The 105,163-nt window shown below is 36.4% G+C and overlaps 9 protein-coding genes, 1 long non-coding RNA gene and 3 pseudogenes across 21 annotated transcripts; 9 read left to right on the forward strand and 4 right to left on the reverse strand.

Moving 5' to 3' along the window:
- Positions 1-2,565: 2,565 nt before the first annotated feature.
- Positions 2,566-6,482, reverse strand: LOC147478593 (HMG-box (high mobility group) DNA-binding family protein). Its single transcript, XM_086586267.1, is given in 7 exon segments — positions 2,566-2,832; positions 3,036-3,116; positions 4,787-4,831; positions 4,908-4,965; positions 6,142-6,172; positions 6,175-6,305; positions 6,436-6,482. Coding segments are annotated over 7 exon segments (447 nt in total). The 3' UTR covers positions 2,566-2,778.
- Positions 6,483-7,786: 1,304 nt separating this feature from the next.
- Positions 7,787-12,549, forward strand: KASI (3-ketoacyl-acyl carrier protein synthase I). The gene is made up of 7 exons (XM_086582970.1): positions 7,787-8,378; positions 9,541-9,972; positions 10,945-11,118; positions 11,418-11,531; positions 11,809-11,910; positions 12,076-12,142; positions 12,261-12,549. Exons 1-7 carry the CDS (start codon positions 7,932-7,934, stop codon positions 12,326-12,328), a joined length of 1,404 nt encoding a protein of 467 aa, XP_086439096.1. The 5' UTR covers positions 7,787-7,931; the 3' UTR covers positions 12,329-12,549.
- Positions 12,550-13,893: 1,344 nt separating this feature from the next.
- On the forward strand, positions 13,894-18,962 carry MCM3 (Minichromosome maintenance (MCM2/3/5) family protein). The gene is made up of 17 exons (XM_086584227.1): positions 13,894-14,058; positions 14,146-14,258; positions 14,343-14,551; positions 14,643-14,773; positions 14,855-15,093; positions 15,195-15,431; positions 15,530-15,684; positions 15,762-15,970; positions 16,134-16,296; positions 16,381-16,565; positions 16,709-16,768; positions 16,872-16,964; positions 17,056-17,237; positions 17,434-17,499; positions 17,599-17,740; positions 17,941-18,029; positions 18,627-18,962. Exons 1-16 carry the CDS (start codon positions 13,993-13,995, stop codon positions 17,995-17,997), a joined length of 2,307 nt encoding a protein of 768 aa, XP_086440353.1. The 5' UTR covers positions 13,894-13,992; the 3' UTR covers positions 17,998-18,029; positions 18,627-18,962.
- Positions 18,963-37,940: 18,978 nt separating this feature from the next.
- LOC147478596 (pentatricopeptide repeat-containing protein At5g48910 pseudogene) lies at positions 37,941-41,150 on the forward strand (annotated as a pseudogene). The gene is made up of 3 exons (XR_015209883.1): positions 37,941-37,964; positions 38,682-40,654; positions 40,768-41,150. The product of XR_015209883.1 is annotated as a pentatricopeptide repeat-containing protein At5g48910 pseudogene (transcript).
- A 110-nt stretch (positions 41,151-41,260) lies between these two features.
- LOC147478597 (uncharacterized protein At2g34460, chloroplastic-like) lies at positions 41,261-43,257 on the forward strand (annotated as a pseudogene). Its single transcript, XR_015209069.1, has 5 exons — positions 41,261-41,436; positions 41,577-41,759; positions 41,854-41,974; positions 42,597-42,869; positions 42,973-43,257. The product of XR_015209069.1 is annotated as an uncharacterized protein At2g34460, chloroplastic-like (transcript).
- Positions 43,258-44,785: 1,528 nt separating this feature from the next.
- Positions 44,786-48,251, forward strand: LOC147478598 (uncharacterized). The gene is made up of 4 exons (XM_086586269.1): positions 44,786-45,093; positions 45,183-45,350; positions 45,441-45,585; positions 47,902-48,251. The coding sequence occupies exons 1-4, from the start codon at positions 44,953-44,955 to the stop codon at positions 48,249-48,251; spliced, it is 804 nt and encodes a 267-aa protein (XP_086442395.1). The 5' UTR covers positions 44,786-44,952.
- A 9,482-nt stretch (positions 48,252-57,733) lies between these two features.
- LOC147478599 (pentatricopeptide repeat-containing protein ELI1, chloroplastic pseudogene) lies at positions 57,734-60,940 on the forward strand (annotated as a pseudogene). Its single transcript, XR_015209884.1, has 3 exons — positions 57,734-57,855; positions 58,175-60,518; positions 60,633-60,940. The product of XR_015209884.1 is annotated as a pentatricopeptide repeat-containing protein ELI1, chloroplastic pseudogene (transcript).
- A 184-nt stretch (positions 60,941-61,124) lies between these two features.
- Positions 61,125-63,231, forward strand: LOC147478600 (uncharacterized protein At2g34460, chloroplastic-like). The gene is made up of 5 exons (XM_086585018.1): positions 61,125-61,301; positions 61,421-61,603; positions 61,698-61,817; positions 62,441-62,713; positions 62,817-63,231. The coding sequence occupies exons 1-5, from the start codon at positions 61,167-61,169 to the stop codon at positions 62,979-62,981; spliced, it is 876 nt and encodes a 291-aa protein (XP_086441144.1). The 5' UTR covers positions 61,125-61,166; the 3' UTR covers positions 62,982-63,231.
- Positions 63,232-64,716: 1,485 nt separating this feature from the next.
- LOC147478601 (uncharacterized protein At2g34460, chloroplastic-like) lies at positions 64,717-67,216 on the forward strand. Its single transcript, XM_086585020.1, has 5 exons — positions 64,717-64,963; positions 65,056-65,223; positions 65,315-65,434; positions 66,422-66,694; positions 66,801-67,216. Exons 1-5 carry the CDS (start codon positions 64,823-64,825, stop codon positions 66,963-66,965), a joined length of 867 nt encoding a protein of 288 aa, XP_086441146.1. The 5' UTR covers positions 64,717-64,822; the 3' UTR covers positions 66,966-67,216.
- Positions 67,217-71,946: 4,730 nt separating this feature from the next.
- LOC147478602 (F-box protein At4g22280-like) lies at positions 71,947-74,838 on the reverse strand. Of its 4 annotated transcripts, none has more exons than XM_086585016.1 (4): positions 74,731-74,838; positions 72,702-73,556; positions 72,451-72,612; positions 71,947-72,354 (listed from the first exon to the last, which is right to left on the reverse strand). In XM_086585016.1, the coding sequence occupies exons 2-4, from the start codon at positions 73,548-73,550 to the stop codon at positions 72,076-72,078; spliced, it is 1,290 nt and encodes a 429-aa protein (XP_086441142.1). In that variant the 5' UTR covers positions 73,551-73,556; positions 74,731-74,838; the 3' UTR covers positions 71,947-72,075. The 4 variants fall into 4 exon arrangements, with proteins under 4 accessions (XP_086441142.1, XP_086441139.1, XP_086441138.1 ...); XM_086585013.1 differs by lacking the exon at positions 74,731-74,838 and adding an exon at positions 74,222-74,356; XM_086585012.1 differs by lacking the exon at positions 74,731-74,838 and adding an exon at positions 74,158-74,339.
- Positions 74,839-74,879: 41 nt separating this feature from the next.
- On the forward strand, positions 74,880-76,338 carry LOC147478603 (uncharacterized protein At2g34460, chloroplastic-like). Its single transcript, XM_086585017.1, has 5 exons — positions 74,880-75,011; positions 75,085-75,267; positions 75,343-75,462; positions 75,548-75,820; positions 75,926-76,338. The coding sequence occupies exons 1-5, from the start codon at positions 74,880-74,882 to the stop codon at positions 76,091-76,093; spliced, it is 876 nt and encodes a 291-aa protein (XP_086441143.1). The 3' UTR covers positions 76,094-76,338.
- Positions 76,339-76,963: 625 nt separating this feature from the next.
- On the reverse strand, positions 76,964-78,980 carry LOC147478604 (F-box/LRR-repeat protein At4g14103-like). Of its 2 annotated transcripts, none has more exons than XM_086585010.1 (4): positions 78,754-78,980; positions 77,805-78,652; positions 77,552-77,713; positions 76,964-77,461 (listed from the first exon to the last, which is right to left on the reverse strand). In XM_086585010.1, exons 1-4 carry the CDS (start codon positions 78,782-78,784, stop codon positions 77,147-77,149), a joined length of 1,356 nt encoding a protein of 451 aa, XP_086441136.1. In that variant the 5' UTR covers positions 78,785-78,980; the 3' UTR covers positions 76,964-77,146. The 2 variants fall into 2 exon arrangements, with proteins under 2 accessions (XP_086441136.1, XP_086441137.1); XM_086585011.1 differs by having other exon boundaries at positions 77,805-78,649; positions 78,754-78,923.
- Positions 78,981-85,699: 6,719 nt separating this feature from the next.
- Positions 85,700-93,314, reverse strand: LOC147478605 (uncharacterized). 5 transcript variants are annotated; one of them, XR_015209606.1, is made up of 4 exons: positions 92,699-93,314; positions 90,391-92,544; positions 88,934-89,016; positions 85,700-88,845 (listed from the first exon to the last, which is right to left on the reverse strand). It is a non-coding gene; the product is annotated as an uncharacterized LOC147478605 (long non-coding RNA). The 5 variants fall into 5 exon arrangements; XR_015209607.1 differs by having other exon boundaries at positions 90,391-92,143; positions 92,383-93,314; XR_015209604.1 differs by having other exon boundaries at positions 90,391-92,268; positions 92,383-93,314.
- Positions 93,315-105,163: the final 11,849 nt, after the last annotated feature.

Genomic DNA, 105,163 nt, shown 5'->3' on the forward strand with positions numbered 1-105,163 from the left:
TCCCGTACCATTTCCAGCCCTAGCTCTTGGTAGTGTTACAAGAAGAATGAATTAAGTATTGGATTTGGTAGTTGTAGGAAAAATGAACAAGGTAAAACAACTAATTATTAATTCGGAGTAGTACTGACACAATGTCCATTGTTGCTCGAGTTTTGTGGCGTACTATGTAGTTCTAGGGCATTATGAAGCTGTTGTGAAAATGACAACGCCCAGAATGCCCGTTACTCCTTCAATGACTTGTACCTCTGCATTTGATTATATCACAAAGTTAAGCTCTCATTTTCACTGTGTAAATTAACCTCCATTTCTCGCCCGACATTCCCTGAGATGGCGTACTCCCCTGCCACTTGTTTGTATGTCAAGATGGAGAAATATGCGCCCACAACGTCACTGTTATTGTTCTTCTTCGTTAAACAAGACAGGACCTTGAATAGTATTCTAACATATTTTCTACGTGCCTTGAATGCCCCACCGCGTTTTTCATAATTAGTCATTTTAAAACTGTATTCAATCAAACAGATAGTACATATTTAAGAATAAATACAAAAGACAGCATGTATATAATTAGAGGATTAAAGAATGAAAAGAAAATAAAACGGTTTTGTTGGAAGACTAAGACCCTTATCTTCCAAGCTAATGTGAATATGAATGCAACATCATTTTCAGAATCTTCTTACTTACTTGATGACATTACTCATCTACACCATATAACCTTCATATTTAATAGCACCTTTTGTAAACTTCACATTCACAACCACTTAGGATCAATCGCTTGAGCATAGAGAGGGAGGGACTTCCAAAGCTAATAGTTAGGAAAAATATGGGTAAGGCAGCTGTAAGTCAAGCATCACATAAAATATGTAAGAGTGATAAACAGCATGTCAATAGTCTCTTGAAGGCGTTGCGTCCTAAAGTATACATTACAGACTGTTCAAGCTTCAAGAAGCTTGTTCAAGATTTAACAGGCCATGGAAAAGATTTAACAGGCCATGGAAGTGAACCTGTAACCTTCACTCCCCCTCCAAAGCAAGAAGTACTGCATTACCAAGTCCCAGTTATTGATCTAGAAGAATATGTTGAGCCAGAGAGTAGTCCAGAGTTATCTGTTGATTCAACAGACTCAAACAATGAAATGTTATCGCCACTTGCTGCCTTTACGGCTTTACAAAGCTCTTGGATGTCGATGAACCATGAGTTGCCTACTTATCAAGAGCTCGATTCTTGGCCCACGGAAATTGAAATTGACTCATTTCCAATTTATGATGATTACAGTTTTCAGAGTGAGGATCCAATCTATGAGGATTACAATTATCAGAGTGTAGAGGGGATTTGCATTTCTGATTTTGATTATTCGGAGATATTTAACCTTCTTTGAGATATTACAAAAGAGGATGAATCTGCCTATGGAGCTCCTGATCAATTTTCTAACCTCACAATTCTTTTGTAACTATGATGAACACTTTCTTTTTCCCTTTTATCTTTTTTGGATGTGTATTGTACAAGAACACAGAGACTCTGTGTACATGTATCTTGTAGACTTTGCACTCGAACATTTTTTACACCACCATCCAATGAATATTTGGCATGTTATTAGAGAGAATTTGACCACTGGTCGTTCTCCAGTAGTAGCTTGCTGGACCTTCTCCAGTAGTAGCTTGCTGGACCTCCTCAACCAAAAACAACTTCACCTATTACATCAGCTGAATTTTCCTTTGACTTCATAATATAGGCTGAGTATACAATATTCAGTTTCCTCCAACATATCAATCAACATGAATTTTCCAATTGCAACCAAAATACAATGAACAGTAGGGGAAAAATAAAATGAAAACTGATAAAAAGGACTAAAGCCGGTGAGTTCGACAGGAGGATATTAGATTTAGATCATAGTATATTAGTATGTTTGATTTACTGCAGTATCATGTTATATAGCCAGCTAACTAATTCTATAGTCACAAAAATGAAGAGTACTATCCAAACAATTCTCGTGAACTCCGTGGAAACACGTTATGCATGAATATCAAGATGTCACATTGTTTTGCCAGAAGTGCTTCATAAGGTTTATTGCCTGAGATGTAGGCATGTAGCGGCTGATGCTGATTCAGTTTTGAGAATGCACCATAGTTCCATATTGCATGATCACCATGATCACACAGGTTGAAAGAGGGGGAGAAAATGAGATCTGGGGCTCGAACCATCCGGCATCAAATAGTTACCCATCTCACTTAAAACAGGCTTGCCAATAATAATAAAAAAAATCCACATTTTCTTGAGTGCCTCTCAAATACTGCAGCGGCTTCAGGATAAATTCTACAAACAGTACAAAAAAATAGTAATAATGATATTACTAAAACCCTAGACTCATTCCAAGTGCAACCTCATGAAGCAATTCAATCTGAAAACTCCAATTAGAATCCTCTGGTCATTTCCATTCCAGAAACCAGTCAGTGCATTAGTACTTGTTGGTTGTAGACATTGAAAACTTTAAAGCAACATACAGCATGTACAATAAGTTTACATCAAGACAATCCCAGCACGCTATCTTTTAAGACTATTACATTGAAATGGTCCAGAGAAATGAGACGATGTTTGCATTTATATTGTTCCCTTCAATCCAAATCGATCCTTAGTTATAACTATTGATGAATGCAGTTTGGAATCAATAATTACAGAATTATCAGAACAAACAGATACAAATGAAAAAAATCATTTGGTGCCCATGAAGCTAATATACATCTGGCCATTGCATTGTCTACTACTTGTCCACAGCAAACCAAATTAGTACTCATCGTACTCTGAATCCTCAAGATCATCTTGATACTCACCACGTTCCTGCCCACAAGTAAACATGAAATCTATTCTTGATGTCCATTGCAACCAAAACTAAACATCTATGCTCAACTCACCAGCCTTTCAACCAAAAAATACAGAGTCTGTGATGTAAATACCAGGTGTTTCGCTTTTATAGTAACCTGTGATTTACTATAAAAAAAGCATCTGCTATTTACATCAGTATGACTTCGTAAAAAAGTTACCTTTCTCCTCTCATAGTCCGCCATGGCCTGCTCAAACTCTTTTCTTTTCTCTGTGGCTATGTCATAGTATTTAACTTTCTCCTGGAAAAAAGCCAGGAAGAAATGCCAGACAGCTAATAAGCATTGGTTTTCGATAAATAAAATAAACAGACAAAAGTTCAAATGATCTATCTTCTGATGCCGCACATGGGCAAAAGGGAAAAGTACCAGACACAAACTAACATGTCAAATACTGTTTGCAAGAGATAAAGCCATGGAGACGAAAATCGCAACAGACTTGGAAGAATTTCCTATGCATAGTAAATCTACACCCATACAATATTTGTCAAAGAACTACGTAGTTTAGAAGAAAGACAGATCTTGTAGGCTTGTAGCCAACATTGTAGCTAAAAAAGTTTCTAATATGCCTATAGGTGGATACATTGAACATGTAGGGAGACCTCCATGGATTCATAAACGGGAGGTCCCATATCAAGTATACCACAGGATGTCTTAACTGACAGCATTCCCACTTACAACGTAACCTTTCTTTGATTTTTAATAGAATTTTTAACTTACCTAGCCAAAAAAAGAAAGACATTGCTTTCAGACCACCGTCATTATCATCAAAACTTGAGAATCACTTCAATGAAAAATTGAGGCTCTATAAACCAGAGATAGTAGTCCAAGACTATGTTTTTTTTTGAAAAGTAAATTTTATTCAATTGGTTGCACAATATGGTACAAGTGTGAGAGAAGCTCACTTACAACTTACAAGGTGCAACCAGTGCACAAGTGGACTAGATACCTCCTAAGACCTCTTAGCAATACCCAATACCGTAAAGCTCTTCTAAAAGAGAAATTACGCCCCAAACGACGACCTGTAGGCCCCAAGATTCCACCCTATCACCAGCAACAATGTTATTGCTAGAGGTGTACCTAGTTAGTCAACATGATCATCTTCATGTTCCCTCTCTAGGATAGACTGAAGCCCCATAGTTTGTTCATTCCCACAGCTCTTAGTGTTATTCCCATGTATTTTCCCGAAAAGCTTTTCAAGGCCCATTCTTCCCGATCCAGATGTTATTCCCAAGTTGGTTGCCAATGGCATGACCATGTATTTGATCCAATTGCGAGAGTTGTCAGTCCAAGACTAGGTGTGAGCAATGTATAGAGCAGAAAGAAATAATTAATAGAAAACAGTGAGGCACATGTTGAACTTAAGGCAGATTTCACCCTTCCTAGTTCCTACAGTACCAAAACTTTTGGAATGATTATTTCAAGGATACAAGGTGTAAGATGGAAAATTGTGCTCCATATTAGCACTTCTAGGGAGCCTGTCTGTGTACTCTCATGCATGAAAATCAACGTCTCCATGGTCATTTTGGTACACATGGGTCGTAACATCCTTACCAGTACCATTCTCACCATGGATCAAACCATGTCCACACACAGGTCCATGGGTCATGGGCAATCAAGTTATGTGATCCACAAATAAATGGACCAACTGGACCCAAACATGTAGTGATCCACTCATCCACATGGATGCACATTGGGTTCTGAGAAACTGCCTCTAATATAAAGAGTTTTTTTTTTTTTTTTTTTTCATTTTTCAAGAAGAAGAAAAATCCATATAAATCCATGGATTGAGCCAGTAAATCGGCCCACACAATACAAATCTAGACACTTTCAGCACTTCACCAGGACCTAATTAAAGATATATATATACAATGACAACGAAGGTGTCAGATCACAAATCAGTACTGGCTAACCTCATAAGTCATTGTTTTCCACTTCTCTCCACACGCCTTCCCAACCTGGAAAATAATAGTAAAGCAAGAGTCGTGAGGGGAAAAAAAATAAAGACATTACATTGCTATATGAACTACATACATCACGCATCGATTTAACATCTGGATTCTGTTCTTGGTATCCGCCACGAAAGTCTTCCCTACAAGTTGCAAATATGGTTTGGTTAGATGCATAATCACATATAGTAAAGCATTATCGGACACACGTATATAAAGACATGATCCACAGCTTGAGTCAACTTATGAACAAGTACTATTCAATATTTATATAGAAAGAAAAACTAATAATAAGAAAATAAATAAAAACAACAACAACAACAGATTTCTTTGCTATAAAAATAAAGGATGTATACTTAATTATTTATCCAACAAAGAAAGGGATATCTAACCAACAAAGATGATATCTCCTTTGGTACTCTAACTAGTTGGTCCAAGAGGATATTAAGTGAAACCATTCACACTTATTGCTTCCTTTTAGTTTGCCCTTCACATGCTATGATATGTACTAACTACACCTACAGTTCTACACTATTAATTGGGAGGGTGAATCTCCTTATCTCACTCCTACATCAAAATTATCACCTCAAATGAAGAGATCAACCGCACAAACCACACATAGTTCAAGGTGTAATCTAAACCCTAAATGTTTTTCTAAGACAAATTTTGGAGAGTGAGTCATAAGCCCATAACATGATGTTATCACCAAAATGTATGATTAACAGGAAAGAACTATATGTTTCACTTACTAGTTATACTGACGGCATGATAATTAGGCTTGAAGTTCATCTGTGTAGCTATAAGGAGCTACGTTTTCAGTTGTTACCCAATTCCATTATTTGCTCAAGACAAGTTGGAAGAAATACATCTAGTTTTGCTCCGTTACAGCATAATGAATATTAAAGCATCTGATCACTCACAAAGCACATTTAGAATAAACTATTAAGAGCCTGAAACACTCCTGCTTCATCACCACAGCAATGACTTCAATATCCGAAACAATTGTTATAAAACACAATACAAAATCCTCAAATCAAAAACAGAACAAGTCTTGCCACATTCAATGCTAATCATAGTTTCTTACTTAAACCCTGTTACCCGGTAAAGTCACCCTCTTTTCTGTTCTCTTATCGCGCTCCATATACCCCAATTATTTATCCTCAAACATTCATGTTCCAACATTTCCCTACTCCTTTTCCAACTAACATGAAAATATAACACTAGCCCAAAATTCCCAAACATAAAAACACAACATAAGAGTAATAAAAACATGACATGTGTAAATAAAGAACTAAAAAAGTTGAAATATTGATACATACAAATAGTAGAAGAAAGCAGTTGGGGGTTTTTAGGCTTGTGTTTATCTTCTTTAACTGTTTTTGACTTCTTGTGACTAGTTTTTCGACTTCTTTGGTGAAATGGGCTTCTTCTCTTTTGCACTACTACTACAAATAACTCTACTTGATGACCTTGTTGTTCTCTTCATCTTCTCTGGGGAGTTTTGCTTCAAGTACTGGTTTCTGAACAGTGAAAAAAGTTACAAAGTAAGAAACTTTAACAAAGTAAAACAAATGAAAATGGTAATTTAAAGGTTTCAGGCATGGTATACTTACTTGTCAGCTACTTGTGCAGAAGAAGAAGAAGCTTTCTTCTTCCCCATCTTTCCTTCTCTCTGTTGTATGATAGATAGAGTTTTTTTACCTTTACTCAAAACTTTGGTGGCCGATATTTCGCAAACAGTGTATGGACTGTAATCTCCAAGTTTCGGGCCTATGAGATTTTAAAACCCAAGCTCATACCCAACCAAATTGGGCCCTAATCCAACAACAACTCTCACAATTAGGGGTAGAGGTGGAACTTGGGCGGGTTGAGGCCTAACCCGAGTTTCAAATGTTTCAATCCGAGCCCGGGACCAAATCCTACTCGGTCTTTAAATTTTCAGCCAAAGCCCAATTCGAGTTGGTCGAGTTGATCAAATTTGGGTTTTAATATTAAATAGTGAAGAACTCGACGCATTTTCACTGTTAAATAAATAAATTAAGAGATAAATAACACTAAAATTTAATATTCTAACTAAATCAAAGATATTTGATTATTTGAAAAGAAAATTAACCCGATTGATTCAATTACTCGATCTCTTTAACCCTTAACCTTATTTTTTACAAGAATAAATCATTATAAAAAAATAATATAACATAATAAAATGAATTAAATATATACGTACATATATATAAACGGGTTCGGGTTTTTCGGTTATTTGATATTCTAACTCGAGCCCAACCAGAAACTGAGTCGGGTTTTGATTTTACAAAACCAAACCCAGACCATGAATCTGAAATGCTAGCCCAGGACCAACAAAAGTCGGGTTTTAGCCTATCGAATTTGGGCTAATCCAACCCGAGTTCCACTCCTAATTGGGTCGGGTTGAGGCATAACCCGAGCCCAACGTGAGTTTCAAATATTTCAACTTTAGACCAAGCCAATTTTCAGCCCAAGCCCTAGTCAAACCAATTCGGGTTGGGTTGGATTATGTCGGGTTGGTCAAGCTTCTTGGGTTTTATTTTGGAATTAAAAGGTAAAAAATACCAAAATTTAAATCTTATAATAAAATCAAAGAGATTTGATTGTTTGAAAGGAAAACTAACATTGTTGATTATATTATTCTCTCTAAAATATAGATTCTCAATTTTTTTTTTTTATAAAAATAGAATGATTGAAATATATATGAACATATATGCACACGGGCTCGGATTTTCCGGTTTTTTTATATTATAACCTGAGCCCAACCTAAAACCGAGTTGAATTTTGATTTTACAAAATCAAGCCCAGACCACATATATAGCATGTTAATAAAAATCGGATTTTAGTCAATCGGGCTTGGGCTAACCGACCCAAGTTCCACCCTCTACTCACAATCAAAGTTTTGAGTCGTTAACAACGAGGACAAGCTGGGATACGTGGAGAAATCTATCTGCTACTCTCCTTAAACCTCACACTTAACTTGCCTCCTTCTCTTCTATAAAACAAAAACAAAAACAAAAACAAAAAACAAAACCAATCCTCCTTCTTCACCTTCTCTGAGATTCATCCTCAAATTCCATTTTCGAACATGCAAGCTTTACAAGCCCCATCTCTTCGTTCTTCACCACTGGAAGTAATCCGTCAGCAATCCCCACTTCTTTCTGAACCAAAAAATGTAAAAAATTCCAAAGCAAAGATCTTTTCATCACTTTCCACATCAGCATTACCTAGTAGAGAGAAAGACCCCAAAAAGAGAGTTGTAATTACAGGAATGGGATTAGTATCAGTGTTTGGTAATGATGTGGATAAATATTATGAAAGATTATTGAATGGTGAAAGTGGGATTAGTTTAATTGATAGATTTGATGCTTCTAAATTTCCTACTAGATTTGCTGGTCAAATTAGAGGGTTTAATGCTACTGGTTATATTGATGGAAAAAATGATCGTAGGTTAGATGATTGTCTTCGTTATTGTCTTGTTGCTGGTAAAAAAGCACTTGAAGATGCTCAACTTGGTGGTGAATTGCTTTCCAAGGTTTGTTTTCCATACATTGTTGTTTTAGTGGTCTTGCATGTTGGATCTGTTTGTGGGATCAGTTAATTGGACAAGGAAATGTGATTTAGGTTCTAAAGTTTTGAAATTTATCTAGAATTGGTAAGCATTTGTTAGTGTTGAGAATTGAATTAGCTGTGTCTCGTGTTTTTTAACTGCCTAGAACTTATCGAACTATGAAATATTTGATTCCATGTCTTCCTTTTAAATCTCCGGGCGGAGTTTTGTTGGGCTGTCACATGCATTAGAAGCCCGATATACCGCATGCATTGATTACTATGAAATTGCATGATGTGGTTTAGCTTTTTTGTTGGCTATTTTTACATACTTTATTTGAGTAGTTGAATCAAGTCTATGCAAGAGTTCCAAGAGGTTTTGGAGAGTATAATGCATAATGCACAATGGAATTTCTTACATTAGTGGCATACTTTGTGTGCGTTGTGTGATTATATTTGCGTCTTTGGACGGATGGAATAAACTCATGCTTCTATTATGTTTTAAGTGGCATACCAGCAGATCTACAACAAGGTCTACTTATGCTTGGATGACTCTATGTAAAGGCCGAAATGCCTCCATCTAAGTGGTTTTGGAATTTTAATCATTAGGAAATAAGATTTAGTTATATTCTTCTTCATTGAATGAAAATAAACAATAAGGAATTCATTAAAATCAGAAACATCTACACAAGGACTTCTAGCTACAGCATAAGTGTGGCACTGTAATTCCAATAATATCCTCAAACTTTGAGAGAATTATTCCAATGTTCCAAAGAGTTGGCTGATGGTTTCGTAATCCGGCTGAGATTTGAAATTTCTATGCAGTGTTTATTGTCTGTATGGGCCACATAGTATCAAGAATTGGTAATATATGAAATATGCGATCACAATAATCTCTAGTTTGTTTGTTTTTTAAATAAAAGATGTATTTAGTGCAAATTGCAAGCTTTTATGTGTATTTATTGGTATTTGCTATTATCTATTCTAGGTTTGTACTTCTACATGGTTTACATCATGTTTGTCCCATTTCATTTCAGGCTATAGCTTCATCCTATATTGAATCTTGGTGTAGAATGTCTGTTATGAACTATTTGATTATGGACAAGATGTCACCCTCACTGCATTTACTGCTCTTATGTGACTTTTAGATTGATAAGGAGAGGGGTGGCGTGCTTGTTGGAACTGGAATGGGTGGCCTTACAGTATTCTCTGACGGTGTTCAGGCTCTAATAGAGAAAGGTCATAGGAAAATAACTCCATTTTTCATTCCCTATGCTATAACAAACATGGGCTCTGCACTGCTTGGAATTGAGTTAGGGTTAATGGGTCCAAACTATTCAATCTCAACTGCATGTGCCACCTCCAATTACTGTTTCTATGCTGCTGCCAACCACATCCGGCGTGGTGAGGCCGATTTGATGATTGCTGGTGGAACGGAAGCAGCAATTATACCTATTGGGATAGGGGGTTTTGTTGCATGCCGGGCTTTATCACAGAGAAATGATGATCCACAAACTGCTTCAAGGCCGTGGGACCAAGGTCGAGATGGCTTTGTTATGGGTGAGGGTGCTGGAGTACTGGTATGTTCTAGATGAGACTCTTCAGCTAGTTTAGTTAACATGTAATTATTTAGCACATTTTCCGTTGGTCATACTGGAGCATGATTATAGTAAGAAAATCTTAATTACATTCCTCGCATTAATGTTCACCTATTGTTGCATAATGTTTGATCTGGTCATTCGTGTTAGGTCTTGTCCTCGTACATTAATTTATTCAAAGTTCTTTTACCAATCAGAAAAAATATAAGATGTATGTGAAGGATCAGTGTTGCATTATCGAGTTGATGCTTGTGGTGCTTTTATACACATCTCCATTTTAATAGTTTTTAAGTTTCTGATGTAGGCAATATTGATTTCTGAAGTGCATATCTTGTTGTGTTTGTATTGATCCTTAGAGTCAGTACGAAATCCAAACTCCAAAGTTTGTCATTTGGTGAGGCCTCTTTGTGAGTTGGATACCATGTCTCTCTCTTTCTCTGTCCACTTTACAATCGAGGTGTGCCAATGGGTACTAGTCGGCTTATACATTGGAACCTTATGTAGAGGGTTTACATTTAATGCTTTACGATCAGATTACATCCCGCCTGGCATAATCTCAGCTCATTATTGACCCAATACCTACTAGACGGGTAATTAGCCAGACAGACAGAGCTAGGGGAATGAATGGGGCTAGACCTCGAGCCCTTGCTGTTATGGAGGGGATAGCGGAAAAGAGAAATTCGCCTTCATTATTTATTGGGTCTGGCGTTTCTATACTGGAACAATGGATCCCAACCTGAACAGTATATGCCAAGGATAATTGATTATGCTCACTTTAATTAGCTTGCACACCAAACACTTCTCTCCTTTGGTCGTGATATAACTACTATGATTAAATTATGTTTTTGTTCATTACTAATTGTTACTGCATTACATTGGTTTGATTCAATTTTGTATTATGGGGTTGTATATCTCATTATCTTGTTCCTATAAAACTTGTAACATTGTTAACAGGTCATGGAGAGCTTGGATCATGCAATGAAACGAAATGCTCCAATTATTGCCGAGTACTTAGGAGGCGCGGTCAATTGTGATGCCCATCATATGACTGATCCCAGAGCTGATGGACTTGGTGTCTCAACATGCATTGAGAGGAGTCTTGAGGATGCTGGTGTGTCTCCAGAGGAGGTACTCTCTTTCTCCTTAAAACTGATTATGGCAAAATGGATATTTTCTTCATCACTGTTTTTTAGCTGACAACATTGTTGTAAGGCATGTTTGTATCTTTTGTGATGGACAAGAGGTATATAACATGGAGACTTTGTTTCCCAAGAATGTAATGAAGGCATTGTGCTTATAGGGACAGTCCATGATTTGGTAACTAGATCTGTTGTTGCTAACTGTTCATGGTTATTAGACTGCCAAAAGGGAGTTTTCTCCAAATTCGTTCTTTGAAAAAAGCTAATAGAACTATTTTGCTTTCCTAGGTTAACTACATAAATGCCCATGCAACTTCCACACTTGCTGGTGACTTGGCTGAGGTGAACGCAATAAAGAAAGTGTTCAAGAACCCTTCAGGGATAAAAATAAATGCAACCAAGGTAAATTTACTCTCTCAAGCACTAGATTTATTAGTTTATTACTTGGCACTCTTAGATCCACAAAGGTATTAATCAATTGCTGATATTTGGTAATAGTGACTTACTAAATTGTGAGATCATCCTGAATGTTTCAGCCCTTAACATGTGTTGATTTTGGCTCCAAGAGTGCTTTCATTATCTTTCGAAGAACATGTTCAAGATTATATCCTTCCGTCTCTTTCTAAGCTTTTGTTGTATTTGTGATCTTGCTTCTTTTGATCATTATGTTGTTTTTCAGTCTATGATAGGGCATTGCCTTGGTGCAGCTGGGGGCCTAGAAGCAATTGCTACAATAAAAGCCATAACTACAGGATGGCTCCATCCAAGTATTAACCAATTTGTAAGTATTCTTGCAAGAATTGTTTGCAACTTACTTTGAGATGGGACATAGGTACCTAAGTATCTACCTTATAAAGAATGAGAAGTGAAGTTAAATAAGTTCCATTATAAATATTTGATATTTAATCATTCTGTCAAATTGGCTTGTTTTTTTCATGTACTACAGAATCCAGAGCCGGCAGTTGAGTTCGATACAGTGGCAAACGTAAAGAAACAGCATGAAGTGGATGTTGGTAAGATGTTGTCATGTGGAACCTTTTGCCTCAAATTTTATTACCAGTTTATATATTTAGTATGTATTTCTACTTCCTCCAAACAAATGACAACCAACCTTTTTCTGTATATTTGCAGCTATTTCAAACTCTTTTGGATTTGGAGGACACAATTCTGTTGTCGTTTTTTCAGCATTCAAGCCTTGATTTTTTGTTGTCTTTATTTATGCAAGGAAGAACAACGATTCTGCTCTTCTCGAATGTTATTGAGGCTTTTCCTTTTTGCCCTTTTTTGTGACAATAATTCTGTAACGAAACTCAATGACATGTTTCTCCCGTAGATGTCAACATCAATGAGCTGGTAGTGTATGAGATTTTGATCAGTTTTGTGGTTAGGATGTTGATTTAAAGTTCCTTCTTTCAAGTTATTTCTTGGCGTGTTCAAACTTTAAAATTTTGATTCTGCTGCAGTTAGGTAAAATATGCTTTAAAAAAAACAATTAACCCCCACTTGCTTGGGTCTTCATAACTGCTTTTCTGGTGCTTCATTGACATCAATCAGGCAGCAACATCCTTGTTTTTTTAAGCTGATGTGGTGAAAAAATAGCAGTTGTAACTCTACAGTGGTTCTACCTTCCGAGTAGGCAGCCAGCTCGAGACTTCGTGTAAACTTTGCTGAGTGCTGCTGACATGACTGTTTGACAATGTCTCATTGTCCCTATGGTCATACATTTACCTTTTTCAATACACATTGTTGGAAGATATTTAAATTTTGTCATGTTGAACAAGGAACAATCAACACAATTCATTTAAAAGCAATTTGATATATCATACATACATAGAGTTGTGATCCAATTGAAACGGGAAAATCCCATATTGCGTTACTGGTTTAACCATTTTCTAGGTTAATCATATGAGGTCCTGTATTGGGCACTCATAAAATTGCATTGGGTAGCCTCCGGCTCAAGCCCAACAACTAAGTCCAATATAAATAGCCCAATACACCCCTCAACGCATACCGGCTACAAGCTTTTGTAACCGCTTGTACCGGTATCATCTCTCTCACGAGTTTGAGTTTGGCATCCAAGAAATTTGAGTTTGCATCCAAAGAAATTTCGAGTTTGGCTGTCCAATCTAACCATTGTTAGTACAAATTTTTAATTCGAGTTTGAGTGGAAGATTGGGTTGATTAAGTGGAAGTTGATTTTTAAAATGAATCTCGTGAGTCGTGACAAACAAATCAAATTTTTTAAGTCCAAACGACTCGGCTATGTCGCCTAAGAGAGTCCCCAAACGACTCAGCCATATCGTCTTGGTAACTGCCCAAACGACCCCCGCCATATCATCTAACTAAAAACCCAAGAGCGAAGACTGCTTGAGTAAGACCGTTTTAGTATATACTTAAACGACATTGCGAGACCGTTTGAGTGTACACTCAAACGACTCTATGGTTTCAACAGTGTGAGACCGGTTGGACCGTTTGTTAGGCTTGGGTTGAAAATATTTTTTTTTTAGGAAATGACAAACTTGTAATATTTATATATTTTTTTCGGGTTGCCCAATGCAATTTGATGAGTTCCCCATTAAATCACCAATCATATTTGTCTTCCACTCTTCATTATCTAAAAAAGAAAAATAAATATATAACCTACGTGGAACATTAACAACAGCTGTAGACAGTTTGCAACCAAACACCCTGGAGTATGATAGTACTACCTCTATAACAATACATCTCCCGCCAAAACAACACTCTTTCCCGCCCAAAACAACTCCATTACAAGAAAAAGCCGCCAAAGCAAACAAACAACCACCCCTCTCTCTCTATCTCTCTCTCCATTACACACAAACCAGAAAACAAGACTACTCACAAAATGGACATCAGCGACGAATCCATGGCTGCTAACAAGCGGACATTCATGGAGTTTCTAGACCAAGACGTAAGTCAACCACTTAAAAATCCATTCTTTATCAAATTTTACATATTTTTAAGTCCATTTTAATAAATGTATCATGTTTTTTAATAGGTGGGCAAAGGTATTTACATGCAAGCAATTAGAAACATGATTGACTTAAGCCGTCGTAGACTAATCGTCGATATCTCTGATCTTTATGATTACAATGCTGAGTTAACTCGCAGGTTTGTGTTATAACTTTAATTTATTTACCGCCCCTTTATTTGTGTTTTGCATTTTTGTGATTTTTTGTGTTTTTTTTGTTTTAGGCTACTTAGGACACCAAGTGAATATTTACAACCGTTTTCGGATGCATTAACTGAAGTGACTAGGAATATTAATCCTAAATATTTGAAAGAAGGAGAACAAGTTCTTGTTGGATTTGAAGGACCTTTTGTTTCTAGAAGAGTTACGCCGAGGGATCTTCTTTCTTCGTTTATTGGGTCTATGGTTTGCGTTGAAGGGATCATTACTAAATGTATGTATATATGGTTTTTTTATTTGGTTTTGTTTTATTGGATTGAGTATGTGTTTGTAGTAACTAGACTTGTTTTTTTGGGTATCTGAAGGTTCTCTTGTAAGACCAAAGGTTGTGAAAAGTGTGCATTTCTGCCCTACAACGCGTGAATTTACATCGCGTGAGTATAGGGACATTACTTCATATGTTGGATTACCAACGGGTTCGGTTTATCCCACACGGGTATGTTGAATTGGTCAATGTCTTTGTATGTTAACTTTATTAAATAGTGGAAAGTTTGTTGAAACATGATTGTGGTTTCAGGATGAGAGTGGAAATTTATTGGTTACTGAGTATGGGTTATGCAAATATAAAGACCACCAGACTTTGTCTATGCAAGAGGTGCCTGAGAATTCTGCCCCTGGTCAGCTTCCACGAACTGTGGATGTTATTGTAGAGGATGACTTGGTGGATGCGTGCAAGCCTGGAGACCGTGTAGCGATTGTAGGGGTGTATAAAGCTCTTCCTGGTAAAAGTCAAGGCAGTGTGAATGGAGTATTCAGGTTGCTTCAATCTTCAGTGATATACTACTTCCGTTTATTTCCGTACTTCTTGTTATGCAATGTTATCTTTTGATTAAGCTTCTAGTAATGTTTTTCTGTAGGACCATCCTCATAGCTAATAATGTTTCTCTACTCAACAAGGAAGCAAATGCACCAAACTACACTACTGATGATCTCAAGAATATTAGAAAAATAGCTGAGAGGGAGGATGCATTTGAATTACTTGGTAACTCACTTGCGCCTTCTATATATGGGCATTCATGGATCAAGAAGGCAGTTATTTTATTGATGCTTGGTGGAATGGAAAAGAACTTGAAAAATGGGACTCACTTAAGAGGGTATGTTAGGTTTTCTTCTCTTTGCTTAAACATATTTATTTACTAAATAGTAGAATTGTTCAAATCCTTACTGACTTGTAGAATGTGCTTACATTTAGTGACATTAACATGATGATGGTTGGCGATCCTTCTGTTGCCAAGTCTCAACTTTTAAGAGCAATTATGAATATTGCTCCTCTAGCCATATCAACAACTGGTCGTGGTTCTTCTGGTGTTGGTTTAACAGCAGCTGTTACTTCTGACCAAGAAACAGGTAATTTCTTTTTCACGAGTTCGTATTACTATTAGCTGATTATAATGGTGCAAAACTATTTGTGCGCGTTTGATCAGGAGAAAGAAGACTAGAGGCAGGAGCAATGGTTCTTGCCGATCGAGGTGTTGTTTGTATTGACGAGTTTGACAAGATGAATGATCAAGATCGTGTTGCCATTCATGAAGTTATGGAGCAACAGACTGTAACTATTGCCAAAGCTGGTATTCACGCGTCACTCAATGCTCGATGTAGTGTGGTGGCAGCAGCTAACCCTATATATGGGACGGTAAGTCACACACTAATTCTAAGACAGTTTGTATCCTGTAACCATTCATCTATGATAAGGCTTTCTGTGAGACTTCATGCTGAAATATGTTTGTAATTGTTTTCGGTGACAATTGTCCTTCATGCTGTAAACCTGATTTTATGTTTTTTGTCTGAATACATAGTATGACCGCTCAATAACCCCAACAAAAAATATTGGACTGCCAGACTCGTTGCTTTCTCGTTTTGACTTACTTTTCATAGTGCTGGATCAAATGGATGCTGACATTGATACTCAAATCTCAGAGCATGTTGTGCGCATGCACCAATTTCGCTCAGCAGATAGAGGTAAGCAGAAAGTTTCTTTACGGATGTAGTAACTGTAGTGTTTACTTTTATTGTACAAGGCTGATGGAGTGACTTAATTTCAAGGTGGTGGGACCTCTAATGGAGAAGACGATACTGATCAGAATTCATCTGTCTTTGTCAAATATAACCGCCTGCTACATGGTAAGAAATCTGGAAGGGGGCGCAAGCGTGATACACTAACCATCAAATTTCTTAAAAAGTACATTCATTATGCGAAGCATAGGATTCAGCCAGAGCTGACAGATGAGGTATTCACATATATCCATTACTCTTCAAACATTGTCCCCAAATACATAGATAGTCCTCATTTATATGCCTTGAAACCGTCATGGATCAACCAAACATATGTTTATATAGTCCTGGAGTGAATTTAAATCGAGTTTCCTCTCAGGCGTCTGACCATATTGCCACAGTGTATGCGGAGCTTAGAAATGCTAGTTCAACTGCAACGGTAAGATTTGATAATTTAGAGTGCCAATCTAATTACCCAATTAAAAAATATTCTGTCTTTTTCTCTTGAATTGTATTCATATACTTCTGTTATTGCTCTGTAGTCTGGGGGAGGAACACTTCCAATTACTGCCCGAACACTAGAGACCATTATACGTCTCTCAACTGCTCATGCAAAGCTGAAGTTAAGCAAAAAGGTGCTTTGTTGAACTGATCCTTCATGTTATCTAGTATGTAATCTTATGCGTTGAAAGACGTGGGTTGAACTGATTCATCTGTCTTGTGTAGGTTGCAAAGGTTGATGTTGAAGCTGCTCTTAAAGTTCTTAATTTTGCTATATATCATAAGGAGTTGGCTGAGATGGAGGAACGTGAGCAAGAAAGGGAAAGGGAGCTGGGGAGGAAAAAGAAAGCTGATAATTCTGGCCGCAATAATGGAACTGACAATGGTGACACTGCTACGACTGCAGGGTGGGTATTTAAGACTCTAGACATGGTATTTAGGATGTCTTCCTTGGTTTAATGGTAGTTCTCAGATCTCAAAACCTGTATCATTTTCCATTTCTGGTGTCTCATAAATGTTAACATTAAACTCATATTCCCTCTCCAATACGTGTTAAAGCTTGGGTTTAATGTCATTTCCATTTTGCTTTGTTACTTTTACCAGTGAAACTGCAGATGCCATGGAAGTAGATGAACAGCCGGCAGGACAACCTAATATATCACCTGAAAGGTCTGCAAGCAAATGCATTGCATAAAAAGCATATTTACTTGATATTTTCGGCCTCTTATTATTCATTGTTGTATTTTTCTTTTCTCCCATGGCCTGCAGGGTGGAAGCATTTGGCACCACATTTGGACAGCATATGCGGGCAAATCACTTGGATCTTATATCTATTGCAGACATTGAACAAGTTGTCAACATGGGAGCAGCTGTTCACTATACAAGGGCAGAGATAACGATCCTATTAGAGGTAATTAAAACGATTTTCTAGGGCAGAAAGCATTGACAAATCTTTTGAAAGAGATCTTTTCGTCTGTGGAGGGAGTGGGGCACTTGATTTTCATTTTCTCTAGTAGAGGATCTTGTTAGTTTGAGGTTGCAGGTTTAACCCATCCTTTTAAAGGAGAAATGTGGTCATTGAAAGCATTTCCTTCTTGATGATTTGTGCAGAGATTGCAAGGAGATAACAGGCTGATGATAGTTGAAGAAATGGTGCATATGATGTGAAGTACTAGCAACAATTGCAACCCCGTGGCTAGGTAATATTTAAGGGCATTTTCATTTCTTTCTGTGAATTTTAAACAATAAACTGCTTCTTGTATATCTTATAAACCTCTGCCCAAACCTTCCGTGACACTTTTAGACCTGTAGTGGTTAATTTGGAACTTGTGAGAGGGAAATTGTTGTTTGATTTACTCTGCTTCATATGCATACTGAAATTACATACTTATGTTAAGTACAAGTGTTTTTGGGGAGTTTAACATGATGGACTTCACCCCCATTGGACCTGGACTCTCTCGTCAAGCAGAGCTTTTGCCAACACATACTGAAGACTCCTCAAATCACTTGCCTGTAGCATAAACTCCTCTGACATTTTATGCTTTTAGGGCAATCGGGCTCATTTATTCGGGGCCAGGGCATCCCGAGCTACCAAATAACTGGATGGGTTGATTTGCGTTGCATTTTCTATTCTCCCTTTGAACTGGGAAAAGTGAATTGCTTGGAATAGCATGAATGTTCAAACTCGTCAAGTTTTTGGAGATATGTCTCTTGGCGAGAACATCTTATTATTTTACATTGTCACTTCTGTTCATGTATGTGAAAGCATGTTAACTTTTTGCTAATCATTTGTCCAGGAAGTGTTAATGCAAGGTCAGTCTGAAAAAGAAGTCACGGCTGCTTGTAGATCATTATATTACTCGCGATGATAGCTAGTTTGACATTACAAACTAGGGACAAGGCCAGTGAATCAACTTGCACAAGGCGTTTCTCGCTACCAATATCATTAGACTAGTTGAGTCATTCAGAGTGCTTTCTGCTGTACCAATTCAATAACCCAAGGATTATATCTTGTTTCAAAGTTTTTAGATATTAATATTGTATATTCGACATTACCTGTTTTGATCTTATTCCATGATCAATATTTCACCTTGGATTACCTGTTTTGATTTTATACCATGATCAATATTTCACCTTGTGTTGCCAAATTTCATTTTTCAAAAATAGATGATGCCACTGAAATATCAACATAGACTTGTAAAAATACCTTTATCATCGTGGCGTCTTAGTTCTGGTCCCAAATGTTGTGTTTCATCAAGATGTAAAAATAACTTTATATATGGGAATCGGAAATTAGATGCAAATTTATTGAAAATAAATTTCGAAGAATAATTAACGAGAAATTAGAAACTAAATAGACTTTGATGATCTTACAAAGTGAATCATGTATAATTTTTTTAATGTCATGTTTGCAAAGATACTACATAAGGATTAATAGAAGTTGGTGTATAGGTATTACACACCACTTTGGATAATTAATGGGAAATAAAAAACCGGATGTAAATGCATTAAACTAATTTCAAATTAATAACTAATGGAAAATTGGAAACTTGATGCAAATGCATTAAATTAATATCAAATAATAATTAACAGGAAATCGGAAACTAGGTGCAATTGTATTGAACCAACCTCAAAGAATAACTAATGGGAAATCGGATACTGAAACAAATTGATTGAACTAACCTCAAAAAATTATTAATGAGAAATCGAGAAACTTGATGCAAATGTAACGAACTAACTTCAAAGAATAATTAATGGGAAATCATAACCTGAATGCAAATGCATTGACCTAACCACAATGAATAATTAAAGAAAAATTAGAAACTGGACGCAAATGCATGAAACTAACCTCAAAAATTAATTAACGAGAAATAAAAAAAATGGATGAAAACACATTGAACTAGCTTCAGAGAATAATTAACGGTAAATCAGAAACTGGATACCAATACATCAAACTGACCTCAAAGAATAATTAACGAAAAATCGGAAACTGGATACAAATGCATCAAACTAACCTCAAAGAACAATTAATGGAAAATTGGAAACTGGATGCAAATACATCGAACTAGCCTCAACAAATTATTAACGGGAAATCGGAAACTGGATGCAAATATATCGAACTAACCTCAAAGAATAATTAACGAAAAATCAGAAACTGGATGCAACGACATCGAGCTAACCTCATAGAATCATTAACTAACATGAAATCAGAAACTAAATGCAAATGTATCGAACTAATCGCAAATGCAATGAACTAACGAAAAATCGAAAACGGGATACAAGTGCATTGAACTGACCTCATAGAATAATTAATAGGAATCGAAAGTTGGATGCAACTACATCAAACTAACCTCAAACAATAATTAAAATGAAATAAAAAACAGGATGCATATGCATCGAATTAACGGGAAATGGAAATTGGATGCAAATGTAAGGAATTAATCTCAAAGGATAATTAACGATAAATCGTAAATTGGTTGCATGAAACTAACTCAATGAATAATGGAACTAACTTGATGAAATTGCATTGAATAATTAACAATAAATCATAAAACTGAATGAAAATGTGTTGAACTAACCTCACAGAATAAGTAATGGAAAATTGGATATAAATTCATTGAATTAATCTCAAAGAATAGTTAACAAGAAATCAAAAAATTGGATGAAAATGCGTTGAACTAACCTCAAAGAATAATTATGTAAAAATTGGATGCAAATGCATTGAATTAACATAAAAAAATAATTAATGAGAAATCAAAAATTGTATGCAAATGCATTGAATTAAGCTCAAAAAATAATTAACGGGAAATAAAAAAACTTTATGCAAATTCATTTGATATAACCTTAAAGTATAATGTTTGGATATGTAGTGGGAATGCCTCGACAAATATAGTTTTGTATTAAAAATGTTGTGTATCATATCTATTTTCGTACGATTGGGAATGGTCTGCTATTCTAGTAACTTGAATTTGATCTTCGTCTCATTGGGCATTCTCACAAAACTAGCTTCAATCAAAATTCTATTGTTGAATAACAAAATAAAGTAGAAGGGTTTTATCAAAGGTGGTTTATTTATTTATTTTTTATTTTATTGAAAGTGGGTTTTTCATGTTACAAGAAATTTGGGTTAGAGATCAATATAATATTCGATCATATCTCATAGTTCTACATAGTTACAAATAATTTTCAGAACAACTTAATATATAAAAACACACACATATATATAGACAAGCGTTTGAGCTGATAGACAACTACGAGTATATAGTTTGTCTTTTCGCTATCACTAAGTTATTGAAAATAAAATAGCTTTTAGTATGATCTCTGATTTATCATAAGTAAAAGTTACAAGATAAATATAATATAAATATATTTTTTTACTCATACATTAAAGCGAAAATAAAAATATATGTTTTTTTTCAAATCATAAAAAAAAAAAACATTTTCATATAACGGCACCCATTCGTAGTACGGGTTCAAAAACTAGTATCTACATATTTCTCTCGTTTAGATTATTTGATCGAACTAACCTCAAAAAATTATTAATGAGAAATCGAGAAACTTGATGTAAATGTAACGAACTAACTTCAAAGAATAATTAATGGGAAATCAGAACCTGAATGCAAATGCATTGACCTAACCACAATGAATAATTAACGGAAAATTAAAAACTGGACGCAAATGTATGAAACTAATCTCAAAAATTAATTAACGAGAAATAGAAAAATGGATGAAAACACATTGAACTAGCATCAGAGAATAATTAACGGTAAATCAGAAACTGGATACCAATACATCAAATTGACCTCAAAGAATAATTAACGAAAAATCGGAAACTGGATACAAATGCATCAAACTAACCTCAAAGAACAATTAATGGAAAATTGGAAACTGGATGCAAATACATCGAACTAGCCTCAACAAATTATTAACGGGAAATCGGAAACTGGATGCAAATACATCGAACTAACCTCAAAGAATAATTAACGAAAAATCGGAAACTGGATGCAACGACATCGAGCTAACCTCAAAGAATCATTAACTAACATGAAATCAGAAACTAAATGCAAATGCATCGAACTAATCGCAAATGCAATGAACTAACGAAAAATCGGAAACGGGATACAAGTGCATTGAACTGACCTCATAGAATAATTAATAGGAATCGAAAGCTGAATGCAACTACATCGAACTAACCTCAAACAATAATTAAAATGAAATAAAAAATAGGATGCATATGCATTGAATTAACGGAAATGGAAACTGGATGCAAATGTAAGGAATTAATCTCAAAGGATAATTAACGATAAATCGTAAATTGGTTGCAACTGCATGGAACTAACCTCAATGAATAATTAATGGGAAATCGGAAACTTGATGAAATTGCATTTAACTAACCTTAATGAATAATTAACAATAAATCATAAAATTGGATGAAAATGTGTTGAACTAACCTCACAGAATAAGTAATGGAAAATTGGATATAAATGCATTGAATTAATCTCAAAGAATAATTAACAAGAAATAAAAAAATTGGATGAAAATGCGTTGAACTAACCTCAAAGAATAATTATGTAAAAATTGGATGCAAATGCATTGAATTAACATCAAAAAATAATTAATGAGAAATCAAAAATTGTATGCAAATGCATTGAATTAAGCTCAAAAAATAATTAACGGGAAATCAAAAACTTTATGCAAATTCATTTGATATAACCTTAAAGTATAATGTTTGGATATGTATTAAAAATGTTGTGTATCATATCTATTTTCGTATGATTGGGAATACTCTGCTATTCTAGTAACTAGAATTTGATCTTCGTCTCATTGGGCATTCTCACAAAACTAGCTCCAATCAAAATTCTATTGTTGAACAACAAAATGAAATAGAAGGGTTTTATCAAAGGTGGTTTATTTATTTATTTATTTTATTTTATTGAGAGTGGGTTTTTCATGTTACAAGAAATTTGGGTGAGAGATCAATATAATATTCGATCATATCTCATAGTTATACATAGTTGCAAATAATTTTCAGAACAACTTAATATAAAAACACACACATATATATATAGACAAGCGTTTGAGCTGACAGACAACTACGAGTATATAGTTTGTCTTTTCGCTATCACTAAGTTATTGAAAATAAAATAGCTTTTAGTATGATCTCTGATTTATCATAAGTAAAAGTTACAAGATAAATATAATATAAATATATTTTTTTACTCATACATTAAAGCGAAAATAAAAATATATGTTTTTTTTTCAAATCATAAGAAAAAAAACATTTTCATATAACGGCACCCATTCGTAGTACGGGTTCAAAAACTAGTATCTACATATTTCTCTCGTTTAGATTATTTGGCATCTGCAGACTCTTTCATAAATTCTCTTCTCACCTAAAAGGTTTTACCTATAAACTTAGGGAGCCTGATTTTTTTTGGTAATTTTAGGGAGCATGATTTGATATCCTAGTATAGCAAGAACAACAGGTAATTTTAGGGAGCATCAATTCTCTTCTCACTAAGTTATTTGCTCTCATATTCCATCAGAATTGATGGTTATGTTTCTTGAATTGATCACATTAGGTAGGATAAGGTGAAGAAGAAAAAACAATATATATTTGAGACTGATATACAGACTAATATATTATTGATTATTGAAAGAAAAAAAAAAAAACAATAGACCAATATATATTGTGAGCGAATTTGTGGACAGACTTGTCCACAAACAGCAGCTCATTGGTCCAAATTATTTTAGAGCACATAAACATGTTTTTGGGGCACCAACTCCACCAATCAGCACTTGCTGTTTCGTGGACATCAAATAGTAGCCTGTCCACAAAGTTATTCTGATATATATTTGGATTACACAACATATTCTACGGGGCTAACAAGGGTAGGCCCTCCCTGTATCTATTGACTATTGTCGTACTACAAACAACCATATTGATGAGATCCTCCTAATCAAGTTATTCGATCATCAGAGCAAACAATATAGACAAAGCTGAAAACAACAAAGAAGGATCGAAAGGGAAAACCCCATTATCACGATAGAACTTGATACGATAATTAAAATCTTTACGGTTTTGTTGATCCCTCCTCCATTATTGTTTTGAGGAGGATAATACATTGTGGTGGTGGATGGAGGGGTTTGGAGCAGTGTGGTGGATGGAGTACTAGTTGGTGGTGGGGTGAGCCATGGTGGAGGAGGAGGATATAAAGGTAAGAGATTCCGAGAAGCAGTGTAGGTGGGGTAGTAGGCAAGGATGATAAAGAGGAAGGAGAAGAAGTAAACAAGAGAAGAAGTCATTTTGGGATTCACAACTCTGAAATCAATATTGTTCACTCAACCCAACTCCGGTGATCACAATTATTTATAGTACTAAGTAAGCCTTGATTTTAGAAATGCGTTCACTATTAAATCGAATAGAGACTTGCCCGCATGTCTTTGTGTTTAATGAGTTTGTATGTACTGGAATTTAAAATTCTTGTAAATCAACCGATAGTTTCCACAATAAAATAATGATGCCCATCTCAACACTAAACCCTTCACTCATCAACCTCAAAACTTATTGGATAACCCGTATCACTCAAATCAACCACAAATTAGACCAATCTATGAATCCATGCGTTACTCTGTCCTCTCATGAAGAACTGTCAAACTCATGGTTGTATTGCGTTACAGAAGAAAAAAATATTTGCAGAGAATGACAGTAAGTTAAGTGGGCCTTCTTTGATTCTCTCTCTCACAAGGAACGAGTTGCCGCCTGTAATTGACTTTTTTTTTTCGGGTTGATAATGTGGTTTTAAAGGTACTTAAAAGTTGTAGAGATTCTAAGTGGGTTCGATTGGTTCGCTAAGCATAAAAAAGTCAGCTCAAGCTAAATAAAAAATCGGGTACTTGTTTTATTCGATATATTTATATGCAATTGCACCTATTTCTATTTCCATATAAGCGCGCACAAAATAATATTTAGTAGCAAAATGCAAATAGGCAGTTGTTGTAACAAGTTGTAATTATGTGCACTATATAAGTAGTTTCCATGACATCCAATTGCAGCTAAAAAAATTGTGTAAATAGATGCAAATACAAGAGAGGCGGTTTGTGAAAAAAAGAAATAGATGATAATGTAACCAACTTTACATTTTTTTGCCTTGGGTTTACCAAATAAGGAAGTTAGATGCAATACAATCACATGCCATTTGCAGCCATTTGTCATTTAGTTTTCGGTTCACAAAAAACCAAACATAGCAAAAATCAGATTTGTTACCATCACAAAAAACTAATAAATTGGGCATCTTGGCCTGTAAACATTGACACGTGTCTATTTCTTTGGCATATTCATTTGTTAGCGTGTGAGATTAATTATAACTAGATTGACGCCACGCACGTTGTGCGGTTTGGTTAAAGCATCAAAGGTAATATCGTCAATCTACTAAAAAAACAGGGGGTAACATAGTCAAAACAAAAAATGACTAAAAATTTTAGAGATACATAATTTTTTTTTTTCACTATTTTGGATTTGTAGATGAAAGTCCCGGACACAAAAAGTAGTTTATACTAGATTTTGAACCTGGGCATCACAAAAAGATCTTTTAGGCATCTTTCGTGATGTAAAAGAAATATTTTATTATGATAGTTTTTATATTTAAAAAAATTATCTAATTCAAGCACAAAATGTGTATTGTTTAAAGACTCCTAAAAGTATAAGCAACTAACCCAAACCAATGAGGGCATGAGGCAAAGGCAAAAATGACTAAATTACTAATTTTACTATCATCACTTGAAGTTTCCAAGTTGAAGTAGAGTTTACAAAAAAAAACTTTCAAAACCATTATGCTTATTCTTGTGACCGCTCATGAGGGGCATCTTGAGTTCTAATTTTCAGAGAGCTTGAGAACATGAACTAATTTTTAGAAGGTCAACACAGTCTTTTCGTGTATTTTTACTTCTTCCTTTAGTAAATCTTATCGCTTCAAATAGTTTTTGTAAGGGAAAAGAGATAAAGACTTCCCCTTTTTGGGTGGTTCCTGAGGACACTAGTTGGAACGGAGGCACTTCTCTGTCCAGCATGGATCTTTCAGAGTTTGAACAAACCCTAGCACCAAGGGGAGCGATCACTTAATGCGAAACACCTAAAGAACAGCCTCAAAACCAACAAACAAGAGTCTTGATCCTAAATAATGATGAAGTCGCAGCAAAAATAACCGGCCGGCAACAATGAAGGAATGTCCTATGCGGATAAAGCAAGGGAGAGAATGACAAACTATAGATTTGGAATCTCTGCCATTGCCAAGCAAGAGAGGGGACACTTTAGCAATCAAATTATCAGCCAAAGCAGTAGAAAAAGGTTTAGAGGCTTGCAAATATGCGCTAGTAACAAGACTAGACATGGAAAACCTGAACTTGGAGAATGCTAGAGCTGAAGCTAACAACAAATGGGGTATGAATGAAGAGGTTAAGATTTCACCACTAGGCAAGGGATATCTAATGCTGCAATTTAAGAATGAAATAGACTTAAAAAAAGTGAGTTTCGGTGAACCTTGGTTTCTTGGTTCTCAACTCCTTAGACTTTCACCATGGACTCCAAACTTCAACATAGACACTCATAGGCACTCAACTACCCTTGTTTGGGTGAAATTTCCTGGACTCAGTTTTGAATACTGGGAGGTGGAGAGTCTTATGGCTATGGGAAGAACTGTCGGAAATCCTATTCGAGTAGACAAGAACTCACTGGAAAGAAATAACGGATACTATGCAAGTGTGCATGTAGATATAGATATGTCCAAAGCTGTTCCTGATAAAATCCTAGTAGAAGTTGAGGGTACCAATATTGAATTCTGGCACGAGGTTCAATTAGCCAAATTGCCAAAATTTTGCAACCATTGCAAAATTGTGGGTCACATGGTGGGAGAATGCGGAGTCCTCGAGAAAGATCTGAATGCAGTTCCTACAGTTACAAATCCTAAAGAAGGAGGTGAAAAGGAGAGACAAATGAGCAAAAACCAAAAGAAAAGATAGAGGCAAAAAGAAAAACAACCTGAAGCACACATTGTAACGAAGACTACTTTAACCCCAAATGAAGTTATGGAAGTAGTGATGCTGGATAAGGACCAAGAAGTTGGAAAAGATGGGGGGACATATAATAATATGGACACTGATGGGGAGGCAGAAGACAGTTCAAAATATGAAGAGGATTCCGAAACAGTGGGCAGTGAACAGGGTTTTGAGGATGCAGTTGATTCAGCACAAGAGATGGCGGTGAGTATAGACACTGATCAGGACAAAGGAAATATGGAACACAGAGATCAGGGAAGTATGTCCAGTGCGCTAGTGATTCATGATCCTCAAGAAGAGGTCATAAGGGCACATAAAGCAATAGATTCAGCTTGGAGAAATCTGGTAACATAGGCGCAGGCGCTTTTAAGTGAGCCTGAGCCTCCAATGAAGTGATAATAGATAGTATTGTCTTTGCATGAGCGAGTAGAGAAGCATCTCCGGTGATTGAGACAAGGAATTATTTTGTCGGTTTACTTGAGGAAGAACAATCCAGGGGAATCACAGATGTAGGAACAAGTTCTTAAAGAGTCTCAAGTGAAAGGGAACCGCAAAGCAAAGTGATTTACCCAAAACACTTGCGGGGAGCAAGGAAGCCTAAGAAAACGAAAAGAAGTGTTTCTCATCCTTCTACAAGATCAAGAGCAATGCAAGCACCCTCCTCCACACCCTCAATATGAAGATTTTATATATGTTGGAATGTTAGAGGTGTTCGTAAGGAGAAATCTTTAGTGAGAATAAAAGAGATGTTAGCTTAATTTCAACCCGGACATTGTATGTTTGATGGAACCACTAATCAAGCCGACAAATAATTATGTCCTTCGCTTAAGACCTGACTTATTTAGATTATAATTTTGTGCACAATGACACCGATGATTGAAAGGGTAATATTTGGCTCTTATGGAGAAGAGGTTTGAATGTACTTTTGGTGCAAGCCTCAACCACGCCAGACATCAGATCGGTGGAAGGTTGTTTTATTTCTACCGTTCATGCTAGTTGTTTGGCGAATAAGAAAAGTTTTGTGGATCGAGTTAGAATATGTCAAACCTAATGCTCCATGGATTGTGGTTGGAGATTTTAATGTTGTAATCGCTTTCAACGAAGAAAAGAAAGGAGTTCGACCGCCACGACCCAAGGTCGCCCTGCAGGCCGGATTTTCACAACTGGGTAAATCAAAATGAACTCATTCAAAGCGATTATGTGGGAAGCAAGTTCACTTGGTTCAACAATCAGAAAGGAGAAAGAAGAGTAATTGCAAGGTTAGACAGAATGTTTTTCAATGAAGAATGGCTATTGAAGTTCGAAGGATGGAGATACAAGGTGGGTAGCAGAACAGGATCAGATCATGCACCTCATATGGGAAGTATGACCAATATTTCCAAACCTGATAATATTCCATTCAGATTCAATATTGCGTGGACGTCTCATCAAGATTTCAAGAGGTTGGTGCAAGAGAAATGGCCAGGTTTCGTGAGAGGCTCCCCCATTTACCATTTCACTCAAAAACTAAAGATGCTTAAGATAGAGTTAAGAGAGTGGAACAAGTTTGCCTTCGAAGATATTGAACAGAGAGTTGTTTCTGCAAAAATGGCAATGGAGGAAGCACAGATAAAGACAATGAAAACCCAAGTAATATTGCATGGTATGAAGAAATGGTCAACAAGGAAGCTCTTTTAGAAGAAGCCTATTCAGTTAAGGACACTTACTGGAAGATGAAAAGTAAAGCCAATTTGGATGATTGTGTAGTGAAAGAAACACAGCCTATTATCATAGGCTATGTAAACTCAGGCTTTCAAAGTCCATGTTCTTAGAAATACAAAATGAAGAGGGAATGGTTTTATCGAATCAGGAGGACATAAAGCAATATGTAGTAGCATACTACACTGAAAAATTCAAGAAGAAGGAGACCTCGATCAGTGAGGACCTACTCAATCTTATTCCGCAGAGTGTGTCTCAAGAAGTAAATGAATTTCTATGCTCAGTCCCCACTCCTCTAGAAATATTAGAAGCGGTAAAAGCCATGAACTCTGATAGCTGCCCCGGTCCAGATGGCTATCAAGGGCATTTCTATGTCAGCTCTTGGGAGATAATAAAGAAGGATGTCATCGAGGCGGTGGTGTCGTTTTTCAAGGAAGGTATTATTACTATTGGAGCCAATGCATGTTTTATATCTTTGATTCCAAAAGATAAAAGCTCTTTAAAGCTATCATAGTTTAGACCAATTTGTATGAGTAACTTTATCATCAAGTTGTTTTCTAAGATCATGCAACTCGACTTAATGTTCATATCTCCGAATGGTTTCGGTGAACAAAGTGGCTTCATACAAGATAGATCTTCACAATGCAAGCAAGTATCTGCTTAGCATTTGAAATGATAAATGCCCTCGACAACAAGACAGAAGGGGGGAGTATAGCCATCAAAGTGGATATTTCCCTGCCGCACGACACCATGAGTTGGGAGTTCCTCAATACAGTCATAGAAAATTTTGGTTTTTGTCAGAAGTGGATTAGCATGTCTCAAGCTATCCTCAAATCGGCAAGGCTATCTGTTTTGATTAATGGTGGACCGGTGGGTTATATTCCAGTAGAGAGGAGATCCCTTATCTCCCCTCCTTTTTGCTTTAGCCAAAGACTCTTTGAGTAGAAGTCTAAACAAGCTTAGGGAGTTAAAACTTACTCGACCTCTAACTAAAGCTAAAGTTATTCCATCCCCTCACATCTCTTGTACGCGGATGACATTATTATTTTCTCAAAAGGGGATGGAGAAAGCATTGAAAATATTGCACAACTTCTAGAGACTTATCAGATGGCTTCAGGGCAAATTATGAATAAAGAGAAGAGCAAACTATTTGCAGGTGGTATGCACTGGACTAGACAAAGAGAAATCCAAGCGATACTGGGTGTCGAAGGTGGAACTCTTCCAGAGAACTATCTAGGGGAAACCGTTGTTTCAGAGAAGGGTACATAAAGCAGCAGTGGGTCCTCTTTTAGACAAGATCAAGAAGAGAGTGACTGGGTGGAAAGGGAAGCTTCTCTCTTTTCAGGGAAGGAGTATTATTATAGTGAAATCGGTGCTCACCAGTATACCAGTATACAACATGGGTGTCTATAAATGGCCAGTAAGTACCATTATGGAGGTTGAAAAAATTCAAAGGAATTTTTTATGGACTGGTAATCCCACCACGAAGAAATTAGTGACTGTAGCTTGGAACAAGGTGTGCAAACCTATCTCGGAAGGAGGCTTGGGTATTAGGAAATTAAAGGAGATGAACTTGGCATTGATTATGAAACTGTGCTGGCATATGCTTACTAAAGAGGATGAGTTTTCTGTTTTTATGAGAAGCAAATATATGACAAGAGATGGTGAACCTATTGAATATTACACTCAATCCACTGTATGGCCAAGTTTGAAATGGACTTGAAAAGAAATAAAATCTAGGAATCAATGGGTCATTGAAGATGGAACAAAGATAGATTTATGGAGAGATAACTAGTGCAGGCAACAATCTATTCAAACAAATCTTCAGTTAAGTCCAAAGCAGCTGAAACGATGTAGGGCTACTGTGAGTCACATTATTTCAGATGGAAGCTAGGTGGGTGATACCAACCCATTTGAAAGATTTGATGGCAGCAGCAGGTATGCCTCACCTACATAGAAACAATCTGTCATCGAAAGACTATAGAATTTGGAAGCCAGATCAGAAGGGAATGTTCTCGGTGAGGTCAACATATGAGGAAATTAGATTTAAAAATCAAAAGGTATGGTGGGATAAATTTCTTTGGAATTCTTATGTTAACCCAAAACTCTCGGCCATTGCTTGGAAGCTTCTACATAAATGCGCTGCAACAGACACATACTTAAAAGGCAAAGGGATAAAAGGCGTCTCTAAATGCTACTTGGGATGCGATAGAGAAGAAGACTTGCAACATGTTATTTGGGAATGCAGTTTTTCAAGGCAACCTTTGGGACTGGTTAGCTGAGATGTTTAACTTCAGTAAGGCGTTCTCTAACTTTAAAGAGGGTCTGCTTATGAGTAAGAATCAAAGTCCGATCATCAAGCACTTATGGAATGCGGCAGTGGTGGTTGGCATGGTTATAATGTGGGTGCACATAAATGGAATTGTTTTCGAGGAAAAGGAAAAAAATATGTCAGAATGCAAAGCAAATATTAAGAAGCAGATTCATTACTCTTATGCTCTATCAAAGGGACACAGTTGGCACTCAGATATGGAAGTACTTCAAAGATGGAACTTGACGCCAAAGTTCCCAAAAGTACCGAGAATCAAAGACTATAAATGGAATCCCCCAGATGATGGCATCATAAAGGTAAACACTGATGAGGCCTCACATGGCAACCCAGGTCCTGCTGGATACGGATAAGTTTATCGGAATAGTAATAGTGAAGTGTTGTTGGTGGTTTGCAAGAACATAGGGATGGTGACGAGTTATGTGGCAGAGGTTATGGGAATTATAGAAAGTATAGAAGTGGTTATTGACAAGGGTTGACACAAGCTATGGATAGAGTCTGACTCAAAGGCTAGGCGACAGTCATCGCTTTTGGTACTTCAGAGCTTCCGTGGGAAGTGAGACCTCGTTGGGAGACTTGTAAACAGAAGTTGAGCTATGTGTTGATCTCACATACGTGGCGTGAAGTTAACTTCTCAGCTGATCAAGTTGCAACACATAGTCTGACCCTCAACCTACAAGAACAAGTTCTTTATCCAGGTAAACTAGCATAGATTTCCAAGTGGGAAATGCCAGATTTTGTGTACTTCAAATTTGATTAAGGTTAATTATGAACCATTTCCTAATTAAGCCAACCTTTTGTAATTTTATTTCATGGTAATATAATTTGCTAACTTAGAAAAAAAAAAGAGACTTGCATTGCTTGGAAAGATAGATGCGAACCGGATATGTCATCCCTCCAAACCCCCAAAACATTGCACGATATATTGTTCAAATTGCATTTTTTTAGTATTGCCAACTTGTTTCATATGTTTGAATTGAGACTATTGAAAGTCATACTGGATTCGACTTACATATAAATCGACTTTAATAGTTGGTACTTTAATGGGTTTTGGGCTTGGCTATTATAATTGGTCCAAACTCAGTTGTTATTAGAGTGAAGAGTTTGTGTTTCTTGAGTTAGAGCATGTGTCCTGGTGTCTCCTATTTCGACCTTTTTTCGTGAAACCCGTGTCCAATTTTTTAGTTGAAACTTGAAATTGAGAATTAAGTTATTACTTCATTTCTCTTTGGATTAATTTGAAGTTATTATATTCTTTTTGGATTTTTAAATTGCTTTTATGTACTTCATTAGTTGCATTCGTCTCCTTCAACAATTATTTTTCGTTCTTCTTGTGTTATTGCAGGTATTTATTTGATATATTTGTTTTTAAATATATTTTTTAGTGCAATCAGTAAATCCGCTCTAGAGAATTGGTAATTGATTAAATATGTAGTAATGTATAGTATATTGTTGCATTGTTTATTGTTTCCTTGGAAATATACTACTTCGTTGACCATCCCACCTCAGCACCTCTTTAACCTGTCTAGTATTTTAGTTCACAGTAATGTTGATATAGGTAACAGTTCGGTTGTTGAATTGTTTAAGTAACATTGATGCTATGGGATGTTCTGAGAAGCCCATTCTTTTTTTGTTGAGATTTTTAAACTAATATGCCAGATAAGTTGTTTCTGTTCTAGAGAAAGAAAATTTTGTTCTCCAATCTTTATTATACTTGGGTGTGTGTAATGTATCGTGTATCACTGTATTAGTGTATATCATTGTATATATTTGCATGAATGTTGCTTTGAGTAATCGGTATACATGCTCCGTTTCTACATCCAAAATAAGGTCAAATAATTAATGAGGTCTTATTCTCACATTTTAATGATTCAACTACATTGTACATCCAGGATAATTTAGATATATATATCTCAATTCCTGTCTAGATGTTGTTCTTAAAACCGCCACATACAATTGCCCATGTGTGAAAACTATAATAGATTCACATGAATTTCCAATCTAAATTTCCTAGTACCTTGGAAAGTAGTGGAGGGTTTTATGATTTTGGCAAGTCTTGTGCTATTAGTAATAAAATTTTTTGTCAAAAAGTTGGGATTGGAGAGCTTTGGAAGTTTCAAGTGTCCTTGTTGTTGTCAATCGGTGGAATGCCACCTAGCTTAGCAGTCTACCTTCGCGTGCCTTTTGCCAATTGAACGGAGTACATCTATCCGTGAGTTATAAGTTTTAAAGAACTTAAGCTTCTAACTTTAATATTACCCCTCTTTGCAGAGCTTTTTTTCCATATCTCATGGCCTTCACTTTGCAGAGATATTAACCATTAGGTTCCCCTAGTTCAGCATGGCTAAAGAGTATTGTGCGTAACCAGCTAAGATTAAGTATGGTGTCAGAGAAATTGTTGAAGACTCCTACACAAATTGCTCTTAGTTGGGGACTCCAAATGGTAACAGTGTGCTGCCTAAGAGGCATGGATGATGGAGAATATTTACTGCTTTGATTGGTTGATTCCTGAGGACTCTTTTGTGAAGTTCTCTTAAATTGAACATGCAATAACTAACTAATCTCTTGTAATACTGTTTTGGAATTGTAGGTAGATTTTGTTCTTTGCGTGCTCTGACTACACTTAATCAATCATTGCATGTTGTCTACTTATGCATCTGAAGCCATTTATTATTTCTTATTATTCAGAAAATAGGATCCCAACATGTTAGTTATTCATCTGTGCTTATTGACTCGTCTTCTACTTGTTTGGATGTGTGTTTGGTGGTGTTGTTCATAAAATTAATCTATAATTTCTAGACATCAAAATTACGTATGTTGTAGTAGGCATATAGTACTATTTATGTCTTGATGTGGTGGTCAGACACTATATATTAACTTTGTTTTTTGTTTGAAATAATTGTAAACTTACCAAATGGTTGCATGACAATATTTTGATGCATTGAGTGAGAAGGTGTTGCAAAAGATTGGTTTGGGAATTGATACGCAAGGTAATGTCCATATATAAGGAGTCCAATTCAATAACCGACTTTATAACTTAGTTATCATTAAAAATGATTAAAAGTTTGGCTTTTCATGTACGGCCTACCACGATCCTCGGTTGACTCTTCTTCAGTTTCCAGTTCTTCAAAATCATCAACCAATTTGTATAACTACCGAGTTGGGTTCTTCTTCTACCCATATCGAATAGAACATATTGAGCAAAATCTTATTCATTTCATATAAAATGAGCAAAACTGTGAGTCATCTGTCTCCATTGTTTGATTTTTTTTCTATTTTATTACATTTCATATATTAGAGGACCTATATTTGTATTTAGTCCACTAAAAAATGATTCTATCATTGATGCATCCGCAATTCAATATGGATGGATATATACCACATATATATGCCTCTCTTACTCTCATTTTTCCCTATAATTTAATTTTTTTATTACTTGAACGATCAATTCTCCTTTTTTTTCCCGCCTTATCCCTAAGGCTAATAAGATTTAAACTTCCTCTATAGATCGAGAGTTTCATAATAGGAAATGCTTCATTTTGATAGATTTTACATTTAAAATTTTTACGATCTAATTCAAGCACAAAATGTGATGCTTTAGTTAAACCCTTTCAATATACAGAAGGTTTTAACTATGCATTTGGTAGCCACTCCTGACACCACACGTGAACACCCCAACTAATACATCACAATTAATCTATGTAGGTACAAACTGTAGCAAACACTTATAAGTTATAAGTTATAAGTACAAAATATTTAAGTTTTTTTTATCTCGCCCAGTCCCCTTAATATTAAACTTGATAGTTTAATTCGAGTTTTTTTGGCCATCTCAACAATTAAGAGTCTCCTTGTGTATTTGCCATACTCAATTTATCTTCTTCTTTATTTCTTTCGTATATATTTTAAATAAATTATGGTATTTTTCCAAGTTACAGTTGGTCGATCTCATCCCTAGCGGTATTCTGGCTACCTGTCAATATTGCAAAATATGTATTTATTTGGACCAAGTGTATCCTATACTCCAATGCGCCTATCATCAGTCTATCCCATGTGTCCCATTCCCCAAGCCCCTTTGACGTCCCAGCAAAAGCCCCATTTCCAGTCAAGGTTTTTGTGATGTTATGTCAAATGGATTCTACGTTAAAATGGAACCTACACACGTACATAACATAATTTCTAGACTTTTTCATGATTTTTTGACAAACACACAATTTCTCTGAGTCAATTAGAGAAATTATATAATAGGAAAACACAAAACGGGACTCTATATGCTAGGCAACACAATTTTGTTTGCTTAATTTTTGGTTCCGATCAAAAAGTTATTTAACTGGCAATGAGGTTACTTGGCCACAACAATAATGATCTTCTTTTCTTTAATTCCAACATGAAATATCAAAATCTATTCACAATAGCGGATGGAGATGTCTTGGTGCCAAGTCTTGCTTAATTCAATGCAATAGTCATTCTTTTACAACTTTGAATTTAATTAGTGTGTTTCATTTCAAGTCTCATTATGCACATTTATTTTGGTGGTGTCAATGCCTACAATTTTATGACGACATCCTCTTTGCTAGTTAAATATAATTATTTTTGTGGAATTTGTAGGGTAATTTCTTTCCTATTTTTGAGGAAATAATAGTTAGTTAAAAATAATTATGTTTTAGGAAATAATTGTACATACTAATTTGAATTGCACTGAAGTTTGGAGAGTTGTACTAAAATAGGAAACCATGTGGTCGTAAGTAACCACTATTTTGAAAAGTGAAAATTGTATCAAACTCTTTAAAGAGTCCACTTGGCATGGTAGAAAGCTATTTAGGAGAGAGAAAAAGTTATTTCTCATATTAGAATGTCACTTAGGAAAGAGAAAAATCTCTCTGAGAAATCCCTGTTTTAGTATATAGATAGTAGATTGTAATTTTAGGGAGCGTCAATTCTCTTCTCACTAAGTTATTTGCTCTCATATTCCATTTGATGGTTATGTTTCTTGAATTGATCACGTTAGGTAGGATAAGGTGAAGAAGATGACTAAGCCCGGGCTCTTTATATTTGAGACTGATATATAGACCAATATATTATTGATTATCGAAAGAAAAAAAAAACAATAGACCAATATATATTCGGATTACACAACATATTCTACTGGGCTAACAAGGGTAGGGTGAAAGGTGGCGGAGCCGGGGGCCAGGTGCATGCGGCTCACCCTCAATTTTAAACAAAAAAAAATATATAGTTTTCCTATTTCCAAGTTAAAGACCAGGAAATAGTGATGGTATTTAATAGCATGAGACCTAGTGTTTGCTGCGGACTATTGGTGTCAATGAGTGGGCGGAGCCCCACGGGCTTATCGTGTTGGGTAAATAACTTAATATTATCACCGATGGATATGTTAACTTGGTTTATGGTTTTTCTTAAAACAAATAATTATGTCAAGGTATTAAATCTCAACTACACAACTATTTTTACAAACTAGAATTCTATAATTGCAACAAAACATGTAAATTGTTTTTCATTGACATTACCACTCCAATTAGCATCAAACTAGGGCAACTAAGTTGTATCGATGAGATACAAGGATAGAAGAGATCTGTAAAGTTGGAACACCTATGTTCACAGATAACAACTTCATATGCAAGATGTAAGCATCCTGAATTTTATGCATAAAACTACACGGATTAAAGTAGATAAACAAGAAGAAGAAACCAGTTTGGATAAAGATATATAAACTGTGGATGCAATTCATGTTACAGGGGATGAAATTGTAGAGGTTTATGAGGTGGAGAAAGATGCTATTACTAAGAAAGATGAAGGTTGGGAAGAAGCACTCATTTAGGCCTAAGAAAAAATAGATGATAAGGTAGCTAATAAGGAAGAACAGGTTACACCTTCTTTGGATGGTACTCATGCAAAAAAGAGAAGAGGATACAAGCTAGTGAGACAAGTCCAAGAAGGAATTGAGAACATAGTACTAAGCAGTTTATGAGCACTTCTCCCAAAGGCAAGAATCCAAGGTTGGTAATGGCTCATGTTCCTGGTAAAAATTTGGAAGATCGAATTAAAATGTTTTATAACTTTTCACTGGTAATGGCTCATGTTCGCCTCTTTAAATCTAAATTGTATTAGTCACATGATAAATGTCTATGACTTGTCGTAACCAAAGTTAAAGCAAAAGCGAGATGCGCACTATGGATAGTTGATCCGAGACACTATAATTGGACCTAATGATTGACTTGTAATTCTAGAGATGATGATTGAAGTTCCAAATTACTATTTATGACCTCACAATCCGGTAAAAATAATTTCAAGATTTATATAATTCCTCGAAGAACTTGGAATAATCTCTATATATAGTCCGACCCCTTTCAACCAAAACAAAGCCCCTCTTTAAACAATTGCATCACTCTATGTGACGTTAGTAAAACCTAATCATATCTAGAACACCTAAGAGAATTAGGAAATAAAAAATGTAGATGCACAAGAATTGTTGAAATTATTCATAAAAATCTAGACATTAGTACATAATAACATTAATGGGTCTAGAGATTTGCACTACCATTCAGTTTTGATTTTTTTCATTTCGTGTGACAAATAATAATTTCAAATAAGAGTTGTGAATAATTAGTTTAAAAATTGAGTTTTTTTTTTTTATATGTTTGGTTGGGTTGGGGTTGGCTCACCCTCACTCAATTTTCTGGCTCCGCCACTGAGGGTAGGCCCTCCCTGTATCTATTGACTATTGTCGTACTACAAACAACCATCTTGATGAGATCCTGAATCCTCCTAATCAAGCTATTCGATCATCAGGGCAAACAATATAGACAAAGACGACAACAACAGCCAAGGATCATAAGGAAAAACACCATTATCACAATAGAACTTGATACGATAGTTAAAATATCTGCTGTTTTGCTGAGCCCTCCTCCATTATTGTTTTGAGGAGGATAATACATTGTGGTGGTGGATGGAGGGGGTTGGGGCAGTAGTGTGGTGGTTGGGGTGGATGGAGTAATAGTTGGTGGTGGGGTGAGCCATGGTGAAGGAGGAGGAGATAAAGGTAAGGGATTCCGAGAAGCGGTGTAGGTGGGGTAGTAGGCAAGGATGATAAAGATGAAGGAGAAGAAGTAAACAAGAGAAGAAGCCATTTTGGGGATTCACAACTCTGAAATCAATATTGTTCACTCACCCCACTCCGGTGATCACAATTATTTATAGGACTACGTAATCCTTGATTTTAGAAAGGGTTTCCTTTTAGAAAAACAATTTTCCTAAACCATGCATCTAAACACATAAAGTTCCTAAAAATTTCAATTCCCATATTTAAAAAACCAGCAGAAATATCGTGATATATCCCGACATTTTGTTTTTCCATAACACAAACAACGTAATCCAAAAAGCAAAAACAACCGATTCAACTCACTCTTCATCTTCCCTCTCATTTTCCCACACATTCAAACTGGCACCACCTCAAAACAACAACAACAACAACCACAAAAAACTCACATTCTTACTTTTACGATGCACCTCAAACTTAACAATAAACCACCTCCTCCAACTCCACACACAGCTCATAACCTTTCCACCACCTTCCATTCCACCCAACATCATAGCCGTTAAACTCATCAAACTCTTCGCCACGCGTTCAAATCTACGCCACGCGTATAATATATTCACGCGTCTTCAAAACCCGAATATATTTACGTACAATGCTATACTCAAAGCTTTTGCTCAAAACAATGATTGGACACGTACACTTTCTTTGTTTAACTACCAGCTAACTACACCAACTGCTCCCACACCTGATGAGTATACTTTTACGTCTGTTATTAAGGCATGTGCTGGAAATGGGTGTGTTTTAGATGGGTTTAAGGTGCATGGTGTTGTTGCGAAACTTGGGCACGAGGAGAATTTGTTTGTTAAGAATTCTTTGATAGATATGTATTTTAAGTTTGGGTTTAAAAATGTTGGGGAGAAGTTGTTTGATGAAATGAGTGTTAGAGATGTTGTTAGTTGGAATACTTTGGTTAGTGGCTTTTGTTTGAGTGGTGATGTTGAGAAAGCTAGATGTGTTTTCGATCACATGGTTGAAAAGAGTTTAGTTACTTGGTCGGCGATGATAACGGGGTATACGAGGAAAGGAGAGGTGAGTGCGGCTAGGGAGCTTTTTGATAGAATGAGTGAGAGAAATGTAGTTTGTTGGAATGCTATGATTGCTGGGTATGCTCAGAATGAGAAGTATTCTGATGCTATTGACCTTTTTAGGCAAATGTTGAGAGTTAGTGGTTGTGGACCGAATGACGTTACTTTTGTTAATGTTTTGTCGGCTTGTGCTCATCTTGGTGCACTTGATTTGGGTAAATGGATTGATAGGTATATTAGGAGAAGTGGGATGGAGTTGAATCTTTTCTTGGGGAATGCACTGGCAGATATGTTTGCCAAGTGTGGATGTTTAAAGGATGCTAGGCGAGTTTTCAATGAGATGCACGATAGAGATGTAATCACATGGAGTATACTTATTTCTGGATTGGCAATGCATGGACATGCAGGGGAAGCTTTTGGTTACTTTTATGAAATGCTTAAATGTGGAATAAAACCAAATGATATCACTTTCATGGGAGTATTATCAGCATGTACTCATGCTGGGCTTGTGGACGAGGGACTTAAGTATTTCAATCAGATTGACAAAGTGTATGGAATTTCTTCTACAGTCGAGCATTATGGATGTGTAGTCGATCTTCTTAGCCGTGCTGGGCGGCTCAAAGAAGCAGAAGATTTGATCAATTCAATGCCGATGAAACCCAACGTTATAGTTTGGGGGGCACTGCTTGGTGGTTGTCGGACCTACAAAGACATTGAGCGAGGGGAGCGTGTTGTCCAGCATATCCTAGAGTTAGACTCTGGGCACTCTGGAAGTTATGTTTATCTGTCCAATGTTTATGCTTCAATGGGTAGGCTGGAAGATGCTGCAAGCTGTAGACTTAAGATGCGAAAGAATGGGGTGATGAAAACTCCGGGAGGCAGTTGGATTGAGATCGGTCACATAGTCCACGAGTTCTTCATGGGAGACAGATCTCACCCTCAAACTGACAAGATTTACTCTATGATCAGTGAATTGGGGTCAAGAATGAAGTTGGCCGGGTATAAACCAAACACGGACCTTGTGGTGCATAGCGTAGACGAAGAAGAGAAGGAAGACGTACTATTCACTCACAGTGAGAAGTTAGCTATTGCCTTTGGGCTTATCAGCACTAGAGAAGGAACCACAATTCGGGTAATGAAGAATTTGAGAGTTTGTACTGATTGTCATGAAGCTACAAAGTTCATATCGAAAAATCGTTGGTCGAGAGATTATTGTGCGAGACAGGAGTCGCTTCCATCATTTCAAAGATGGGAGTTGTTCTTGTAATGATTATTGGTGATGGAGTTGTTCGTGTACTGATTGTTGGTGATATAAGTTATGTGTATTACTGTATTAGGAATGAAGGAATAAGTGAATATGGATGCCTTCTATTTAAACAGAGTTAACAAAGTTGTGAAAGGGTTACAAGGCATAGATGTGAGTGTTTTTACGAGGTTTTACTGAGGTTTTGTTGTCATGGAGCTCATAAAGCATCTCAACTGCTTTTTTCGGACTTTGTCAAACAATGAAATCTTGGCTCGATTGCTTCTTATATTTATTATTGCAACTTCAGATGCTACCGGAGTAAATCAACCTGCTGAGGGGCAACCCACTATGTTTTGAGAAAGGTGTGTGAACGTAAGCATTGCACTAGAGGATGCAGCTTTTGAGTTTTCTATTATAAATTGTTTCTGTTAATATCTAATTTTGAATTTTAATATTTTTTTCTCATTGTCTGCAGAACGGAAGCATTGACTTAATTGGCTCCATATTTGGAGTTTTAGACAGCATAGATAGGCGAATCACTTGCGACTTATATCCATTGGAGACTTAAGCAAGTCGTCAACTTAAAAGCAAATTTACCTATGGGATACAAGGATGTTGTGCTCAGCTGTAGAAGCTGTAAAGGCCGTCAGAGTTTTGTAATTCAGGCATATAATTATAATCTATGTGGGATGTGAGTGAGAAGACTCGGCATGTAAAGAGGTATTTGGATGCCATTCACAGTTAATTCAATTTAATCAGAATCCAAGCTACTAGTCACTTGTCACAAGTATGGTTATGACTTGTGAGATCCTTCACCATAATTCCTGTGATCTGTCCAACCTGAACTTTGTATTCTTTAAAGAGACAAAAGGTAAAAAGCAAGCTAAGTGCTGGTTTATCACAAGACAAGGAAAACAACTAGCTCTAGTGAACCCACGTGGCATTCTTGTAGCTTTGTATTAGCTCACGACGTGCATATATTTCATAATCAAAAGTAACAATCGAAACCATGGCCACCAGCTTTTTAAGCCCCAGAAACTCTCTTCTCCCTCCCTCAACCAAATATTTCTCTGCATTTCCCTCTAGGAAGTCCATTTCTTCAGGTTATTTTAGACTAATAACAAGCAAAGCTACAACAACCAAGGTAAGAAAAAAAAATCACTGTGCAATTTTTTTCTTCTTCCAATGACTATGGATTATTAGTACTAACTGAATTGTTGTTGTTGTTGTTGTTTTTTTTTTTTTTTTTTTTTTTTTTTATGTTTGGGGAATGATAATATGTAGATGGAAGCAAGTGAGGAAGTGAAGTCAAATACTAAAAAGAAGATATTTGTTGCTGGGGCAACAGGAGCTACTGGTAAAAGGGTTGTTGAGCAGTTGTTAGCTAAAGGTTTTGCAGTTAAAGCTGGAGTTAGAGATATAGGGAAAGCCAAGAATACTTTTTCAGACAACCCATCTTTGCAATTTGTAAGTTGTTTTAGTTTTAATATGTTGTGAAGTTTGGTTTTGTTTTTGAGGTTTCTTTTAGTTTCAATGTTGAATATTGGTGAACTTATTGCAGGTGAAAGCAGATGTGACTGAGGGTTCCACGAAGTTAGCGGAAGCTATAGGCAATGATTCTGAAGCTGTGATTTGTGCTACAGGATTTCGTCTGTTCTATGGACTTAACACAACCATGGAAGGTGAACTCCTCATAAACCAATCCAAGTTTTTTCATAGACATTGTGATTTAGATTAGGCTATACAAGGTTAGGGTGTGGTCCTGCATTCGGGTATTCCTCATTCCAAAGTCATGGCATAGGGGTCAAGTTCAATCAAATTGTTGTAGCAGTGGCGGCACGGTTTGGGTGGATTGTGCATTATCTTCTGTAGTGAATTTGGTTACCTTCAAACACACAACTAATACCTTCACATGATCCCTCCAACTCCTTTCCCCTGATATAGAAATTTAATTATTGTATTACCCTATATTATAAGTCTATGATTTCCTAAAGAAATTTTCTTTGCACAAGCACAAAGTCAACTACGGGGTTGTCAATTGTCATATGTTTTATAGTGGACACCATCATCTATGGCTGGTTTATCTAGAGCTTTGAGGGTCATTAACAGTTATGCCGAATTAATTGCTGTTTTGGTTTCCTTCACGGCTTCACCTCACCACGTTTACTTTGTTTTCCTGTGGTCCTACCTTAATCGTAGTAGAAATTCTAATAACTTATCTGGATCTCCATCAAGTCATCAACCATATTGGAGAAATTATGTTCTGAGTGTTGCTCAAATATCTCATGTTTTCTGTGTCTTCAGGTTGATAATTTGGGAACGGTGAACCTTGTTGACGCTTGCCAGAAAACTGGAGTGAACAAATTCATTCTTGTCAGTTCCATATTAGTCAATGGAGCTGCAATGGGACAACTACTGAACCCAGCTTACATCTTTCTAAATGTATTTGGACTTACGTTGATAGCGAAGTTACAAGCAGAGAAATATATTAGGAAATCTGGCATCAATTATACCATTATTAGGCCTGGTGGGTTGAAGAATGACCCCCCAAGTGGAAATATCATTATGGAGCCAGAGGTATCAACACCAATCCCTACTTCTTCACAATGTTCCTTTATTAACTAGTATATAGTGCAAAGTCAGATACCTTCATGTCTGCCTCCTTATGTAACCTTTGCAGGATACACTATCTGGAGGAGCTATATCCCGAGATCAGGTTGCAGAAGTTGCTGTCGAGGCATTGGATCTCACAGAATCTTCATACAAGGTTGTGGAGATAGTTGCTCGCGCTGAAGCTACTAAACGGTCAATCAAGGATCTCTTTGGTTCTATAAAGCAACACTGAACTCTACATTTGCACATGAAGGTCTGATATATTGGTATGTGGATGGTGTTCTGATATCCTCTGCAGTTACAGCGTATACATTTAGCTCACTTTCTCTAATTTTCACTGCAGAAATTGTTGTATATCTTAATTCATACTAGCGAGATGTGAAATTACAAGAGGTTTACAATGTAAATTCAGAAAGAGTATGAACTTTTAAGAGGAAAACACGTAGATAGATATTGTTTCTTCTGATGAAACCTTTTTGCATACGAGTATCACCAGTATCTCAAGTTTCACAATAAAATTGAATTAAAAGAACCAAGCAACAAGGGGAGCCATGGCTGCAAGAATGGCAGGAACACAAAGAGCCACCGCAGCATTTTGCATGGTTGGAGATGGGGTGGTCTCGCCTACATCTTCAATAGATACTGTAGCTTTTAAAGTACTGAATGCAAGCAGAACCATCATGTAGATGCTGAAATTAAACCATGGCAAATATGCAACTCTACGTTTCTCCCTAAAATTCCTTTAAAATCTAGTAGTAATAATGGAGAATGATATGGATCAGCAGATGCTAATTCAGATTTAGAGGTAGAGAGGGAGGCTGGGGGGACTATGTGCTCTTATTGGTGGGATTTGTGGAGTGAAGAAAAATCTTATAGCTCTTGCATACAGCAGTTGTTAATATATATAGACAAGGGTCAAGCCACCTAGTAGCCTAGCACATGGATTACAAAAATTCAGGTGAAAAACTGAAAATATAGCGTATGTTTTTTCAAATCCAGTTAAGAGTTTCAGTGAACCAAAATTTTCACCAAAACATGTTACGGGAGCCATCCAAGTTTGGTCCAAGACGCTTTGAGGAGTGAGGACCAAGCGTCACGAATCTGTCCAGGGAACAAGTTTGATTGCAGCTTTGGAAGCTATATATACTGCAAGGATAAGAAACTCAGTAGGAATCTGAATGCCAAGTTTGATTGCAGCTTTGGAAGCTATATATACTGCAAGGATAAGAAACTCAGTAGGAATCTGAATGCCAGTACCTGTTTTTGGATTTCTTATTGAAACTGAGCCAAGGACAGCATTGTAGAGTACTAGAGTCGATCATATTCATGTAAAACAACATTGGAATAAAAAGAATGTTGGCAAGACAAAACTGTAAACACAGCAAAGACACAATAATATTATGCATTTGTGTTTTGCTTTTCACATCATATTGAATCCCAAATTCGTTTATCAAGTGAGCGGAGTGAACGATCTTGGCCCGGGTGGGGTACCTGGCCCAAAAAATGAATTGATTGGTTTCTGTCTGTCCTCATCTCTTCTCTTTTTTTCATCCCTTTCCCTCTTTGTCCCTCTCCCTTTCCCTCTCCACTCCCTCTCCCTCTCCACTCCTCCCTCTTTCTCTCCGCTCACGCCCCCACTGTTTTGCAGTATACTAGTTACATTGGCCAAGCCATCCAGTTGACATTATAATTTTCCCGCAGAATTCACGTCTTTAATCAAGTGAGCAGAGTGAACGTTATAGGCCAACCGGGGTATGTGGCGCAAAAAGTATTTTAGTTGGTTTCTGTCTGTCCTCATTCTCGATCAATTTCTCCATCACTCTCTCTCCTTCTTTCTCAACCAAATCAATTCTCCCCACCATAAACCCATCTCTCCCTCTCTCTTCTCCACCTCCGCTCACGCCTCTCCACTGTTTGCAGTTATCTAGTTAGTTTTGGGTCAGGTGAAACATGCATGTAGTTGTCTGACTGCCAAACTGAAAGCTCTGGTGAACCCACCTGGCATTTCTGTAACTTGTGTATTAACTCATGATGACACACGTGCATAATGAAAAGTAAGAATCAAAAAATGGCCACCAGATTTTTAACTCTCAGAAACTCTCTTCTCCCTCCCTCAACCAAATATTATTTCTCTGCATTTCCCTCCATTTATTCCACTTATTTTAGACTAATAACTACAACAACCATGGTAAGATTATTTTTTTCTTCTTGCAATCATTACGTATTATTAGTACTAATTGGATTGGTGTTTATGTTTGTGGGAATGATAATATGTAGATGGAAGGAAGTGATGATTTGAGGAAGATATTTGTTGCTGGGGCAACAGGAGCTACTGGTAAAAAGATTGTTGAGCAGTTGCTAGCTAAGGGCTTTGCAGTTAAAGCTGGAGTTAGAGATTTAGAGAAAGCCAAGAATACTTTTTTAGGCAGCCCATCTTTGCAATTTGTAAGTTGTTTTAGTTTTAACATATTGTAAAGTTTGGTTTTTTTTTTGAAGTTCAATTAATAAGTTTCTATGGTAATGGTGGACTTGTAGGTGAAAGCAGATGTGACTGAGGGTTCAGCGAAGTTAGCGGAAGCTATAGGAGATGATTCTGAAGCTGTGATTTGTGCTACAGGGTCTGGTCTTTCTTGGGACTTAACACCTCTGAAATCAATATTGTTCACTCACCCCGACTCCGGTGATCACAATTATTTATAGTACTAAGTAAGCCTTGATTTTAGAAATGCGTTCACTATTAAATCGAATAGAGACTTGCCCGCATGTCTTTGTGTTTAATGAGTTTGTATGTACTGGAATTTAAAATTCTTGTAAATCAACCGATAGTTTCCACAATAAAATAATGATGCCCATCTCAACACTAAACCCTTCACTCATCAACCTCAAAACTTATTGGATAACCCGTATCACTGAAATCAACCACAAATTAGACCAATCTATGAATCCATGCGTTACTCTGTCCTCTCATGAAGAACTGTCAAACTCATGGCTGTATTGCGTTACAGAAGAAAAAAATATTTGCAGAGAATGACAGTAAGTTAAGTGGGCCTTCTTTGATTCTCTCTCTCACAAGGAACGAGTTGCCGCCTGTAATTGACTTTTTTTTTTTTGGGTTGATAATGTGGTTTTAAAGGTACTAAAAAGGTGTTGAGATTCTAAGTGGGTGTGATTGGTTCGCTAAGAATAAAAAAGTCAGCTCAAGCTAAATAAAGAATCGGGTACTTGTTTTATTCGATGTATTTATATGCAATTGCACCTATTTCTATTTCCATGTAACCGCCCACAAAATAATATTTGGTAGCAAAATGCAAATAGACAGTTATTGTAACAAGTTGTAATTATGTGCACTATATAAGTAGTTTCCATGACATCCAATTGCAGCCAAAAAAATTGTGTAAATAGATGCAAATACAAGAGAGGCGGTTTGTGAAAAAAAGAAATAGATGATAATGTAACCAACTTTACATTTTTTTGCCTTGGGTTTACCAAATAAGGAAGTTAGATGCAATACAATCACATGCCATTTGCAGCCATTTGTCATTTGCAACTCGGTTCACCGAACCAAACATAGCAAAAATCAGATTTGTTACCATCACAAAAAACTAATAAATTGGGCATCTTGGCCTGTAAACATTGACACGTGTCTATTTCTTTGGCATATTCATTTGTTAGCGTGTGAGATTAATTATAACTAGATTGGTAAATAGACAAACGCCAGGCGGTTTGGTTAAAGCATCAAAGGTAATATCGTCAATCTACTAAAAAAACAGGGGGTAACATAGTCAAAACAAAAAATGACTAAAAATTTTAGAGATACATAATTTTTTTTTTCACTATTGCAGGACTGTAGATGAAAGTCCCGGACATTAAAGTAGTTTATACTAGATTTTGAACCCAGGCATACGCCCGAGATCTTTTAGGCATCTTTCGTGATGTAAAAGAAATATTTTATTATGATAGTTTTTATATTTAAAAAAATTATGGTCTAATTCAAGCACAAAATGTGTATTGTTTTTTCGCGTAAGACTCCTAAAAGTATAAGCAACTAACCCAACCAATGAGGCATGAGGCATGAGGCAGTGACCCACTACTAATTTTACTATCATCACTTGAAGTTTCCAAGTTGAAGTAGAGTTTACAAGAAAAAACTTTCAAAACCATTATGCTTATTCTTGTGACCTGCGAGGACAGTCTTGAGTTCTAATTTTCAGTAGAGCTTGAGAACATGAACTATTTTTTTAGAAGGTTTTTATCTTTTTCGTGTATTTTTACTTCTTCCTTTAGTAAATCTTATCGCTTCAAATAGTTTTTGTAAGGGAAAAGAGATAAAGACTTCCCCTTTTTGGGTGGTTCCTGAGGACACTAGTTGGAACGGAGGCACTTCTCTGTCCAGCATGGATCTTTCAGAGTTTGAACAAACCCCAGCACCAAGGGGAGCGATCACTTAATGCAAAACACCTAAAGAACGACCTCAAAACCAACAAACAAGAGTCTTGATCCTAAAAATAATGATGAAGTCGCAGCAAAAATAACCGCCGGCAACAATGAAGGAATGTCTATGCGGATAAAGCAAGGGAGAGAATGACAAACTATAGATTTGGAATCTCCGCCATTGCCAAGCAAGAGAGGGACACTTTAGCAATCAAATTATCAAAAGCCAAAAAGTAGAAAAAGGTTTAGAGGCTTGCAAATATGCGCTAGTAACAAGACTAGACATGGAAAACTGAACTTGGAGAATGCTAGATTTGAAGCTAACAACAAATGGGGTATGAATGAAGAGGTTAAGATTTCACCACTAGGCAAAGGGATATCTAATCTTTGCAATTTAAGAATGAAATAGACTTAAAAAAAGTGAGTTTCGGTGAACCTTGGTTTCTTGGTTCTCAACTCCTTAGACTTTCACCATGGACTCCAAACTTCAACATAGACACTCATAGGCACTCAACTACCCTTGTTTGGGTGAAAATTTCTGGACTCGTTTTGAATCTTTTGGGAGGTGGAGAGTCTTATGGCTATGGGAAGAACTGTCGGAAATCCTATTCGAGTAGACAAGAACTCACTGGAAAGAAATACGGATACTATGCAAGTGTGCATGTAGATATAGATATGTCCAAAGCTGTTCCTGATAAAATCCTAGTAGAAGTTGAGGGTACCAATATTGAATTCTGGCACGAGGTTCAATTAGCCAAATTGCCAAAATTTTGCAACCATTGCAAAATTGTGGGTCACATGGTGGGAGAATGCGGAGTCCTCGAGAAAGATCTGAATGCAGTTCCTACAGTTACAAATCCTAAAGAAGGAGGTGAAAAGGAGAGACAAATGAGCAAAAACCAAAAGAAAAGATAGAGGCAAAAAGAGAAACAACCTGAAGCACACATTGTAATGAAGACTACTTCAGCCCCAAATGAAGTTATGGAAGTAGTGATGCTGGATAAGGACCAAGAAGTTGGAAAAGATGGGGGGACATATAATAATATGGACATTGATGGGGAGGCAGAAGACAGTTCAAAATATGAAGAGGATTCCGAAACAGTGGGCAGTGAACAGGGTTTTGAGGATGCAGTTGATTCAGCACAAGAGATGGCGGTGAGTATAGACACTGATCAGGACAAAGGAAATATGGAACACAGAGATCAGGGAAGTATGTCCAGTGCGCTAGTGATTCATGATCCTCAAGAAGAGGTCATAAGGGCACATAAAGCAATAGATTCAGCCTGGAGAAATCTGGTAACATAGGCAGCAGAAGCAGTTTTAAGTGAGTCGGAGCCTCCAACAGAAGTGATAATAGATAGTATTGTGCTGCATGAGCAGAGTAGAGAAGCATCTCTGGTGATTGAGACAAGGAATTATTTTGTCAGTTTACTTGAGGAAGAACAATCCAGGGAATCACAGATGTAGGAACAAGTTCTTAAAGAGGCGTCTCAAGTGAAAGGGAACCTGGCAAAGCAAAGTGATTTACCCAAAACACTTGCGGGAGCAAGGAAGCCTAAGAAAACAGAAAGCAGTGTTTCTCATCCTTCTACAAGATCAAGAGCAATGCAAGCACCCTCCTCCACACCCTCAATATGAAGATTTTATATATGTTGGAATGTTAGAGGTGTTCGTAAGGAGAAATCTTTAGTGAGAATAAAAGAGATGTTAGCGCAATTTCAACCAGACATTGTATGTTTGATGGAACCACTAATCAAGCCGACAAATAATTATGTCCTTCGCTTAAGACTGACTTATTTAGATTATAATTTTGTGCACAATGACACCGATGATTGAAAGGGTAATATTTGGCTCTTATGGAGAAGAGGTTTGAATGTACTTTTGGTGCAAGCCTCAACACAGCAGATTACTGTATCGGTGGAAGGTTGTTTTATTTCTACTGTTCATGCTAGTTGTTTGGCCAGAATAAGAAAAGTTTTGTGGACTGAGTTAGAATATGTCAAACCTAATGCTCCATGGATTGTGGTTGGAGATTTTAATGTTGTACTGCTCAACGAAGAAAAGAAAGGAGTTCGACCGCCACGACCCAAGGTCGCCCTGCAGGCCGGATTTTCACAACTGGGTAAATCAAAATGAACTCATTCAAAGCGATTATGTGGGAAGCAAGTTCACTTGGTTCAACAATCAGAAAGGAGAAAGAAGAGTAATTGCAAGGTTAGACAGAATGTTTTTCAATGAAGAATGGCTATTGAAGTTCGAAGGATGGAGATACAAGGTGGGTAGCAGAACAGGATCAGATCATGCACCTCATATGGGAAGTATGACCAATATTTCCAAACCTGATAATATTCCATTCATATTCAATATTGCGTGGACGCCTCATCAAGATTTTAAAGAGGTTGGTGCAAGAGAAATGGCAGGGTTTCGAGGAGAGGCTCCCCTATTTACCATTTCACTCAAAAACTAAAGATGCTTAAGATAGAGTTAAGAGAGTGGAACAAGTTTGCCTTCGAAGATATTGAACAGAGAGTTGTTTCTGCAAAAATGGCAATGGAGGAAGCACAGATAAAGACAATGAAAACCCAAGTAATATTGCATGGTATGAAGAAATGGTCAACAAGGAAGCTCTTTTAGAAGAAGCCTATTCAGTTAAGGACACTTACTGGAAGATGAAAAGTAAAGCCAGCTGGATGACAGGTAGTGAAAGAAACACAACCTATTATCATAGGCTATGTAAACTCAGGCTTTCAAAGTCCATGTTCTTAGAAATACAAAATGAAGAGGGAATGGTTTTATCGAATCAGAGGGGGACATAAAGCAATATGTAGTAGCATACTACACTGAAAAATTCAAGAAGAAGGAGACCTCGATCAGTGAGGACCTACTCAATCTTATTCCGCAGAGTGTGTCTCAAGAAGTAAATGAATTTCTATGCTCAGTCCCCACTCCTCTAGAAATATTAGAAGCGGTAAAAGCCATGAACTCTGATAGCTGCCCGGTCCAGATGGCTATCAAGGGCATTTCTATGTCAGCTCTTGGGAGATAATAAAGAAGGATGTCATCGAGGCGGTGGTGTCGTTTTTCAAGGAAGGTATTATTACTATTGGAGCCAATGCATGTTTTATATCTTTGATTCCAAAAGATAAAAGCTCTTTAAAGCTATCATAGTTTAGACCAATTTGTATGAGTAACTTTATCATCAAGTTGTTTTCTAAGATCATGCAGCTCCGACTTAATGTTCATATCTCTGGAATGGTTTCTGGTGAACAAAGTGGCTTCATACAAGATAGATCTTCACAATGCAAGCAAGTATCTGCTTAGCATTTGAAATGATAAATGCCCTCGACAACAAGACAGAAAGGGGGAGTATAGCCATCAAAGTGGATATTTCCCAAGCGTACGACACCATGAGTTGGGAGTTCCTCAATACAGTCATAGAAAATTTTGGTTTTTGTCAGAAGTGGATTAGCATGTCTCAAGCTATCCTCAAATCGGCAAGGCTATCTGTTTTGATTAATGGTGGACCGGTGGGTTATATTCCAGTAGAGAGGAGATCCCTTATCTCCCCTCCTTTTTGCTTTAGCCAAAGACTCTTTGAGTAGAAGTCTAAACAAGCTTAGGGAGTTAAAACTTATTCGACCTCTAACTAAAGCTAAAGTTATTCCATCCCCCTCACATCTCTTTATGCGGATGACATTATTATTATTTTCTCAAAGGGGATGGAGAAAGCATTGAAAATATTGCACAACTTCTAGAGACTTATCAGATGGCTTCAGGGCAAATTATGAATAAAGAGAAGAGCAAACTATTTGCAGGTGGTATGCACTGGACTAGACAAAGAGAAATCCAAGCGATACTGGGTGTCGAAGGTGGAACTCTTCTAGAGAACTATCTAGGGGAAACCGTTGTTTCAGAGAAGGGTACATAAAGCAGCAGTGGGTCCTCTTTTAGACAAGATCAAGAAGAGAGTGACTGGGTGGAAAGGGAAGCTTCTCTCTTTTCAGGGAAGGAGTATTATTATAGTGAAATCGGTGCTCACCAGTATACCAGTATACAACATGGGTGTCTATAAATGGCCGGTAAGTACCATTATGGAGGTTGAAAAAATTCAAAGGAATTTTTTATGGACTGGTAATCCCACCACGAAGAAATTAGTGACTGTAGCTTGGAACAAGGTGTGCAAACCTATCTCGGAAGGAGGCTTGGGTATTAGGAAATTAAAGGAGATGAACTTGGCATTGATTATGAAACTGTGCTGGCATATGCTTACTAAAGAGGATGAGTTTTCTGTTTTTATGAGAAGCAAATATATGACAAGAGATGGTGAACCTATTGAATATTACACTCAATCCACTGTATGGCCAAGTTTGAAATGGACTTGAAAAGAAATAAAATCTAGGAATCAATGGGTCATTGAAGATGGAACAAAGATAGATTTATGGAGAGATAACTAGTGAAGGCAACAATCTATTCAAACAAATCTTCAGTTAAGTCCAAAGCAGCTGAAACGATGTAGGGCTACTGTGAGTCACATTATTTCAGATGGAAGCTAGGTGGGTGATACCAACCCATTTGAAAGATTTGATGGCAGCAGCAGGTATGCCTCACCTACTTAGAAACAATCTGTCATTGAAGGACTATTGAATTTGGAAGCCAGATCAGAAGGGAATGTTCTCGGTGAGGTCAGCATATGAAGAAATTAGATTTAAAAATCAAAAGGTATATATGGTGGGATAAATTTCTCTGGAATTCTTATGTTAACCCAAAACTCTCGGCCATTGCTTGGAAGCTTCTACATAAATGCGCTGCAACAGACACATACTTAACAGGCAAAGGGATAAAAGGCGTCTCTAAATGCTACTTGGGATGTGATAGAGAAGAAGACTTGCAACATGTTATTTGGGAATGCAGTTTTTCAAGGCAACCTTTGGAACTGGTTAGTTGAGATGTTTAACTTCAGTAAGGTGTTCTCTAACTTTAAAGAGCGTATGCTTATAAGTAATGCTTATAAGTAAGAATCAAAGTCCGATCATCAAGCACTTATGGAATGCGGCAGTGGTGGTTGGCATGGTTATAATGTGGGTGCACAGAAATGGAATTGTTTTCGAGGAAAAGGAAAAAAATATGTCGAATGCAAAGCAAATATTAAGAAGCGATTCATTACTCTTATGCTCTATCAAAGGGACACAGTTGACACTCAGATATGGAAGTACTTCAAAGATGGAACTTGACGCCAAAGTTCCCAAAAGTACCGAGAATAATCAAAGACTGTAAATGGAATCCCCCAGATGATGGCATCATAAAGGTAAACACTGATGAGGCCTCACATGGCAACCCAGTCCTAGCTGGATACGGATAAGTTTATCGGAATAGTAATAGTGAAGTGTTGTTGGTGGTTTGCAAGAACATAGGGATGGTGACGAGTTATGTGGCAGAGGTTATGGGAATTATAGAAAGTATAGAAGTGGTTATTGACAAGGGTTGACACAAGCTATGGATAGAGTCTGACTCAAAGGCTAGGCGACAGTCATCGCTTTTGGTACTTCAGAGCTTCCGTGGGAAGTGAGACCTCGTTGGGAGACTTGTAAACAGAAGTTGAGCTATGTGTTGATCTCACATACGTGGCGTGAAGTTAACTTCTCAGCTGATCAAGTTGCAACACATAGTCTGACCCTCAACCTACAAGAACAAGTTCTTTATCCAGGTAAACTAGCATAGATTTCCAAGTGGGAAATGCCAGATTTTGTGTACTTCAGATTTGATTAAGGTTAATTATGAACCATTTCCTAATTAAGCCAACCTTTTGTAATTTTATTTCATGGTAATATAATTTGCTAACTTAGAAAAAAAAGAGACTTGCATTGCTTGGAAAGATAGTCTGCAACCAGATATGTCATCCCTCCAAACCCCAAAAACATTGCACGTATATATTGTTCAAATTGCATTTTTTTAGTATTGCCAACTTGTTTCATATGTTTGAATTGAGACTATTGAAAGTCATACTGGATTCGACTTACATATAAATCGACTTTAATAGTTGGTACTTTAATGGGTTTTGGGCTTGGCTATTATAATTGGTCCAAACTCAGTTGTTATTAGAGTGAAGAGTTTGTGTTTCTTGAGTTAGAGCATGTGTCCTGGTGTCTCCTATTTCGACCTTTTTTCTTGAAACCCGTGTCCAATTTTTTAGTTGAAACTTGAAATTGAGAATTAAGTTATTACTTCATTTCTCTTTGGATTAATTTGAAGTTATTATATTCTTTTTGGATTTTTAAATTGCTTTTATGTACTTCATTAGTTGCATTCGTCTCCTTCAACAATTATTTTTCGTTCTTGACAGTGTTATTGCAGGTATTTATTTGATATATTTGTTTTTAAATATATTTTTTAGTGCAATCAGTAAATCCGCTCTAGAGAATTGGTAATTGATTAAATATGTAGTAATGTATAGTATATTGTTGCATTGTTTATTGTTTCCTTGGAAATATACTACTTCGTTGACCATCCCACCTCAACACCTCTTTAACCTGTTTAGTATTTTAGTTCACAGTAATGTTGATATAGGTAACAGTTCGGTTGTTGAATTGTTTAAGTAACATTGATGCTATGGGATGTTCTGAGAAGCCCATTCTTTTTTTGTTGAGATTTTTAAACTAATATGCCAGATAAGTTGTTTCTGTTCTAGAGAAAGAAAATTTTGTCCTCCAATCTTTATTATACTTGGTCATGTGTAAGTGTACGTGTATCACTGTATTAGTGTATATCATTGTATATATTTGCATGAATGTTGCTTTGAGTAATCAGTATACATGCTCCCGTTTCTACATCCAAAATAAGGTCAAATAATTAATGAGGTCTTATTCTCACATTTTAATGATTCAACTACATTGTACATCCAGATAATTTAGATATATATATCTCAATTCCTGTCTAGATGTTGTTCTTAAAACCGCCACATACAATTGCCCATGTGTGAAAACTATAATAGATTCACATGAATTTCCAATCTAAATTTCCTAGTACCTTGGAAAGTAGTGGAGGGTTTTTATGATTTTGGCAAGTCTTGTGCTATTAGTAATAAAATTTTTTTGTCAAAAAAGTTGGGATTGGAGAGCTTTGGAAGTTTCAAGTGTCCTTGCTGTTGTCAATCAGGTGGAATGCCACCTAGCTTAGCAACAGTCTCAGTTGCGTGCCTTTTGCCAATTGAACGGAGTACATCTATCCGTGAGTTATAAGTTTTAAAGAACTTAAGCTTCTAACTTTAATATTACCCCTCTTTGCAGAGCTTTTTTTCCATATCTCATGGCCTTCACTTTGCAGGGATATTAACCATTAGGTTCCCCTAGTTCAACATGGCTAAAGAGTATTATGTGTAAGCAGCTAAGATTAAGTATGGTGTCAGAGAAATTGTTGAAGACTCCTACACAAATTGCTCTTAGTTGGGGACTCCAAATGGTAACAGTGTGCTGCCTAAGAGGCATGGATGATGGAGAATATTTACTACTTTGATTGGTCGATTCCTGAGGACTCTTTTGTGAAGTTCTCTTAAATTGAACATGCAATAACTAACTAATCTCTTGTAATACTGTTTTGGAATTGTAGGTAGATTTTGTTCTTTGCGTGCTCTGACTACACTTAATCAATCATTGCATGTTGTCTACTTATGCATCTGAAGCCATTTATTATTTCTTATTATTCAGAAAATAGGATCCCAACATGTTAGTTATTCATCTGTGCTTATTGACTCATCTTCTACTTGTTTGGATGTGTGTTTGGTGGTGTTGTTCATAAAATTAATCTGTAATTTCTAGACATCAACATTACGTATGTTGTAGTAGGTATATAGTACTATTTATGTCTTGATGTGGTGGTCAGACATTATATATTAACTTTGTTTTTTGTCCGAAATAATTGTAAACTTACCAAATGGTTGCATGACAATATTTTGATGCATTGAGTGAGAAGGTGTTGCAAAATATTGGTTTGGGAATTGATACGCAAGGTAATGTCCATAAGGAGTCCAATTCAATAACCGACTTTATAACTTAGTTATCATTAAAAATGATTAAAAGTTTGGCTTTTCATGTACGGCCTACCACGATCCTCGGTTGACTCTTCTTCAGTTCCAGTTCTTCAAAATCATCAACCAATTTGTATAACTACCAAGTTGGGTTCTTCTTCTACCCATATCGAATAGAACATATTGAGCAAAATCTTATTCATTTCATATAAAATGAGCAAAATCTGTAGTCATCTGTCTCCATTGTTTGATTTTTTTTCTATTTTATTACATTTCATATATTAGAGGACCTATATTTGTATTTAGTCCACTAAAAAATGATTCTATCATTGATGCATCCGCAATTCAATATGGATGGATATATACCACATATATATGCCTCTCTTACTCTCATTTTTCCATATAATTTAATTTTTTATTACTTGAACGATCAATTCTCCTTATCCCTAAGGCTAATAAGATTTAAACTTCCTCTATAGATCGAGAGTTTCATAATAGGAAATGCTTCATTTTGATAGATTTTACATTTAAAATTTTTACGATCTAATTCAAGCACAAAATGTGATGCTTTAGTTAAACCCTTTCAATATACAGAAGGTTTTAACTATGCATTTGGTAGCAACTCCTGACACCACACGTGAACACCCCAACTAATACATCACAATTAATCTATGTAGGTACAAACTGTAGCAAACACTTATAAGTTATAAGTTATTAGTACAAAATATTCAAGTTTTTTTTTATCTCCCCCAGTCCCCTTAATATTAAACTTGATAGTTTAATTCGAGTTTTTTTGGCCATCTCATCAATTAAGAGTCTCCTTGTGTATTTGCCCTACTCAATTTATCTTCTTCTTTATTTCCTTCTTATATATTTTAAATAAATTATGGTATTTTTCCAAGTTACAGTTGGTCGATCTCATCCCTAGCGGTATTCTGGCTACCTGTCAATATTGCAAAATAGGTATTTATTTGGACCAAGTGTATCCTATACTCCAATGCGTCTATCATCAGTCTATCCCATGTGTCCCATTCCCCAAGCCCCTTTGACGTCCCAGCAAAAGCCCCATTTCCAGTCAAGGTTTTGTGATGTTATGTCAAATGGATTCTACGTTAAAATGGAACCCACACGCATTACATAACATAATTTCTAGACTTTTTTCATGATTTTTTGACAAACACACAATTTCTCTGAGTCAATTAGAGAAATTATATAATAGGAAAACACAAAACGGGACTCTATATGCTAGGCAACACAATTTTGTTTGCTTAATTTTTGGTTCCGATCAAAAAGTTATTTAACTGGCAATGAGGTTACTTGGCCACAACAATAATGATCTTCTTTTCTTTAATTCCAACATGAAATATCAAAATCTATTCACAATAGCGGATGGAGATGTCTTGGTGCCAAGTCTTGCTTAATTCAATGCAATAGTCATTCTTTTACAACTTTGAATTTAATGAGTGCGTTTCATTTCAAGTCTCATTATGCACATTTATTTTGGTGGTGTCAATGCCTACAATTTTATGACGACATTCTCTTTGCTAGTTAAATATAATTATTTTTGTGGAATTTGTAGGGTAATTTCTTTCCTATTTTTGAGGAAATAATAGTTAGTTAAAAATAATTATGTTTTAGGAAATAATTGTACATACTAATTTGAATTGCACTTAAGTTGGGAGAGTTGTACTAAAATAGGAAACCATGGTAGTAAGTAGCCACTATTTTGAAAAGTGAAAATTGTATCAAACTCTTTAAAGAGTCCACTTGGCATGGTAGAAAGCTATTTAGGAGAGAGAAAAAGTTATTTCTCATATTAGAATGTCACTTAGGAAAGAGAAAAATCTCTCTGAGAAATCTCTATTTTAGTATATAGATAGTAGATTGTAATTTTAAGGAGCGTCAATTCTCTTCTCACTAAGTTATTTGCTCTCATATTCCATCAGAATTGATGGTTATGTTTCTTGAATTGATCACGTTAGGTAGGATAAGGTGAAGAAGATGACTAAGCTCGGGCTCTTTATATTTGAGACTTATATATAGACCAATATATTATTGATTATCGAAAGAAAAAAAAACAATAGACCAATATATATTCGGATTACATAACATATTCTACGGGGCTAACAAGGGTAGGCCCTCCCTGTATCTATTGACTATTGTCGTACTACAAACAACAATCTTGATGAGATCCTGAATCCTCCTCCTAATCAAGCTATTCGATCATCAGGGCAAACAATATAGACAAAGACGACAACAACAACCAAGGATCATAAGGAAAAACACCATTATCACGATAGAACTTGATACAATAGTTAAAATATCTGCGGTTTTGCTGAGCCCTCCTCCATTATTGTTTTGAGGAGGATAATACATTATGGTGGTGGATGGAGGGGGTTGGGGCAGTGTGGTGGTTGGGGTGGATGGAGTACTAGTTGGTGGTGGGGTGAGCCATGGTGAAGGAGGAGGAGATAAAGGTAAGGGATTCCGAGAAGCGGTGTAGGTGGGGTAGTAGGCAAGGATGATAAAGATGAAGGAGAAGAAGTAAACAAGAGAAGAAGCCATTTTGGGGATTCACAACTCTGAAATCAATATTGTTCACTCACCCCCACTCCGGTGATCACAATTATTTATAGGACTACGTAATCCTTGATTTTAGAAAGGGTTTCCTTTTAGAAAAACAATTTTCCTAAACCATGCATCTAAACACATAAAGTTCCTAAAAATTTCAATTCCCATATTTAAAAAACCAGCAGAAATATCGTGATATATACCGACATTTTGTTTTTCCATAACACAAACAACGTAATCCAAAAAGCAAAAACAACCGATTCAACTCACTCTTCATCTTCCCTCTCCTCTCATTTTCCCACACATTCAAACTGGCACCACCTCAAAACAACAACAACAACAACCACAAAAAACTCACATTCTTACTTTTACGATGCACCTCAAACTTAACAATAAACCACCTCCTCCAACTCCACACACAGCTCATAACCTTTCCACCACCTTCCATTCCACCCAACATCATAGCCGTTAAACTCATCAAACTCTTCGCCACGCGTTCAAATCTACGTCACGCGTATAATATATTCACCCGTCTTCAAAACCCGAATATATTTACGTACAATGCTATACTCAAAGCTTTTGCTCAAAACAATGATTGGACACGTACACTTTCTTTGTTTAACTACCAGCTAACTACACCAACTGCTCCCACACCTGATGAGTATACTTTTACGTCTGTTATTAAGGCATGTGCTGGAAATGGGTGTGTTTTAGATGGGTTTAAGGTGCATGGTGTTGTTGCTAAACTTGGGCACGAGGAGAATTTGTTTGTTAAGAATTCTTTGATAGATATGTATTTTAAGTTTGGGTTTAAAAATGTTGGGGAGAAGTTGTTTGATGAAATGAGTGTTAGAGATGTTGTTAGTTGGAATACATTGGTTAGTGGGTTTTGTTTGAGTGGTGATGTTGAGAAAGCTAGATGTGTTTTCGATCAGATGGTTGAAAAGAGTTTAGTTACTTGGTCTGCGATGATAACGGGGTATACGAGGAAAGGAGAGGTGAGTGCGGCTAGGGAGCTTTTTGATAGAATGAGTGAGAGAAATGTAGTTTGTTGGAATGCTATGATTGCTGGGTATGCTCAGAATGAGAAGTATTCTGATGCTATTGACCTTTTTAGGCAAATGTTGAGAGTTAGTGGTTGTGGACCGAATGACGTTACTTTTGTTAATGTTTTGTCGGCTTGTGCGCATCTTGGTGCACTTGATTTGGGTAAATGGATTGATAGGTATATTAGGAGAAGTGGGATGGAGTTGAATCTTTTCTTGGGGAATGCACTGGCAGATATGTTTGCCAAGTGTGGATGTTTAAAGGATGCTAGGCGAGTTTTCAATGAGATGCACGATAGAGATGTAATCACATGGAGTATACTTATTTCTGGATTGGCAATGCATGGACATGCAGGGGAAGCTTTTGGTTACTTTTATGAAATGCTTAAATGTGGAATAAAACCAAATGATATCACTTTCATGGGAGTATTATCAGCATGTACTCATGCTGGGCTTGTGGACGAGGGACTTAAGTATTTCAATCAGATTGACAAAGTGTATGGAATTTCTTCTACAGTTGAGCATTATGGATGTGTAGTCGATCTTCTTAGCCGTGCTGGGCGGCTCAAAGAAGCAGAAGATTTGATCAATTCAATGCCGATGAAACCCAACGTTATAGTTTGGGGGGCACTGCTTGGTGGTTGTCGGACCTATAAAGACATTGAGCGAGGGGAGCGTGTTGTCCAGCATATCCTAGAGTTAGACTCTGGGCACTCTGGAAGTTATGTTTATCTGTCCAATGTTTATGCTTCAATGGGTAGGCTGGAAGATGCTGCAAGCTGTAGACTTAAGATGCGAGAGAATGGGGTGATGAAAACTCCGGGAGGCAGTTGGATTGAGATCGGTCACATAGTCCACGAGTTCTTCATGGGAGACAGATCCCACCCTCAAACTGACAAGATTTACTCTATGATCAGTGAATTGGGGTCAAGAATGAAGTTGGCCGGGTATAAACCAAACACGGACCTTGTGGTGCATAGTGTAGACGAAGAAGAGAAGGAAGACGTACTATTCACTCACAGTGAGAAGTTAGCTATTGCCTTTGGGCTTATCAGCACAAGAGAAGGAACCACAATTCGGGTAATGAAGAATTTGAGAGTTTGTACTGATTGTCATGAAGCTACAAAGTTCATATCGAAAATCGTTGGTCGAGAGATTATTGTGCGAGACAGGAGTCGCTTCCATCATTTCAAAGATGGGAGTTGTTCTTGTAATGATTATTGGTGATGGAGTTGTTCGTGTACTGATTGTTGGTGATATAAGTTATGTGTATTACTGTATTAGGAATGAAGGAATAAGTGAATATGGATGCCTTCTATTTAAACAGAGTTAACAAAGTTGTGAAAGGGTTACAAAGCATAGATGTGAGTGTTTTTACGAGGTTTTGTTGTCATGGAGCTCATAAAGCATCTCAACTGCTTTTTTCGAACTTTGCCAAACAATGAAATCTTGAGCTCGATTGCTTCTTATATTTATTATTGCAACTTCAGATGCTACCGGAGTAAATCAACCTGCTGAGGGGCAACCCACTATGTTTTGAGAAAGGTGTGTGAACGTAAGCATTGTACTAGAGGATGCAGCTTTTGAGTTTTCTATTATAAATTGTTTATGTTAATATCTAATTTTGAATTTTAATATTTTTTTTCTCATTGTCTGCAGAACGGAAGCATTGACTAATTGGCTCCATATTTGGAGTTTCAGACAGCATAGGTAGGCGAATCACTTGGGACTTATATCCATTGGAGACTTAAGCAAGTCGTCAACTTAAAAGCAAATTTACCTATGGGATACAAGGATGTTGTGCTCAGCTGTAGAAGCTGTAAAGGCCGTCAGAGTTTTGTAATTCAGGCATATAATTATAATCTATGTGGGATGTGAGTGAGAAGACTCGGCATGTAAAGAGGTATTTGGATGCCATTCACAGTTAATTCAATTTAATCAGAATCCAAGCTACTAGTCACTTGTCACAAGTATGGTTATGAGTTGTGAGATCCTTCACCATAATTCCTGTGATCTGTCCGACCTGAACTTTGGATTCTTTAAAGAGACAAAAGGTAAAAAGCGAAGCTAAGTGCTGGTTTATCACAAGACAAGGAAAACAACTAGCTCTAGTGAACCCACGTGGCATTCTTGTAGCTTTGTATTAACTCATGACGTGCATATATTTCATAATCAAAAGTAACAATCGAAACCATGGCCACCAGCTTTTTAAGCCCCAGAAACTCTCTTCTCCCTCCCTCAACCAAATATTTCTCTGCATTTCCCTCTAGGAAGTCCATTTCTTCAGGTTATTTTAGACTAATAACAAGCAAAGCTACAACAACCAAGGTAAGAAAAAAAATTCACTGTGCAATTTTTTTCTTCTTCCAATGACTATGGATTATTAGTACTAACTGAATTGTTGTTGTTTTTTTTTTTTTTTATGTTTGGGGAATGATAATATGTAGATGGAAGCAAGTGAGGAAGTGAAGTCAAATACTAAAAAGAAGATATTTGTTGCTGGGGCAACTGGAGCTACTGGTAAAAGGGTTGTTGAGCAGTTGTTAGCTAAAGGTTTTGCAGTTAAAGCTGGAGTTAGAGATATAGGGAAAGCCAAGAATACTTTTTCAGACAACCCATCTTTGCAATTTGTAAGTTGTTTTAGTTTTAATATGTTGTGAAGTTTGGTTTTGTTTTTGAGGTTTCTTTTAGTTTCAATGTTGAATATTGGTGAACTTATTGCAGGTGAAAGCAGATGTGACTGAGGGTTCCACGAAGTTAGCGGAAGCTATAGGCAATGATTCTGAAGCTGTGATTTGTGCTACAGGATTTCGTCGTTCTATGGACTTAACACAACCATGGAAGGTGAACTCCTCATAAACCAATCCAAGTTTTTTTCATAGACATTGTGATTTAGATTAGGCTATACAAGGTTAGGGTGTGGTCCTGCATTCGGGTATTCCTCATTCCAAAGTCATGGCATAGGGGTCAAGTTCAATCAAATTGTTGTAGCAGTGGCGGCACGGTTTGGGTGGATTGTGCATTATCTTCTGTAGTGAATTTGGTTACCTTCAAACACACAACTAATACCTTCACATGATCCCTCCAACTCCTTTCCCCTGATATAGAAATTTAATTATTGTATTACCCTATATTATAAGTCTATGATTTCCTAAAGAAATTTTCTTTGCACAAGCACAAAGTCAACTACGGGGTTGTCAATTGTCATATGTTTTATAGTGGACACCATCATCTATGGCTGGTTTATCTAGAGCTTTGAGGGTCATTAACAGTTATGCCGAATTAATTGCTGTTTTGGTTTCCTTCACGGCTTCACCTCACCACGTTTACTTTGTTTTCCTGTGGTCCTACCTTAATCGTAGTAGAAATTCTAATAACTTATCTGGATCTCCATCAAGTCATCAACCATATTGGAGAAATTATGTTCTGAGTGTTGCTCAAATATCTCATGTTTTCTGTGTCTTCAGGTTGATAATTTGGGAACGGTGAACCTTGTTGACGCTTGCCAGAAAACTGGAGTGAACAAATTCATTCTTGTCAGTTCCATATTAGTCAATGGAGCTGCAATGGGACAACTACTGAACCCAGCTTACATCTTTCTAAATGTATTTGGACTTACGTTGATAGCGAAGTTACAAGCAGAGAAATATATTAGGAAATCTGGCATCAATTATACCATTATTAGGCCTGGTGGGTTGAAGAATGACCCCCCAAGTGGAAATATCATTATGGAGCCAGAGGTATCAACACCAATCCCTACTTCTTCACAATGTTCCTTTATTAACTAGTATATAGTGCAAAGTCAGATACCTTCATGTCTGCCTCCTTATGTAACCTTTGCAGGATACACTATCTGGAGGAGCTATATCCCGAGATCAGGTTGCAGAAGTTGCTGTCGAGGCATTGGATCTCACAGAATCTTCATACAAGGTTGTGGAGATAGTTGCTCGCGCTGAAGCTACTAAACGGTCAATCAAGGATCTCTTTGGTTCTATAAAGCAACACTGAACTCTACATTTGCACATGAAGGTCTGATATATTGGTATGTGGATGGTGTTCTGATATCCTCTGCAGTTACAGCGTATACATTTAGCTCACTTTCTCTAATTTTCACTGCAGAAATTGTTGTATATCTTAATTCATTCTAGCGAGATGTGAAATTACAAGAGGTTTATAATGTAAGTTCAGAAAGAGTATGAACTTTTAAGAGGAAATACCTGAATAAACACGTAGATAGATATTGTTTCTTCTGATGAAACCTTTTTGCATACGAGTATCACCAGTATCTCAAGTTTCACAATAAAATTGAATTAAAAGAACCAAGCAACAAGGGGAGCCATGGCTGCAAGAATGGCAGGAACACAAAGAGCCACCGCAGCATTTTGCATGGTTGGAGATGGGGTGATCTCGCCTACATCTTCAATAGATACTGTAGCTTTTAAAGTACTGAATGCAAGCAGAACCATCATGTAGATGCTGAAATTAAACCATGGCAAATATGCAACTCTACGTTTCTCACTAAAATTCCTTTAAAATCTAGTAGTAATAATGGAGAATGATATGGATCATCAGATGCTAATTCAGATTTAGAGGTAGAGAGGGAGGCCGGGGGGCCTATGTGCTCTTATAGGTGGGATTTGTGGAGTGAAGAAAAATCTTATAGCTCTTGCATACAGCAGTTGTTAATATATATAGATCACTTCTGATTCAGCCTGGACTACAGTGTCACAACAGCTCAGGTTTTGGGACAACAGAGTAACATATAGACAAGGGTCAAGCCACCTAGCAGCCTAGCACATGGATTACAAAAATTCAGGTGAAAAACTGAAAATATAGCGTATGTTTTTTCAAATCCAGTTAAGAGTTTCAGTGAGCCAAAATTTTCATCAAAACATGTTACGGGAGCCATCCAAGTTTGGCCCATGACGCTTTGAGGAGTGAGGACCAAGCGTCCCTGGTCCACGAATCTGTCCAGGGAACAAGTTTGATTGCAGCTTTGGAAGCTATATGTACTGCAAGGATAAGAAACTCAGCAGGAATCTGAATGCCAGTACCTGTTTTTGGATTTCTTATTGAAACTGAGCCAAGGACAGCATTGCAGAGTACTAGAGTCGATCATGTTCATGTAAAACAACATTGGAATAAAAAGAATGTTGGCAAAACAAAACTGTAAACACAGCAAAGATACACAGTAATATTATGCATTTGTGTTTTGCTTTTCACATCATATTGAATCCAAAATTATGTTTATCAAGTGAGCGGAGCGAACGATCTTGACCCGGATGGGGGTACCTGGCCCAAAAAATAAATTGATTGGTTTCTGTCTGTCCTCATCTCTTCTCTTCTCTTTATCCTTTTTTCTCTTCGTCTCTCTCTCTTTCCCTCTCCACTCCCTCTCCCTCTCCCTCTCCACTCCTCCCTTTCTCTCTCCGCTCACACCCCACTGCTTTGCAGTATACTAGTTACATTGGCCAAGCCATCCAGTTGACATTATAATTTTCCCACAGAATTCACGTCTTTAATCAAGTGAGCGAAATGAACGTTCTAGGCCGACCGGGGTATGTGGCGCAAAAAATTCTATCTGTCCTCATTCTCGATCAATTTCTCCATCACTCTCTCTCCTTCCTTCTCAACCAAACCCAATTCTTTTTCTCTCCACCATAAACCTATTTCTCCCTCTCTCTTCTCCACCTTCCCTCACCCCTCCACTGTTTGCAGTTATCTAGTTAGTTTTGGGTCAGGGGCAACATGCATGTAATGTAGGTGTCTGACTGCCAAACTGAAAGCTATGGTAAACCCACGTGGCATTCATGTAACTCTGTATTAACTCATGATGACACACGTGCATAATGAAAATTAAGAATCAAAAAATGGCCACCAGATTTTTAACCCTCAGAAACTCTCTTCTCCCTCCCTCAACCAAATATTATTTCTCTGCATTTCCCTCCATTTATTCCACTTATTTTAGACTAATAACTACAACAACCATGGTAAGATTATTTTTTTCTTCTTCTTGCAATCGTTACGTATTATTAGTACTAATTGGATTGGTGTTTATGTTTGTGGGAATGATAATATGTAGATGGAAGGAAGTGATGATTTGAGGAAGATATTTGTTGCTGGGGCAACAGGAGCTACTGGTAAAAAGATTGTTGAGCAGTTGCTAGCTAAGGGCTTTGCAGTTAAAGCTGGAGTTAGAGATTTAGAGAAAGCCAAGAATACTTTTTCAGACAGCCCATCTTTGCAATTTGTAAGTTGTTTTAGTTTTAACATATTGTAAAGTTTTTTTTTTTTTTTTGAAGTTCAATTAATAAGTTTCTATGGTAATGGTGGACTTGTAGGTGAAAGCAGATGTGACTGAGGGTTCAGCGAAGTTAGCGGAAGCTATAGGTAATGATTCTGAAGCTGTGATTTGTGCTACAGGGTCAGGTCTTTCTTGGAACTTAACACGACCATGGAAGGTGAATTCCTCAATCCTCATATGAAATTGTGATTTAGATTAGGCTATGAGGGGTATTCCTCATTCCAAAGTCATGGCATAGGGGTCAAGTCCAATCACATTGTTGTAGCTTGACAGTTTGGTTGGATTGTGCATTATCTTCTGTAGTGTATTTGGTTACCTACAAACACACAACTAATGCCTTCACATGACCCTTCCAAGTCTCCAACTCCTTTCCCCTGATTTAGAAATTTAACTAGTATACTGCATTGGCAGTGGGGGCATGAGCGGAGCACTGCTTTTTGTTAATTTTGAGGAGAAAGAGAGGAGAGCTGGAAGAGACAAGAGATTGAGGAGATTTGAGGTCAGACAGACGAAAACCGCGTCAAATGACATTTTGGGCCACTCGAAAAAAGTGGGCCCAAGATTGTTCGCTCCGCTCACTCGATTATCATATTACGTTATACTAGTATACTGCTATGCAGTGGGGAGGGAGAGGGAGAGGGAGAGGGAGAGGGAGAGTGGAGAGGGGAGAGAGAGCGATTGAGAGGGCGTGGAGAGGGAGAGGGACGAAGAGAAGAAAAGAGAAAAGATGAGGAATGAGGAATGAGGACAGACAGACAGTCAGAAACCAATCAAATGACTTTTTGTCCACATAACCCCCCCCCCCTCAGCCCAGAACGTTCGCCCCGCTCACTTGATTATCTATCAGTCTACTATTTCCTAACGAAATTTTCTTTGCGCAAGCACAAAGGGGTTGTCAATTATCGTATGTGTTACACCGTAATCGATGGGTGGTTTATCTAGAGCTTCGAGGGTCATTGACAGTTCTGCCGAATTAATTGCTGTTTTGGTTTCCTTCATCTGTCCACGGTTTCTTTGTTTTCCTGTAGTCCTATCTTAATCGTAGTAGGAATTCTGTAACTTATCTGGTTGATCTCCATCAACCATATTGAAGAAATTATGTGCCAAGTGTTGCTCAAATATCTCATGTTCTCTGCATCTTCAGGTTGATAATCTTGGAACAGTGAACCTTGTTGACGCTTGCCAGAAAACTGGAGTGAACAGATTCATTCTTATCACTTCCATATTAGTCAATGGAGCTGCAACGGGTCAACTACTGAACCCAGCTTACATCTTTCTAAATGTATTTGGACTTACGTTGACAGCGAAGTTACAAGCAGAGAACTATACTAGGAAATCTGGCATCAATTATACCATTATTAGGCCTGGTGCGTTGACGAATGACCCCCCGAGTGGAAATATCATTATGGAGCCAGAGGTATCAACACCAATCCCTGCCTTTTCAAAATGTTCCTTCATAACCGTGTATATAATACAAAGTCAGATACCTGCTTCATGTCTGCCTCCTTATGTAACCTTTGCAGGATACAATATCTGGAGAAGCTATATCCCGAGATCAGGTTGCAGAAGTTGCTGTCGAGGCATTGGATCTCCCAGAATCTTCATACAAGGTTGTGGAGATAGGTGCTCACGCTGATGCTCCTAAACGGTCAATCAAGGATCTCTTTGGTTCTATAAAGCAACACTGAACTCTACATCTGCACATGAAGGTCTGATATATATGGTATGTGGATGGTGTTCTGATATCCTCTGCAGTTCCAGCGTATACATTTAGCTAGCTTTCTCTATTTTTCACTACCGAAATTTTTGTATATCGTAATTCACACTAGCGAGATGTGAAATTACGTGAGGTTTATAGTGTAAGTTCAGAAAGAATATGAACTTTTAAGGGGAAGTACCTGAATAAACACACAGATAGATATTGTTTCTTCTGATGAAACCTTTTTGCTTACGAGTATCACCAGTATCTCAAGTTTCACACTAAAATTGAATTAAAAGAACCAAGCAACAAGGGGAGCCATGGCTGCAAGAATGGCAGGAACACAAAGACCCACCGCAGCATTTTGCATGGGCTGGAGATGGGGTGATATCCTATTTTTTCAATAGCTATTGTAGCTTTTAAAGTACTGAATGCAAGCAGAACCATCATGTAGATGCTGAAAACCATGGAAAATCTACAACTCTACATCTCTCACTAAAATTCCTTCAAAATCTAGTAGTAATAATGGAGAATGATATGGATCAGTAGACGCTAATTCAGATTTAGAGGTAGAGGGAGGCCGGGAGGGCCTGTGTGCTCTTATAGGTGGAATTTGTGGAGTGAAGAAAAATCTTATAGCTCTTGCATACAGTATTTGTTAATATAGATCACTTCTGATTCAGGTTGGACTACAGTGTCACAACATCTCAGGTTTTGGGACAACAGAATAACATATTTTGGGACAACAGAGTAACATATTATAGACAAGGGTCAATCCGCAGCTGGAGCTAGCCAGCACATGGATTACAAAAAATTCTTAATGTTTTAAGCTGACAAAATCTCTCGTTTCTTCCTTTCCATTATGAGCAGGGGAAAGATTGAATGGCCAAAGTGGATGTTGCATTTTGTAATGAATATATAGCTAAATTCTTGTATCCTGAACATCTGAGTCGGCGGTAGTCAGTTGAGTTATCAAAGTGACTTACTGTAAAATAATTAAATAAATAAAAAGTTAAAAATGAGAGAAATTAATCTTGTATTTGTGTTTTTACACATAAACTAACATAAAATTCCTTCAATACAAAGAACACTAACTCGGTCGTCTGATTTATTCGTCTACAAAAATCTACCTTTACCTACTATATTTCACCCTGTAGGTTTAAATAGGATTAACTAGGTTTGTTATACTAATATATAACAGATATAGCTCTTATTTATGACATCCAGATCCTCAACAAAAAGTTAAAACTAGTGAATATGTAGGGTGAATAAGTAAAATACAGTACTGAACCAATGAAAGATAATAAAAACAAAGCTTAATGAATTGAAATTACTACTCCGGGAGAAGCTCTTTTGAACCAATATCTCACAAGGTCTAATTCGGCTTTCACTTCCTTCAAAATACTGATATTCAACTGTTTTAAGGTTCCTCAGTGAATTCTCAGTAGACAACTCTGGTGCTTGCCAATATACATTCATGTTGAGCATATCTTTTGATGTATCCTACAGTTTTCATATTGAGTTAAAAAGCATAATGTAAACAACATCTAGATAAATTATTAAAGTTACTAACAATTACTGGGACAATTATTTGAAGATGTTTCAAGTTGGGATAACCACTCAGCAACAGAATTATCACTTGGGCTTGACTTTTGTCAGGGTACAAATTAAGCCGCAAATGTTCCAGTCTTCCAGGCTATAGCAAGTAGGCAGAAACAACCCCTGTTTAAAAGCTGAGCAAAATAAACTATGATAAGTCTAGTTTGTATAGCAATAGGAATGTAAAGAATAAACAGTAGGAATGTGAATAATAAATATAAGAAGATTTTGAAATTTTTTTGGAAAATGAGATTTTTTGAAAAAATAGACAAATATTTTGGGGTTCCTATTGTCCTCTCAAAAAAAAAAAGAGAGGATTTTAATTACTTGGTTGATAAAGTTCATGGGAAGATCAAGGGATAGAGAGCTAAAGTTCTTTTCTTGGCTAGAAAAACAACCCTCATCCAGGCTATTGTACAAGCCACACCTATTTTTACTATGACAACCTATCTTCTCACAGTTTCCACTTGTGAAAAAATAGATAAGGCCTGCAGAAATTTTTGGTGGCATGAAACAGAGGAAAGTAAAAGCATCCACACCATAGGGTGGGATAGCATTTGTTGACCTAAGGCCCAAGGTGGCTTAGGGTTCAGAAAAACCATAGATATGAATAAAGCTATGCTTGCCAAGTTGGTTTGGAAGGCTTTCACAGATAAGACTTCCTTGTGGGCAAAAACTTTTTTAGCAGTGTATGGAAGGCATTAGTTTGATGTCAAAGAAAACCCACCCCCTCATGCATCCTGGTTCTGGAAAGAGATACATAGGGTAGCAGTAACACTCACTGATGGGTGTGTGTGGAGTATAGGAAAAAGGAATGAGATTTCCTTGATGAATCAACTTTGGCTGTGTATCAACAAAAAGCTTGTTAACATAAGTGAGTTGATGCTTATGAGGCAAGAGCTTCAGAATCTCAAAGTGAAGGACATTATGATGGAGGATGGGAATGGCTGGGATATAAATAGGATTGATCACCTATTTCCTCCAGCTGTTACCAATTTCATCAAGCAAGTGATCATCAGACCTAAATATGGTGATCAGGATAAACTTAAGTGGATAAGTATTAAAAATGGTACTCTCAGAAGCTGATGGGAAATCAAGAGATAGCATAGTCCTCCTCTAGTAACATGAGGACTGTTAAGGCTATCTGGAAAACACCATTCAGATTTTTCTTTGGAAGTTGTATATGGGCAGCCTCCCTATTAGGGATTTGCTCAGTAGAAGAGGTCTGAAGGGGGACTTCTCTTGCCCCTATTGTGGAGAGGTCCAAGAGGACCCAGAACATCTTTTCTTTCAATATGAATGGGTTCAATCTATTTGGTTTGGCTCTAACATTGGGGGCAGAATGGAAGAAGTAGCAGGAAACAATGTAAGGGAGTGGTTGGACATGTTTGTTGAGTGGACCAAGGATCATGATGATGGAGTAGCAGAAAAAGGGATCTTAGCTATGATAATCATGCATGAGCTTTCGGAAACAAGAAACAAAGTGAAATTTGAAAGCAGAAACAAGAACAGAGAAAGTATAATAAGGACTTTTGCAATGTAGACTAGGGTCCTCAAGGCCTTCAAAGGAAATCAGGGAGTTGGGAATCAACAGTCCCATAATAGAGTTTCTATAAATTTAAATAAGTGCCTTAGTGAAAATTTATTTTCTGTTATTGAAGTAGATACAATAATAATAAGATTTGATACTGCTTTCTTCAGGAACACTGGAGATGCAGCAGCTGGAGCTATGGCATGGGGCAATGAAGCCAGTCTAATAGGAGCAGTTTCAAGGAGGTTTACGGCAAGGGATATAGAGGAAGCAGAAATAGTGGCTATAGAGGTAGCAGTAAAGCTAGGAGTACTGGAGCTAACTCTTTCTTGTTTGAGGGGATAGCAAGCTAGCTATTCAAAATGCTGTAAACTCTGTGGAATCAAATTTGTGTAATTGGAAACTTGAATGGTAGATGAGGTCTGTAAGTCTTTTGGATTTTATAAGTTCTATTGGATTAGTAGGGAGGTTAACAGGGAAGCCCATGAGTTGGCTAAATGGGCAGTTGAGGCCGGGTCAGGAGGTACACCTTCTGCCAAAGCTCATGATAGATTGTAGTGTGGTTCCTCTACTTCTAATATATGGATATGTTGTTAGCGAAAAAAAAAAAGGCTGAGCAAATAACTCAAATAAGCGAGAGTCATTGATATTCAAAATCTATAAATCATTTCCACACGACAAAGATGAAGATGAAAATGATGAATCATACTCATACCTCAATACAGTAACCCGCTAAAGTCATTTTGGCCACCTTGTGAAGCCCCATCATAATATTACTTGCAGTGTTTAATCTCACGGAGATTGCTAGCAGAAATGTTCACATCAATGATAGGATGCACACCATCTAGCTTGAGGAACTTTAGGTTAGGACCAAAGATTCTAAGCATATTATGATAATCTCACGGAGATTGCTAGCAGAAATGTTCACATCAATGATAGGATGCACACCATCTAGCTTGAGGAACTTTAGGTTAGGACCAAAGATTCTAAGCATATTATGAGATTCAAAACAGCAATTTTTGAAGAAGAGGGCAGCTAAAAAAGAGTCTGTTTGTCGAGTTTTCATTTAAAAAGCATAACTGTACTGTATTCGAGAACGATGCCATACAACTTGAGCATCCTTAAGGTTTTGCATGTAAACAGACAACATGGAAGCTTTTCTACATTTCCAAAAAAGACACAAAGATTGAGGTTTTGGAGATTACAACTCAAAGCGAAAGATATCCATTCATTGACATGAGTAGCAGATAACATTTCAAGGTCAAGATAAAAGAGTCAGTTTTTCAATAGCTAATCCATCATTGCAAAGAAGTGTTTGATAGACAAAATCCTTGAACTCTATTCTCCCAAGTGTATTTCTTTCACAACTAGGTTGATGATCTCACTTGTATTACAGCCACATCATTTGCTCACGGTTATGGGCAATAGATACCTTCCCTCGCGTTTCTTGTATATCAACTGTTTTGAGGTGCTCCAAATCCTCCAATACATCCATAGTTGATAGTAGACAATTCTTCCGATTGCCAAAATTCATGCACGTAAGAACATTGTCCTTTTTGCCAGAGCCAAAAATCAGGTAGCTAGAAACAATCGTAAGTTGCAAGTCATGTACCAAACACTTTTATCCCACTGTTGGATAATTAATAAGCCAGTCATACTACTAGAACCCAAACTTGATAGATATACTATTACAAAATCTATTACTTGCCATTTCACATTTCAACATGAGGTCTGGAAACTTCACTCTCAAATACAATGACCTTAAAATGGAGAGTAAGTCTAAAGTCTTGATCTAATTGGTTCATTTACAATACAGAGAATTATCATATCACCCTGCGAATTCGGAATATACTGATATAGCTCTTATTTAAGGCATCCAGATCTTTTACAAAATGTTAAAACTAGTATATAGGCAAAGTCATTCAGCAGAACACAGTACTGCACCAATACAAGATAATAGAAACAAAGCTTAACGAATTGAAATTACTACATCAGCAGAAGCTCTCTTGAATGCCATTATTCTTTCATTTATACCAGAAACATCTGTCATTTCGTGAGTGTACAAGATATTCATTTTCTCCATGGCATCTGCATTCTCAAGCAAATATTTCAGAAGGTCTAATTCGCTTTCGCTTCCTTCAAAATAATCATAGTCAACTATTTTAAGGTTCCTCAGGGATTTCTCAGTAGACAAGTCTAGTGCTTGAGAATATCCATCCATATTGAGCGTATGTGCTGATGCATGTTCCTACAACGTTCACATTGAGTTAAAACATCCTTTGGTTTTGATAAAATATTAGCATGTAAACAAAATGTAAATAACTTATTATGTTCCTACAATTACCGGGACAGCTACTTCAAGATGTTTCAAGTTGGGATAAGCACTTAGCAACAGAATTATCACTGGGACTAGACATTTCTCAGGGTACATATTAAGCATCAACCTTTGCAGGCTAGAACAGTATCTAGGCAGGCGTGGTAATGAATCTCGACCCCTGTATAGAAGCTGGGCAGATATCTCAAATTAGTGAGAATTATCATTATTCAAATTCCATTAAAATATTTCCGTATGACAAAGACAAAGATGAATCATACCTTAATGTAGCCCCTTAAAATCATTTTAGTCACATTGTGAAGCCCCATCACAATATTACTTGCACGGTCATAAAATACATCTTGGGTTGCAAAACCTGATATAAGTCCAAAGTTCACACTCAACAAAGAGGAGAGGGTCTCTGAACTGATATCAGGTGGACATCCCCAATAGTCAATCTCACGGAGATTGTTAGCAGAAATTTTGACATCAATGTTGGGATTCAAAGGAACAAACTCAAGGAATACTATGTTAGAACCAGAGATCTTAAGCGTACTATGGAATTCCATTAAGCAATCTTGAACATACAATTTTTCAAGAAGAGGGCAGCTAGAAAAGAGTCGGTTCATGGAGTTTTCATTAGGAAGCGTAACTCCAGTGAGCTTTAGAATTTTCAGCATGGGAAATTCAATAATTGAAGGCAATTCGATACTGATATAATTTAACTTCAACATCACTAAGGTTGTGCAGGTAAATAGACAACATGGAAGCTTTTCTATCTCCCCCCAAGAAAACACTGAAAAATTTAGTTCTTTAAGATTACGACTCAAAGCGAAAGATATCCAGGAATTGACATGAGTAGAAGATAAGTTGCGAAGATCAACACAAAGACTCAATGTATCAATAGATAATCCATCACGACGAAGAAGTGTTTGATAAACAAAATCCTTGAACTCAAATTTTCCGTGTGTTCTTTCGAAACTTTGTTGATGAAAATCCAAATGTTTAAGTGAGGAACATACTTTCCTCCATTTTCTTGAAAGAATACTGGTTCTTACTGCGTCTTCAAACCAAAGTAAAGACACTATTCGATTTCGAAGGTGGTCTGGCAAATCACTAATTCTATCCATTCTTTCCTGAAACAAAAACAATAATGAATAAATAAATAAATAATCCATACGCAAAATCACATCAAGTGAACACAAAAAACATTCCCAGAATTGCATAATCTAATTATCTAAGTGAGGAGAAAATAAATACAAAAGAAACTCCAATACCTTAAAGAGTTTCAACCAGAGAGTGGTGTGCAAGGACTAGGGGTAAACTCTAAAAAGATGCAAAATCCATTTCTTTTCTATCAGCTACTAATAAAGATAACATGACGGGATTGCATAGACTATAGAGCATCCCCAATGGTTCACTCAAAACACACTGCCTACTACATACTGATCCACTCAAAATGCCCAAAAACTATATTAAAACTCAAAATCACTGTGCAACCATTGTGTTAAAATATCAACCAAGATTATTGACTATACTTTGTTTTCAAACATTGCATAATCTCAGCACATTTATATGAAAAGAAATTCCGGGGTTATATAGAGTGATGATAAGTTTGCATATTATTGTATTCATTCTAAAAGCAGATAAACCAATGCAATCATATATATATTCAATAAAAGTTCACAGAGATTGATAGTTGTAATAATTAAGCACAAGACAAAGAAACTCTCCAACCTCAAAGGCTCAAACAAACGCAACTGTTGGTGGAAACCTTAAAACTACAGAACTGTGAACTCACCAGGCAACTTCCATTTCTATGGCGTTCCTATTGGGCTTTGGTGAACCAACGGCCCAACGGATGGCTTAGAAAGTTGGAAAACTGTATCACTGTACATTTGTACCAACAATTATTTGCTAAAAAGTAAAGAACTGAAATTTCCAATGAAGAGGTCCAAGTAAACAATAGAAAATAGACCCTGTGTGAAAGTTATCAATCAATGAAGAGGTCCAAGTACATGCACACAAAGAGACCATGCAATACTAGTGGCAATGTCAGAGGGATCCGACAAGCATTATTGCTTTGGTTTGCGAAGTTGTTGATAGAGTTTTGAGACTCAGTATATTAGAATAATAGACTATACACTGAAGAAACTGAAGGAAGCTTGGCCAGATTCAGTTACAGATCATGACATCATAGAAGGTTCTATTGTAACAAATAGTAAAAGAGTTTATACAGTCAACTGAATTTAATCCAAATCCAAGCTACCTATTACTCATACTGGTCATCTGTCAAGGGTCTCAACTTACAGATGGTCTCCATGCACAGCACTACTACTCAATATAGTATTATTTTGGCCATGATTCCTGCTTCAATTCTGTCTGAAGTCCGAACTCTACTTTTGGCTGTTATGAAGAAAGTGAACTCACGTGGCATTTCTGTAGCATTTGTCTAACTCATGACGTGCATAGATATCATTTACACGCAAAACCATGCCACCGCCCACCGCACTAGTTTATATTTATCTGCATTTCCCTACACAAATAATTCCACTTCTTTTAGACTAAGAAGCAAAACTACAACAATCAAGGTAAGATTTTTTTTTTTCCATGTATGTATGTATGTATTTTTGTTAGTACAAAACTGATGGGATTTTTATGTAGATGGAAGGAAGTAGTGAAATGAAGTCAAATACTAAAAGGAAGATATTTGTTGCTGGGGCAACAGGAGATACTGGTAAAAGGGTTGTTGAGCAGTTGTTAGCTAAAGGTTTTGCAGTTAAAGCTGGAGTTAGAGATATAGAGAAAGCCAAGAACATTTTTTCAGACAATCCATTTTTGCAATTTGTAAGTTGTTTTAGCTTTAACATTTTGGTTTTGTTAGTTGTTGAGGTTCAATATTGGATATTGGTGGACTTGTAGGTGAAAGCAGATTTGACTGAGGGTCCAGCGAAGTTAGCTGAAGCTATAGGAGATGATTCTGAAGCTGTGATATGTGCTTCAGGGTTTCGTCGTTCTTGGGACTTCACACAACCATGGAAGGTGAATTCCTCAATCCTCATATGCCAATCCAAGTTTTTGTCATAGAAATTGTGATTTACATATCTCATGTTTTCTGTACCTTCAGGTTGATAATTATGGAACAGTGAACCTTGTTGACGCTTGCCAGAAAACTGGAGTGAACAGATTCATTCTTGTGAGTTCTGTATTAGTGAATGGAGCTGCAATGGGTCAACTACTAAACCCACTTTACATCTTTATAAATGTATTTGGACTTATGTTGGTAGCCAAGTTACAAGCAGAGAAATATACTAGGAAATCTGGCATCAATTATACCATTATTAGGCCTGGTGCGTTGAAGAATGATCCCCCTAGTGGAAATATCATTATGGAGCCAGAGGTATCAACACCAATCCCTGCCTCTTCAAAATGTTCCTTTGTATAACCTTGTATATAATACAAAGTCAGATACCTTCATGTTTGCCTCCTTACGTAACCTTTGTAGGATACAATAATATCTGGAGAAGCTATATCCCGAGATCAGGTTGCAGAGGTTGCTGTTGAGGCATTGGATCTCCCAGAATCTTCATACAAGGTTGTGGAGATAGTTGCTCGGGCTGAAGCTCCGAAACGGTCAATCAAGGATCTCTTTGGTTCTTTAAAGCAACACTGAACTCTACATTTCCACAAGAAGGTCTGATAGTTATGTTATGTGGATGGTGTTCTGATATCTTCCGCAGTTCCAGCGTTTACATGTAACTCACTTTCTCTAATTTTCACTACGGAAATTGCTGTATATCTTAATTCACACTAGCGAGATGTGAAATTACTTGAGGTTTACAGTGTAAGTTCAGAAAGAGTTTTGAACTTTTAAGAGGAAGTACCTGAATAAACACACAGATAGATCTTGTTTCTTCTGATGAATTTTTTTAGCATACAAGTATCACCAGTATCTCAAGTTTCACACTAAACATTGGTCGAAACTCTCATACCTCAAACAACACAAATATTGGTCGAAACCTTGGAACTCTGAACTTCAAACAGATGCAACTTCCATTTGTATGGCCTTCCTATTGGGCCTTCGGTGAACATCAGAGATTTGGATGCTCAGGAGTGACTACAAAGTGCTTGCGAATTTAGAGGAGACTGGAGACATCAGTTCGACCAGTGCATCAACGCTCAACAACTGAAAACGAAACTAATGGATCCTATGTAGAAATTACTTGGGAATGACTGGTGCTAGGAGCACTTCACTGAAGGCGTGACTCGAGTATAGATAAGTGTGTCTGATGAAAGACCCCAGTCTGTGAACAAAATTCCCATCAAATGAAGAGTGAGACAGGGTCAAGTTTGTTCGTATACAGTAGCAATATTTTCTAACATCTTTCACCATGGTAATACAGATTGGAATAAGGATCAAGCCAGGTTTTCTCATCTAAGTTGGCCAGTTCTCAAACTCTAATCATATAACTTCACTATAGCTCCTAATAGAAGGCAGAAACTCATATGCCAAAAATTAAGATGAACAAACAATTGAAGGGTATACGAAAAATCTGGAACAAATCAACTGACTTGAAATTTAGTATCTGATGACAGGTACACTAATATATATAAACCAACCCGATTAACATTCACTGGACTTCCAGATCATTAACAAGAAGATAAATTTACTGAAGCTATTTAATCAACCAAAATAACATAGTACCAGACGATGATCAACCATATTTCAAGAGAATGATATTTCTGCACTCAAGGAAGCTTTGGTGAATGATGATATCTCTTCATTAATTCTTGAACGGCGTGAAACATCATCCTTTTTGCCATTTTTGCCAGAGTAAATGATATTCAATTTCTCCAAGATGTTCGCATTCTTGAGCAAATATCTCACAAGATCTAGCTCAATCTTACTTCCTCCAAAAGATTCAACATCAACTGTTTTAAGGTGGTCCAATATGTCCATGCTAGACCCCTCTTCCAATTGCCCCCCCTCTTCCGCTTGCCCTTGCCACAGTTCATGCAAGTTGAGCCGTCTTGTAGGTTCCTAAGAAACAATGGTAAGTTGTAAGTCATATACCAACTGTTTCCCAGTAAATATAAACATGTATAAACCAAATGATGTTTCCATATGTACCTTGACAGATATGCGAAGATGTTTCAAGTTGGGATAATTCCTCAGTAACAAGATTACCACTTGGACTTGTTCTTTAGAAGGCTTCACATCAAGCTGCAAATACTCCAGACTAAAACAAGATGTAGGAAGACGTGCCGAGGAACCTTCATTCCGGGAGAGAAGCTGAGAAAATGTATAAAACTAAGTGTAAGGTATCAAATATTTGTAATCAGTACGAGTTTTCAACATGATAAAAGAATAATATGAATCATACCTCGATAAAGCAACCTCGTAAAACCATTCTGACAACATTCTGCAGCCCCATCAAAATAGCACTTGCACGGGTATAATAAATTCTCAAAGGAGAGGTAAACTCAAAGTCCACATTCGACAGAGAAGATAAGGTCTCTAAACAAATCTCCGGTGGGTTACCATAATACCTTATATTACAAAGATTGCTAGTAGAAATTTTGACAGGAGGCAAATAAAAAGATAACACTGTGACGGACTTTAAGCTAGGACTGGATATCTCAACTATACAGCTCACATTCATATCCTTGAAACAGCAATTAGATATGACCAATTCTTCAAGAAGAGGACAGCTAGAAAAAAGTTGTGCAGTTGAGTTTTCATCAAAAAAACGAACAAACTTAATCTTGAGAGACTTCAACTTGGGTAAACCAACCATTGTAGGCAATTGCAAGTTAACATATTCCAATGTCAACATTCTTAACGTTCCACAAGTGAATAAACAACATGGTAGCTTCTCAAAATATCCATAATACCCAGCTATATCAACTTCTTTAACATTATGATTAACCGCGAAATAAATCCATGAATTAACATTAGACATAGATATAGCACCAATATCAATATAAATACTGAACTTATCTATATCTAAACCACCATGAAGAACAAGTGTCTGGTTAACAAAATCCTTAAACTGTCTTTTACCCCGTGCCCATCTTTCAAACTTTACTTGATCAAACTCTATATTAGTAAGTGATGTACAAACGTTTAGCCATTTTTTTGATAGACTAGTTGTTTTGATTGCGTCTTCTAATGGAAGTAATGATACTATCCGGCTTAGTATTGGTTCTGGCAAGTTGCTGATCATGTCTTCTGTAAAAAAAAAATATGGACATGTATTAATTTTAGGATGACACACACACGTTGTATGGATTAAGGAAGAAAGTAGTTGACATCATATACAAAGTACTTACTTGTTTGTTGAGCTGAACAGTTCCCTTTCATTCTTGAACAATGAGGTCAACGATGCATCACTTTTGTTCTACAGAAAAAATATACCCAGCGCTGTTCATGGGCTGGTTTTTGGTTGGGCCGTGGGCTGGAAACATGATAATTTGATGTACATACTAACTTCAAATCTTCAAATCTTCTAGCACTGGATATTCAGAATGTTATGGGGGCATGGGGGAAGTAAATTTGATTTTATCTATGCTCAACCTTTTGATTTTATCTGATTATGGCCGGGCCTGCCCAACCCTAATGCTTTACCTCGAGGTCCTATCCTCAAGTTGGGCCAATGGTTAAATCTTAAATCTCGAAGCTTGATGCCCCTCAACACTCTCGAGAGGGCTTGAATGTCAAACGTGAGGGCCGGATATTATGTTATACATTTGATTTATAAAATAAATTTAGAAACATTAGTTAAAAATGACAAAATCGAATGCACTTCACAATTAAACTTTCAAATTACTAAAATAACTTATTAAAATTGTATTAGTCAATTAAAATCAATTAAATTCATTTTATAAAATATTATAATGAAATTATAAGATTGACAAACTTAATAAATAAACGTTCTTTTAAGTGATTTTTAACATATTAATGTTAAAATGAAATATATTGTAAAAAAATTATTAAAATATATGTAATAAATGTTGAGGGTTTAATGAGGGCCGGACTTGAGGGAGGACTTAAGTTTCAAAGTCTAGGCCCTTACCCTCCTCCCTCAAAGGCTTGAGAGTTGGATAGGGCCCAGCCTACGAATGTATGAGGGCCTCATTTTGAGAACTTTTTGGCCCATGGGCCGGGTCAGGGCGGGGTGGGCTGAGAGTTTGAGGGCCATTTCGATGATAAGGCAGTACACATAATAAGGCAATACGGAAGCCTTTCAAGTTTTAGAGGAATTCCTAGTGAGCAACCCAGAAGCTTGCATTGAACTCATTGTGGCGAACAGGAAAAGCGGTCCATGCATATATATGTCCATAAGAGAATTTTACCACCGGAGACGGATAGATTGAACTTCTTAACACCTGAGCCATCGTGAAGTATGTTTGATAAACAAATCCTTAAAATCTACCCTTTTACTTGTTTTCTGCGCATAATATTCTTGGTTAAACTCCATTGTTTTGAAAGAATACTAGTTCTTACCACATCTTCCATTGGAAGAAAAGAGACAATGTGACTACGAACCTGTTCAGGCAAATCACATATTCTAACCATCTTTGCTTTGAAGGAAAATACAGCTCTCTCCCAATATTTACTCTCTATAACAGACGAAGCTCTTTGGAAACCCTATTTCTCATGCTTGGGTGGGTATAACTTATAAGAGGCTGCTTACCTATTCTAAGCAAAACACACTTCTTTTTTGGAGAGAAAAAAACGTTTAATTTGCATCACCATATACAGTATTCCAATTTGTGGCAGTGCTCAAATTTTCACTTCTATAGATGGTAACTATAGATGATGGAAATTGGCAATCAAAGGATTTGGGCCACTAGAGCGGAAGATCATATGGGTGTGGACTTGTGGCAGCTGCACAATCAGTTTCACCAAGTAATTTGGCATATGCCGAGCAGAGCATACCCACTCGACACCAAACTCAGATTCCTGGTTCTGTCCCTGGCACGAGTACTTTGGCAGTTTGGCATAACCAGGAATACAGGAATCACAATATTTGTTTTGCAAAACTCCGCCAGGGTTCATAGAAATGGTGCATCTTTCATAAATACTTTGGCCCAGAGTGCATCAGTTTCCTTCAATATACTTTTAATAGTAATCCTTGGAATCTTGTAACTCCAGCTGAATTATATAGCTATCGATATCCAATGCAACAATTCAAATATAACACCATATACGAATTTGAGATGCGGTGGTGGCCTGATGAGAGTCACTCCTAACTTCCAAGGTTAGGCACCAGGGGCTAAGATACAAGGGAGAGAGTCAGCCAAAGCAGTAGACAAACAGAACACCAGAAAAGAACAAATGTCCAAAACACGCTTAGACACCTCGATCCAGCCATAGGAAGTAGATATTAATATAACCTGCTAGAATTCCCAACCATCTGCGGAAAAAGAAACCTACCTCTAACAAGAACAAAGGAAAAAAAGCGACTTATTGTAGTCCTTACCAAGTGCAACATGCAAAGAGAGGAAAAAGAAACCCAATAAACTCCAAAGATAACCCCAAAGTTGCTATTTTATTTCTAATTTTTCTTCTGCATGGCTCAAGAAACAGGCATACATATCAAACCACACAAGGAGGCCAACAGGGCCATAGGGGAAAACACGAGGTAGACAAATCGTTTCACCACCAAAATCAGAAATGGTGTCCGCCCTTTTGTTCTTCATATCAAAGAGCATGTTCTTGGCATGGAGAAGTAGCAACAAGATGCTAGGATTCAATGGGTGAAAGGCTCTAAAAAATAAGAAAGCCAAAGAGTTTCCAGGAGACACTCGTACATGTTCAGTGTGTATTTCAGACACCATCTAACTTGACAGGTTAAGTCTTCAATGAGCTCCCATATCTCTAAAGTGCATGAAACATCATAAGCCATACATTGGATAAATCCTCGTGGCTCACCCAACTGGAGCTATAATGCAACTTTAGATCGTGGGTGCCTGCAGTTGCTTAACGTTTGGATTTGAACTGAACACTGCAAAGTGTACAATACTTGAATAATATAATCTTGCTTCCGAACAAACAATTCCCCTTTCACTAATGACTGTCTTTGCGAAGAACGGTACAATGACGGAGAATGAGCCAGTACTGAGTCGATATCCTATACACTCACCTGTGTGTGAAGAGAATATTTCCACATCAAAATAACAATAACAAGTTTCATCATCCTTTGCTAGTAAACCTTGAACCACTTTGTCCGTCACCCAGTCTAGGCAAGGGTAACTGTTACCTTCTAGGCAAGGGTAACTGCTACCTTCACATATAAATCCTTCTATTTGACATAGCAATCCTTTCTTGGGAGTTTCTGGAAAAAGGACCAATTGTTTTGTGACTGAATTGCAAACATAATAATACAAGTGGTCTAGGAACGCTTTCACCTAAACCCATATTTGCTCTCACAAAATTCAACCAATGCCTGACACCCTTCTCCAAACAAGAGACGACTTGTCTTTTCCCTTCCACTTGATGGCACAAATTCTGGTGAAGCAGGATTGTGACAACCATCAGAAACTGAGTCCTTCCATATAGAATCAAACTTCCGAGGGACAGAAATACTTCATAATCTTTTCTTCCATCCAATTTTCAAACTCAGTAAGGCACCAAGCAAAGGGCTCAGAATCCCACAATGACCATAGGAATGGACCATTGCCGCTTCTATTGGCGAAAAACTAAATAAGGTTCTCAACCAATACGGATCAGATTTCGGCTCATTCTCATTAAGAATTTGCTTCCTAGTCCCTTTTTTTCTTTTTCTTCTTCTTTTTCACCGTTCTAGGTTCCTCTTTCTCCTTTTTTTTCTAACTTGATTCCAAAACATTTTTAGACACCCTTACTAAGAGCTGATTTGATCAACCCCAAAACTTTTGCATCCCTTACACCCTTCTCCAAACAACCCATCAACATATCTACTCTAACATTCTCAATCCAAACCTGGGAAATGCATCAACCACCACTATATCTCACCAATGGTAAGAGAAGTTAACAAATCAAAGACAAAAGCGAAGCAAAAAAAAAAAAAACTATTCAAGGACTAAAAAGATTAATGACGCAGTTATTTTCTTGATAGCAATGAAGCCGAATAAACAACCAGGGTAAAGGGGGGACCAATTTGTGCCAAATAAACAAGTAGGGGGTAAAGGGGGACCCCAAGAACGAAACAAAAAAGTAAAAGCCAGTTGAGTACCTTTTTGCGAGCAAAGGGTGGGTTGCGAGACAAGAAAACATCCAATGTGGAAAGGGGAACCTGTTAACAATAATCAAGTAGTAAAAGTTGTTGAGATGAGAAGTGAGTGGAGTTGAGATGAGAAAATCAGGAACTTATGAAGTCAGACAGCAGACAGCGAGAAATGAAAAAAAAACGGTATGTACCTGTATCGAGTTGAGAGAGAGGAGATATCGAGTGAGGAGAAAAAGAAGAGGGTGCGAGAGAAAAAGAAAGAGACTGGCGCGAGAGAAGAGTGAGAGAAATCAGTTTGTGCGAGAACGAGAATGAGGACATACATAAACCAACCAAAAGCCTTTTTGGGCCACATACCCCCCCGGCCCAGAACGTTCGCTCCGCTCACTTGATTACAAAATGTGACAAGTAACAAGCCAATAGCCCAACACTCTTCATTTCTATGATTCTATCACAGATCCATTGGATTTACAGTAGTATACTAGTGTCACATGGTGTGCCTACCGCCCTACCTATATTCGGGTTTTGCAAAACATTTCATAATATAATCATAAGATACGGATTCGATTGATTTCTAGAAGAAAGTTTATAATGCAGAGAATATAAAATGAGACAATCAGTCAAGGGCCCTAAATAAGCTTTGGTTAACCATAGAAGTTGAACAATACAACAATACTGACCAACAAGGATGCTCACAGTTTTGGTTAACCATAGAATCTTTCAATTCTACTTAAAGTCTGAAACTTCCTGTGGCCAACGAAAAAGAAAATATCATGAATCTTTCATGAAACTTTCGGAAATTTAGTTCCTTGATTTGATGTTTATACAAACAACCCCAGAAATAAGTTGCACCATGAAATGCCTATGTTGATGAACTCTTATAGAAAAGAAAAGATTAATAGAACTTAAAACTTATCAGGATAATATCCCATAAATTTGCTCCTGGCTCCTTTTTCTATGGGATACGGGCAAACATTCACAGTACAGTATGAGCAATATTTTCCGTTGTCGGTGCCATCCTTAAATACTGCAGTATGTGCAATATTTGCTGATATCTCATAGAAAAAGGAACTGCCATTTGGTATTTGCTTATACCATAGGAAACGGAAGTGCCATTTGGTCGTCAAAGCGACAATTTCACCCAGGACGAATCCAAGCAGTTGGAAGCAAAGAACAGTTGTCTGGTGTTTACTTAAATTTGAGTTTAGAATATATCAGACCAATCTGACATTTTTTCTTATTGGTAATGAACTAACGATAAATAGGGATTAAGCAGACCAGGCAATATTTTTACTATTTAAACAATTATGAAAAGAACACAACTTCAGTGAAGAAGTCAAGTCCTAGACTCCTAGTGGACATCTTCTGTCAGTGCCTATTCTTAGCAATGACTTCCCGATGTTGAGCCATATGCCCGTTACACATTCCCCAGGACAGACCTGACTCACATACGGGGAAAACATCATTCTGCAGGACAGACCTGACTCACATGAAGGGGCAAAAAATGGGCATTTAGGACACAAGAATTCTGACAAAGTAAATATACAAATAACATGTAAAAATGTCCAAAATTAAGTGCATTGATGACAAAGTAAATATACAAATAACATGTAAAAATGTCCAAAATTAAGTGCATTGAAAGCTAACATGCCTTGAACAAACAAGGCACCAGAAGGAGAGTGAAATTAGAGTTTTCCTTCTTTTTCCTTTACATTCACATTGAACCAAGTCGTACAGAATTAACTCCTGGGTGAAACACAACCTCACAGAATGTAAGAAAAGATAATAAAACAACTGTACAAATAAAAACAAGTTTAAAAAGTGGTTTTATATACAGCAAAAATATATCTGGCTGTACAAAAGAAGTAAAAAAAACGACATTAAATCAGTGAAATCACAACAAAAAGTTGTGTACTAAATGTCAATCCAATGTCCCTTAGATACTTATCACTAAAGGAATACTAAAATTTTAAACATACTAAAGGTTCTTGAAAACAAAAACTTAAGAAAACTGAAACAAAATGGAAAATGATAGAAAAATAATAATAAGAAAAAACAGATTTTAGAAAGGAATTATTGATTTGTAACAAAATAATGATGAAATAAAATAACTCCTTAAAAGAAATGTTACGAAAAATTCTAGGCCTGCACACAACTCCATGTGACTTAGAGAACTTAGAAACAGGGCTAGTGATGCTGAATAAGAGAACTTATAACTACTGTGAGCATCTACTGTTCCAAAAGAATTTGGGGTTGGTTAGTAGTTAATACTTCCAATCAAAAACCTAAGAAGGTGAAAAAGAAATATTAAAAAAGAAGAAGAAAAGGAATAGAGATGGGAAGCAGAAAAAAACGTTGGAGTTCAGGACGCTCTCAACACTTTGCGCCTTCAGCCAGGGTACGTATGACATAACTCCATATGTACTGCTTGTCTGGTCAGCTGTCTTCGGAGGTCAGATAAAATCATTAGGATACAACTAAGGAACTTGTGAACAAGAGAAAAAAGGGAGCCAGGGTAGAGAATAGAGAGGAAGAAGCAACTTAGCAAGGTGAAGGTCGAGGCATGCTTTGGCTTTCCTTTCTCTTCAGATTGAAATTAGTTCAGTTAAAAAGATTAGAAACTTATCCATTGTGGCTAGTCAAACTTGATCCATAATGTTCTCATCTGTAAATGAAATATTTATACTGTGTAATACCTGCAGCACCTATTTGCCCAATCTGATACAAAAAGTTGGCAAGGGCACCTTACCAACAATAAGAATTTCAACAAGCACTACCATGATGGTAACTTGAACTGGTCAAAATTCAGTTCTCTAACTTGAGCTTGCAAAAGCTTTAAAAATCTATTAAGGTATCGGTTTCAACTGGATGCAAATAAATAGTCATGCAATTTTCACTATTAATAAAACAAATTATCTCAATGGTTGTATGAGTAATGAAAAAAGTACATATATTGTCCTTGACTCCTTGTTATGGCAATTAAGTCCATAACAAATGCAATTCTGTTCCTGAAAAAGCCTTATCCACTCCTATAAAAATGAATAGGAACCTTATTACGACAATAATTCAATAATAAATTTTTTAAAACTAACATTATCCATTTACATGACTATTAGACCGTTATTCCTTTACATAATTGATTTGAAGGAATGAAATTAATACAACAAAACGACGGAAAGATTCACATGTGTTTATATGCTGAAGAAATCTGTTTCTGAACACAACAACAACAAGATTAAGTGCACATCGCTTTAGAATCAGAGGGGAATTTGGTTGAAATATATACCAAATACACAAAGACTTCAGCAATAAGAGAAAGAGTAGAAAATGGTAATGGGGGTCTATTAATAACACGAGTGTCTCCAATTTTGAGGGTAAAGTCAACCAAATGTCCAAGATAGCACGAGAAGCTGTGGCCATATGAAGAGTGAACCACGTTGATGTTTTCTCTGCTCCTGCTTTCAGCCCTGCAGCCCCTTAACGCCTTGCATGTCTAGTCATTGCCATTTCCCCAGAAAAATACAAATGATAAACAGCTGCAAATAATTTTGTCATTAAACCATGAAATTACAAAATTGTGTTCTTCGCTTTTTTGGAACAGAATTATGAAAGTTTCTGTAAACTTTTATTGCCTACACTTTTGGGTGTTTGTTAGACAATCTGAAGTCATTAAGTAGCTAGCTTATCCTAAGTTTTTCGTTTGACATTCAAAAGCTATTATCAGTAGCATCTGACTTGAAAAACTATAGCAAATAGTTGATGAGTGGAATGATCCTCACACGCTGTTTCCAGACAGCATATGGCTTTTGAAATACGATTTTGGATAGTGAATGGCTTCGAAACAAGATGACAAAAAACTAGTTCTAAAGTCAAGGTACATTTGTAGATATTACAGATAAGAGTAATAAAAACAAATATCTACAAACATAAACCAAATGTCATAATCCAGCATTCCCACAAATGACATTTGTCATTTTTTAATTTAAAAAGAAAAAAATCAATGGTTTCAAAAAAATTACTTACTAACTAAAAGTTTTGTCATCATAAAAAATAATAGTAAAGAAAACACATACAAGTAAGCTTTCTAATTTTGAATCATAACAAAAAGTAACAAACCAAATGTCATACCAGCATTCACATAAAGACATTTGTCACTTCAATAAAAAATTATATACGAAATGTCATACCAGCGCTCCCATAAAGACATTTTGTCAATTCCATGAAAAACATTTTGTAAATGAAAACTTATAAACCAAATGCCATACATACCAGTGTTCCCATAAAGACATTTTGTTACTTCAATGAAAAATTATAAATCAAATGTCATACCAGAGTTCCCACAAAGACATTTTGTCACTTCAATTAAAAGGTTATAAACCAAATGTCATACTCGCATTCCCATAGACATTTATCACTAAAAAATCTTACTGATTTTGAAAAAGACCAAAGGAATCAATATTGATAGGAGAACACATATTTTATACATGGTTTTAGTGATTTTGCAACAAAACAATGATGAAAATAAATGCTTAAAAGTCAAAAAAAAAAAAAAAAAATTGGGAAATATAGAAAAGGCGCGCAGGCTATATAGGAAAAGAAAATTTTTGTATGAAATAATATAGTTGATATTTGTTGAAGTTCCAAAGAGAAAAATAGAAAAAACTAATAAGAAAAGATTTAGATATTTGTTGCATGTTAACCGGATAATAAAAATACTATAATACTGCAATGCAGTGGGGCGTGAGCGTAGAAGCCTGCTGATTAAGAACACCCCCTTGCATTGAACTACGAAAGCAAACCCCCATTAACAGCTTCCTCCTCACCAAAAACAAATCCATCCTTAACTCTAAACGACGCATGAAATCCAACAATAAAAGCTCCAACAGTAAGTTGAAACCAAGCATTCAACCCAACATGAGTAAAAGCTAAAGCATCAACAGAAACCAAATCGAAGTAAATTAAGAATTACTGGCATATGATTCGTGATATGATCTGAAAACCTTTAAAACAAATTTCCCTTTTCCAGTAAGAATAACAGAACATCAATTCGGATAACAACATCTCATAATGTCTTACCACGTATTGGGTATTACAACACTATAATCTTCAATACCGAAGAACATTGTTCTTACAGCTTTACGAGTATATAGTTTCAGCTGAGTATTTTTGAACAAATCTAAAAATCAATGAAAAGAGTTATGCCTCCTTCATTCTTTGATTCGATAACATATTGCATCTTTCAAGATAAACTAACAATAAATAAATAAATATTCAATAAAATCCAAATTTGAGAAATTGCAAGAAAACCCAGAATCTCAAGTATAAACCACAAAGAAAAACTGAAATAAAACTAAAATACTCCCAAATTTATGAAACCCATTAAGGAAAGCTAAATTTGTTGATGAAATGATGAAATAGAAAAGGTTGAACTTACCTTCTTTTATCGCACGGATTTGTCGCGCCCCTTGGCTGCCGGGACTTCTGAGAGAGTTTCCGTTGAGAAATGAGAGAGAATGAAGAAGGTGCAGGTTGAGAATTGGAGGCGCAGGTTTGAGAGGGAAGACAAAAGATTGGGATGCAGACTCTTGGTTTGGTTGGGAAGAGGGGGTGAGGGTGGGCTTACAGACAGACAGATGAGAGAGAAGAGAGGAAGAGAGAAGAGATGGTTTGGAGTAATCAATGGGGAATTTGGGAGAGGGTTGGAGGCGAAGAGAGGCAAAAAACAAAAAACAAAAAACGAGAAAAGAAGGTGGTATACGGACAGACACCAACAAAGTGGATTTTGGTATCTTCTCAATTAGTTGATGAGAATCACAGATAGTACTTCAAGAACAAGTAGCTTAACAACATATCACACATGTACCGCCAAAAAAAATGTATACATGCTTGCATTTTTTGGTTGTATGGATCCAATACACATTTCAAGTTTACAGTCTCTCATGTTAGCAAAAATCACAGAACTTACCAGTTTGAAACAACTATTTTCCCCTGTCAAAGCCAAATAACCAACATATAGACAGGACATTGCAGCCTTACACTATCATATTCTCACAACAGTACAAGAAGAAAGAGAGTAAATAAAACAAAGTTTCAAAACCAATATAATCAAAATAAAGGGGGGATAAGTTTGATACCAACTTACCACACATGACATTTGTGGCAAAGAAGTGGGCCAAAATTATGAACAGTTCAAGGTGTGAGAAGGCTTCACCTATTTCCATGGCCAGTAAAGTAGACAAAAGAAATTAATAGAAACTACTATGAAAGCAAATCTCACAAAAGCAGCTAGTAGTTCTTACTTGTAATAGTAACAGAATAACCAAGGATAAATAAGTGTATTTGAAGTCCATTCTATACCAGCAATTTTCATGTACATCACCACCTACGATACTCAAAATTGTTAACCGGTGTCATCTGTGATACCAAGATACAAGAGAGTGATATGACTCCAACACGACATGGACTAACAACATAGTCTTTATTGATATATTGACAATTGAAAATGAGAACATAATACGGAATCTCTTTAGAAGTTTTCTGGTCCGCATTGTAGACTTCAATGATACATGACACTAAGATAATGAAGACCTATCCTGTTTCATATGCAACCTTGAAACTAACCTCCATTAATTAATAACACTGAACATCTGCAAGAATTAACAAAAAAATTTGCCTGGCAAGGATTTCAGGCAGTTTAGAATAATATAGGGCAAATAATTGAACGACAAAACAACGAAACGATTGCCTTATCTGGCAATTAAACAAACTATATCTTGTACTGTGCTTTAGTAAACAAAGCAACAAATTTTATCCAGCTTAAATAATATGAAAAAATTAGGTAAACAGCCTCTTTTACATTCGAACCAGTTAGGCCTATTGCAAAATGCCATGTGCCACCAGTAAAGTTGGAGAAGTTGATAATCTTAAGACCGCTTACAACTGTGTCCTAATCAAGGGCGGATGTACAGCAGGGGATTAGGAGCGAACGTACAGCAGGACTAACATATGCTCTATCCCCCCCCCCCCCCCCCCCCTCCTGAAAAATCCTGGTTCCTCCCCTGATCCTACTCCGGGGGTCTTAGAACAGAAGGGCACCACATAAAACCCGCCACTTTTGGTGTGTTACTCCAAAAGCCTACACAGTAGCATGGTCCATTTATGAAGTGGGTGGCGGCATGGCCTTTTAGTCTGGAAGTAAGAAAGGAAAGAAGAGCAGGTAAAGATTGAAGTGATAACAACTTAACGTGCGCAACCTCAACATGTGTATTGCTTAAAAACAACAGAACTTCTACCACATACCCACAGTTATCCCTATCATCATTTACTGCTACACAACCCAAATTAATAGCAAAGCCAATCTCAATAGTACAGGCTATCTTTAGATGTAACACCCACTCAAGCTGGTGGTCTCTTATCTTTTCCAAATGACTGAATGAGAAGAGGCTCACAGTAAAGATAGTTTATTTTACTATCAAACTATATAAAAACAAAAACTTCAACTAATAGAAAACAGAGTGTGTTCATTTAAGAGCGAAGTGCAGAAAAATTCCACTTTTGGTCAGGTTTGTGGATGTTCAAGCAGGTCATGAAAGGCTGCAAGTAAACAAGTGCAGACAGAGCAATATGACAGACTTCCCTTCCATTGCAGCATAAAATGGAAGTGGGTTCATATCGTAGTCCCATTTGTTAGTTCACAAGAACACATTATTTATTAGATACATTATCAAAAGAAATGAACTCAAACACAATAAGTTACCTGACGAGGAGCTAATAAGAGACCAGGGTGATAAAGAGACTGTTGTTGTTGTTGTTGTTGTTGTTGTTGTTGCTGTTGTTGCTGAAGGAGAACTTGTTGCATCAAAGCCTGTTTTACTTGCTGTTTCAACATTTCTTGCTGCCATCACTATGGTAGGAGACAGATCTAGCAGTAAATTTATCACCAGTAGCATCAATAAGTCCATATATAACCTTTGAACCACACCCAACTATATTGGTGAAAGTGACGAGAAAATCTCGGGGGGCAGATGGAGAGGTACAAATACTACCTACTGTCATCAACTTCACATTAGTATTACACAGATTCAGCATCTTCAGTACATGTTGATCCTAATATGCTTGAAAAGAAGTCAACCAACGTATATCTTATTATGCCTAACTGGAATTGGTTATCACGGAGACAAAATATGATCTATCACACTTTTCTGCAGATACTATGAGTATAAAGTTTCAAGAAACAGACGGTCGTATCAGCTTAAAGCGCAACGAGGCTTTAAATTTGTTTGCCACGTTGCAGTAACTGGCATTGTTTAACACAAAGACAAAAGGTGATCTATCACACTTTCCTGAGGTTATGATTATAGAATATTTTCAGAGACGTAGGTCATAATAATTTAAGTGGGCAACCATTTTGTCTTTTTTCACTTTGTAAACCATAACTCATATTAAGTTATAATATCTCCCCCTCCCTCCATAGGGAAGGTGGGTTTGATTGATCCCTAGACATTTTCGGGCTATCTGGCCTAATTTCCTCCATTGTATAACACCTGAAACCCTAACCCTAATGATTTGTACCCGGTAGCACAAAAAAAGGGAGCACTCAAGAGAGACAACTCTCTAAGTCTACCCCCATCGCCGCCCTGCGTAAAAGAGGAGTGGACATATTACACGATATATCTTTTGATGTCTAGTCATTATTTGATAAGAATAGTTTTGTCTTCTTCTCAGGTACTAGATATTTGAAGTAGATTTAGAATTCAAAGACTTCCAGACTTTACATAGATATATGTAACAACAGCAGTTAGCACAATAAAAGTACCCGAGAATCCAATCCTACATCTACTCAACATATCAATATCAACTCCAGAATTGTTTAGAACATATAAAACTTCACTATGCATCATCACTAAAATATTTTTAGCTAACCAAAAAAATCACAGAAAGTACTTCAAGAACAAGTGGCTGAACAACATATCCACATGTACCCGCAAAAACAAATCAAAACAGGCTTGCATGTGTTGAGTGTTGTTATATGCATGGCCCAAAATATCGCCGAGATATCCGATATCTCGCCGATATATCTCGGTAAATTGGTACACCGATATCGATATTTCCGACATATATCCACCGAATATTGAACCCCTTTTTTTTCGAGATATATCGGAATTTCCGATATGAAAGTTTATATCGCCGATATAATCGATATTTCCGAGATAATCGATATATATCAGTTGACTTTTTGACCAATTGTTAATAACTTAATATTGAAATTTCCGAAATATCCGATATATCCGAGATATATCGGTGAGATATCCGATATTTTAGAAACTTTGGACTGGTCACCAAAAAAACCGAGATATCCGATATATCCGAGATATCCAATATATCTCGGTTTTTAAGTACACCGATATATTTACCGATATCGAAATTTTAGGCCTTGGTTATATGGATCCAATACACATTTTTGAGTTATACTGTTCAGAGACTTACCAGTTCGAAACATCTACCTTCCCCTGTCAAAGTCGCAACAACCAATATATAGTCAGAACTTAGCAGCCTTGCAATCTCAATGGACAATAGCTGTTATAATATTATTACGCCTCGTGTCATAGACTGGTAGAACGCCTTGCATCATGGGCTTCACATTTTAAAACGTTAGCTAGGAAATCAGAAGCCTTCACCTATATCCCCAGCCTAATATTAAAGTACATTAAAAATTAATAAAATCTACAACTAAAGCAATAGTTCTTACCCTAAAATTAGCATACAGTGCAAGAAGCCAAGAACCCCGAATTTCAATGATCAAGTTTAGGCAATAGGCACATAGCAGTGTGCACAAGCATTGGTCAAACCCACCCCTCATTGAATCCTGATTCCTGGGATCGATCCTGGACAAGAGTCAGACCTCAAGTTCCTACATTATGTCAATGAAGCTAGATACTCAATCCTTAGTGTCCACAAGTAAACATCAATCAAAGAGTGAATACAGCATAAGACATGAACACGGGCATTGTGTATCTAGAATTATCCAGTACCAAATAGTAACACCATGATGGTTTTACACATACCTCGCTAGTGCAATTGAAAAATGACTGTTTGTACACCTTTCCAATTACCTAATGGCTTATAAATACTGTCATGAAGCTAGTCCCCTACCACCAACCCCTTTTTTCCCAAAGAAGTTACTTCCCTTCTCATCTTCTTGGATTCAACCTTCATTACTTTTGTTAGTTTCTTTAACTTCTTCCCTAGCATCTGTAACACCAACATTTGCAACCTAGAGTTATGACTTATGACATAGACTAAATCTAAAATAAATGAATAGATTGCATAACTTTTTCAGAACATATTTACTCTACTGCAGCATGTCACCCAGCAATCATGACGCAGTTTGAGTTTTCAAATGGGTTTAATTTGGACACCACCCCATCTCTGTTATCTTCAGTACAAAAATTGAGTCAATAACTTGAGACTGCTCCATTTAAGAGAAAATTACAAGAGTCCATTTGACCTTGAAGCTCCATCAAATGACCTCAAAACGCCGGTTTCACATGATTCACTAAAGTACAGAAGTAGTTGAAGGACTATTAAGAGGAAGGCGTAATCTTCATCATAGAGCACTGAGGTTTATTTTGCAATGCTCTGCTCCCCAGGGACTAGCAATGAGGTTTATTTAATACGATCCCCAGGGACAACCTATGAGGATCCTATTAAATAATTAAATTAAAAAGATAATACCACTAATAATAATAATAATAATAATACTAATACTAATTAAAAGATAATAAATGGTTTCAAAAAAATTACTTCCTAATTAAAAATTTTGTCATCATAAAAAAAATAATAAAGAAAACACATACAGGTAAGGTTTCTAAGTTTGAATCATACCAGCGTTCCCAAAACGACATTGTCACTTGAATAAAAATTTATTAACCAAATGTCATACCAGCGTTCCCACAAAGACATTTTGTCACTTGAATAAAAGGTTATAAACCAAATGCCATACTTGCGTTCCCATAGACATTTATCACTAAAAAAACCATACTGATTTGAGTCAATATTGATAGGAAAACACATATTTTATAATTGGTTTTCATGATTTTGTAACAAAACAATGTTGAAAAATTAAAAAAGCTTTTGGGATATATAGAAAAGGTGGGCGAATTTTTTGGCTAAATAGGAAAATAAAATTTTTGTATGAAATAATATAGTAGATATTTGTTAAAGTTCAAAGTTTGTAAATACAACTAATACTAGGAAAAGAAAATAATATGACATCATATTTGGGATAGTAATCATGTTAAAAATCAACGACAGAAAATTATATCAGTAAGAAACAACAACTAATTAGGGTTGTTTGAAACTATTTCAAGTTTGAAGTATCAATTCACATAAAAATATACTTCAGATGTTATTTGGTTTGCAAATTATAAACTACAAATAGAATACTTCTAGCTCAACCGTCAGTGGACAATAATGGGATCTGGCTCATACAATAATCCCACGCAACTTTAATAATCAGCAAAAACATAATAAATATAGAATCAAATCCGAAAAACACCCGCATCAACAACAACTATTGCTAAAATCAAGCTATTACTGTAGGTGTTATAGATAAGAGAAACAATAACGTAAGCTATAAACCAAATGCCATAATCCAGCGTTCCCACATATGGCATTTGTGTGAAAATACATTAAATAAATGGTATTGTAAACGATTATATGTAAAATAAGGTTTCTAATTTTCAATAATAACCAAAATTTTGTAAGTCAAATGTCATTACCAGCGTTCCCAACATTTGTCAGTTAAATAAATACAGGTAAAAAAGGTTTTATGTTAACATAGAAAATTTTGAAAATCAGGTTTTATCAGAACAAAAAGTTTATCACTTAAAACACAGTTAGATTTCTAAACAGAAAAACGGAATCAAGGAAAAAACACAGGTTTTAGTGATCAAGTAGAAAATGTTTTAGGAAATACAGAAAAAGAAGAGCGTGTTTCCTTTCTCATCCCCATCGGCCTCTCTCACTCTCACTATTTCACTTGGTGGAGGGAACAAGTGAGGGTATATATAGAGGAGGATCAGGTAGTTTCTAATTTGAGTCAAGGGCTTATTTTTAACGCTACTTGTTCTCCAGCGCAAACATTAGCTGTATATGGGCTGGGCCCGATAAAAACCGGATAAAAATAATAATAATAATATATTGGTTTGCACGTGCCTTTATTAGAAAAAAACTATTTCTAATCACTTTATAGTTTATACTTTATACAGACTTCAATCAAGAAACTATTTCTATGCGTAGGAGAATTGCTTATTGCACTACTGTCTAATATGAACTAATATGAACTGGATTGGCTTTAAGAATCTGATTCCAAATACTCCATTTTATACACGTTTTATATCGTATAATACGAATAATAAGGTCAACATTTCAAACCTAAGGATTAATATTCGAATTCTATGATCCAGACTTATAATTGGTGAATAATAAAGTCTGTATTTTTTTAATTAAAAAAACACACTATATTTTAGGCAAAATATTACCTTCTAAACTTATAATGCAACAAAATATGATTGAATTTTTTCGTATTATATACGTATAAAACACAAATTATATGTTTGGCATTTTTTTCGTTTTTTTAGGCCGAATTTTTAAACGAAATAGAATTCAAATTTTCAGATTTTTAACGAATAATTTCCGTACCGAAATTTTGCCGTCCACAAATTTACTAGCTATGATTCCAGGTGTAAATGACCATTCTCCAAGTTAAAGCTCTGAAAGTCAGAAGAAACTTCAAAAAGCAACTAACTTTTCCAACTAACCTGAGTTGCATCCCCAGAATCCCATATAAACTGTTTTCTGTCAACAAAGAAAACTAGCATATAGACAAGATAGGGATACCACATTACGCAATCCCATCAATATGTGATTTGTGTTAAAAAAAAATGAATTTGCACAAATCCATTAAAATATGAATGAGTAGTTTGTCTCCCAAGTTACCTGGCCTACTTGAGATGAAATGGGTTTTTTTTCTTGAAACAGTACGTAATGTGAGAAAAACATTTTCAAAATGATGCACTTGTTCAAACAAATGCATTATTATGCGAAAAAGGTGCGACCTTCGAAATGCAGACCGATTCAAACAACAATCATCATCTTAAAAAAAAGGTGTGACCTTTCAAAAATAGGCACCGGTTCAAAACAAGGTGTTTTATCTTTGAAATGGTGTGTCTTTTCAAACATGTGACTTTTCAAAGAGTTGCTTACTTTTTCCCAAGAGTCACTGTGTTGTTTCGAAGAGGCACCACTCACCTATAAATAGTAGATGAATTTGGAGAGAAAAATACACCAGATCACACGAGTTCGATCTTTCTCTTCTCCCTCCTGTTCTTAGTCAAATACTATGTGTGTTATTTGAGTCTATAGAATTGAAGTGCTAGCTTTCTATAGAAGAAAATCTGTTCTATCTTGAGAGATAGTTTCCCATCAACCTTCAAGCACCGTGAGGGAAAAAATCTGTCTTAAGGACATAGTGAATCTTCACTAGGCTCGGATTTAATAATTGGTAAATTAAGTTCATTAGTTGAACTAAAGGTTTGTTCATGATATATTTGTTATATTAATTTGATTTTCTTGTTTAATTAACAATAAGTGGGTGTTTGGTTCTCATTTTTTCAAAAAAGTATTTTTTCTTAAAAAACACTTTTATGAAAAAGTATTTATTCTAAAAACAGTTTTTCAATAAACATGTTTGGTTGTGACTTTTCTTAAAGCTATTTTATCAAATCAGATTTCACACTATGTTTCTCGATATATTTTGGCATATCGTGGCATAAATCACTAAAGTCTAAAACATCCCGGGGAGTTCATTTGCCTTTAGCTCCAAAAGTGTTTCCTTCAAAGAAAAATAATTTTTTTAACTTAAAAACAAGTTTTACCTAATTATCATAAAACAAGTTTTTGGGACCAAAAAGTGTTTTTGGATGAAAAACTATTTTTTTAAATAGAAACCAAACACATTTATTTTTTCAAAAAATGTTTTTTCACTAATAAACACTTTTTAGCAATAAATAAATAGGATCCAAACACCCCCTAAGTATATTTTTAGAATAAGTTTCATACAAACTTAAGACAGATTTTCTTTTTCCTTGAATTAATTTGGTTGAATTAATTTTGGTTATACTTATTGTTTAGTACAAATGCACTAACAATTTTGAAAAGAATTTTTGTTCACATCTCATTAAAAAAGCAGAGGAATCAGAAACGCAAATGGTTAATATAGATCTGTTGGTCACTGAAGTCGCACGATTTTATTGGTGAAGAAAAAGGTGGGACAGGGAATCAACGCATGGTCAAGTGCACATTTAGAGATTTCAAAGCATGGTCAAGTAGATTCCGAAGCATGGTCAAGAAGATTTCAATTACTTATTGGGCCTGTTTAGGACTCAATTTGATTTTTCAAGATTTTTAGATATATGTTTTTTGGTTTGACACCTGGTCATTTGGTAAAATATTGACTTTGGAGAAATGTTTGAATTGGTGCATGGAGTATATGGTAGTTATATCTTATATAAGGCATCAGTTGGCAAGAAGCAAATATTTGAAAAAGCAAAACACGGTACCACCTGTTGGCAAGAAATGGTTAATGGTTTAAACACGTACACAAGGTAACTGTTGGTGCTTGGTGTCTTGAAGTTCAAGTTTTTTTTTAAAACATATAAGTGGCGGCTTTTCATGATTTTGGTTTGCAAAAGGTGCTTAAAATTGACTGTGTTATTTTAATAACTTATGCAAAAAATCACTTGGTCTATACACAGAGGGACGTTCAAGGCTCTTGAGAGCAGCGAACAGTAAAACCTCTTGAGAACAGCAAATAGCGAAAGTTCGTTGAATTTGTGAGTGTATCTTCTTTAGTGAATATAATTTGTTTATGTTTTTTGGTTTTCAGGAATAACAAAGTGGGTTTCTATTTCAGAATAGAAATGACAACACCACCAGGTTCTCCTATTCATGTTGTTCCTATTTCATTTGCTTTACCTACTAGTTCGTTTAATGGTATGAACATTTTGGTCCCCGATGATGACCTTATGTTCGTAGAAGTGGAACTCAACAACTACGGGTGTCTACTAGCAATGGTGGATACCGGTTCAACTCATAACGTTAATCTCTCGAAAGTATGTATCCGAGACTATTGGATTGAAACTCATAAAATGTACTGTGCTCTATGAGAGGCTTTGAACCAAGAAGTCGAACCGGTGAAAGGACTCGCTTTGGAAGTTGACATTAAGATGCAATAACCGGGCGAGGAAAGGTGGACCGATGGTAGCTCGCTTAGACCATTTTCAAGTCATTCTTGGAATGGACTTCTTGAAAGCAAACAAGGTGGTGGTAATGCCACATTTGGAGGGAATTATGATCCAAGATTCCGAGAATCCTTGCTTCATTCCAGATGTTAGGAATGGTTGGTGCTAAAAGGGTTCTAAAAATATTTTATTATTTGTAAGATGTATGTGTTTTACTATTGCGTTAAAGAGTGCCAATAAAGAAGATTGTTTAAGATATTGTTCTGTAAGCATACTTGTCAGCAAAATTAAGGTCTTAGAAGTGTTTCGACACTATATGAATGATATGTGACATTCTTTAACAAGACGCATCACTTGCTAAACATATATCTAAATGGTTTTCCAATTTATTGACTTTGTCATGAGAAATTGGGAAAAATGTGAGGGATTATGAATCTCCTTGAATTAATTAATTCAAAATTGGGAATTTGTTGAAGAATTACTCAAAAGACATCAAATGTAGTGTTTTACTCTAGGAGAGATGCAGAAATTTCTTAGAGGATATTCCAAACTGGGCTCAACCTGTGCCAGCAGTGTGTATACATTGTGACAGCCAATCTGCTATTGGTAGAGCACAGAGTAGCATGTATAACGGGAAGTCTCGACACATACGTCGTAGACATAATACCGTTAGACAATTCCTCTCAAATGGAGTTATCTCAATCGACTATGTTAGGTCAAAGATAACATCATGGATCCGCTTTTACAAAAGGTTTAACAAGAGAGCAAGTAGAAAAATTATCAAAGGGAATGGGCTTAAAGCCTTTGAGATAATCAACCAAGAGTCATCATAATGGAAAAACCAACCTAGTTGGACCGAGATCCCAAGATCTAGGTTCAATGGGCCAATCAATTATGTTTGTGACTCGCTTAGCAATCAAGAGTAATATTATACTCTAACCCATTCCTATATAATACAAAGGTGCATGTCCGCCATGAGAACCGGGATAAGTCAAGCTTTTAATGATTTACTATATCTTGGAAAGTTATGTTATCCAAGTGGAGTATTGCGGGATACTCTTTATAGAAATCACCTATGTTAGTGCTGAAAATGGGGCGCTTTTATGAGAATTTTAAAGGCAAATGTCTCAAAAGCACTATCTGAAACCAAGAAGTGTTCAAGGCCAAAATGAACACAAACGTGAGAACCAACAGTATTCGAAAAGGTATTGTGTGAAGATGATTGTCTAGGTTTATACAAACGGCTGACAGTTCAAGGACATTAATTGAAGTCTACTGATCGTCCAATTAAATCTGATCGTCTTTCACTAAGGCAAGTTCAAGGCCTCCCATGCTACTTGACCTTATGCGGTATCTTTTCATTTGTAAAAGAACAGAAATCCGATGTTTATGATAGAAGAAGCCAAATTTTCATTCATGTGGGGGATTGTTAAAAAAAAAAAAAAGAATTTGCACAAATCCATTAAAATATGAATGAGTAGTTTGTCTCCCAAGTTACCCTACTTGAGATGAAATGTGTTTTTTTCTTGAAACAGTACGTAATGTGAGAAAAACATTTTCAAAATGATGCACTTGTTCGAAACAGTGCATTATGCCGAAAAGGTGCGACCTTTCGAAATGTGCACTGGTTCGAAACAAAGTGTATCATGCCAAAAGGTGTGACCTTTCGAAATAGGCACCGGTTCAAAAGCAGCTTTATGTCGAAATGGTGTGTCTTTTTCAAACATGTGACTTTTCAAAGAGTTGCTTTTTTTTTCCCAAGAGTCATTTGTGTTGTTTCAAGAGGCACCACTCACCTATAAATAGTGGATGAATTTGGAGAGAAAAATACACCAGATCACACAGAGTTCTGATCTTTCTCTTCTCCCTCTGTTCTTAGTTAAATACTATGTTGTGTTCGCTGAGTCTATAGAATTGAAGTGATAGCTTTCTATAGAAGGAAATCCGTTCTATCTTGGGAGATAGTTTCCCATCAACCTTCAAGCACTGTGAGGGGGAAAATCTGTCTTAAGGACATAGTGAATCTTCACTAGGCTCGGATTTAATAATTGGTAAATTAAGTTCATTAGTTGAACTAAAGGTTTGTTCATGATATATTTGTTATATTAATTTGATTTTCTTGTTTAATTAACAATAAGTATATTTTTGAAATAAGTTTCATACAATTTGCACGGTGAACAAGGACATCGGGGGCTACTATAGTTGAATCGTAACAAAAAAATGCAATATTCACCTGGACTACAGAGGAAAGTGTTTCCTTAGTTATATATGGTGGATAACCTACGTATTGCAGAATACAGAGATTGGCACAAGAAATTCTGACATCATCAGCAATAGGAGCAAATGAAATATGGATCCTCAGTTTAGGAGCAGTAATGATAAGAGTATTATGATCTTATTTTGAATAACAATCCACAAATAACAGCTCTTCTAACACTGGGCAGCTTGAAATGAATTGATTTGTATGGTCTTCATTGCTAAACTTAACCCTATAGAACCTCAAAATTTTGAGCATAGGAAGGTCAACCGCGGTAGGCAAACGGAGTCTAGTATCTTCAAATTCCAATTTTGTCAAGGTTTTACAAGTAAATAAGGAACACGAAAACGTTTTTAATGTTCCAAATTCAAAGCAAAGATCAAACTCTTTGACATTGTGACGAACAGCGAAAGATATCCATGAATTGAGATGCAAATACTGGTTTTATCAATACGACAAGACATGCAGAAGAAGGGTTTGATAAACAAATTCTTCAAAATTCTGTTTCTTTTTGGTCTTGGTTTCGAAATATTTTTGATCGAATTCAAGGTTCGAAAGAGAACAACTCACAGTGCGCCATCGTTTTGAAAGTATGCTAGTTCTAATCGCGTCTTCCATTGGAAGAAACGAGACAATGTGGCTTCGAATCAGTTCGGGGACACCCTATTTTGATCCCAATAATAAGGCTTGTTCATGTTGTTTTTTTTTTTTTTTTTTTTTCTTTTTGGTTGTTTCTGCTAACAAAAATATGTATGACAGAGTTATAATGTAAACTTATATTTACGTTTACGAAATACATTAACAGAATAATGAGATCAGTTAAATTGAATAACACGAATCATTAATCAAATGATGAAGTTATAATGAAAAGACATTGAAATTGGATACCTTTGAAAGTTTGATGATCAGCTTACACTCGAGGCGTTTGTTTAGCCGTTAAAAGAGTACTGGCCGAAGCACCAAGAAAACAGTATCGTCCTAGTAGTATACGTTACTTAGTCCGTGAGCGTAGCGAATTCTTGAGGTCGCTTTTCTAAAGTCACCCAAAAAACAACTTGCTTCGTGTCACCCTCTCCAGGTCGACAAAGTATTGTACTTGTTGGTCTTCATGGTTCCACTCCGTATGTGCCACTTCGAGTACTATGCCAGTTTGGTTGTGTTCCATTCAATACTACCACTGCTGATCTTGAAAATGACCATGTTGATTTTACTTCTTACTCTATGAAAAAAGAAATTATATATGTCAAGACATGGGACCAGAGTCGTCAATCTGTTTTTTCGTTTCTTCAAAAGATAAGAGAAACAATAACGTAAGCTATAAACCAAATGCCATAATCCAGCGTCCCCACATATGGCATTTGTGTGAAAATACATTAAATAAATGGTATTGTAAACGATTATATGTAAAATAAGGTTTCTAATTTTCAATAATAACCAAACTTTTGTAAGTCAAATGTCATTACCAGCGTTCCAGTTAAATAAATACAGGTAAAAAAGGTTTTATGTTAACATAGAAAATTTTGAAAATCAGGTTTTATCAGAAAAAAAAGTTTATCACTTAAAACACAGTTAGATTTCTAAACAGAAAAACGGAATCAAGGAAAAAACACAGGTTTTAGTGATCAAGTAGAAAATGTTTTAGGAAATACAGAAAAAGGATTTTTATTAATATAGGTTAGGGTCTTCCAAACCTTTAAGTATTTCAAAAATAAATAATTAAAATACTCTAGATGGCGGGCAATATGTGATCTCCAAGGTCTTGAAAGACTTGGTATGAGAATGTTATCATGTTGAGATGGATCAGTGGTAAGACTCAAAAGGATAAAAGTAGGATCTAGAGATTCAAGACGGAGTAGGAGTGGTCCAGATATGTGAGTACTATAGGAAAGCAAAGCTTATGTCCTAGTTTAAAAGGGCCGATCCTCACTAAACTCTCCACTCAAAGTTGTAATTAAACTCTGTCAAAAATAGTTATTAAGAACAATAAACAGTACAATCACTCCTAAGGACCCAACAAAAACGTTGGCAACATTTGGTTCAAGAAAATGAACCAAACTATAATTCCTGATAGTATATTTTCGTATCTTTTAAGAAAAAGTAGAAAAAAAAGAGAAACTAATAAAACAATCGACTGCGGGATGACACAAAGTTAGCAATAGATTAAAATGTTGATTTCACTTGCAATGTTTCCCCAGTTGGACTATTCTCATCATTAACACCCACCATCCATTGCAACATTACAAATGTGCATTTCCAGATTCACCGGTTGCTCCCAGGTTAATAATTCCAGTGAATCGGTTTGCACTCCAAAATTACCTCCTACAAAGTGGCATTGCAGTTTGAGGTGTTCAAGCAAGTCCTAGATTTAGTAATAATTTCGTCACAAGGTGTCTGGAGGATTCCTGCATCATCATCATGGCAGGCTGGGGATCAACTACCCCTAAAGTGCCTATCAACAAAATTGACCATCCAATTGAGAATCTTGGATCCTTTGAACCGGTGGATTATGAAGCTCGAAGTTTTGAGTTGTACGGCGTTACTGTTGCAAGGTTGATTGATCTAAAGGATCGGTTTGGTTGTGAAGAGAAGTTTGTTACAGACTTACATGATATTGGGGATATTGGGTGACAGAACAATTTCTTAGTTTAATTTTGGAAGAATAGGTTTCGTTTTGTTTAAAAATGGAGATAAGATTTAAGAAAGAGGTTTTTATCTACTTATCTATTTTGGGTTTTTATGTATTTTGGACTACGAACAATTGAAATCGCCAAAAAAAGGCGTAGACTTCATTTTTTTAGGTAAAATCTGATGTGTCAGCATGAGAGAAAAAAGGGAGACTGACGTGGGTCACTGGGAGCATTCTCAACTACTCAGTATTAATGGTCTTCGATACTATAGTTCGGAATTTCAGAATTTTTGAAATTTCGACAAATTCAAAAACCGGAATTCATTAAATTTCGACCCTTGTTGTATTCGGAATTTCAGATAATTTCAGAATTTCGGATATTTCGACCCTATATTCGGAATTCCATTTTTTTGAAAAACCGAAATTCCGGGCGGAATTCCGGAGTTTCGTTCGGAATCACGAACTATGGTTTATACAGACTTCAATCAAGAAACTATTTCTATGCGTAGGAGAATTGATTATTGCAGTCCTGTCTGATATCAACTGGATTGGCTTTAAGAATCTGATTCCAAATACTCCATTTTATATACGTTTCCGTATAATACAAATAATAAGGCGAACGTTTCAAACTTAAACATTAATACTCGAATTCTATGATTCTCCAGACTTATAATTGCTGAATAATAAAGTCTGTATTTTTTTAATGAAAAAAACACACTATATTTTGGGCAAAATATTACTTTCTAAACTTATGATGAACTAGTGTTACCCCCACTAGATGAGCCAATTAGGATTTCCCCCACTAGATGGGAAATTAGGGTCTCTCTCCTAAACACACGGTCAATTTGGTTTTACTGTTAACTTTCAAGTCAAACAACTGAAAATAACTTAAATGCTCCCACCTAATTAAAATTGAATATTTTCTTTTTGAAAATAATGAGAACGTTTGTGTAATTTTCAATTATTTGACTTGAAAGTTAACGGTCAAACCAAGTTGACCGTGTGTTTAGGGGGAGACCCTAATTTCCCATCTAGTGGGGGGAAATCCTAATTGCCTCATCTAAACTTATAATGCAACAAAATATGACCGAATTTTTTCGTATTATACACGTATAAAACACGAATTATATGTTTGGCATTTTTTTCATTTTTGTAGGCTGAATTTTTAAACGAAATAGAATCCAAATTTTCGGATTTTTAACGAATAATTTCCGTGCCGAATTTTTGCCGTCCACGAATTTACTAGCGTTTAAATGACCATTCTCCAAGTTAAACCTCTGAAAGTCAGAAGAAACTTCAGAAAGCACCTAACTTTTCCAGCTAACCTGAGTTGCATCCCCAGAATCCCATATAAACTGTTTTCTGTCAACAAAGAAAACTAGCATATAGACAGTAGCTTATGTAGAAATACTCCAAATCCCACATTAGAGACACTTTAGTTAGCATATAGACAAGTTAGAGACACCACATTACGCAATCCCATCAATATGTGATTTGCACGGTGAACAAGGACATAGGGGGCTGCTATAGTTGAATCACTAGATTTTGGACCCGGGCATACGCCCGGGATCTATTAAATATTTTGTGTGCTGAAAAGGCTTTACGAAATGTCTCGCACAAATTATCAAATCAGAATATATTTTTATTGAAAATAAATCGAAATACGTTAATGACCAATGATTATGGTATATAAGAACTTGGAAACTAAGGGATCAAATTGAGATAGCATCTTCACTTTGTGGTTTAGGATATTAATCCGTAATTTTCAAATAGAATTATCTTAAACTCGATCTAGCTTATATAATAGTTTTCTTAGATTTATGGTGATTTAGCAGCAAATTTTCGAATCAGAATATATTTTTATTGAAAATAAACCGAAATATGTTAATGAGCAGCGATTATGGTGCATAAGTACTTGGAAACTAAGAGATCAAATTGAGATAGCCTATTCACTTTGTGGTTTAGGATATTAATCCATAATTTTCAAATAGAATTATCTTAAACTCGATCTAGCTTGTATAATAGTTTTCTTAGATTTATGGTGATTTAGCGGCAAATTTTTGAATAAGAATATATTTTTATTGAAAATAAACCGAAATACGTTAATGAGCAACAATTATGGTGCATAAGTACTTGGAAACTAAGGGATCAAATTGAGATACCCTCTTCACTTTGTGGTTTATAATATTAATCCATAATTTTCAAATTATCTTAAACTCGATCTAGCTTGTATAATAGTTTTATTAGATTTATAGTGATTTAGCGGTAAATCATCACCGTTCGCTTACTAATGTGTACAAATCACTGAAACAGATTGATTGTTTCCATATCCTCAAAGAATACA

The sequence above is a fragment of the Coptis chinensis genome, chromosome 9 (assembly GCF_015680905.1).
Source record: "Coptis chinensis isolate HL-2020 chromosome 9, ASM1568090v1, whole genome shotgun sequence".
In the NCBI taxonomy this organism is placed as follows: Eukaryota; Viridiplantae; Streptophyta; class Magnoliopsida; order Ranunculales; family Ranunculaceae; genus Coptis; species Coptis chinensis.

Excerpts from the sequence above, each read along its gene's own strand:
- KASI (XM_086582970.1), top strand. The coding sequence starts at position 7,932 with ATGCAAGCTTTACAAGCCCCATCTCTTCGTTCTTCACCACTGGAAGTA. Across the intron at positions 8,379-9,540 it reads GTGGTGAATTGCTTTCCAAG|ATTGATAAGGAGAGGGGTGG; the intron begins GTTTGTTTTCCA and ends TGTGACTTTTAG. Across the intron at positions 11,119-11,417 it reads CTGGTGTGTCTCCAGAGGAG|GTTAACTACATAAATGCCCA; the intron begins GTACTCTCTTTC and ends TTGCTTTCCTAG.
- MCM3 (XM_086584227.1), top strand. The coding sequence starts at position 13,993 with ATGGACATCAGCGACGAATCCATGGCTGCTAACAAGCGGACATTCATG. Across the intron at positions 14,552-14,642 it reads TGAAGGGATCATTACTAAAT|GTTCTCTTGTAAGACCAAAG; the intron begins GTATGTATATAT and ends GGGTATCTGAAG. Across the intron at positions 16,297-16,380 it reads ATTTCGCTCAGCAGATAGAG|GTGGTGGGACCTCTAATGGA; the intron begins GTAAGCAGAAAG and ends CTTAATTTCAAG.
- LOC147478598 (XM_086586269.1), top strand. The coding sequence starts at position 44,953 with ATGAAAAGTAAGAATCAAAAAATGGCCACCAGATTTTTAACTCTCAGA. Across the intron at positions 45,094-45,182 it reads TAATAACTACAACAACCATG|ATGGAAGGAAGTGATGATTT; the intron begins GTAAGATTATTT and ends GATAATATGTAG. Across the intron at positions 45,351-45,440 it reads GCAGCCCATCTTTGCAATTT|GTGAAAGCAGATGTGACTGA; the intron begins GTAAGTTGTTTT and ends GTGGACTTGTAG.
- LOC147478600 (XM_086585018.1), top strand. The coding sequence starts at position 61,167 with ATGGCCACCAGCTTTTTAAGCCCCAGAAACTCTCTTCTCCCTCCCTCA. Across the intron at positions 61,604-61,697 it reads ACAACCCATCTTTGCAATTT|GTGAAAGCAGATGTGACTGA; the intron begins GTAAGTTGTTTT and ends AACTTATTGCAG. Across the intron at positions 61,818-62,440 it reads ACTTAACACAACCATGGAAG|GTTGATAATTTGGGAACGGT; the intron begins GTGAACTCCTCA and ends CTGTGTCTTCAG.
- LOC147478601 (XM_086585020.1), top strand. The coding sequence starts at position 64,823 with ATGAAAATTAAGAATCAAAAAATGGCCACCAGATTTTTAACCCTCAGA. Across the intron at positions 64,964-65,055 it reads TAATAACTACAACAACCATG|ATGGAAGGAAGTGATGATTT; the intron begins GTAAGATTATTT and ends GATAATATGTAG. Across the intron at positions 65,224-65,314 it reads ACAGCCCATCTTTGCAATTT|GTGAAAGCAGATGTGACTGA; the intron begins GTAAGTTGTTTT and ends GTGGACTTGTAG.
- LOC147478602 (XM_086585016.1), bottom strand. The coding sequence starts at position 73,550 with ATGGATAGAATTAGTGATTTGCCAGACCACCTTCGAAATCGAATAGTG. Across the intron at positions 72,613-72,701 it reads TTTTAAGGGGCTACATTAAG|CTTCTATACAGGGGTCGAGA; the intron begins GTATGATTCATC and ends ATATCTGCCCAG. Across the intron at positions 72,355-72,450 it reads ATCTTGAAGTAGCTGTCCCG|GAACATGCATCAGCACATAC; the intron begins GTAATTGTAGGA and ends TGAACGTTGTAG.
- LOC147478603 (XM_086585017.1), top strand. The coding sequence starts at position 74,880 with ATGACGTGCATAGATATCATTTACACGCAAAACCATGCCACCGCCCAC. Across the intron at positions 75,012-75,084 it reads GCAAAACTACAACAATCAAG|ATGGAAGGAAGTAGTGAAAT; the intron begins GTAAGATTTTTT and ends ATTTTTATGTAG. Across the intron at positions 75,268-75,342 it reads ACAATCCATTTTTGCAATTT|GTGAAAGCAGATTTGACTGA; the intron begins GTAAGTTGTTTT and ends GTGGACTTGTAG.
- LOC147478604 (XM_086585010.1), bottom strand. The coding sequence starts at position 78,784 with ATGAAAGGGAACTGTTCAGCTCAACAAACAA. Across the intron at positions 77,714-77,804 it reads TACGAGGTTGCTTTATCGAG|CTTCTCTCCCGGAATGAAGG; the intron begins GTATGATTCATA and ends ACATTTTCTCAG. Across the intron at positions 77,462-77,551 it reads ATCTTCGCATATCTGTCAAG|GAACCTACAAGACGGCTCAA; the intron begins GTACATATGGAA and ends ATTGTTTCTTAG.